The sequence below is a fragment of the Stegodyphus dumicola genome, chromosome 2 (assembly GCF_044657685.1).
Source record: "Stegodyphus dumicola isolate Sdum_Otavi_A_Nest chromosome 2, ASM4465768v1".
NCBI lineage: Eukaryota > Metazoa > Arthropoda > Arachnida > Araneae > Eresidae > Stegodyphus > Stegodyphus dumicola.
The window spans coordinates 111,855,082-111,976,977 of record NC_140769.1 but is presented as its reverse complement, the minus strand read 5'-3'; the positions used below and the strand labels follow the sequence as shown (position 1 = coordinate 111,976,977).

General features: G+C 31.9%; 2 protein-coding genes across 2 annotated transcripts; one reads left to right on the top strand and one right to left on the bottom strand.

The window, feature by feature from the left end:
- Nucleotides 1-1,335: 1,335 nt before the first annotated feature.
- Orc5 (origin recognition complex subunit 5) lies at nt 1,336-5,853 on the bottom strand. The gene has a single exon (XM_085811032.1). The coding sequence runs from the start codon at nt 5,690-5,692 to the stop codon at nt 4,367-4,369; it is 1,326 nt and encodes a 441-aa protein (XP_085667158.1). The 5' UTR covers nt 5,693-5,853; the 3' UTR covers nt 1,336-4,366.
- Nucleotides 5,854-6,048: 195 nt separating this feature from the next.
- On the top strand, nt 6,049-86,347 carry mRpS29 (mitochondrial ribosomal protein S29). The gene is made up of 13 exons (XM_085811031.1): nt 6,049-6,183; nt 7,792-7,922; nt 21,963-22,067; nt 23,097-23,205; nt 26,844-26,936; nt 46,014-46,150; nt 47,206-47,286; nt 49,161-49,240; nt 55,709-55,787; nt 64,057-64,116; nt 66,303-66,401; nt 76,944-77,058; nt 86,200-86,347. The coding sequence occupies exons 1-13, from the start codon at nt 6,150-6,152 to the stop codon at nt 86,283-86,285; spliced, it is 1,209 nt and encodes a 402-aa protein (XP_085667157.1). The 5' UTR covers nt 6,049-6,149; the 3' UTR covers nt 86,286-86,347.
- Nucleotides 86,348-121,896: the final 35,549 nt, after the last annotated feature.

The window sequence follows — 121,896 nt, the reverse complement described above, 5'->3', positions numbered from 1 at the left end:
ACCTTTATCGCCTCCAAAATGTGGCCAAACTACCAGTTACCATATTCCAAAGATCAGATAAAAAATGATTTGGTTGATCTTTGCAATATGGTAAGTGGTAGTTTGGCGACATTTTGGAGGCGATAAAGGTTACTACCTGGGACTTTGGTAATAATGTGAGCAGTACTCAGTTCCGACTACGCATTATTTTGCGTGAGGGAAAGAGAGATCATGGGATATGTCATGTGATATTAATGGATGAATTACGGTTCTTTAATCGGAAAAGGGGGGAAATCGGGAAAAAATGTGGAAATTTTGTAATTAGCTTTATTCTGTGTTGTGTGAAACAGTGTTGTTTAATTTTTGGATCCCATGGCCCTAACTAAAGTGAATTTGAAATGGGTATTTAGGCATTGTGATAAAGAGAAGTTTGCTTTTTATTTAGCGGAGGAAGTATGGAGGAAAAATTTAGAGGTAAAAGTTTTTGGATATTCTATTTATTTTATATGTGGAAATGTTCATATTTGGAAAGGGTAAATACTTTTTCGCGATCAGGTAATTTCATATATGTTCTTTTTACCGGGTTTAAAGATTGAGAAAATTGTCATGTATTTTCGTGAAATTTTTCTAATTTATGAGAAAAAAGCAGTGTACATGGATATAGTGAAGAGTGTGCGCAATGCCATTTTTGTGCAATTCTGGGATGTTTTTTTAAGTAAAAATAAGTCGCCGTGTACATGGTTTATGTGTATGTGTTATTTTGAAAAACGCGTAAGGAGTATGGTATTGTGCACTTTTTCCCAATTTTGCAGTGAATATTTGTCATGATTAAGCAGTTTTGTTTGATAAAATTTCTAGCATAAGTGTAATTCGGCTACTAGATTGTTTGAAGAAGTGTTTAGTAGATAAAAAGAAAAGAAACATGTCTTTACTTCGTGAAGACAAAATGGCGGCGGGGAAAAAAAATAAAGGGTTGCTGTAGGAGAGTTGGTTGCCAAAAAATCGCCAAGTTACCATAATGTAAAGATCAACCAATGATTTACTAAAAAAACATATAAAAGAAGAAACTGCTATGAAATTTACTTTTGTACTAGACTCTAAGACCAACAGTAATATTTTACTGTTAGTTCATTGTTATTCTGTTGGAGCATTTCTTTATTTGGAGGTATAAAACAGCAGTATTTAAGTTTTGCTGTATAAAACAGCAGTATTTAAGTATGTTTATCATTACAGCAGTATTTAAAAATTATAATCTGCTATAATAGTTAAAAAAAATGAAATTAAGTAACAAATATCAATAACAAAAAGTATTCCTTTACAAAATAAAGAAGAAATTACAAATTGAAAACATCAAAATATTATTAAAAAGCACAGGTTTATTTTAAATGTATTACTTTGTTATGCTGATAAGGCACGTTTCAGATAACCGGCCCTTGGCAATTTTTCGGCCGCCATCTTGGATTTCAAAAATGCGCTTTATCATTTGGCCAATCTGAATTCAACAAACTAATTTTCATAACCTTTTTTAGTTTTCTTTATTCTGCAGATAATCAAAACCATTTTTAAACAGCGATTACTGTACATGATTGCTAAGAAATATATCACATTTGCATTCTTCAGCTTTGCGTCTTTTTAACTTCAACAAGCTAATATTTAAGTACTAAAATATAATACAATTATATCTCTGAAGTTATGTGATAGGTGCAACTAATGAAAGTTCTGACCTCAGATTCCCAGTAGTCAGGATGTTATTACTGTTGTGTTATTGGAATCAGTTTCAGAAATGTACATATGTATGCATGTGTATATGTATATATATATGCATGTGTATATGTATATATATATGCACGTATGCACTTACACACACATACATCCATCCATTCATGCATATATACATAATTCTGAATCTTGTCCTGATAACAGAAAAATACCTATTTATCTTGCATACAAAACAATGCATATGAATTTAAGTTAAAAAGAACCAGTGGCTAAAAATGCACTTGTTTAAAAATATTATACATTTCATAAGAATTTATCAAATTTTCTCATTCGCATAAAGCTAATTTAAATTTAATTGTATACGAGTAAAAGATTAATTATTGCTGTGAACTAATTTTCAGAATGTATAATTCCATTCACTTTTTTGAACCAAAGAATGAAAGTAACAGCACTGTGCATAAAAATGTAGAACAACTGCATTGTTAACACAATTAATAACTCAAGTGCTGTTTTGAAGAAAAGTATGGGGTTTTTAGAGCAATTAGCATAAATTATTAGACATTGATGCTACTTATTTTATTAAAGCTAATTCTTATGTATAGACACAGGTTTTGTTCACCAGCATTTTATGAATTATTCACAATTTCAAATACAAATTAACTACAGGCATAAATATGTGAAATAAAATAAGCAGCCTTATTAAAGCAGACAGTGCCTTGCAATATTAAAAGTTACATGTTACAAAATTGGCAATTCAATCAGCTTATTTTATTATGGTGGCCACTTTAATATACAAGTGTCACCTGTATATATTCTAATATATTTTAGGAGCATTGAGCTTAAATAAAAAGTTGTATTTTACCTTTCTGGTACTTCTTCCCTACATAAATTTAGCATCTGAGGTAGCTATTTTATTTTACAAAAGGTAGAAATAAATATAATAGAGCTTTATTTTTTTCAACTGCAATTGACTCCCGATAACGATTTACGAAAATATGAACTAATTATGATTTGCGATTTTTTTTTGGGGGGGGTAATGTAACTACCTTATTTTACAAAAGGTAGAAATAAATAGACTAGGAAACGTAGAATAAATAGAATAGAGCTTTATTTTTTTCAATTGAAATGAACTCCCGATAACGATTTGCGAAAACATGAACTGATTTGTGATTTTCCAACTTTCATTTTGTCTTACCGTTAACGTTCCATAAACAGAATAGAGCTTTATTTTTAGCATTATCGGGTGTTAATAATGATTTGCGAAAATATGAACTAATTATGATTAAGACCCGATAACGATTTGCGAAAATATGAACTACTAATTATGATTTTCGATTTTCCAACTTCTATTTTGTCTTGCCCTAACGTTTCCTAAATCTACGTAAACAGAAAAATTTCCTTTCCGTCCTTCAGGAAAATTCCCAGAGTGGGTTGCAGGTTTGTAGCGCTTGTCAGGGTTACCATAATCTGGCGCACGCGCACTCTTCCGAGATGTCAACAAATCGCCAAGGGCCGGTTATCTGAAAACTGCCTGATAACACTACTTAGATTTGAAAAATAAATCTCATCATATTTTTTATTTCAGACATGATCATGAGTAAAATGAAAACATTTTTAGAGTCAGTGTTAAGAATCAATGATCAGATTACTAGTTTCCAATGATCAGATTACTAGCAACCCTCAATAAAAAGTTGATTAATTTTTGTCCAAGCTGAGATGAAAAAGACAACAGCCATTTAAAAAAATTGTGGCACACTAAGAATTACATATAATAGCAAACAATTACCAAAATTAAAAATGTAAGAACTATCCATTATAAAAAAGTTACTTTCTTTTTTCCCCTTCCCACATACACATCTGTTTTAGCTTCAAAAAGCACGAGAGAATTATACAAATTTGACATTGCACATGACTACCACTGTGCACACTGTCACTGTCAGTGGTGACGTTGATGACAGTTTCGTGACCGTATCTCTCGGTTTCGTATCTGAATTGAAGAAAAAAGATCTTCACTATTCTTCAGCAAAATATTTTTATCTAATCCTCGTAAGACCAAGCCATGTATCTGCAATCAGCAATATTTGCCTTTGAAATGTAAGTATGTATGTACACAATTATATATCCAAATCATTACAGCAGTATTTAAGAATTATAATCTGCTATAATAGTTTAAAAAACTGAAATTAAGTAACAAATATCAATAACAAAAAGTATTCCTTTACAAAATAAAAAAGAAATTACAAATTGAAAACATCAAAATATTATTAAAAAGCACAGGTTTATTTTAAATGTATTACTTTGTTATGCTGATAACACTACTTAGATTTGAAAAATAAATCTCATCATATTTTTTATTTCAGACATGATGATCTTGAGTAAAATGAAAACATTTTTAGAGTCAGTGTTAAGAATCAATGATCACATTTGACAGCAACAATTTTTTTTAAGCTTTTACAAAGATCAAAATATAAATTAAATATTTAAAAACATGAAACATTAAAATTTAGATTATACATTATTCACAATATTTGGATATTAATTTATAAAAATATGGTTAAAAACATATGTTATCCCTTATTATTTGTGTTCAATGTGGTTTATTAATGAAATATACACAGTGACTAAATACTAAATTCATGTTGTATTCCAAATTTAGAATTTTTAAATCTCATAAAAAGTCATCCAAATATCCCATTACATCCAGATTTACAGTTTTTCCAATTTTTTCCACAAGATCAAGTTCTGCAAGACACTTATACTTTGGGCAATCAAGTTGTTCATCTGCAGATATGCGATGCAGGAGTCGCATACTGACAAGTGATGATACCTGAGAATAAATAACAGCAGATGGCAACACTTTTTCTCCAACAATTGCAAAAAAAATGGCCAACATACGATCCAATGGAAATGGCTTCGGCCCTAACAAATGTCTGTTTTTTTCAGCTTTTACACATTTTCTTTTGCTTGGCTGTTTTCCTTGGTTCTTGACAAAGTGTTTAAAATCTGTTTTTGGAGAGTTATATGAAGCAAAATATGATGCAAGTAACAAGAATTTAGTGTAGAAAGGTAATTCTCTGGTCATATGAAAGGAATCAACTGATGCTGCTTGAAACTTACTTTCTTTATCCTGATCCACTGTACACAACTTACTCCATTTAGAGCCAGAAAGTTCTCGGAGATACACAGAGTTCATAGCTTTTTTTAATGTTGGTTCTATATTTTTCCACAACCGCATGCTACTTATTTCATCCTCAGGTTCTTCCTTTAAAGGTTCACAATACTTTTCAAAGTTTGCTTGAGCAAGATGCCTCAGTTCTGACAAATTTCTTGTGACTGCAAAGAACGTTTTCATAATAACATTGATGTAGCCTTCATAAAATGATATAGAATACCCAGAAGGACAATCTAGGGCTAATATGTCACACATCTGATTTTTAGTATAATTTGGGAAATGAAGGGAAACAGGATTAAATGAAGACATTTGATTTCTAAACTTAATCCATGGTAGTTCAGATATGAAAATGGACGATATATTAACTTCTGATAATTCTTGAATACGTATCAGAACAGACAAAAAAAAAGGATCCAACTTCCGCAGCACTTCTGCACAATCAAATATGAGATAAGTCGTTTCATTTTCATTTTTTAAATTATCTTTGATAAAATTAATAAATTCACAAAAATTATAACTTCGCTTGCATTCGGCGCTTCCAGAAGAAAGTTGTTGAATTATAGAAGAAAATATCAACTGAGGATTACATAATTCATGACAATTAACCCAAGCATGTAATAGGGCAAAGTTGTCTACTAACCTTGAAACTAACAGAGTTTTACCAGTGGACGTATGGCCATAGATAAAAAGACTGGGGTACGGCAAACTGTTTTTATGCCCAAAAAAATTGATCAGAAAATTTTTCTGATCATCTCTGTATAAAATACTCGCATTCTTTCGTTGACACTCAGGTTCATTTGTAATATTTTCTACCACCTCCATGTTAATTCATAGCATTGCATTTAATTGAAGACGAATTAAGTAGTAGTTCTCATCTTTCTAAGATGTGAAAAATGGTCATCACATTTTATTTTTTAATGCAACATAACTTTAAAAATCCAGACAGTGATTTCAGTTTAAAGACGGGATTTAGGCGCCATACATAGTATAGTTGTTTTGTTACTGCTGTCGAAGCACTGATTAATTTTTATGAAATAATTTTACTAAAGCAATTTTTCGGTAACATTCCAAAATATTTAATTTGTATCCAAATTTTGAGTACTTTAGTAATGTGAGTAACTAAATAATTCCATTTTTAGAATACTTTCACACTAGTAAAATTCTATACGTATTTTCTTCGCCCTTATAATATTTGTGGACGGAGGGACGAAAGACGTACTTATACTGGTGCATCAAAATACATGCAGAAATACCGAAGGAAGTGAATTTCAATATAAATATGTATTTATCAGGTTCTGCTGTTTTAAGAAACGGTAAAAATTTTTATTTTAAAGCTGTTATCATCTTTCAATGAGTTTAAATCAAATGTTATTTAAATATTTTCTCCTTATGAAGGAGAAGATGTCGATTTTTCACTCTCATGTGTAATGTTCTGTTTCATAACTACTTAATAATTAATTGCTAAATAAAATTCAGATTTCAGCTTATATACGAATAATATGTTTTTGTGTTAGTAAGATGGTGAATTATAACTTAATATTTCAGTTATCAGTCTAAATTATAACTTCATATTTAGGTAGTAATTTATTTATTTATTTATTTATGTTTTTAATTTCTACAGATATATACCATTAAAAATGTATTGCTTCACGTTTAGAGCTTTAGCAAGACGAAGAACATGTTACAGTTTAAGCATGTACCTGAAGTAATTCTTTATGTAAGCTAATGTCTGTGCCAGCTGCCAAATTAACCAGATCAAATTAGGCCAGATAGTGTCAGCATCTACTAATTAAGTGTATTAGAGTAAATAAACTAGATTTTACGCTTTTTTATTTATTTTATTTATTTATTTTTTTTGAAAATTCACAGTAACAAGAAAGGAAATGAAACTTCCTAAAAACAAATAATGAATCATGCAGATTTGAAATCAGCAATCCCAGTTTATTCGTAGAACTGAAGAATTAGTGTAGAGGTATTAGACCAGCACATAAGTGGAACAAGAGATAATTATAATTCAGTGGAATCCAGTTGAAGAATTTTCCAAAGGCCTGCGAACCCTCGATAGCCAGTGGATGTTTTTTACATATGACATAACAAACATTTTTATATTTTATGCATAATATTACTTTTTTATATTAGATAAAAGCCTTTTATACAAACTGCAATATTGCTTTTCTGTAGTGATAAGACCATGATGCAAAATAGTAGCTAGAAGAAAAGTACTGATGTTAACCAAAAGAGAGGAAAAAGTCTATTTAAGTAAGAAAAGTACACTGTTCAATGACCAAATAATGATTAACCTTTTGGGTACATTTGACGAGTGAGACTCGTCATCTGATTACTTATGCGAAGTTACGGTGAACGAGTCCGACTCGTAATCAGTGTTGTAAATAAAATGCTATTTCAAAAATATATTTATAAGTATATTTCAAATAAAATATATTACTTTTACATATTAATCCATATAGCGACAAATTAAATCTGTCCCATGGGCAAAACTCTTCAAATAATTCGGTACTCAAAGGATTAATGACTCATTCAACAAGTCTGAAGAATAAGTGAGCTATAAATTATTGTGAAAAGGGGGCATATTAAGTCTGGATTATCAGCTGACTTCTCGTTTTTTTATGTAAAAATGTATAAGGTGCTTCTTCTATAAAAGAGTTAAAACATTATTTTTATAAAAAATGAATTGCATATTTTCTAAACAAAAATGTTGTGTATTTTATTATTTATTATAAAAATATAATTCTGAAATTAAGTACAGCAATAATAATTAAGAGCAAAATAGCTGGATAATACTTATTATGTAGTTATTTTACTATTAATTAACTGGTTACGTACTGAAGTACATTTTTAAGTGAATACTAATTACTTATAGAAATACTTTTTTTTAATATCTTTTGTATTCTCTTTTATAGACATACTGAAGCCAGTTTCTTTAATTTTGAGTAATCCTTCTCGCTTTGCTAAATTACTTTCATTTTCTACATCATCAGACCCTGCTGTGAAAGATCCTTTACCTCGCTTCAGAACTGCTGAAAATAACCCAGTAAGTACATGTGTTATTTAATTCTTTTTTTTTTTTTTTTTTTTTTTTGAATAGAAATTTAAAATTATATGAAAGTGCTTAAAAGTAAATTAAAAAAAATGCTTTATGTCAGTCTTAAAGATATGGTAAAATTGATATGGTCTAAGAAATAAGCTTATTCACATATGGCATAGTTTGACTTCTTTAACCCTCTGAGCGTTATGACCAGGTTTAGGCGGTCAAGACGGTCTACCTCGAAAGCGTTACGGACGCTTCTAGGCGGTCACTGGAAAAGTGTTCGAAAGCGTTACTGACGGTTCTAGGCGGTCAGTGGTGAAGACCTCGAAAGCGTTATGACCGCCTTAAAGCGGCCGTGCAGATGTCTCCTGCCCCCCTTATTTCTGGAACCCTGGAGATCTCTAAATGACAGTTCTCAGTAGAAGGCAAAGAGGGTTGCTCTTTTTCGTTTAAGACCGCTATGTTTAATCGCCAAGTAAACGCTTGTGCATGTAGTGGTTTATAAACAACAAACAAACGTGGACATTCTTCGTGAAATAAAAAAGTAGCATGTAAGCATGTTTTTTCAATACTCTCTTTAAACAGATAACATTTTCATAAAATATCCTTTAGTTTTTAAATTGAATGTTCAGAAATATGCAAAATGCTCGTGAATTCAATTAAAAAATAGCATTAGGAAATATTTAAACAAATTTACTTATGGATATATAGATACATAATTAAAACCGACAAGTTTTAAGTTTTAATTATTCGAGCGAAATGAATAGCGCATTTAATTACTGCATTTAATATGAGTTATATATAATTACATGTAAAGAATAACATAATTAAGCAATAATTCAAATAAAAATTAGCCATCAACAGTAATTTATAATAAGTGTATTTTGAACGGGTTTATGAAGCATAATCTAATTTGATAGTAAAAATAATAATGGTGAATTATTTATTCATTTTGGAACAATATTCGTCGCTTATACTGGTTTGATGAAGTTCTGTTGAACTTCATTTCAAATATTCCAAAACGTTTTATGTACATTGATTTCAATGCGATTTTTATTACAAAAAAATTCAATGAGTTAGATTTTCTTACATAATTGTAATTACATTGTTCAACGCAAAATAACTACAAGCAGAAAGGCAAAGGTGTGTTAAAATTTCTGTATTTTGCTATATAAATTATTAAAATAACCAACCTACAGCCTAACAACTGAATGTCCGAAATATAACCCGCAACTTTTCTAAAAGTAACAAATTTCAGTTTAAAAAAATGCAGTAAATAAATAAAACAAAATACTATAAAGAAAAGAAGCACGAAAATTTACTTTATTTTTAGTCCAAAGGGGCAATTTGCCCTGGAGGACTTTTAATTTCGCTTTGGCATCTTTCATTGAAAACTATAAACGGCGAATCACTTTTCAAATTGTTGCCACTAAATATTATCGCTCTGTATTATACTTAAAGAAATTAAATAATGAAGAATCTGCATGAATGTACGTATGTTTCTCGCATTGTGATAAAACAACGGTACCTAGAGCTATCAAAATTTAAATAACGTAATCTTCCATACAATATGGGCATGTGGAAGCCCTAATTTGAATTTGAAATTTGTTTTATTATTGATTTCATATTTTATAACACTTCAATGAATTTTTGATTAAAAAACTAAACGATTTCAAAGCGACCCATTTTTATCTCCAGTGCGAAAGACTCTAAGATACACTCATTTTAAAATAATTTTGAGATATTGCTGTTGAACTGAACTTTATGGTTTGAGTACGTAGAACATGATATTTAATGAGGTAACACACAAAATGTTAAAAACGCTCCTTTGGAGGTAGTTTACAATCTGAAACCTTTCATATTTTTATTTATTAGTCCAAAGGGGCGTATTAGTATTTAAAACAATAGTCCTTGAGAGACTATTATTTTAAATACTAATACTGTTTTCATTTTTGCGATTTTGCATTGAATCACTATAAATGGCGAATCACTTTTCAGACTGTTGCCACCAAATGTCCCGCATTACATTTGAAGTAATTAAATAATGAAAATCTGCATAAGTGTATGTATATTTCTCGCATTGTGATAAAAAAAAAAGGTTTGAAAAAAGGCCATCCAAGTTTGAATGACGTAATCCTCCTACGAATATGGGCATGTGGAAGACCAAATTTGAAATTTGTTTTATTATCTATTTCCTATTTTGTGAAACTTTAACAAATTTTGGAGTAACAAACTCAACGATTTCAAAGCAAGCAATAGCAACACTCTACGGGGGTGGAAACCTTTTGTATTGTGAAAGACTAAATAAATATTAAATGCTTTTGCATTTATGTTACATGACAGTAATTAGAAAACAATAAGTGTAGATGTGCGAAAAACCTGTACTTATAACCTTCTGTATTTTTAAAGTAAGTACAAAATAGTTCAGAATAGCAGATGGCTTTGAGATCATTCAGTAATGTCATCGTAAGTATATTCTCTTCACGTTTCGGAAGAACTGCAGTAGTTCAGATTTGTTGTAAAAGAGTAATTACACCCCTGGGGATTGGCGTACTTATGGAATGGAAAAACAAGCTTTGAAACATACTCATACAAAAGTCCTACCTTTTCTTCGACAGATAAATGACAGATGAGATAATTTTAACACATGCTTTCAATCAGTTGTTTCCTTCTAACAAAGCGTCTTGCGGGGCTAGCAGGATCCTAGCAAAGTCTTGTAATAGTCTCTTGTTTTAAATATGCTGTGTTCGAACTCAAATTCAAAGACAGGCATTTAAAGATTTTATTAATGCTTTTTTTTTACATTCGATGAATCAATATTTGTTTAAAAAATAAACACATAAATAAACTTGCATAGCAGATCAAAATTATGTTGCTGTGGTAATGTTTCATCAACAGTTATTAGTAGTTATAACAGCATAACTAAATAAGCCCATTTTGAAATATAGATGATATTGCATTCATTATTTTTAATCTGAAACAATATCAAATTGTTATTACTAGATAAAATGGCTTAAAATAAACTGACACGTTATAAGAAAATTTAAATTGGATTCACTTTCTTTCACACAATTTCTGACCAGTTCTTCCAAAATATTTTAAAGCTTACTTTACTACATAATAGAAATGTCTCCACGTTCGTTGTTTTTAGTTAGTAATTTTAATTGGGGCTGATATATAAGAAGGCTATTTATCGTTGTTGTTGTGTTACAGTACTTATTTTATTGTATAATGCAAATTTTGATCAATTGGTTAATTTTATAATGTATAGAGGAACTCCAAAAAGAACAAAAGTAATTTCCACCGTTATAATATGTCCTTAAATGGTTCCCAATGAAAACATAGTTAACTAAGTAGTATACTACATTATATTAATTAATTTACTAATCAAATAGCAAAAACATTTCAAATTCGAAATCTATCTTTTTACCAAGTACTTTTTGCAAAGTAACAAAAATTCTAATCCCTTTGTTGTTTAAATTAAAGATAAACAAAAAATGTTGTTTTTTCCCCATGAAATGCTAATTTTATATTATTTGATAAAAACTGGGAAGTGCAAAATCAAAATCCTGGCAAAATACATATACTTATGAATGAACACAGCACACAAACATTTCTTCACCCTAAGCAAATAATATTTTAAACAGCTTAAAATGAATCTACTTTCAAAGTATTTAATTTGTGATAGATAATGACAGCTGAAAACATTTTCCAATATTACAAGATAAAATGAGGTTATTTCTCAGATGGTTTCACAAATAAACTCACAAAATAAAGAACGCTTTTTTAAATTTTTAGTTTGCAATATGTTAGATGCTTTATTGAAGAATTCGCAATAATATCGTTCTGATTTTCATTTTATCCAAGATTGCCATTATTTTTCACTGATGAGCAACTTGCTAATTATTAGTCCAATGTAGAGTCCTCCTTCTGTTTTCTCATAAAATCGCCTTTGTAAATTTAGAGTTTAATTTAGCAAAACGTTTTCCACCTAAGTGGTAAAATGTCTTCGTAAAGAATTCCCTAAAGAAATCTGCCTTGTATTTATGTTGCATTTAGGGATATTTTCAAAAACACACACTGCTGATTGTTATTTTTAATAGGTGAACAAAAGAAATATTATTTTTTAAGAAAGAATATAACTTAACTGCAAGCTATATCTTATTCCTAGATAGCGAAGCTTGATTACAAACTCAATTTTTAAAATACATTTAATTATCTTTTTGCTTTAAAAAATGACTTGTCTTGTAATTGTAAATGCATAAATCACTTGTTTTTTAAAACTAAGTGATCCACTCTTAAGTTGAATAATTACAAATAGCATAATGTGAACGATTAATGAAGCTAGAACCGCCAGTTTATTCTTATGTAATTAATAAAAATTCCATTGTTTCAGCATCCTAGTACCTTTCTTCTTCCATACTAAAGCTCACATTTAAGCTTTAGAAAATAATCATATTTCTTTCAATTACCATCCCTCAGTCGAAACTGATGAATAAGAGTTTTTATGCATAACAAAGGTGTTTTACTGGGTATTCGGATAGAAAAAAAATTCTCGAAAAATCTGAGTTGTTAATATATTTTTGGATAACATCCTGAGAGGAATTCATTAATAATAGTAATATGTAAAGCCATGAAACAGGTAAACTCAAAACGTCCTTGGAAGGATCAAAATCATGATCGATTCAGTTTTTTAAATAACGCAAAGCTGCGAAGGCTACCTGCCTATCAAGAAGGATGCCTTATTTAAATAAATTCTAGTTAATGATGCTTCAATTTACCTTACAAGGGCACAAATAAAAAAAGATCATTCCTTATATTCTCCTTCCTTAAGGACCGGGATTCGAACCACAGATCTTCCGATTTTACTAGCTGGATCTGCTACTACTCGCACCACCACAGGACGCAAGGTAAACCAGTAAGTCTTTATAAATGTACTTGCACGACAGCATTATATGAATTGTTGGCCATTTTAACTTCGAAAATTAGATAGAATAGTATTTGAAAATGAATATTATGTTCAATTATTTTTAAGTTTGTTTGTAAACTGATCGTTGCCTTTCCAATTCAAAAAAATTTCGAATCATATCTAGATGCTAGATATATCATTAAAGCATTTACTTGATTTGGCCAACCACTTAACTTACACGTTGACCATTTAAATAGAGCACTACCAATTGGCTCATTGAAAATTATCATATTCATCTCTGTGAGATGGATATGATTCGCATCTCTTTCTCAGAAACAAATCTACCTCTGTAGTAGATTAATGTATAGGTAGCAGACATTCTGTCACTGTCAGCCGAGCGGTAAAGTCGCTGAATAGTCGCAGAATACCGAGTTCTGACTTAAGTTCGATTCTAGGAGAACGGGCTGGCTGCATGGGCGTTTTCATAGTTTTCCGCATATATAACATATATACGAGCAGTTTCTTTAAAAAGTCCTGGGGCCCACCAGCGGCCGAGCGCTAAAGTCGTTGAACACTGGTAGTTCGGTCCGAGGTTCGAATCCCGCGAACGGGCTGGCTGCATGGGTGTTTTCGTGGTTTTCACCATGCGTAACGTGTATACGAGCCAGTTTCCCTTAGAAAGTCCTCCACGAAGGCAATCCTCCCCTTAGGCAGATAGCCCTCAAGGCTTTGCCGTAATTAAATAACCTAACCTATAAAAAGTCCTCCACGAAGAGACCCTCCTCTTAGGCAGACAGCTCTAATATGCTTTGATGTAGTCAAATAAGCCAAAACATTCTGTTGGCGAAAAAACAAGGTTACATTTATCGTGAATAATTTCTAATGCAAAAGTTATACTTGTTACTAAGGAAAGAATTTATTTTTGTGTAAAATTCAGATTGCTTGAATTTTAATAATTCTCAGAAACAAAACACAAATAACAAGAAACTAAAAAAATATTCATAATTAATTAGGATATATAAACAATGTAATCATTAAGCATATTTTTAGTAAGAAAGAATATTTTGTAATAAATAAATGAAAAATATATTTAATATTACAGAATCCTCTATATATCTCTACAAAGTATAAAAATTACAAATATTTTTCAAGGTGCATGTGCACCTGATAAAAATATTTACATTGTTTATTATTCTAGCGATATTTTTAACCAGGTGCATATTTTCCGTGAGGCATTTTCCAGAGATTTTTTTCCCCGATATACATTTTCAGGATATTTTCTTGGCATTCGTTTTACTCAAGTGGTTAGGTTAAAGTGTTATTTTGTATGCTGTGAAATCTAACTAGAATTTATTTTCATTCCATATTTGCTTCACATAAATTTTCGATTTCATGTAATATCCAGTTTCATAATGGCACTATCATTTTGAGATTTACTATACTTTTCAGTTTTTTTTTATTAAATGTCGTCTACAACTACTTTCAATAAAATACTGATATATAATAGGGAAATATAACATACACGCGCGCACATGTTCACAAACATACATCACCATATGTATACACAGTGTTTTGTATGTGTGTTTACACATATATATATAGTTTACATACAAAACAGTTTTAATAATTCCTATGAAAAATGTGATAAATTTTCACGAAATAAACTGCTTAAATTTATATATATATATTGCGTTTTCCATAGTTTAACATAGATGAAGTTTTTAAAGTCTGAATTTAAATAATGACGTGTTTATATATACTGTAATTACAGATGAAAGGATGTTTCTGAATCCTTTTCAAATCTTCCATTTCAAAATGCCCCTTTGGCACTGCCGATTGCAATAAAAAAGGGAGGTGTACAATTAGATGTTATACAGATGCCCCATACAGGAACTTTCAACATTCTACTGTTAACCGTTTTTGAGTTATGCGATATACATGCATACATACGTACGGACATACGTCGCGCTAAAACTAGTCATAAGTCCCAAATATAAAATTTCAACATTTTATGTTAAGTTATGCGACATACGTATGTGTAAACGTCATGATGGAACTATTCAAAATGGAAATTTCCTTTGAAATATGAAAATCGAAATGTTTCACGATTATTTCTCACAAGTCAAAACGGTGTCATAAATAACTAACTACTAATAAATTTATGATGCAATCTAAAGAATTGTTTAAATCTAACACTTAATAACTGGAATAAACTTATAATATTTGAAAATTAAATATAAACATAATATTAAAGTAAGTTGTTAATAATTTGTATTCGAAAAATTGGAACACGAGAGAAAAAAATTCTCACAAATTCCCTTTGTATATTAAAAAGTATTTCCTCAGAAAATAAGGATAAAAAAATGCAAGATTAATTTTTCACCTGGAAATTTCACCTGGAAACTGGAAATTTAAAGCATTTTATGTAATTTCTCTTACTGATGTATATTGACTAACTTTCTGTTTTTGGCACATATCTTGATTTAAGGTACGAGTAATATACAGCATATGTGTTAGTGTGCAAATTATAAAGTAGCCAAATAGGAGATAAAATACTATTTTAGCAACCAGTCTTGTGACGAAGATACCATAGGGAGAAAAACTAATTTCACTTGTTAAATTCAACGGAGGGGTGAAATAGCTTAATTACATCCACATGGTAAGGGGGGCCTGCTTTTGAAGTAGTTTGAGTAAAAATGCTTGCCATTTTTGGGACAGACCTGGTAAGAAAACACGATTATTTTTACGTCGTTTTCTGAAAAAAGCCATAACGCTCAGGGGGTTAAATATGACCTCCGTACTTTGCACAGACATGCATGCCTCATTTAGACTATGACTATTGGTGGCATAGGCAGTGTGAAATTTTTTCTGTCCGTAATTTCCCCTGTCTATTTTGCACAGCTTTCAAGGAGCACAGAGGTTAGGTGGACAATTCCTTTTTTAGTAATCTAAGTTGAAATGCTAATTATGCATAGCATCATTTGCAGTTATTTGTAATTACATATTGTAATTAATTGTTATAATTATGTTATAACTATATTGTTGAAACTAAATAACATTTGCATAATCTGAATTCAGAAAACAAAACATTTATTTTACATCTTTATAAAGAAAGATAGTTCTGAAACAACATATTTCATCTTCACAATCAACTGATGCTCTCACTTCAAAGCTTTACGCCATCTAACTTGGCACACATCCAAAAGAACAAATCGAAGAATTACAGAAGCATTGTTGCCAGACAAGAAGAGAAATATAATTACAAATTTCACGCAATAATAAAACAAAAACACACTTTTGAAAAATAAACAATAATAATAAAATTCTTATTTCAAAATATACAATATTGTCTTGATTAAGCAACATATATTATATTTTAAATTATTATTATTGTTATTGTGCAATTATAAATTATTGTAATTACAATAATAACATAATAATTTTGGTTATTATTTACACTCGCACCAAAAGTCATGAATTGTTTGACAAGTTTGGTTAGATGGAAAGTTTCGGAATTGTTTGGTGAACTATTGTAATTAAATAATTTAAAATGGTTCATCAGCTAATTTTGGATGAACAGAAACATGACAGTTTTCCTAGGAAGTGGAGTTCATTTGAATCTGATTTACGTCCTCTTGACAATGTTGAATTAGATTTTAATTGTATTTCTTTTCCCTTTTCTTTTTATTTGTTTATTTATTTATTATTATTTTTTTCAGGATTTCTGTATTTTTAGGATTTGTTTTTATTTGTTTTGCAATACTTGAACCACCTAAGCCAGAATAAACTCTGGCTTTAACATAAATATAATCTTAATATTATGGATATTACCGATAAACATAATACAGTACAAAGTCCGAAATCCGGATGTCAATTATCCGGAATGATCTAAAATACGGACCTCTAAACGACCGTAAATGTTTTTCTCTTAGCCTTTATGCATGCGCATTTGTTTTCCCCTTCCGCGCATAATAAAACATCTGAAAAATCAAGATTCTTAATTTCACTTTGACACTAAATAAAATATCTTGTTATTGAAGAAATAATCATTTTAGGATAAATTTGTACGATCAGTAATTTGGCTCCGTTGCTGCGTATCTGCTTCACACACATCTTAAACTGAAACATTACACATAGGTACATCCTTGATGTGACGCCAACCTGGCGAATCATTATTTATTATACTTTCCTTTCAACACCACATGTTTATCCAAACACGACAATTTGAGTAATGACTCATGTAGTGATGCCTAAACAATTTTTTAATGTTAGTACAGTACAAAGTCTGTAATCCAGATGTCCATAATCCGGACCTTAAAGCCACAAACTTTATGCGCATGCGCATATGCATTTATGCATGTGCATAATGCATTTACGCATGCATGTTTAATCTATAACGGACAGTATAAGCTAGGCCAAAATTATCTAAGGCATTTCAATTAATGTTGCAGATTGCACTGTTTCTTAATCTTCTAATTGGATCCAGCTTATTATTTTTTGCAAACTGTTAGAAGATTTTTATAAAAATTAGGCTTGAACTTTCGATTATGTCAAAAAGAGTTTCCAATTCTGGAGCTGCCAAAGGATCTACAAAGCGAAAGCATGTTTCGATGTCCATTAAGCAAAAAGTGGAATTGCTGCAAAAAATGGATAAAGACCTATCTGCCTCAAAATTATGCGAGAAGTATGGCATTGGAAAGTGCACTTTATATGACACAAGAGAAGGGAACTTTTTGAATTTTTTGTGGAAGCATCTTAAACAACTTACATTGAAAGAAATGTTTAATAAAGTAAACAAATAAATATTAAGCTTTTTTTATTTGTAAAATTTGATACCTTTTAGATCATAATTGTTCTTTATTTCATAAATTACGATTTCATATTTTTAATTGTATAATTTCTGAATGCCATCTTACCAGATTTAAACTGATGATCTTTAATCCAGAAAAACCCCTAATCCGGAATTGCCGAGTCTGGGTTATAGACTTTGTACTGTATTTGAATAATAAAGGAGTATGGTAACCTTTTATGTTGACATCATGCTTGACGATGATTACAGATTTAAGTTGATGCTAAAAAATATTGACGAGAAAAAATTTACCAAAATTTTTTTCCCATATGCTAAAATTAGATTTTGTTGATGATACTCATAGACTATAAGCATCATCATACTTTGTGTATCATCAACTATACCCAAATATTACATTTAGGGCTATTTGAATTAAGAATAACTGATTTATTATTCATATAAACCCAAAACCTGCGCCAGAGATCGTATGGTCGCACCCAGTCGCAGAATTTAGGACTCGCAGAGACTGCATTAGGCGTTAAGATATCTAGTGCCAGTCCTCAATAAGGCTTAAGTATATGTGGGAATTTATTTATTCAGAACTTAAGCATGTGCAAGAAATAGACATAACTATAATAAATAACTAAACTAATACAATTCAGGCTTAATTGTCTGAGTGCACAATAGAAGCAAGATAAAATTTAATGAAACAACTTGTCATTAGTCGCCAAGCTCAGGATGCATAGCAAAATATGTATAGTGAAGGGTAGCTAAATTTGATGATAATAGCCACTAATTTAAAGTTTTTCGGATCTCACAAAACAAAGGTGAAGTTTTTCAATCAATGGATTTTGTAATGAAATGTGGAGAAATGGTAATAAATGAAGATGATATAAAAGAAGTTTTTCTTTGTGATGACAATGCTTCTCGGTCATCAATCACTTAATGAATGGCAAAATATGTAGTATGGTTCTAGATCCAGAAAATACTGCTACTGATAGTGAAGAAAGTGACAGAGAAGTTACTAAAAACGAGAAAATTTTGATTGTCAAGTTAATCGGAATTCTTGAAGCAGCAGTTACAGGACTTCAATAATGTAACTAAACAAGAGATTATGTCTGTCTGCAGAATTAAAGAGAAGGTATTAGCACACAAAAAATGACGCAACTTAAACAACTTACATTGAAAGAAATGTTTAATAAGGTAAACAAATAAATTTTAAACATTTCATAAACAGATCATAAATACTTCATTATTTCATAAATCAAATTTCATATTTTTAATTTTATAATTTCTACATGCCATCATCTTACAGAATTTAAACTAATATCCGAAAATTCCCAAATCCGGAATCGCCAAAGTTCCAACGAGTCCGGATTTTGGACTTTGTACTGTAATATTAAACTTGTGCTAAACTTCAGTGCATAAATTCTATCAGTGCACTAAACTAAATAAAGTGCACTAACTGCCACTAAACTGCACTAAACTAAATTCTACCAGTGTGCTAAACTTCAGTGCATAAATTCAGTGAAAAATTCATAACTGAGTGTATTTATTTTTTTAGTAGTATGAATAAAAGTTAATAAAACCTGTGTCTTCAAATCTTTAAATAAGATTTATGTCATACTGTAAATAAATGAGCTGCATTTCTAGATTTTACGTGTTATTCATGTTCTCTTTTAATGGTAATGAAAATAATGCAAACTGGAACTTTCAAATAATTAAAATCTTTAAATCTGTGCAAAACTATATTTGCAACAAATACTTAATCAAAATATATATATGGGCCGCATAAAATTTTCATGAGGCCTGTAGGATGCCAGTTCGAGACCACTACTGTAGATGACTATGTGGTTGTTACATTAATGGCTAAGAATCGCCAACAATAATAATAATAAAGTAATCCTCATTTATTCAAATGTGTATGTTCTTACTTTTGTTTCTGCAGAATTATTTTCCATCTCCTCAATATTTTCTTTTTTTTTACCATCTGAATTTTATTGTATAATAATGATAAAACTCCATAAAGTGAAATTAATATGAAATTCTTGTTCAGTTCATTTAATTTATAAACCTGTACTAGCATAAAATTTGTTGACCAAGAAATTAATTATTGTTCTGAAAACTTTTAGCTGAATTTCAGGGGGTAATTATCCTATGCTCAATTTCAGGAGAGAAAAATAGATGTTAATTCTCTACAGTCAAAAGTCTTTAATTCGGACTCGTCGGGACTTTGGCGATTATGGGTTAGGGGTTTTTCCTGATTATAGATCATCAATTTAAATCTGGTAAGATGGCATGCAGATATTATACAATTAAAAATATGAAACATAATTTATGAAATAAAGAGCAATTATGATCAAAAGGGTATCAAAATTTACAAAAAAAAAAAAAAAAAAAAACCTTAATATTTATTTGTTTACTTTATTAAACATTTCTTTCAATACGCGCATGCGTAAAGCATACATTACGCATAGTCGAAAATTGAAAATTGCAACCAGAAAACTATTTGATGTGTATTCATATTATTTATAATGACGAGGAAATTGATTTCAATCATATCGAAATACATCGAGATGAGACACTACATTTAGTAAGGAATTATAAGCTGAATAAAATGAAAACATTTGCCCTGAAGATGAGGATAGTGCTGACAGATCAACTTCCAGTTTACTGTGCGACCCCCCCCCCCTCCCGCAGAGCAGCGTGAAATTGATAAACAGATTTCGGAATGGTTAGAGAAACAAAGGATTTGTGTTTATCCATTTTTTGCAGCAATTCCACTTTTTGTTTGATGGACATTGAAACATGCTTTCGCTTTGTAGGTCCTTTGGCAGCTCCAGAATCGGAAACTCTTGACATAAGCGAAAGTTCAAGCTTACTTTTTATAAAATTGCTCTAACAGTCTGCAAAAAATAATAAGCCTGATCCAATTAGAAGATTAAGGAACAACACAATCTGCAACATTAACTGAAATAGATAATTAGATAATTTTAGCCTAACTTATACCGTCCGTTATACATTAAACGTGCATGCGTAAAGGTATTAGGTGCATGCGCAGAAAGTTTGTAGCTGTGAGGTCCGGATTATAGATCATTCTGGATTATGGACGTCCAGATTAAAGACTTTATACTGTATTGTGGAAAACATGTAATTTTTTTTTAATGTAACCTTTATAAATGTTTATAGGGTTGGGTTATTATTGAGTGCCATGATTAACAGAACTTGTGATTTGTTTTAAACAAATTTATACTTTCTGATTAAATTGGTACTATCTGATTATCCGCAACCCTCGTTCTGTAAAAGGTCAATTCGTTCGCGAAATTTTACTAGGTACAGTTTTTATTCATAAGTAATAATAAAATAAAACATTTTATACAAAATGAGAAATTGTGTGAGGCAAAAAAACTATGTTCTATATGGCTGATATTTATATTTTGCATCTGGATGATAGTATTTAACAAAATGATGTTTAAATATAAAGTGTGCAAATCCATGTATATACAAGCTTATGTATTATATGCATCTGCATGTATACTCTAAAATATCCCCAAAACATAGCATTTCTACCTAATGGTAAAGTTGGAGATGTGAATAATGAGAAAGTAGCTTAATATTTAAAGTTTATCATCCAATAAGTTCCAAATAATTTGAAATTTTCTTTATCTACAGCATGTAAGTATTGTACTTTATTGAGTATGTATCACTTAAAAGTAAAAGAAATTTAAATGAATACACCTTTTTAGGTAAATATATAAAATCATCATTTCAAAATTAAATAATTTACTTAATGTTCATTCCATACATATTAAAAAATATGGCATTATTATGACACTTTCTTAAATTAAATAATTTTATAGATTTAATATATTGGCATTGATTTAAAGCTATGACAAAAAGAATGATTTATTAAAAAATAGTAGTGATCACTGTGTTTCTTCCTCCAAGCTATATATCCATCTCAATATTCTCCTTTCTTTTATTCAGACTCTTCAAAACATTTTCCTTGATTAAGCATGGGGGAATTATTGATTTGTTTATGATAATGTCTTCTTCTTATTATTTTATTACAGGTTCTAAATAAAAATTATATGATGAAAACTACATTTAAGTTTATCTTGAGCTCCACCTTTTGTAAATAACTTTTTCAAATAATTAAAATGCTAATGTATGAATGTCTTCTTTTATGTAGCAAGCCACATTTTTGTGCCCTCTCTATATTAACATTATTTGAAAAAAAGTGTGCAACTATTGTTTTTATGAAAACTTAAATTATTGCATTAATATAAATTTTCTGTGTAATGTGGCTAAATATTACTTAAGCAATACATACTTTTATGATTAGGTTCTTCATACCAAGAATCATGTTGGAAAGTACTATACATTACCTCCCAATTTAAAGAAAAATCTGTTCTTCAGTGGAGGGATACCAAAATCATTGGATACTCTGGTAATTTTTGTATTCTTTTGAGATTTAAGCTTAAAATATATTATGCTTTCTTAATGTAAATAAACATTTATTGCTTACATGCTATGAATGCAGCATTATGTATATTGCCCAGAACACTTAGGCTAACTCTATCTGTTATTTTGAATATATTATGTTATTTTGAAATTTAATGTATTTGTTGCATATTAACAAACTAAGTAATATAAGAATAGTAAATACGTTTCTTTAATTTGAATTTCTATTTTATATTTTTGGTAGTACATCTAATTTGTATAACGATAGATTTAATATATAATATATCCAAATGAAAATTTGTTACCATGTACAAGACACATTTCTAATGCTGTATGTTACATAATTGTGCATAATTTTTTAACAATTTTATGATATTTTTATTTTTAAATTAAAAAAAAAAATAATAATGGTAACCTTTTTTGAGGTACTAAACAGTAATTTGGAGTTTTCAGACTGCATTTACTAAAAAACATCAACCATATTTATCATGTTAACTTTTTATGAGTTTATTTTTGAATTCTGTTTGATAGAATTTAAAAAACAGTATTTTATCTTCGATTCGTATTACTATATATGGTGTTATTGTTATTATTACAGGATTATGTAACATTATTAGTGCCATATATGAGACGGAATAGGATAAGTGTTAATTTACTGTGACTGTTATAATGCAAGCACTATCCATCAGGAGTCCAAGTTATCAGAAATGTAGTTTATGAACATTCTGAGGAACATCTATGTTATTAACCATCATTTTCCTAATATGGAGACTTCTTTCTGTATTCCTCATTTCTCAGTATCATATTGAGATAAAAATAATTATATGCATTTTCCTGTAACTTAAAATTTAAGAGATAAATGGTCAGTTATCATAATGTTTTTTAAAACGTTAGTTCTGCAAAGATGGGTATGGTTTTCCATTAAACGATATGTATTAAAAATGTACTTTGCTCATAAATTCCAAAATTATGGAATTTATAATAATTATAATTAATAATTTTTATTGCTCTTCAGATGAATACTTTTGGTGAAGCATGCATTATGGTGCGTGAACCAGCCTTAGAGGTTATTGCCTTTTTGAAAAATGCTAATTATTCTCACCCAGCCTTACGCTTTGTTATATGTATCCTTTTATAGCAGTGTCATTTTGGCTCTGATATTATTTAATATATAAGATTCATACATAAAATGCTTTATTAACTTTCGGCTCAATTCTAGGAGGACACTTCACAAATCAAGACGTTGTTTACTTGTCTTAGGCTTAGACATGTCTTTTTATGATGTTATATTGACTATGCCTCTTTCAAGATACAAGTTACAGTTAAGTTGTAGCTTCATATTTGAAAAGAATTAAAATTATATTTTAACTAAGTAGAAATGTTAGGTTTATAATGTAACTGCATGAAATTTCTTTATTATAAATCTACTTCATTGTGTGTGTTGAGCTATTGTTAGCATTTGACAAATTGAGTTATTGCTCATAAATGCATTATTAAGCTTTACCAAATGATTCAAAATATTGATAGAATGATTTAAAATTTATAACTGTAATTGTGTAAACACAGAAAAGGATCTTTTGGCTCGAGAAATTTTTTATCTTTGATGCATGTATCTGATTTTGGCACTTCCTGCAGTACAGGAAAGTATCTGAAATTTGGATTTTTCTTTTACTGTTGGAGCAAAAAGGGTAAAGTCAGTGTGATTGAATGGTGTATGGAGAAAATATTGATTTTAGTTTTGTATAAATGTTTGAAATTTTATGGTTGATGAAGAGCAAATTGAATATGTGTGATGCCTTGTGAGTTATAAGTGGATGGGTAAGTGTGGGAATGATTTTATGTGATGAGTTAGGTATTGCTAAAAATACCAAGAAGATTGAGTTAATTTTTGTTGGGAAATGTGCATGAAGTCATGCTTGAAGGAAAATGTTGGGTGGGGAGGACAGGATTGTGGAAACTGAAGAAAGTAAATTTCGTAAGCAAAAATATCCTAGTGGGAAAAGAGTCTAAGCAAAACTGTTGTTTGGTTTGCTTGAGAAACTAATTGATATGTGATGTTTAGAGTCGTTGAGAGCAAAGGTGTCGAGTCATTGTTCGAAATTATTAAAGAAAGTGTCGTACAAGATCAGTTGTTATTTCTGACTGTTGGAAAGCCTCGAGTTTGAAGGATATGCACACCTAAAAGTAAATCATAGCTTGTGTTTTAAAGATCTGCAGACCAGGTGCACATTCCAACATTGACATACACATACCAGTATTGAAGGGACTTGGGGAGCTATTAAAAGAAATCGTCCTGGTACTCGGTAGGCAGCAATACAATCTGATTCATATCTATTCAACCACAGGAGGAGATGCCAGCAGAAGGAATTCAAAACCTACCAGTTAATGCAGATATTTCTGAGTGAGATGTGGACAATATATTCTGCCAAAAGGAGAGGACTAAATGTAAATTTCATTTATTATTATTGGTTAAAGTGAAATATCAGGTGCACACCAAATTTGGCATTTTCACTGTTAGGTAATCACATTATTATGATAGTTTTATTTTTCGTCATTGGGTCATTCTTCTGGAAGTGTTATTTTTTTAATAATTCAAATCGCTTGAGTTGTGTGATAGTTCTCTGTCGGTCATTTGTTCTGTGTTACTGATTGTTATCTGTTATTTTTAAAATAGCCTGTTTTTAAAAGGTTGAAAACACAGGAACTCTTTTAGTTTTGTTATATTTGAGTGTATTTTAAAGTTGCAACAGCTCTAGAGGAATCCTGACTATCGCCGGTGTGAAATGGCGAGGCTGTGCACAATGCTAAATTTGTGCAATTCTGCAATTTTTTTAAGGGAAAACAGATGCTGTATGCATGGGGTAATGCTGTTTAAATTTACAACATTAATTGCTGTATACAATTACAACAGTAATGTATCGTATGTCATGTGTAATATTTGCTATATCTTTTTAATTTGTACTGTTGTATTAATTATATATTGTATTTTAATTCATCGCTTTTCTATTTTGAATTCGATTTTTCTTTCTTTTCTTTTGGCATGTTGAGAATGTTTTCTGTCTTATGATAAATATCATTAGTTTGATAGTCTTCAGGTCATTAAATTAGCCATCTTTAAGTCAAGAGTTAAGTAGCTAAAATTATAAACTTGCTCTCGATAAATAACTTTTGCATTATTATTTTAATACATAGTGTTTGCTATTGTAATTGCATTTAATATAATATTTTTTACTTGACCCATTAGGTAATATTACAAATTTGTGATTTTTATTTTCGTACTAATGTATGGAATATTAATATGTGCAAAGAGAGTATAATGTAATTTGAGAATCGGAGACATAGTGAAATGGATGTTGTGTATGCCATTTACCTATGTTCATTTGCCTTGAAAAATTATTTTTCTTTTTTTCATAATACATTCATTTCTTAAATTGATTATAATGTAATGAATATTGACTACTCAATAGTATATTAAGGCTTATGACATTGTATAGCAGTAAAATAATTTGTGAAAATGATAGAATTAAAGTGTTCTATTATGTAAATTTAAATTTAAAAAAATGTTATTATTTGTGTTAATACTAAAGCTTAAAAATCCTTTAAAGTATCAAAGCTGTCTGAAGTATGCAAGACTTGTTTACCATTTTAATAAGTGGTAGTACTGAATTATTTTATCATATTAATTTAATAAACAATTTAATGTTACTTTACAATAATGAACTATTGATTATTCTTATTTTTATTAGAAAATACTAAATTATGTGTGGTGTAAAATGGGAGAATACATTGCGACGTCATAAGTTTAGTCCCTTCTATTTACAGTGCCACTAAGTGCCACCTTTGCAATTTTGTGTATGTAGTATATTTTGAGTTTTTGCTGAACTTTTGTTAATGTCCATCTTATACTGATATATAAAATGCTTTAATTAAAATATAAATAAGTGTTTGATATATCCACATGATAATTTTTATGAAAAATTGCAGTTCTGTTAAAATGAGTAAAAGATATTTCTAATGCTGTATGTTACAGTGAAGTGCATAGAATACGCACTTGTAAATATATGTTAAAAAATCTTTAAAATGTTTTACATTTTTTAATTTTTACAATGTTTTATTACAGATGTATTATAGTAAAAGATTCATTGGTTTGTACTAATTTTGAAATATTAATTTATTTCACCTTGTTAGATAATTTCTATGGTGTAGTATTCTTCAAAAAAGGTACTATTTCCCTTTTATTGTGCAATTTTTAAAAAATTAATATATAGTAATTTAGTTGAGCATCAGAAATAGGGATTTACCATATTAGGTTTAGGCTTGGATTTTATATTGATTTGCAATTAAACTGGACATAAAATGATTCGTTTACATTAAGAACATTAAAGTAAGAAAATTTCATTTAGAAAATGAAGGCATTTCATTCCTTAAAAATACCTATATCTATATACCTCCTTTAAAATACTTTTATCTGTTTAATATATAAGAGCTATATACTTAGCAAATAGCATTGCCTTAATTTTGTTTTTTGAAATCTATGCTCATTGTAAAACAGTAGTTTTTTTTTTTTCCTTCCATAAAACACCTTAGAATATGATCTTTTTATTATATGCGTATATGTTTATGTGTTGATATATTTCTGGAGACCAAAATCAAAAGCATTAGTCTGTTAGATTGATGTGTTTTAGTAAGATACTTAAAAAAAGCAAACACTGGATAGCTATCAAATCCTTTTTTGTGTTTAGTATTCTTAATTTGATGTTAGATGGCAGAAATGGCACAGGCAAGACAACAACTCTTATGCATATTGTACATTTTGGATATCAAGCTGAATATCTACTGGTACATGTACCATGGGGTAAGTCTTCAAAAAAATTTTTTTTCTATATTGTGTTTCTTTATCAAAATATCATAACTAAAATGATAAGCTGTTACTAAAAATCAGAACTTTTTATATTAAAAGACTTAATTTTCTTACTTTGCAAGCCAATAAATGAGAAAATGTAAAATTAAAAATAAATTGAATAAACATATTTTTATATCAGTTGAAGTCATTTATATTAAACTGGAGCATATCAGTTTGAAACACTGTATCAATAATTGAAATTTATTTTGGCATAGCCACTTATAAAAACCACAATGCTGATATGATATTTATAGACAAAATTCAAATTTATATTGGCATAGGTTTCTGTTTCTCGAGAAGCAGATGCATTCTGTACCATTTTATTTTGATTACCTCTCTTAAACAAGCAAACAAAAATAAACTAAAAACTTGCATTCTGAAAATTTCAAATTACTGTCAAAAATGTGGAAGGATTTTACCATTAAATAAATAATACTAATATCTAGTGTTTGTTGTCATATATTCACATTTTATTGCTTTTAAATGAGCTTAAATGAAATTTAGAAAAAAAAAAAAAAAAAAATTCAATTCAAACACTCCCAGCATTTGCATCTATATTTCATTTTGTAACATAAATTGATATAAAAAGATAATTATAATAGCTTTAAAAGCAGGGTTGCAACTTTATTCTTCTTTGGAAAAAACAAGTTGAAAAAAATAGATTTCTCCAAGTCAAAGAAATGGAAGAAACCATTTTTTAAACTTATTTATATTATTATATCTATGGTTTATTCATATGCACTATTATTGTGTTATTAATTTAAATATTTTCATTGTCTGTGTAATGTAATATTAGCCTCATTTCTTTACTTGCAATAATCATTTTTTATAACATACATTATGTCCATAAAAATCCTTATCCAGCCTTTATTTTCAAAATTATTGGTTGTACACATATATCTGAATTATGAAAATGTTTTAATTCCCTGCATTAAAAAAATCTAATATCTTTGTAACATGTACTATTTATCATTGTTTATAATAATTATTATTTTATATTGCATGGTGAGGGAAAACATGCATATAAAAAAGCACAAAGATGAGAAAATTGCATTGAGAGGAACAAAAAATTTAATATTCTCTGAGAAAGCAAAGAAGGAAAAAGTTTCTCATATTTTCTGACTCTTCACAACCCAGCTGAAAAGTTTTGAATTTGTTGTTGACTTTGGATAACATTCATGAATTTGTTGGTGACTTTGGCGAAAAATATTTATTTGGGTATCTGTATGTCTATTTCAATAATGTATTCTATACTCCTATTTATTTATGTTCTTCTTTTTCCATAGAAGACACACACTTCTTGGAGGTAATCCCATTTCTTCTTTTTTCTTATTTCTGTTTAGGGATAAACCCATTTCTTAATCATAGAATTTCGTTGACATATATTCCTTTGTCCAACAATAATTAAAGCAAACAGCTGATGTAAAAGAGATATGTCTCTCTTCAAACCAATTTCTAATTTTCATTCTAACACTTTGCAATTTTTCATATTGTATTTCCGTAAAATGTGTTTGTTTAAGGTGTGCACAAATTTATGCCTTAATAGTCTATATAGTTCTGCATAGTTAGATGTGTGCTGCCCATATACGTGGGTCTTTTTGATGACATGGTAAATTGCCACTTAACTTCTTTTTGTCTCTATAGGATGAATTGCTTCACCAATATTTTTTCATAACTTTTCAATTGGGGGTACAAATGATCTGAAAGTACTAGGTTATTAATGCATAATACAGTCAAAAATTGTTAATTCGGACACCCATAATCCGGACCTCAAAGCTAAAATCTTTCTGCGCATGCGCCACATTGACACATGCGCATACACGTTTAGGCATGCGCATAAGACCTTTTACAACTACGCATATGTGTGTGCGCAAGTGTAGAATACGTTTTCACGTGCGCATTTTATGTATAACGGACGTTATAAGCTAAAATTATCTATTTCAGTTAATGTTGATGATTGCGTTCTTCCTTAATCTTCGAATTGGATCCGGCTTATTATTTTTTGCAGACTGTAAGAGCAATTTTATAAAAGTAAGCTTGAACTTTCGATTATGTCAAATAGAATTTCCGATGCTGGAGCTCCCAAAGTATCTAGAAAACGAAAGTATGCTTCGATATCCATCAAACAAAAAACAAATTGCTACAAAAAATGGATAAGGGCATATCCTTTGTTTATCTAACCGTTCCGAAATCTGTTTATCAATTTCACGCTGCTTTGAGTGCGGGGGGGGGACGTCGCGGCGCAACGCGCAATGAACTGGAAGTTGATCTGTCATCACTATCGTTATCTTCAGGGCAGTTGTTTTTATTTTATTCGGCTTATAATTCCTTACTAAATGTAGTATTTAATCTTGATGTACTCCGTCTTTGATATGATTTAAATCAAATTCCTCGTCATTATAAATATCACGAATACAAATCAAATAGTTTTCTGGTTGCAATTTTCTAATTTCGGCTATGCGTAAGGTATGCTTTACGCATGCGCACGTTGAAAGAAATGTTTAATAAAGTAAACAAATAAATATTAAGCTTCTTTTTTTGTAAATTTTGATACCCTTTAGATCATAACTGCTGATTATTTTATAAATTACGGTTTCATATTTTTAATTTTATAATTTCTGCATGCCATCTTACCAGATTTAAACTGATGATCTATAATCCGGAAAAATCGATAATCCGGAATTACTGAAGTCCCGACGAGTCCGGATTAAAGACTTTTGACTGTACTAATTTTTTGGCTTTTACTTAATGCATAATATTTATTTTCTGGTTCATAGTTGCATAATACTTATTTTCATTAATGCATAATACTTATTTTCTGGCTTATAATTGAGCAGAACAATGTATTTATAAAGAAATGCAACACTTTCATCAGGTGACAAATTTCACAATCCCATTATAACTTGTTACGACAACAAATATACTCAATTAAAAAAAGGAATACTAATCAGGAAAATAGCCTTTGTATTTCAAAAAGTGTAAATGCTTTGTAATTAGATGTGTGTTACCCATATACGTGGGTCTTTTTGATGACATGGTGAATTGCCACTTAAATTATTTTTGTCTCTACAGGATGAATTTCCTCACCAATATCTTTTCAATAGGGGTACAAATGATCTGAAAGTACTAGGTTATTAATGCATAATACTTATTTTCTGGCTTTTTGGTTGAGCACAATCTGCCTCTAATCATACAGTTTTTTCTCAATAGTAAAATTACTAAGATATAGTCATGTCCAAGGAAAATGGCTGTACTTGCATAAAATAATTGGTGTGAAAAATAAATCTTCACTTGCATTCAAACAGCTACTTTCTGCTTTTTTTTTTCTCCCCTGCTTATAATAAAAATTGTATTCGGTGTTTGTTACTTTTTTAATTCTGTGGATTCAGAAATTGTGCATGTGATCCTGCTTTAGAAAGAGACTTGATATGTATTACTCTTTAAACAAGGATTAAATTCAGATACCATGTTAATTATGATACATTGGAAAACCATTGGAAAACTTTTATTAGGAAAAAATTAGGGCTAAGCAACAGCGCAGCTATGAACAAAATTATGATATTTCTTATGGAAAGCAAAATCTGATAATCCTGTTAACAATTGTGTAAAAATGGAATAGATTATTCCATTTTCACACAATTGTTAATTGTCTATAAAACTTTTCAAATAATAGAATAATTTTTAATGTATACATGTTTTTGTGTTAATAGCATTTAGAACTTAGTGATTACACTTCCAGATATTACTTAGAATGGTATCTATTACTTAAAGAAAAGTCCTTTTTTGTATATTATTACTGTTTAAATTTTTTTTTTTTTTTTTGGTCAGTGAAAAACTCCCCCTGATTTTCCTAAAATACAATTCCTTCTCTTAAAAATCTATCCTGACTTTTGAGTTTGGCTGGTTGGCATGTCTGTAAAACAAAATAAAATACAATTCCTTCTCCTAAAAATCTATCCTGACTTTTGAGTTTGGCTGGTTGGCATGTCTGTAAAACAAAATAAAATACAATTCCTTCTCCTAAAAAATCTATCCTGACTTTTGAGTTTGGCTGGTTGGCATGTCTGTAAAACTAATAGCATTTTACATGTGTTGAAGAAAATGTATTTTCAAACTTTCATTTTTACAAAGTCTTCATTTGTTGAAGTGAAAGGTATTTTGATTACCTCAATACTTCATGCAGGAAGTTAATGAAGTGAGTATTTTTTTGCATTCAAATCTAATGATCTAGAGCTCACGTGTTTTGCCTATTCAGATAAACTAACCTAATCAACTCTGTATTGGGCTCTTATGCAATGATCACTATATTTCACCATCTTTCATGCAAGTAACTCTGAATCAAGGAACCCGAATTTTCCCTCAATTCCAACTTTATTCTGAAAGCCATACTGTGGTCATCATCGGATCCATTTTATGTTATTGAGAGGTGACAAGGTTTCAAGAAGTTTCAGACGAATCACAGCAGAGACAAGTGACATTGTAGCATGCAGAGGACTTTTTGGAATACTCCTTTTTTTTTCATCAATTCACAGCAGAGTTTATTATTTGTATTGCACAAAGCACAGTGGCCCAAAAGGTTTTTATGACAAAAGCATAGCAGAATATGCTGCTGCATTTTATGGAAGAAAATTCTGATTTTTTTTTCAGGAGGAAATTAATGCTGGAATTTGCAGAAAAAAGAAAAGAGATGTATAGGGTGATATTGCATATACACTGGTGAAATAAATTAAGAGAATTTTCATATTTGATCTACGATCTCCAGAACTACTGGACAGATTTTAATAAAATTTGATATGAATATATGTTAATATAAAACAAACAGAATAAACATTTAACAGTTATACTAAACACACATGTTCGTGTGTAACACTCATGGGAGTCTGAAGGTCTGAAACAGCAGTTGCAGAAGACACAAAAGAAATAGGTTAATAGGGGGTATGGTCTCCTCTTACAGCCATACAGGCCTCGCAGCGTGATGTCATACTGGAAATAAGGCAGTGTATCAGTGCCTGTGGCAGTTGGTCCTACTCATTCAGCAATGCTGTTTTCAGTTCCTGGATGGTTCTCGGAGGAGGGTTGCGAGTTGCAATTGACCTTCCCAGAGCATCCCAGATATACTCTATAGTGTTGAAATCTGGAGACCTGGTTGGCCATTATATCAGGCGAATATCCTCACTCTCGAGATATTCGTCGACCAGAAGAGCTCTATGTGGTCTCGCGTTATCGTCCTGTAAGCTAACTTGGGGCCCACTGCACCCTGGAAAAGGAGAACATTGGGCTCCAAGACCTCATCACTATACCTCACACCAGTCACAGAGCTTCTGTCAAAGATGTGGAGAGGTGTGTGGTCATCCAATATGATGCCTGCCCAGACCATTACACTCCAGCTGTCATAATTGTTGATTTCGCGTACATTGAAGGATAGATAGCGTGTCTCTGGTTCTCTCCATATGAAAGTACAGCGAGAATCGGTATTTAGGCTAAAATGGGACTCGTCAGTTAACAGAAAGGTCGCCCATTGCTCCATACTTCAATCACTATGCTGCTTTTATCATGCTAATCGGACTCTCCTATCCGTAGACATGAGCGGGATGCAAACAGCCAGTCTTCTGGCAAGCAACCCTCTCTCATTCAGTCTTTTAGAAACAGTCACCTTGTTACATGTGGCTGCATACATGTGGCCTATACATACATGTGGCCTATTACTATACATACATTACAGGTGGCCATTATATACCCTGTGGCTGCATACAGGTCTTGAGAGAGCTGAGAAGCTGTAGCTCCTATGTTACACCTCGCTAAAATGGACAAATAGCGATCTCGTCTGGCTGTCGTGGCTCTTGAACGACCTTACCCAGGCTTTTTCTCGATGGATCCAGTATCCTGGAACTGTTACCATAGGTTACACGTTGGGCCGTTGACATTGGGCGATAAATTAAACTCTCTGCATATCTGGACTTGCTATTGGCCTGCCTCTAGCCTCCGCACAATTCGCCACCTCATTCCATCATCTAAACATTGGTGGTTACACATTTTTACTGTTCCGATGTGAATTTAACTGATTGCAGCAAGATAACACCAAGAAATTCGCCGAGGTGTGCTAGCGAACACAATTCGTCTTACCCTCCACACGCTTATAAAGCCTGTTTTTCTGCTAGCTTCGTCTACACACATGTGTACGCTTATGTATTTGCTGTACAAGACTTGCATTTTTATCTAGAAGGAGTGGTTTTTCAATTCTTTTCATGTAATTCGATAAAATATGCAAATTCTCTTAATTTATTTCACCAGTGTAGTTTAAAGGCACAAGGATTTTTTTTAAAGAGGATAAATAAATTAAGCTTTGTTTAAATTTTTTTTTTAAATAAACTGATTTAAATATTTAATTCAGAAGTTAAACAACAAAAATCAGCGTTTATATTTTCAAATTTTCACAGGACTAGTTTCAATGGTTTTACCGAACCGTGATCCTCAGCTACAAAAGTGGGAAAAAAAAAAATAATAATAATAATAATAATAATCTGAATAATTTGAAAATATAATGCTGATTTTTGTTGTTTGACTTCTAAATTAATACTTATTCGGCGTGTTATTGTATCTTAATTAAATATTTAAGTTTATAATATTTCATTTCTATTGCAATTTAATTGCAAAATTAAGAATTTCTTCCTTGTACACATAGTAAAATCATTTTAATCGAGCAATTTATTTTATATTAAATGAAAAAAATATAATTTTCTTTTATTTAAATAAACAGATGCAGAAAAGCGAGAGATGCTAATCATGCTATTTTAAGCCATACATTTATCTGTTTTTTCGTTGGATAAGCTTGAGGATTTTTTTAATATTATTTTGCAGCTATTTTAAGCCATACTTTTAGTTTCTTCTATATGTAACAAAATCCTATACCAAATATGTTTCTTCTCTTTTCAAAAGATTTTACACTGAAAAGCCATTAAAAAATAGTATTATTTAGCTGTATTCCAAAATAAGGAGGACATCTTATTTAAAAGATTTGAACTCCTAAATTCCTTTTTTTTCATTAGACGTTTTTATGTGACATATTGTGTGTCTGCACTTACATATCAGTTGTTGTGAGGAATTATTGCACTTGCATTGTGTATGTGGTTAGCATTTCCAGTTTGTAAGGCGAATAGTATGAAACCTGGCCAAGACATGGTTGATTCCTCATATTTTCCATATTTCAAAAAATATAATAGTTTCTAAATTGCAGCGCTCAAGTGTTAAGGATAATAAGTCATTATCACCTCATGCCTTTTCCCAGTTATCCTTTAAATAAGGAAGAGTGAAAGTACTAACTGAATGTTCCCATGTATAATGTTATGGTGTTAATCAGCATTTCTTAATCTTTTTAATAACGGAACCTTTTTTAATCACTTTTATTGTGGAATCCTAGTTTGCTTCAATAGTATGGTTTTAATGCAACATTCTGCAAATGGATCATTCGAAAATTAAATGGCAATTATTTCAAATAATATTTATTTGCTCCAAAAAGTAATTTTATTAAAGAAGTTATTAAAATAATGCATTCAAATAGGACTTTTAAATTTTAATGAGATGAGTGTTACTGCTTTTTATTATTTCAGATATACTTAATATTAAGCTTTATGAAGAAAAGTTGGAATTTTCATGTCAGGTTCAGCATAAAGGTTTTTTTATTTAGTTTGGTATTTATTTTTTGTCAATACATAAGCTGAGACGTAAGTTTTGCACGTATGTGTTATTGCAAAAAGTGCCTACACAGCCTCTTGTGACTGTAAGATATTCATCTTTTAAACTGCGCCAGGATTCCACTAATGGCATTAATTTAAATTTTTGTTGCGATGATGAATCGGATGTCATTTTAATAAAAGTTTCTTATTCTTCCTGTGGATAGGGTTGAAGGTTGTGCATTGACAATAAATGGGGTTTTAGTCCAGAGTTCATTTTACTTCTAAATCTGCTGTTCATTTGGAAAATGCTACTAACAAGATTCGTTCAAACCTTTCAGTGCTGAATGATTTCTTCAATAACTGTCTTCCCTATATCAACCCCTTGTTTTTCTGAAAAGCCTTTTATAGGAAGCAATCAAGGTCATTGGAGCACACAGGATTTTCCTAAGTTCTATCATTTTCTTAAAAGAAAGATTTTTTTCATGATTAGTAAATGCATTTACTTGTTTGCCCTGAATGCTTAAATTAAGTTCATTGATCTCTGTAAAAACATCCTTTAAATATGCAATTTTAAGCAGCCAATTTCTATCAAATAATCGACTTTTCATTTCAAACTCAGAATTTTGTTTTAATTATTATTCAGTTATGAGATTTAGCTGAATTGTGGATTTATAAGTGATTTAGGTTATTGTCAATGCTTCTTGCACATTAAGAAAGAATTGTTTGTATCCGCAATTTTCTTAAACAGTTTGAAGTTATTTATCATGTATTTAATTTTTACAACAAATTCTTAATTTTTTCCTGTGATCCTTCCACGAGATATATTATTATGAAATGTCCAGAACCCTGTACGAACATGAAGGAAGAATATAATGTAACAATTGATGTCAGAAGTGGGATTGGAAGACAGTGATCATATTGTTTGTAAAGATGAAAAAATAAACGAAGGGACTTGTAAAGTTTCTAAAAGAGGTAAAGAAATAATTCATGTAAATAAAGTTCCTAATTTTCAAATGCCTGAAGTAGAGATGGAAGAACGCAAAAATGTGACAGTAAAGTTGGTAGAAACTGATAGTGAAGTATTGCAAGAAAATTTACCCACTCCATAAACTGAGTGTGTGTCTCCCAATACAGGTTATGCAGACACGGACATGATTCTAAACCAGGATACTTGCGTTTGTAAAGTAGTATCAGGCTCCATTCATGGTTCTGATGCAGAATTTGGAGCTGGTTCCCAGGAAAAAGGAAAATAAGCATGTACCATCTGCTAAAAATACTGAGGTGATTTCTATACAATATGAGATAAATCACAGAATGGTGAACGAACTGTTTTAGATCTTTCAGTGTATGAAAAGTCTGAAAGGACTGAATCTTCAGACTGTGATATGCAAAACAGAAATGTGTCTGAGAACTGCAGTGGAAACGTATTTGACTCGGGTATAACTTAAAAGACTGAGACTGAAATTCAGAACTTCAATTTGTATAATTTAAAATTGCTATGTGTTTAATTTGTGTATATAACTTGTACATAGTGTAAATAATTGTTTCTATAGTTATGTTTTGTTTGTACCGAATTTGGCTTCTGACCAAGAGTTGTACTCTGCCTGGGACGTGCAGTCCTTGGGAGGGGGCAGTATTACAGAATGTCCAGGCGTGGTAAGATAGCTTCCCTGCAAAGCAGGTTTAAGGTTGCCATAAAATGGCAAGGGAAGGCAGTTTTGCCCCATTTGGCGACAAAATTGGCAATATGCCATGGACGGATGGAGAACCTTCTGGAAAAATTCTTACCGGTTTAGCTCAGAATGTTCTCGAACACAAGTCAAAAACTATATGAACCCTGCTTGTACGCGGAGAGTCAGTGCGAGATAGTTAGTCTCGAGTTAGTCAGTCCATGCGAAGTCGATCGAGTTGGCAGCCAGGCTACGAGTGCCGAGTGGGTCGTCGAGTGCATCGAAAAAGTCTCTTAGTGTATCGTGGTTAGTGCATCATTGAGAGAGTGTGTTGAGCTCCAGGAAGAACTGAACCAAAGAGTCGGGAGCCCTGCTCTGTGTGTCGTCGAGTGCATCGCGAGTTGTAACTTGGAGAGTCTCGAGAGTACGTGGAATTCTGAGAGTGACCAAGCAGAGTCATGAGCTGTACTCTGTTGCTTTGCAGTGAAACTGTCTCCACCGTGATAGCCTGATAACCTGAAGGCTGTGTCGCTGATTGTTCCAGCGAGTGTATAGTAGATCTTCGACGACTGTAAAACATGACTTTGGAGCTGTCCTGATTAATATTGGCTAAATAAAGTGTGTTTTGATACTTCATCAAGTGTCGGTATTATTCACTCCAAGTCTACGAACCCCATACGAACGTGAAAGAAGAAAGTAACATAACTATATCAACAAACTGGTAGGCCCACAGCAATACTGTCATAATAATAATCTGATACCTTCTCGTAAAAAAATCTTAGTACTCTATTAATAAGCTACATATTTATAACTATATATATAAAAGCATTTTATTGGCAAATATATGATTTCAATGAATTAAATAACACAAATGTCTAATGTTTGAATTTATTGACATTTCCAAAATTTATTACTAGTAGCAAATCTCATTTATAGCATGTCAAATAAATACAATAGATTTTTTTAAAATCATGCTTCTATCAGTGTCAAAAATTTTAGTTATTTATTAACTTACAAATGCTTTAAATATTATTATTGTAAAAATGATGGATCTACATCAAAGATAGCATATATATCATTTCTGTGTATTATTTATTACTAAAAAATATGTGTTAGAGAAACATTTGATAAAAAGCTGAAAAAGTATGATTTCTTACCATAAAAATTGATAAAATAAAATGAAAATAAATTTCAGGAAACATATTGTTGCGTGCGTACGGGTTCGTTATGAAATGAATGCACAAGTCCGATGAAAAATGAACAAAAATTTATTATTATCACAACAAAAATGCTTAAATTTTCTCAAATTATCATGCAGTATTACAATATCTCACAGTAGTTTTCTTTTAACTACTCAAATGTCAATAGAACGTAATTCAAAACAGCTAAAGAACGCTAATCTGCGAATTCGCTACAATCAACAACAGTAGTTTTCTAAACAACAACAAACTAAGCAGCAACTACTACAAACTGAGATGTTTTCCTCCTTTTATAAGATTTTAAAATCACGTGCTAGAATTTTCCAGCACTTTCTCGAAATCAAAAAGAGATATTTATTTATTTAACGCACGCGCTCTTGTATTTTTAATTTTTCCGGCTTAGCTTTCTTTTAATATTCGTCACGTGCTGCACTGCGCGAGAAATAAAACCATTTAATTTATAATTGAACTAACATTAGCTTTTTAAATACCAAATCCGTAACAGTACGATAATTAAAAAACGAGAACTCCGCAGTTCCAGCACTTTAGAATTAGTTTCTTTTCACTTCTGTTCCGTCTCAAGCCACTGACTTGTCTGGTAAAATCATCTGCTTTATATTCCGTACCCTGGGGTGTTCTGCAATTCCGTCTTAGGTGACCTTCACTACCACATCTCCAACACCTTAGAGCCACTTTCTTCTCACTCCTACTCCGTATCAAATCTTCGACTTGTCTGGCTAAATCATCTAAACGAGCCATCAGTTGATCCACTGGCTCATGGACTCGCACAGCTCTAACTGGGTAGCGATCTCTACTAGTTGCTTGCTGGGCTGCCTCGAACTTCATGGCGTACAACAGAGCGCTTTTTATGTCCTTTACATCTGCCATTCGAAGAGCTTTCTGTATTTCAGTATCTCGGATGCCGTCGATAAAGTATTGTAAGGACAGGATTTCCCTTGTTTCTGTCGGGCATTCCGAAAAGGCGAGATGGGACAGCCTTTCAACATCCGCGGCGAGCTCCTGAAGTGTTTCGGTAGGCTTCTGTTGACGAGATTTTAATTGGAGCCTGCTGTAGTCTTTTAAACATTTCTCCCCAAAGTGCAACTGCAAGGCGCCGGACAGAGCTTCGAAATCTAACCTTTTGTTTTCGGGAAGAGTCTGAAGGATATCCGCTGCGTCGGCTCTTAAAGAAGCGGCGAGATGACAGGCCTTAGCTTGGGAATCCCATCCATTCGCATCCGCCACGATAGAAAATTGTGTCTTATACACCTGCCAGGAGGTCTTCCCATCATATGTGGATAGCTTCAGAGGTGGACGAGCAGGCATTGGTAAGAATTTAAAATCATCACTCCTGCTCCCTGCCGACGCTACGAATTTCTTTAAAGTATCCATTTCTTTGGCAACTGCAGAAACTCTCTCGTCAATTTGTTCTTTTACAGAAGAAACTCTTTCTTCTATTTCTTCTTTCACTGAAGAAACTCTTTCTTCAATATGTCCAACTTTATTTTCAACTGCGTCAATTCTGCCTTCCATAGCTTCAAATTTATTTTCTATTATGCAAGTAATTTCTCTTTTCATTTCTTCTTGACCAGCTTGAACGGCTTTCATTTCGTCCTTAACGGATTCCTGGCCCAATTTCATTTCTTCCGTAACGGATTCCTGGCCCAATTTCATTTCTTCCTTAAATGATGCTTGGCCAGCTTCCATCTTTTCTTGGAATGCAGCAAAAGCACTAATGAGCTGTCTCAATTGTTCTTCCATCGCTCTTGTTATTGGCATTCAAATCCCACTTCTGACACCAAAAATTGTTGCGTGCGTACGGGTTCGTTATGAAATAAATGCACAAGTCCGATGAAAAATGAACAAAAATTTATTATTATCACAACAAAAATGCTTAAATTTTCTCAAATTATCATGCAGTATTACAATATCTCACAGTAGTTTTCTTTTAACTACTCAAATGTCAATAGAACGTAATTCAAAACAGCTAAAGAACGCTAATCCGCGAATTCGCTACAATCAACAACAGTACTTTTCTAAACAACAACAAACTAAGCAGCAACTACTACAAACTGAGATGTTTTCCTCCTTTTATAAGATTTTAAAATCACGCGCTAGAATTTTCCAGCACTTTCTCGAAATCAAAAAGAGATATTTATTTATTTAACGCACGCGCTCTTGTATTTTTAATTTTTCCGGCTTAGCTTTCTTTTTAATATTCGTCACGCGCTGCACTGCGCGAGAAATAAAACCATTTAATTTATAATTGAACTAACATTAGCTTTTTAAATACCAAATTCGTAACAATATAAATAGTGTACGTTTCTTTCTGTAAAAAAAAAAAAAAAAAAAATTTAGTAGTAGCACTTGAACATACAATTCGTTGACTTGAGCGTGACAAGTACACTCAACAGGAACACAAAAAAAAGAACAAAATGCAAAATTTGGTCAGAAGGAAAAAGTCAAACAGTCTGAAGATCTTGATGCTTCTCTCTTGCCTGCCAGTATCTGTCATATTAGATGTCCAGTCACTTTAGGACAGATGAGAAGCATCCATAACAGTATTTCTCCCATATAATATGCAGTTAGGGGACGAAAAGATGCCAAATCTAAATAAATTATCCGCAAGGCAATCATGTCCAGTCTGTAACTGTAAGGTTGCAACAGCGATTCATCTTGGGACAGTAGGTAATTTTAAAAGAGAATCCCTCCAACGTTTTTCTTAATTTGCTCTGCTTGCCTGGAATGCAAGTAATTATTCATGCACTATTATATGCATATTACTTGCACTACTGTAGAATAAGGGATAGGATCTTTCTGTAAAAATACCATAGCTATTTTCCAAATATGTCTCCAGATACTCTCTAAGCTCCTCACATATCACCATGAAAGGAAATTTTAAACGTCTGAAATAATGAATTAAAGATATCTTCTGACAGTAAAGGCATCTTTGTGTTTGTGATTAATGTAATGGTGGTTTAAAGATCTGTGACTTTATTCTACATTTAAGTAATCGAAATACAGAACCATTATTAATTTGGACTACTCTTGTATCATAGCATCTCTATTGTGATGCCGGTCTTATGCTGGTGTTGGATCTTATGCAAGTTCTCTAAAGAAATAATAATTTAATCAAATTATTTCCATCTTAATTGTATGTTGTTGCTAATTATAATTTTTGACTACATTAATGCAGTGCCCATTGCATACCAGCATCATTGCTGTGCTGCTCGATGCTGTACCAATATCCTCCTTGTGCCCATGTCAATTGTATTCCTGTGACAATATGAAAATGACAAATGGGCATTAATCTTCTTACTCATTATTAAATCTAAATTTCTATTTTATCGTATTGATCGTATGAGGATAATTCGTGTCTATTATAATCCTGTGTCAATCCTAAGTAGTATCAGTCCTATGCAATGTTGGTTCTACAGTGTCAGTCCTATAAATGTAACTCTTAAAAACAAAATTAAAATACTCTGCAGATACTGTGGGTTACCTGTTTTCTTTTCAAACTTTCTTTCTTTATTCTTTGTTTTTCTGTAATTTTCTCTTTCAATCACTAATAAATATTGAGGATTTATCCAAATAACATTAATTTACTTTTTCTTAATGTATATTTTGATTTTGCATTAAAGCCGTAATTACCACAAGGTTATCTTTCTTTTCATGTTTTTATTTTTAACAATCATCTAGATTTCCATTCACTTATTATTCTAAGTATTAGAAATAAATATCAGCAACAAAAGGATTATTCAGAAAACTTTTTAACACTGCATTAGAAAAGCAGAAAGTTTCTTTACTCTGAGATAATGATTAAATTCTATGGTAATTCTCTAGAACAGGCTTGTCCAACCCCAAGACTTTGTGACCTGCTTTTGAAATGCATTTTATTCTGGTGGGCTGCATTATATATAAATATAAATACACTAGTGTGCAAAACTTAAGCAACTTTTCTGATTTGGCTGCAATTCTGTAAAAAATCAACTGAGAGCTATGAAATTTGCACTACAGAGGCACAGTGTAGTACTTTAGGGATGAGGAAAGTGTAGTAGCAAAAAAATTAAAAAGTACAAAATGAATAGAAAAAGGCTTTATTGAGAGAATGTCATTGGTACAAAAAACTGTCAGACCAAAGAGGGAAAACCAAAGAACCTTAGTAAGGGATATAACCTCCCTTAACTGCACTGGTTGCATTGCATCATCTGTTGATCAACTTACTGGTGTGACTCAACATTGAAATATTTAACAGTTCTTGGGGTAAGAGTTTCCATTATTCGAGGAGCAATCTATTTTAGTTATCTGGTGTTCTTTGTAGGGTGAGACCGTGCTTCCAGGCATCTCCCTAAAGTATCCCACACTTAGTGGGATTTAAATCAGGGGGAGCATGTTGGCCAACCCATTCTATGGATATCTTCACTTCCAAAGAGCTTCTCAACAGGCATGAGTATTGTTTGGCCATGTATTGTTATACGTGAAAACAAAGTTGGGAGCAATGGCAGCCCAGAAAAAGATGCATATGAGGCAGGATAACTTCTTCATCACAATAACAATCTCTAGTAAGTGAACTTCTGTTGAAAATGTAGAGCTTTGTCCATCCTTTCATCATAATGCTCAACACCAAATTATTTTTAACAGTTCTTAGGGTAAGAGTTCCCATTCTTCAAAGAGCAATCTGTTTCAGTTATCTGGTGTTATCAGTAGAGTGAGATTGTGCTACCAGGTGTCTCCCTAAAGTATTCCACACATGTTCAATGGGATTTAAATCAGGTGAGCACATTGGCCAATCCATTCTGTAGATATCTTCACTTTCGAAGAGCTCCTCAACAGGCATAAGTGTTGCATGACCATGCATTGTTATACGTGAAAACAAAGTCGGGAGCAATGGCAGCCCAGAAAATGATGAACATGGGGCAGGCTAAATTCTTCATCACAGTAACTATCTCCAGTATTTGAACTTCTGTTGAAAATGTAGAGCTTCATCCATCCTTGCATAATGACGCCTGCTCATTATAAGCATGTAAGGACTACCCAAATGGTCTCTTTCCCTGATAATAGTGGGATGAAAGTGTGTCCCTACCTTTTTTCATATCAACAGGCACTGAAAATTGTTTGACAGACTAAAATGACTCTCATCGGTAAACAGGGTGTGTCTTCATTGATTAGATGTTCAGTCTTCCACACTGAGGTGTTCTAGAGGTCTACCACCACTGTAAATGGTGCCACCAGTAAGCGTCTGCCAATGGTATGTAGCATGGAGGTAGGAAATGAAGGAGGGGCCAGTCGGCACTAGAAGTGAAGCACTACTTTGAAGCTTGGGTCACCAGATGGGGTGTTCTTTGTTTACATTCAGAAGCTAGCTTCACATGGTTCTGATAGTATTTCGACACACGACAGTTCTATAGAAATCGAAAAAGGGACACTTTCACATGAAAGAAACATTCATAGTGTGATGGATAATAGCAATTTGTATAGTTTAGTGACATTTACGCAAAAATCACATCTTGGTTATTTTTCGATAACTAACAACAGCGCGATTTTGATTATGAATTTGTTTTATAAAATTCTAAGCTGTTGAACTACAAAAATATAGATTTTAAGAAAAATGTTATGTTTAAAGAATGAAAAATACCTTACGGTACATTTAAAATTGTATACGTTTTTCGATACCCTTGAATAGAGTATTCGCTACTTTTATTTTATTTTCCAAACGCCAAAATGTTTTAAATAAAACAAATTTTTTTTCACATCCATATATTATTGTTGCATATTATTGCAAAAACCATGTATCTGCCTTTGACAAAATACATAAATATTCATTAAATTATTTATAAATGTATTTGAAATGAAGAATTTATTCACTTATAAACAAATGTGAAAGTACTGTGAAGAAATCTAATTATTAAATGTATCTAATTTATAATAATTATAAATGTTTTCTAAATATATGATAACCTTAATATTGAATTGTAAACATAAATTGAAATTCTGTTGACAAATAGGTTATAAAACTATTTAAGCAAGAATTGTTCATATTGGAAAGCAATCTGTTAAAAGGTATTGTAAAGCAAATGCTATGAGATGCGCACTTAAGAACGTAATAAAGAGTTTTGGAATATGTATTGTTGAAATGAAGGGTAAAAAAAAATTCTGTATGTATAATTAAAAGAATTATTCCCCTTACATTTTATAATAACTCAGTTACAAGTTTTAAATAATACTTAAAAAAAAAAAAAAAAAAACTTATTTTATTCCCTTTCAGAAATGTTCAGAGAAAGTCAAGTACTATTTAAAATATTTCGCTCATTCCTAATAATTCTCTAATTTAAAATGAACTGAATAGAGCATTAATTATAAATTGACTTACATTTTTCGATTTAAAAGATGCCTCAGAAGACAAAAAATCATGTCATATTTAAGAAAGTATTTTAGGTAGTAGCTCTGTAGAAAAGAAATAATGCATAATTTTAATATTAATAATACAATAAACTTTGATCTTAATTTTTGTACCTTAACCGAATAAAATCGAATTACCTTAATTTCTTTTCTTAGTGTAAATAACGAAAACTTGTGAAAATATTTCATTCAAATTAAACCATTCTGAGAAAACTGTCCTGTGAAAAGTATAGCATTTAATTCCGTTCAGAATGAAATGTTGTTTAAAAATATGTTGTTTTCATATACTTAGGACTCTGAAGTGTTATACAAAAAGAAAATATATACATTTATATGTATATTTACGACGTAATTACAAAATATTTACATCCGAACGCGTTAAATCCCATTGAACTCAATGGTAAATGACCCAATGTTTTGGTCACCACTTAGGGATTGCCGGTGCTTCAGAGCAGGGTACGGGAGAAACTTGTTTAGGGCAACTCCATCTTACTTCCTACCTCCATGGTATGTAGCATTCAGGATGGTGGACAAATAGGTCATCTTTATCAAGTCGTCTGGCAGTAAATCGAGACACCTGTCATCCAGCTGCCTTGCGCAACTGCTGAGCAGTGTTGCTCACTGTCTGGTTTTAATCTCTTTTTGCCTGTTGGGTGATATGCTGATCATCGGTGTACTGTTGTTTTCCTTGGCTGACCACTACCAACCTGTATTACAGCTGTTGCTGTTGTGTGGAAGACTTTCCAAGGTCATGAAATAATATTTTGATTAATTCTAAACTCTTGGGCAACAGGTGTCAAACTATGCTCCTTCTAAAGCTTGCCAGTCATTATAGGATGTGTAAAAGTATAAAGACTGGAACCAATAAGCTGGTGGCCTGATATTTTCTTGTAACCATACTTGCTCATGCAATCTCATTTTCACTTGGAGAAAAATGCCTGGAAATGCACTTTTCGTTCTTAAGTTGCCTTGCACTTTACATGCTGACTCTTCTCGTTTTGTGTGCCCTGACGTTCCTCTTTGATGTGATAGCAAAGATATTTGCATATGCTCAACCTTTTTACTGAGTTGGCTTTTCATTGTACTAATTGCAAAATGCTGTTTTCAACAATTTTATAGTTATATGTTGAAAAATGAATTTTTTACTTCTGTTTTGCGTACTAGTATGCATGTATATAAATTTTTTTAGGTGAAAATTTAAAACTGAATATACATTATTATTAGACATTTTTTTATTATTCATAAATTATCAATAAAACAGTTAAATATTTATAACTGTAGTAATCAATAAAATACTCGAATAATATTATGTTTACTGTAATCAGCGCATTACTTGTGTCTCTTTTCTTAGTTTTTTTAAGTCAGTCTTAATAACTGGATTTGTACATCATAATTAATGATGTAGTTTTTTGTCAGTTAAGAATTTTCATGATATTTGTTTCATGAATATCAGTTTTGAAAAAAAAAAAAAAAAAATTGTGAATTCTGCCATCGCCGGACATAATTTTAAAAGGTGAGCCGTAACTTGACCATCCCTGCTATAGAACACAAATTTATATCTTCAGTCCACAAGCTTTGGTTACAAAAGAGACAAATTTGTATATGTAGTGCCATACCCAGGTGTAGGTTACATAGACACACATATTCGATTTTCTGAGCTTGAAAATAGAAATGTGCATGCTTTGTTTTCTTGATGTTAAAAAAATATGTGGCTTGCCATGTTACATTTAGACCAGTACAATATCTTGTTTTGGCTTGAATGTATAAATATGATATCATAATGTATTTTGGTGAGGGAAATAGATGATGTGACAGTGTGCATTTAATTGAATGCTGTTAAGAGACTTATTTGTTGTCAGAAAAGGGATTTTTTTTATTATAACAGTTGCTTTGTATCACACTGTGTGTCTGAAATAGATAATATTAATAAATAGACTCCCCAAATAAAGTCAAGGAAATCATTTAAATAATTGTCCTCCTGAACATGATTTTTGTTTCAAAATCTGAGTGTAATATTCTTTAACTAATTTTATCATTTGTTTTAGTTGTTCTTCCTCAAAATGAAAGGTAAATACTTTTTTCTTATAGTTTCAAATTGGACTAAAAGGCCAAAGGAAGTTGTAGCTTCACAGTTTGAAGAGAACAGGATTGATCTTCCTGTTGAGTCGGCTTTGTGGTTGCAGCATTTTAAATCACAGAATTCTGATCTTATGCAGAAACTTGATGTATGTGTGTATGTGCATGATGAATTATTTTGTAGAAATATGTATTCATTTCAGTAAGATGTTTTTTTAAAAGTATTTCACCTAGTAAGAATCAGAATTTTCATATTTAATTGAATGCTCTTGATTTCAAGATGTAGTAGACATAAATCCTTAAGAATCACAGTTTTGATTCTTAAGAAATGATACTATTTTCTTTTTAAATAATATTCTTTTTAAATGATACTATTTAAAAAGAATATCATTTAAAATAAGTAGTATCATTTAAAAAAATACTATTAATAAATAGTATCTTTAATTTTCCAATTTTGTGTTTTATTAAAATTGGAAACATTAAGTTCTTAAGTCTGTTGAATTTTAATCATAACCTGCATTTGAAATATCTTTTAGTTAAATATTTGCTATGGTATTAAAAAATGCTACATGGAAGAAATCATTTTTATTATTCAATTATATTATTTATTAATTAATTTTAATTTTAACTGCCCTGGCTTTAATGAATAGTATCTTTAGGCTAAAACAATTACTCAACACAAGTTAAACATATGAATCAACACTAACAGACTACACAAATCAAAATTAAACAACTAGTAACAAAGCTAAGAAGTAAACTGAATTCAGAACTGACTAAACTATTGCTAATTTATGTAGCTGAAGAGGCCCACCTGCAGCCAAGTGGTAAAGTCACTCAACACTGGTAGTTCAGTCCGAGGTTCGATCTCACAAACAGGCTGACTGCATGGTAATTTTTGTTTTTTCCCCCATGTATAACATGTATATGAGCTAGTTACACTTAGAAAGACCTCCACAAAGGCATCATTCTCCTTAGCCAGATAGCCCTCGAGACTTTGCCGTCATTGATAAACCAAACGAAACCAACTATGCAGGTGAACTGACAGAAATTATGAAAGAGAAAATCTTTCTTTTAGAAATATATTAGTATACATGCTTTGCTTTTGTGAAGTAAATAAACGTTTTAAATAGTAAATAATATGTAATGTGAAAGTTCATAAATGCCACAAAATTAAAAATATATATATATAAATCATTTGTTTCAGCTGAAAACATCCAAATCATATACTTGGAGTAAAAGAGAAGTCACTGAGGAAGGCAAACCTTTGATGGAAGTAGTTGAGCATGTAAGTTTTCTGTTTATAATATTCTTGTTTGTGAATATCTCCAGGTAAATGCAAGTTAGAAGTCTGCAGAAAGTGCATTTTAATCTTTAGATATTTGTTTAGTTCTGCTCAGTTTGTTTCGTGAATGGAGAGGGGACTAAATGATTTTAGTAAAATTCTCTCATTTTTGGGCAGAACAGCTCTTTAGAAGGCACTTAAGTTTCTTTTTTTTTTTTTAGCATTTATATAAAAACCTTTAATATCAAGTGAGGGGATAACTATTTTCCTGACATATATTACGGATACTGACTCTTCTTTTGAAAAATATATGAAATTTATATCCAGATTCTTGAAATTTGTACAGTAGTTTAAATAGCAACACATGAAAGCCAATTATAAATATCATTTCATGGTTCTAAAAATTGGCTATTGACCAAATATTACTTAAAAATTTTTACTTAGTTTATCAAAAGTAGCATATTTGGTAATTTATCATTTTTCTTGCTCCTAATCATCACATAATTCACTACCAGTTTATTTATATGTTTAAAATGCAGTTAATTAAATTTCAATTAATTTTATAATGGTACTAAGTAATCAAGTTAGCAGAAAAATTGTTTTCATTTTTAATAATTGAAGGCTATTAGAATTTGGATAAGCTTTACCTTATTAACTTTAGATAAATGTTGGTACTCACATTCATGAGATGGATAAGTCTGCCGATTCTTAGGTAACTGTTTTATATTCGGATGTATGAAAGTACAATTACACAGTTAGCTGTATTCTGTTTATCCAAATATGCAGAGAAACAATGGCAAGAAGCATTAAAATCATAGTGCTTTAAATGACTCTTTTTATTGCCTAAACTAGTGTAGGTAAGGTAACTGGTGATAAATGTCATAAAAAATGTAGGTCTTCGGAGAAAAATGTGCTAGATAATTGCCAAGTGTAATTTCCAAATTGAGAATTTTAGCTATAGTGTAGTTATTTTTAATTTAATTTTTTTTATCTTTTTGGAAATCTAGGAGGACTACTTATAGTCTCAAAGCCAATCTTTTTGTAAAGAAAGCTTGACTATCATTTGCAGTTATTACCTGCCTTTTAATTTAAGGTCATAAAGCACATTCCACTTTTCATTCAATCTTTTTAAAATAAAATGGTGGGTTCTGTGAACTAAAAATATGGTAATTCCTGCTATTGTTGATGATTAGGCGGTAGGTTTATTGTTCTATTACTCATTAGAATGTATCTTATCCATTTGAATATCAGGAATTAATATATTTCTAGCTGCATCTTGTGCTGCTAGTCTTTTACCAACTAATACCTTACTTTTGAAGACAACTATGTATATGAGATTAAGCAAAGAGAACTGCGGTGATATTTTTAGGACAGTTCAGGAGAAGCTAGACAGTAACAAAAAGATCAGTTTTTATGTGAAAACCTCAATTTAAAATTCTTTAATACTTTCAGCGAAAAGTGTGGTATTATTTATATACATATGAGGTTTAGGAGGCCAGGAAACATGAGAAATAAATTATGTCTCATGAGAATTTGAACAATGATCTTGTTACCATCTGAATGTGGTAAACACTTGCACTGCGAGAACATATGCAGGGAAACGTGGCAATTCCTCATGACTACGCTTTTAAATAGGAAAAAAAAAAATTGAAGTTAGCTGTATTACTTTTGCAAAATTAGGGCAATGTATGTTGAATTGTTTACTTATATCCAACTTATTAATAAATAGTTGTGTAGTTACAACATGCAGTTTTATCTTTTGGTGATGAAGCAATTATATTTTCTTGTAATATGTTTTATGTGTTTTTGTGCAATTTATTATTCCTGTAATACTAATGTAGTAAATAGTTTTCTTTTCATTCTGTATTTTTGCCAAGGGTCTTCAAAGAGTGAGACATTCTTCAGATTGTATAGCAGTGCTTTTAAAAGAAATTAAATATCACTCACAATTTGGGAAGTATGTATTATTTATTCAGAAATTATATAAGTATATTATGATTAAGAGCATACTGAATTTTTTAAATATCTCTTATCCTTTTGTTAGTGAAATTCAGTATTCGAAGTATTATTAACCACTTCCCTTACCCCTTTTTTTGAAAAAAAAATTGCAAAAAATCATCACATTTTTTATTTTATTATTAAATACAGTGAAATGAAACAAATCAAAATATGTAGGTTTTAAGTTGAATTTTAAATTTTTTGAAGGTGTAAAAGCATTTAGTTTTAATATTAGTTTACTATCCTGAGTTATCTCGGGCAAACAAAAAAAAGTTAAATATTAATCTTCATACTAATTCAGAAGTCAAACAACAAAAATCAGCGTTATACCTACAAAATTTTCACAGGACTAGTTTCGATGGTTTTACCGAACCATCATCTTCAGCTGCAAAACCGCAAATGCGGTCATTTGCGGTTTTGCAGCTGAAGATGATGGTTCGGTAAAACCATCGAAACTAGTCCTGTGAAAATTTTGTAGGTATAACGCTGATTTTTGTTGTTTGACTTCTGAATTAGTATTTATTCGGCGTGTTATTGTGTCTTAATTATAGAAGCCCCAAACAGGCTTATATTTTGCTTTCTTTTTTGCACGTGGTGTGGCCGCCATTTTGTGATTGTAGGAGTTTCGGTGAGTACATTTTTGCAATTTTCAAGTTATGTTTATGTTTTGTACATTTGGATATTGTGCTTTGCTTGTCTGATTTCATGTATTTTGCTTAGAAACGTTTTGTTTTCTATTCATTTCAGCGAGGGATTTTTCTGTGTTTTGTGTGTATTTTATTATTGCTCAGTTAATTTAGTTTGATTTTTGCATTGTTTATCATGCCTTCATCCGTTAATCGTTTCACTAAATTACGCCTGAAACGGCAAAAATTCCTGAATCATCTTGATTTTTTACTTAAATGTAAATGTAAAAAATTGATCCCCAATTTTATTCAAATCAAATCTAATCAAAAACCTTCGAGTCGCGTTTCAAGATTTGCGGTTTTGCAGCTGAAGATGATGGTTCGGTAAAACCATCGAAACTAGTCCTGTGAAAATTTTGTAGGTATAACACTGATTTTTGTTGTTTGACTTCTGAATTAGTATTTATTCGGCGTGTTATTGTGTCTTAATTAATCTTCATATCATAGTTTTTGAAACAAGGGATAACACAAAGTGATACCTGACATTCTACACCGGTATTTGGTCTCCTTTCTTACTGGTTTACCGTTGTAATCTCTTTCACTGGAGCACAGTGCACTGTCTTGTTAGATTTGATTTTTTTTTTTTTTTTAAATTTTTTCCACCTCTTCATAATCACTATCTGAAAAATTATCACTTTTGCTATCTTGCATCATTGCCATTATTTTATTTTTTTCAATGCATGTATCCATCTTTATACATTACTAATCCACAAGCCGACATATAGTATACAATAGGGAAACATATGATCTGTCCCTCCAAAGGAATCACGCAACCAACAAAATTTGGCAATCTGCCAATCAGAGCAGAATATTTCCTTTCATTTCCTCCAGGTCGAGTAAAACCGTAATAAAACCAATTGTACTAACAAATTCTGCTTCGTGCAAGTTTTCATGGGATAATAATTAAGTGCAATATATACGAACCCAAGATAACTTGGGATAATCAGGCAAGTGGTTAATATTTATTTAGTATTTTCATAAAGGGGTTCATCTGAAACTTTTAAATTTAAACTCTATAAGTCTTTAGTTTAGAAATCATGGTCTGTTACAGCTATAATAACTTCATTGCAGCCCCCAAATGTTATTAATTTACAATAAAATTTCTGTCTGTCATTAGTAGAAGTTGTTTCTAACTGACAATGCATCAGATCTGTCATTTATCTTTGGTATTATAAAAATGTATTGCTTAATAAAGCAAAGCTTGGTTAAAAAAGTATTTTTATCTGGATTTATTAAAGTATTTTGTGAGAAGTATTATTTTATAGCCACGTTTGACAAATAAAACAGGTTCGTACATCCTATATTAGGTCAATTCAAAATTTCTAAATATTCCTTTTGTGGATGTTATCTTCTGAAACCGAAATAAAGTTTAATGGTTGTGATAAAATTTTTTTTGTAATTTGTAAATTTAAACTTCTGCATGTATATTTTTAACTATTTTTCAAATGGTAACATATATTTAAGATATTTTGTTATTTTCTGTTTGTACCATTCTACATTCAGAAAAGAAACAGCAACAGATGTCTAAGCTTATGATGTTGAAATTCTTTGACATTAAATTAAATTCACCATTAAAAATTTATTTACATGAGTTGGCAGCAGTTGATATTTTTATTCAGAACAGCAAAATATAGTGCTTTTGGGGGGTGGGCACTTTTAGCCCAAATAGGTGTTGTAGTCTTGAAACGGCATTTTGCATCAAATTACTTATCACTTTTCAGATTGTTACCACCAAATATCGACCTGTATTGTATTTAAAGAAACTAAATAATGAAGAATCTACATGAATGTATGTATATTTATCACATTGTGAAGGAAAAAACGGTACCTAGAGTCATCACATTTTTAATAACAGCGGTAATCCTTCACCCAAGCATGGGTACATAGAAGTCTGAATCTAGAATGTGTTTTATTGTCTATTTGATATTTTGTAAAACTTTAAAAAATTTTTGATAAAACTCAACAATTTCAAAGTTAGCAGAGGCAACACTGTTAAGAAGCCCAAATGCTCTTGAAACGTATATGTGTCTGTTAATGAAAAAAATGCTCATTTGCACATAATGAAAAATCTGAAATCTTTCAGTTTTTTTTAAACTTTTTAACTTTTTAAAAATATTTTTAATATTAAACTCTTTTTTTAACATATTAAATAATAATCTGAAATTTTCAGATCACTAACCTCTTCCTTTTTTTAAAATTGAACAGTCATAAATTTCCAAACTACAGCTATGAGTTTATCACTCTTATAACCATATCAAGCGCAGATATGATATTTAAGTACAATGCATTAGTAGCACTTGTTAAGAAAACATTAGATAATCATTTAAGAAAATGAAATAACTGTTAAGTTTTGTATAATTCATGAAATCAAGTGAGAAGTTTATGTGTGTCGGATTGTAATAAATTAGAAAACCTGTGTGAGATGAGATTGTAATGATTTAGCAAAAATTGTGTGGAAGCACTAAAAGCTATTATCTTCTAACAGGGTTCACACGTTCCTTAAGAGTCCTTAAAGGTCCTTAAGTTTTTTGGAATCAATTTTTGGTCCTTAAAAGTCCTTAATTTCGGCCAAAATCAGCAGAAGGTCCTTAATTTTAATAATCTGAAATTTTTGTCTGCTTTTATGACTGCCATTTTGAGTGTGAATTAGCATTTTGCAGCAATATTTTTGGCGATTCACTGACAAATATGGTTATTTTTTAATGGGTTATAATTTGTTCCTATTTGGAATATAACTGGTGGTATACTTAAGTTTCTGAGCAAGAAGTGAAATATAAGCATTTCGAAATTATTTCATTTTTTGTAATGAAGAGCTCTCAAACAACTTTCCACTTTTGGGATGTGAATTCTTTTATTGAATGGTTCTAAATTTGGCGACTTATCAACATTTTGGCGATTTAATGATCGGTTTCTATAGAAATATTTTAATTCCGAAATCTGGGAAATTTTTGGCGACTTTTTTAGAACATTCTAACACTGATAAATTTCATTAAAATAATGGTCATGTGTTGGAATAATATTTAAGAAATGGTATTAAAATAAAGCATTTTTATTTTTCACTGTCATATTATAAAGTTCCATTTTGGCCACATTTATTATACAACGTTTTGAATCTGAAAAAAAAGCAAAGTATAATGCTATAAAGCACAATTTACAAAACAGTTTTTAGCAAAAGCAAAATAGCTATTAAAAACGTCTTTTTAATTTTTTCATGGTAAGAGTTTTTCCGATTTCTCAGAATTCTCAGAATATGCATTAGTTTTCTCTTTCTCTACTTTTCACTAGACACAAGCATGGAAAATATCAAAAATGCTTCTAATCTTATCATATGGACAGACAGTATAGAAAGGAATTTTTTTTATTTATAAAGAAATTTAAAAATGACAATTCAAAAGATTAATCTAATATGTCTTAATGCATCATACACAGGGCTGGTGCTAGGCATTTTGCCACCTGATGTAGTCTCTGTAGATCCTAAATTCTGCTTCCAATGCCTGCTCTAAATTCTGAAAGTTTTGCCATTTCTAGATTTTGTTGCTCGGTGTGTCACTAAATTCTAAAAATTATGCCACACCAGCTATGTGACATGACCTTACCATACATTTTCATATTTCTTCTGAATGTTCGTATTACTAAAGAAATAAAATTAGCAGTTTTTTCCATACATTCTAAATGCATTCTGTCTTTTAAAATAACAGAAATCTAATTAAATCCAAAAATTCTACAGTGAAAAGGAAATGTGTTGAAGAAACAATCTAAATATGTAAAGAGAAAGAAAATTATTCTTCAGAGATATGGAGTTATTATTATATAAATTACCCAGTTGTTAACAATTTCAGCTTTTACTATAATTTCCCATTTCTTTTTCCTCACCAGAATACAAATCACTGAGATAGTTTTTAAACTGAGGTTTTTGGAGATTAAGACAAGAGTGTGTTTCTGACCTCCACTTTGCTCTCTGTATTAGTTCCTATCAGCTCTGATAATTTCCATTACCACTGCTGACATTTGAGTTTATTATGATGATAGAGTTATTGAACCAGATTAAATTGAAATTAAATTGACTACTTGTCTTTGACCACTAGTCCATATTTTTAGTTTGGATTTGACTCCTCTTGTTTAATTACATCACCATGAGCTGTAATTGATTTTGTTAGCATAAGAACATGCCTTTATGTTCTAATTTATTATTATTATTATTATTATTATTTATTTATTTATTTATTTATTTATTTAATAAGAAGCTTGTTTAAACCTCTGATTTATAGTTACTTTCAGACATAGTCATGATTTGTTTCACGTCTGTCGGGGGCGAGGGATGGACTATTTAACTTTTACCAGATCAAATAAACCCTCATTAAACCATTGTGGAGAGGTTGACAGTTAGGAGATAAAACAGGCAGAAACTAATGAGGACATTGTTTTGCTTATTGAGACTAAATTCTAATTGTTAGAAAAGATGCTTAAGGAGAAAGAAATCAATATAAATTAGCCCAAATGTCTGGGCTAATTTATATTGATTTCTTTCAAATTAAAAAGACGCATAATTATTTTGTTTTGTTGCTACAAAACATAAATGTTTAATGTGCAATTATCCTAATATTGTTTAAAAATCAATTTCATAAATTCCATGTATTTTAAACTGTGAAATTTTATTAGATTGTGACATTAATAGGGTTTTTTTTAACAAATATTGTTAAAAAACAAATTTAATTTGATAGTGTCCATGTAAATATATATAACTAAGGTTATCTAATACCTAATTTAATTACTTATAACTAAGTGCTTACCCTTAAAAATTATCTTTCCATAAAGCGAATTATTGCTTTTCATTAACCTTTATAGTGGTCAAAAGGTAATACACAAAAATATAAAAATTCATGTAAAACTTATTCTTCACATCTAGTGAAACTTAAAATAATGCAAAACAACTTATAGTGCTTTAGAGGCTTAATAGAACCTTAAAGTATATTAATTGAGTTAGAACCTCAGGAACTTTACATGAAGCTATGACACTAACTGCGTCAGACAGAGCTCAGCTAACTTTCAAAACTTACTAACTGTGCCTACATCAGGCCTTTCAGGTTTGTTCTGATAGCAGGTCTCTCTCTCTCTGGGCAAGCAGGAGAGGTGACAACAGCCAGTCTTTTGTTAGGAATCATGCTGATTATGATTTTAAATCTCATTTTAACCTATATTGCTTGACATAAAATCTACTTACTATTTACTAAATCTCTAGACTGAGCAAGTATGTGACAAAAATGAGACATTAAAAATAAAAAAAGGCTAACTGTTAGTAAAACGTAACTAAAATAACACTTATCTTCTTTCAAATATGTCTAGTTATTATAAGCGTAAAATATTTAATGCTGCTTGATAAATTTTATAATAGTATTTATTTTATTCTCAAACATATTAATAATTATATGTTTGAGAACAAAAAAAAAAAAAAAATACTATTATGAAACTATGTTTGAGAATAAAATAAATATTATTTTAAAATAAATACTTGTTATGCATCCTATTTACGGATCTCTTTTGTTTTTAGGATGGTACTAAAAAATGAAGTTCAGGCATAGATATAATATTTTTAATTGAATTTACTCAGTTCCCATTTGCTCATAGGTCCTTATTTTTTTCCATTAATGGTCCTTAAAAGTACTTAATTTCCGAGTGCAGAAATGTGTACGAACCTTGTCTATAATCATATTTGAGCATAATTTTCTAATTTTCTTTTCTAGGTTTAAAACATTGCTTATTGTAGATGGTGTAAATGCAATTTTTACCAAAACCAATGTAAAGAGACCTGACCAGTCTTTGGTAAGTGTTCTAGAATATTTTACATTTTTATGACTTTTTATCTTTCAGTTTGGATAAAATTTCAAAGAAAGGGGATCACATTTCAATTTGATGTTTTTGTAGTATCACCATGACCTTGAGTTGAAGAACTTTATCCGTTATCTTTACAAAGAGTTTAAGGAGATATTACTTTTTGAAAAATTTTATTGCATCAAGAAGCAATCATATTGTTCAGAATCAATTTTTTAATATATAGTGCATCTAAAGAAAATAAACACTGTGTAAAAAAAAAAAAAAAAAAAAAATTTTTTTTTTTTTTTTTTTTGAGTAGAACAAAAAAGAAAGGAAAAATGCTTGTGGTGTTGCTATCTCATAAAAATATAATTCTATAAATATTTTCTATTTGATTAATAGTAAAATTGAAAACATAATATTTAAGTACACTGTGTACTGTTATCTTATTTAACAGCACACAGCCTTATGCTTATTTCTGTAAATAATTTTATTTAGTAATTTATATGCATGTATACACTCAGCCTAGTGCTGAGGAAAATGCTGGTACATCATAAAAGTGTAAGAAATTCTCCAGAGATTGCACTTAATGTCATTATATGTATGATTAATATACTATTGCCATAGACTGTGACCATTCTTAGGTAAAACTACTTGCCTGCATTCTTCTTCCAAAGGCAACTGTGAGTTTTCATTTCTTGTTTCTAAAACTAATCTTTATTCAGAATTAAAAAAAAAAAAATCAATTTAATAAAGGATAGAAAATAAATAAAGAAGGAATGTGTCACACTAAAATGAGAAGGCTAATTGAAATTTAAGTGAATTATATTTAAGATAAAACAATTACAATTATTTTTAGGACTTGTAATGTAGTTACATATAAAATATTCAGCACCCTCTGCAAACATGCTTTACTCTTTAAAAGTTCTAACAACATTGAAGGCAGTCTGGCACATGGTGCTAAAAGTAGAGATATCAGCAGTTTTCTGGATGCAACAAACATGGATAACAACAAATCTTCTAATTTTGATGTTGTAAAGTAGTGCCATCTTGTCAGCAGATTGCAATATAACATATAAAAAATTTGGTTAGCCCTTGAATTCTCTCAATATTTTAACATCTTATAGAATAAATAATTTTGAATAAAATATGTATAATGCACTTTTGTTTGACTTATTTATTTATTTATTTTGCAGTCGGATGAATTTCAGATTGAAAACTAACTTCTTTGGGAATCATAAACACACACGAATAGGATCATTTATACATTATTTTTCCATCTACTATTTCCTGTCTTGAGTAGTACCAAATACACTCTTGGGCAAATTATTGTAGATCTCTGAAAAAATTGATTGCTGAAGTATAAATTGCTTTGATTAAAATTGGTCCATTATAGATTAGCTACATTTAATGATATTTCCAAAGTAATGGCTTATATATTGTATTTTCAGCAGTATCAATACATTTCAGTACTATAATGCCTTTTGGTTTTTAATAATGTCTAGATTCTTTTGAGTGTTTCTTCTATAAAGACTTTCCAGTGCTGCTGTAGATCTCAGTCATAATTCCATATTCCTTGGGCTATTTCAGTTCATGAATTTTATTTTTGAAAATATTCCCTATTCCTTCATTAAATTTCATATGAGGATTATCTCCAGACCAAGTTAGCACTTGAATCCCTTTAAAAATAAAACAATATTTTAGGATCCTACTTGTATGAGAAGTGCATTAACTTGTTGAAAAATTGCACCTTCCTGAGGAAACTATGCACTAAGCTGTGAAAATAAATGTCTTTCCAAGACTTCCTTTCTGTATTTGTGAATTTACATTCCCTTTAATTATTTTAATGTGTCCCAGTACCATAGGTCATGTTTATGATTTATGGATGATATTTGTGAATTTAACATTCCCTTTAATTATTTTAATGTGTCCCAGTACCATAAACCATATTTATGATTTATAGATGAAGCTCCAGTAAAGGCAGATGTGCTTCACCTGGATTAAAATGCAACTTCCTGTGTTTGCTTCTCCTTGCATTTCACAAACATGTTGAACTCTTGTCATTAAATATTTGGATTGAAGTGTTATCAAAATAAGCAACTTGTTGAAACAAGTATCAGCAATAAACAAACAAATATTTTTCAGTTAGAAAGAAATAAAGGCTTTAATAAGTATTTTTATCTTATTGCTTAAATGAATAAAATAAAATTTTAAATTAAACCTTGGGCTAATCCTGAGAAGTCCATGCAGCATAAGTTTAGACCTAAGGAAATAATTTCTTTATCATTGAAAGTGTCATTTATCTTCCTATGTGGTTTACAAGCTTTTAATCCAGCTTTCATAAGGCTTCGTTTTACAGTGTTGGTGCTGACTGGCATAGCATGATCTTCCCACACCCATTTTAATAGTGTGGAAGATAATATGCAATTTTTAGATGCATTCTTAAACAATCTCGGGACTTTTTTTTTTTTTTTTAACTGGGCAATTTATCATGACATTCTTAGCTTTGTAGCAATAACTTCTTGTTTCAGATCAGTATTTTTCTGTAATATATTCATTTAATTTATCATTAAAATCTTTCTATTTATCTGATTGAAATGCTAAATAAATTTAGTAAAATAAAAATAATAATAATAAAAAAAAAGTCTGAAAGCTTTCACATTTTATATTGCATGAATGATGAAATTATTAATTGTTTCATTTACACAAACATACAGATATTGAGATCATTTGGGCTAAAAATACTTAAAAACAGTATATCTTTCCAATTTCTGAAAGACAGTCTCACACACTGAAGATAAAAATGTTTTATTCCATACAATGTTGCCACTGCTCGCTTTGAAATCACTGAGTTTTTTAACCAAAAATTGGTTAATATTTTACAGAATATGAACTAGGTAATAAAACAAATTCAAAATTCAAAATTAGGGCTTCCATGTGCAAATATTCAGGTGGAGGACTATGTTATTCAAAATATATCTCCAAGTTCCGATATTTTTGTACAGTGCGAGAAACATACATATATTCATGCAGTTTCTTTAAATGTAATATTGGGCAATAACATTTTGTTTCAGCAATTTGAAAAGTGAGTCAACTCTCTCAGTAATTCGAGGCAAAGTGCCATTTCGAGACTAATAGTCCATTTGGGCTGTAATGCCGCTTTGGGCTAATAATGCAGAAACAAATAATCTTAAGATAAAACAAATATACAGACGAACTTGATGATGAGCTAAATTATTTAAAAGTAATAGCTATTGACAGGGGCTTTTCACCCAACATTATTAATCAAGCAGTTAAAAAATTCTCATCTCGACACACTGAAAGGCACACTCTTGTTTTAGGAGATTATAAAAATTATGTTGTCATTCCTTCTTTCCATCAGTTAGCTATAAAGTTGCACGCATTTTGCAGAAATTTAACTTTTGGGTCGTTTAAGCTGCGTTCAGACGACGGTATAAAGGGCATAGAGGCATAGTCATAAGGGCATAAAATACGGGAGTTCCATTCACACCTGCAAGACAGGGTTCTAAGCTGTGGCCAATAAGAGAAGTTAAATTTGCACGTGTGTGGATGTGTCTACTCCTTTCGTCCACTGTTTTCCAGCTCGATTGATTTCCCGCGATCGCTCTGCTTATTCCCCTTATTTTGTGTTATGGCTTTTTCAGCTCACCACAAAATTTTACTGGTTCAACAGAATGCTCTTTTATCTGTCCTTATTATAAGCCAAGAGGATACAGAAGAAGGTAAAAAAAGAAAAAGAATGAAATGGTTTAGAGATATTTTTTTGGAAAGACCAATATTTGGTTGGCACATATTTCTGTGCAAAGCAGTATGGGATATTTCTGTATTGTACTGTAGTACTCTTTATACTATAAACATGCACATGCATATTTATATATATAAAACCTTCTTCAATTTTTATAAGTAATTTCTCTTAGGAGAAATACAATATTCTAAATATGCCTAATTAAAAAAAATCTTGAGGATAAGTGACAGCCTGTATATAATATTTTTCCATTTTGCAGGTGTGACAGCAGTTAAGTAGAAATAGTAACAGTACTTACCATACATTAAATTTTTTTTTTTAATTTTCAATCAAAAGGAACATGTTTCTGTGCTTAGCACTCCTTATTCACTGTAACTGTCGATCACTACAGCAGTTGGCTGCACTACCAGTATCAATTATCACTAGTACTAGTATCCCACAACTGGTCACCATGACCAGCGACCACAACTAGTACAATACTATAAAACGTTCATCCAACAATGTATTTTATGCTTAATCATTAAATACATTTTGCTGTGTTGCCAGCTGTTTGTATGCATCTATTTCTAATAATTTGCATGTATAAGCCGCACCTCTAAATTCCGTATGCTTTTTCTGAAAAAAAAGGGGGGGTAAACACTAACTTTCAGGAATTTTGTGCATAATTCTGCAAACTGGTTTGTTTATATCATATGAGTAATTCAAATTAAACTCTGCTCTGCTGTGAGATGTCATAGATGTAAGTTTCATCTACGTCTGCTGTCAGAAGTAATTACTATTAATGATTTTTCATTTGCTGACAGATTATGACAATTCTTCACTCACTGGCAGACATGCATATTAAAGCACCAAAAAAAGTTTATTTCAACATATGCTGTCATTTCTATTTATGACCAATATCTCAAAAGTAATTTCACAATGACAAATTTTAGGTACCCAAGTCTTCAAATACAACAAAATTATAAACATTCATACCTTATCCAGGAATTTCTACCAAAGAAATAGCATGAATTTAATGATCAAAATTCCATTCAAATGATAGTAATAAAGAGTGGATATAAATAACAAATGCTATTCATTAAATTATAGTCCATGTTATGAATTAATTATGTGTGCTATTCAGTTTCATTAAAAGTAAATTCCTTCCATGGAGAACATAATTAAAAAATAGAACAGAACATCAACAGGAGACAAAACTGTCTACACTGTTGACTGTTGTTTTAAGGATATTTCACTACATTTTTTCCTTCTTGGAATTCATAAGAGCATTTTCTCAAAAGATTAATTTTTTATTACTTATGCAAAACTTACACCATTGAATTGACTATTGTGACTAAGTGAAAATAATTTTTTCTCTTTTTTAAAGTAATATTTTTACTGTAAAAAAAAACCAGCAGAGTCTTGATATTGATTTGATGTTTTAGTAAAATTAATTCATGAAGTTTGTTTGGAAAGAAAATCAGCATTTGAAGCAACTAGCAATACAGTATTTCCAGCTTTTTCAATAAATTTATTCTTAAATACAAAAATAATTAAACAGGAAGAAAATGATAGTAATAATTTATACAAAAATAATAAACAGAAATAAAGTAATAATAACTATTTACACAGAAAAAATAAAATTTTTGCAAACATGCATTTTTTAAAGAATTTTCATTATAAAATGAAAAATAATCCGTCATCTACAGGATCATACACAGCGTGCATGATCCTGAGCTTAACTTTTGCTTTACGAGTTTCATCCAGATTTTTCAATTTATTTTGAAAACTCATTAAAAAATGCATGTCATCATCGTAGATTTCTTGCGAGATCAACTCATTATTTCGTTCGGATACGATTACAACTCATTCGTATACGATGTGCTCCGTATTAAAAAAAATGTCGCCTTTGATGTGATAGCGAAACCATCTAAAAAGAGCCGCTTCATTCTGATTGGTCAACGCTTATCCCAAATTTGGCGTAAAGTTGAAAACTTGGAACCTCGTGCCATGAGCTTTAAACCAGATTATGTAATGTAGCACAGACTGGTTGCCTTAGCAGCGCAGCTCGGCTTTAACTACTTATGCCTTTTATGCCCCCGTCTGAACGCAACCTTATTCTCCCATCAATAAAATTCTGAGTTCCATACTCAAGGACCCCATTATGGGATATGAATTCCTGGGGTATTTATAGGATTCTTTGCTAGTGTGGCTTAATTTACATTGACTAAGCTAAGAGAACCTTAAAATTTCACGTTAAGGAACATGAGGCTCAGTTAAGGAACATGAGAAAAAAGGAAACACAGAAGTCTTCTGTTGCCCAACATTGTTGGTCCGAAAATCACACTTTCAATTTTTCTGCTGCGAAAATTATTCAAAAAACATCTTCCATTGGTGAACTGGATTTTCTAGAGGCATTTCACATTAAAAAAAAAAATCTTTCTGTTCTAGTTTTACGACCCTAATTCCAATCCATCTTTGCCTTTAAAGAAATTATGTTTTAGTTCTGGTTTCATCCACAGATGGTGACAGCGGCTTATCTCCTGTCCAGGCTTTCTAATCTAATCATTATATCTTATCTCGTTCATTTGCTTTTGCAGATGAGGCTGATGGTTCGGTAAAACCATTGAAACTAGTCCTGTCAAAATTTGAAAATATAACGCTGAATTTTGTTGTTTGACTTCTAAATTAATATTTGTTCGGCATGTTATTGTATTTTAAATATACAGAACTTAACAACAATAAATTAAAATTAATTTAATATAAATATTAAATTTACTGTACCACTGAAATAATGAAATATTGTTAACTGCTCAAATAAATAAAACCTTTGAGAAGTAAAAAATGTCATTTGAATGTTATTGTATCTTAAATATACAGAACTTAACAACAATAAATTAAAATTAATTTAATATAAATATTAAATTTACTGTACCACTGAAATAATGAAATATTGTTAACTGTTCAAATAAATAAAACCTTTGAGAAGTAAAAAATGTCATTGAATTTTTTTAAAGCAAGTGATTAAACAAAATTTTTGTCATATCTGTTTGTTAAATGAGGTGTAACAAATCCAATTCATTTAAAGCATTTTTTACTGAAACAAAATGCAGATGAGAAAATTCTGATAAATTATATACACTGAGGAAAAAATAAATTCATTTTGCAAAAGACTGTATATTTACACCATATCCTTAAAAGTCCTTGTATGACCTTTATTTGTGCAGTTCTTGATTACAGACATTATGTTTTCAGTTACAGAAATGTTTTAAATGATGTAAATATTCATTTAAGTTCTTTAAATATTTTTCAAGTCTATGCTGTTTTATTTTTTAATATTCATGAAAAGTAAGAGATAAAATGCTTGATTCCTGCATGATAAAAATTGACTGAGGTATATAATTTTTGCCTTCTTTTTTCATTTTTATTAGGAGTCAATTAAAAAAATTAGAATAATTAAAAGTTGATTTCTTTCCCTTTAATTTCCTTTAAAGATACTCTTTTGTGGTTTACAAGTATGTAAGCTTCTTTTAATTTATGAAGTTTGCAACTCAAGCAGCTGACAGTTACTGTCATTTTGTTGTTCATGTAAATAAAAGAAATTCTATCAAGCATGTTTAGGTGCTAAGACATATTTTGATCTTCTCCTGTTATCCACGCATCCCTCCTGCAAAGCCATATTACCTAATTTGTCACCAACTTAGCACTGAAAAACAGTAGTCATTTAAAAAAAAAAAAAAGGCAGCTTACTAAAAATGCTATGTAACATTATCTTGCTAAGGATTTAAATTGTCATGATAAATCACTCATCATATTTTCCTACCTTATTGTCAGTTGATCTTTTTCCTTTTTCAAAAGCTTAAGATTGGCATGAAAAGACAGAGATTTGAAAATGTCTCAGATATTAAAGTGTGTATATGATGAAGGGTTAATTCCAGTGCCTATAAATAATGTTTTGATGACATGAAGAAACATTGGAAAAAATATATACACTTCTTTAGCAATTATTCTGAAGAAGATAAATTTATTTGAAGGTTTGTGATCTTTTTCTGATTTATGAGAAATAATAATTTTATGGGTGCACTTTGTACAGTTTCATAAGATTCTGGTTTGCCTACTTTTGGTGACATAGCACTTTGCTCTGTGATTCTTGTAAAGTAAATGTTAGGCAGGTAATGTGATAGTATCCATATTTTCTTTCACTTTATGCATTACATTCTCCTTTGTATGTATAAATTTCAGAAATAAAGACATTTGAAGTCATTCTGTGTTGTTAAATATCAGGAATAAAACGTGTTTAGCACATAACTACTGCTAATTTTCTGAAACAGTTTAAAGTGTTAAAATTTCAGTTTTGTGTATTTATTTATCTCATTTAAGTTTTATTTTGAGAATGATAAATTTTTAGTCACCATGGCATATTCCTCCTTACTAAGTATTACATTTACTGTACTAAGTATATTAAAGATCATAGTTAAGTTTTTACTATGTAATTCATTGTTGTTTAATGTTTCTAATCACTTTTGTTTCCAGGTACCTGCTCCTGAGATTACTATAGTAAATGCTGTTATGAAGATGCTAAAGAATGATTGGGTAATGTTTCTTAATTTTAAACGTATTAATACAACTGAACAAAAGTTTTAAATAAAAAAAGGAATTACTGCTATGGAGATTATTAATTCTTTTTATCTATTTATGAATGCAAGTTGGTGCTAAATTGCAAAGTAAAAAATATTTATTTCTTCCTTTTATGTTTTACCTTTCATTTATACAGTTAATGTTACTATAACGACTTTTCCATTACAATTACCAGTACAAAAATATCCTGCTGATGAGAAAATACATTGAAGTATCACTGAATTGGGAATAGACAATGTGCAAATTGTGTAGCCCTGTGCTGCATATATGCTCACATGTTGGCACTGTGGTTACTGCATATATATATAGCTAGTATTATGGTTGTTGTTAATCAGTCATTTTAATTGCCAGTATGAGTAAAATTTCTGATTTAGATGCCTTCGACTGCAAGTAGGTGCTCAATGCATGGACCATTCGGTTTCCAAAATCATCAGAGGTCTCAGTAGTATACCAAGGTTGACAATTTTCAAGGTCAGTAGTACACCAAGATTGCACAAATGGTGGGAAAAAACTAGTGATTGGGCAAACTGCAAAGGATAACTAGCCTTGAATGAGTGAGACAGCTCAGGTGTATTGTATGTAGCCAGTGAAGCCAAGCATTAGCTCAAATAATCATCCAGCTGAATCAGGGCCCCAGTTATACAATCAGTAGATGGACCGTGCAACACTCACTTCACCATATAAGCTTTGGGAGCCATAGACTCACGATAGTACCATTGCTGAATGCACATCTTGCCTGGGCAAGAGAACACAGAGAATGGATTCGAGATTTGCCATCTAGTAACTTTTGACTTAAATCCTATTGAGCACCTTTAGTATCTTTTAAAGAAAGATAGCACATCACACAACACAAGTGACCTTTCCAAAATTATGGACAGCCCTAGCCAATGCTTGTGAAGCCATTCCTGTGGAACATTTCTGCAAACTTGTTGAATCTATGCCTCGTCATTTGACAGTCGTTATCAAGGCCAGAGGGGACCCAACTCATTATTGACTTACTATCCCTAATTCAGTGGTACTTCAGTATATTACTAATTTTCTGAAGCAACCACTCATTATTACATTCTTTTTCAATAGGACATAAGGGGTTCATTTTTCGAATGAACATCAACCTTTAAAAATATGCAAATCTATTACTATCTGTATCTTCAGATAAAATTAACAGTAACATTAAGAAATTTTTTTTTTTTTAAATCACACTGTGTTGCTGGGTTTTTGAGCAAATTGATATTCATACTGCTAGCACTGATGCATTTAGCCTTTTTTGTTATCTTATTGAGCTTTTTATGATCTTAGTTAATGTGTGAGGATAATTAGCATTTAAGAATGTATTTTCTTAAAATAATTATGACTTTGTTTCTGTATAAACATTAAATGTTTGAAAATGAAAGTTCATGTTATCCTCATAAATGTTGAGACACCATTAAGAAGTAACTGCTCTATAATTTTTTTGAGAAATTTTTTATAATCTCACTTTTTTTTTAAAAGAATCTTTGAACAAAATCTATTTTTTCGTCTTCGGTATAAGAAATGATGAAGTTACATACAAAACTACTTTAATATTGGAATTTTAAAATAGATAGTGAATAAAGATATTTGCAAAATTAATCATTTTGGAAAATTACTTGAATAATTCTTAGTGCTCCTAGCAAGCAATTCATTTTTTGCCTGAGATCACCATCAGGCTACCGTATCGGTAAGGTTTTCATTTAAATTCTTGTTGAACTGTACAACAAGAAAGACAGTTCTCTTGTTGCAAACAACAAATTAAGATGGTATTATTAGAGATTTTCTATCAAGATGGGTCTCTCCTCATTTATTGTCTAATGAAATGCATCAGGATAAGTAATGCTTGCGTGAAAATTCTGAATAACTAAGCTTTGGAAGAAGGAAAAAATAACCTGTTAAAATTATTTCTTCAAAATTAAAATGAAATTTTTTATCTTTTTATGTTTTAATTGATTTAATTATCTGCATAAAAACATTAAAAACTAATTATGAAATTAGTGGTGCTAATGCAGGTGATGTAGCTGGTATGTTTTACTGTAATGATAACTGTGTTTAGCATTACTGCTATAAGCCATAATCATCTTTACATGAATTTAATTAAAAATGCATTCTTTGTGTTATTCTTTCTAAAGACTAATGCTGCTGTCATAACAAGTGTTGATGTTATACCATTTAATCGTAATTCAACTATGCAAGATCCTTATACACCAAGAGCACTGCTTGGGAAAGAGGTAATTATAAATTTTCTTAAGTGTAACTAGTCCATATGTAAGAAAATTATTACATAGTGCAAAAAAATTAATAACCTTTTTCATAAAAAACATTTTTTAAACTGTATTTATATTTATTTATTCCACCTAAAGACAGCATTTGCGGTGGTTAATATTTGCTGGATGAAAGTCATGATTCTCAACTAAAAGTCCGTCTCAGTTTTTTTAAGATAGAAGGCCTTTTTCTGAAAATATGAAGATCAAATTAGATAATTCAAATAAAAATAATTTCCTTAGGGTTGTGAACGCCTTAGGTTCATTTCTGGTCGGGTGAAGAATCTCTCTTTTATTGATTCTTCAGCCATCCAGAAATAGAGCATTCACTTTAAAATCATTTAGAGATATAAACACATTGTGTTTAAATGAAATATAATTTATTTTAAAATCACTTGTTTTCTAAAAATTACTCTCATGACTGAAGACCAATGGCAAATTAAAGAGTGAGCAGTGAAATTGAAGAAGAATATTGTTACGAAATGTACAGGCATGCGGTGAGATGGCTTCCCCGCAAAGCAGTTTTAAGGTTGCCATAAAATAGCAAGGAAAGTCAGGGTTGCCACATTTGGCGACAAAATTGGCGATATACCATGGACAGTTGGAGAACCTTCTGGAACAAATTCTTACCGGTTTAGCCCAGAATTTTCTCGAACACAAGCCGAAAGCTATATAAACCCTGCTGGTCCGCAGTCAGTTAGAGTGTGCCTCGTCTAGAGAGCTGATAGTCATTGAGCGTCTCAAAGTGTAGCGCTGAGTTGGTTGTCAAGTGCATCGAAGAGTCTCTTAGTGTATCGCGGTTAGTGCATTGTCGACAGAGTGTGTTAAGCTCGGGAAACAACTGAACCGAAGAGTTGGGAGCTGTGCTCTGTGTGTCGTCGAGTGCATTGCGAGTTGTAGCGTGGAGAGTCTCGAGAGTATGCGGAGGTCTAAGAATGACCGAGCTGTACTCTAGTGCTTTGTCGTGATGTTGTTTCCACCGTGATAGCCTGATAACGTTCAAATGTGAAACGTGTTTTGGAGCTGTCCTGACAATACTGGCAAATAAAGTGTGTTTCGATATTTCATTAATTGCTGTCATCGTTATTCACTCCAAATCCACACGAACCCCATAAGAAATGGTGTCAGAGGAAAAAATGTAACAATATAATGGGCAATTAGGACATAGGCTGAATGGAGTGTCAGAGGTTCAAAAAACTAATTAAAAATTTTCATGATGTATTGTTAAACACTGGTCATCAAAATTAAAGGATAATGACAAAACAAAACATAACTAATATTTAAAAATTATTAATAGAAATTTGTACAAAAGCATTAGTTAACATAAATTACAAAGTTTGCAGTTGATTTATTCACAAAATATTGAAATTGAAACTCAATTTATAGAAACTGGAAAATGACGGAAAAATTAAGTTAACTCTTATGGAAAATTTTTTTCTTGAATACGGTGTATGGCCACCTCATACAGATATGCATCATCTTGATTTCTTAGACTTTACCAAAGTGTTGATCAAGTGTAGTCATGTGGAATTAAACTCCACTGTTCTAAAAGTACACTTTTCAGTTCCTGGAGGGTCCAGGGAGGTATTTGTTACCCTAAGGCAGGGGTTCTTAACCTTATTCCCCATCTGGGCACATCTGACAAACAGGAAATGCTGGCGGGCGCAGTAAAAAAAAAAGTATAATGATTCTTAATATTTCTTTATTTTACTGAAATCATAAGCATCATTAACAATACCCTACGTTAAAAAAGTAACAAGAAATTCAAAATAGCTTCGCAAGGCATCCCCCTGCATGCTCAATTGGGCTCAAGTTCGGTGAGTAAGGTGGCCAGTTCATTCGAGTGATATTTTCTGTTTGCAGGTCTGTTCTGTGTGCTCAATGAGACCTAGCATTGACATCCATTATCAAAAACTCTGGACCAACAGCAATCCTAAACTGTCTTAGTTAGGGTTGCAATACCTTGTCTACATATCTTCCAGTGGTTACATAACCTCCATGAAAGATATACAGCCATTTGTTATGATTCCTTTCCAAGTGTGATATTTGGGGAAAAACTAGTGATCAGGCAAACTGCCAGGGAAGTGGGATATTTCATAGATAAGGAGAGACGATTTGCTCGTTCCTTCCTCTCTCCAGATCAAAACACGTTTAGAATCACTGTTTTCAGACTATACCTGGACTTGTCAGTAAATAGTACTTGGGTCAAGTTGTCTTGACTCTTTTGAGCATGACAGTGGTACCAGTTTAAATGAGCCTCTCTGGAAACTAGAGTGGGACCGAAACCATTGGCCTTTCTCACATACAGTCCAGCCTTGTTAAGCCTTTGTGCAGCAGCAGAATAGCTAATTCAAGTTCCTGTGGCAGCCTGAAGATCTAAAATCAAATCTCTTATAGTTACTTCACAGTTTCTTTGACCAATGACAGAAAATGGTCTTCTGATGCAGTTGTTGCTCTTGTTGCCCTTGACGAAGCTGTCTATCAACTGATCCAGTGCTTCTCTTGATATGACACTTTGAAGGATATTCAAATAATATAATAGGATATTCAATTTGAAGGATATTCAATAAATAAGACCACCATTTTTGTTTTACCTCTCTCGATTCCCTTTGTCACTTAAAAGTTCAAGTTTAAGTGATGCCTTTAAGCCATAACTACTGAATACTGATCACTCTCAGAAACTGCATTCATTTTAAATGATACTACAGCCCAGAATTCCAACGTGCATCCATTCCGCACCACATTGTCAATCACCGAATTTCCATATTTCCAATGCTAATATATGTGGGGTAGTGCAATTTTGTGTTCAGTTGTACTTAATTAATATAAATAATTATAACATTGGGCATTGGTTGCAACATTAACTTAGTGAGCATATTTTTTCTCATTATCCATTAAATTTGATGACTAGTATAATAAAGGAGGCTAACGATGTCTCTTGCCAAAAGTGCAAAGTATCTTTTTCGAGCATTTGTAATGACTTTTATCACAATCATGTATTTTAATGCTATTCATTATGAAATATTAGCTTTGAAACATTAGTTTGAAGACAGGGTTTCGTATTACATTGAAAACCAGCTAACATCATAAATCCTTTTAGTAAACTTCTCTTATGCTGTTAGAAAATTCTGAAGAATTTTACCTGCTCTTGAGTTGAAAAGAACATTTGATAAATAAGCCTATGCATTATCTGCTGTACTGTATTTTTCTATTTTTATTGTATGTGCAGTTGACCAACCTTTCATATAGTGTTTACTTTGAAACCAATAGATGTACTGTTTGAAGTTTGTTTCAAAGTCAAGATTATAATAATTAGTTTGAATGTAGGTGGCAACATTTTTTTTTAATGCCGTGGGTCTTTACAATGGACCATTCTTTTTAAGTACAATTTGGTGACCCCCCCTTTTTTTTGTTTTGTTTTGTTTTGTTTGTTTGTTTGTTATCCTGGATATACACATTATCCATAAAAGTCCTTAGCTGGTCTTTATTTTTACCATCATTAGTCATAAACATACATTTCCAATTATAAAAATGTTTTAAATGCTGCAAAGAGTCATGTTTTGGCATTTGTTAAAGAAATAAGTTTTGTGGTATTTACAAAATATTAACTTTTACATGTTTCATTAGTCCTTATATTTAGAAAAATTCTGTACTCGTAATAAAATATAAAACACAAGGAGTTTGACTTTTATATGGCAAAATTGATTGATATTTAAAATAAAAATTAGGAATTGTATTCAGAACCCATGTACAACTGAAAATCGATATGTTTGCATTTGTATGTAACATAAAAATAAAATATCATTTAGAAAAAGATTTCTGATGTTAATAGACTATGTGATGAGCTTTTTTAAAGGATTCGAAAATAACTATGGATTTAATATGAAAAAACACTTTAATTGCAGATATTTCCAAAAAATTTAGAAGCAGTTATTCGTACAGAAACGATGGAACTTATTTTCAAAACATAAACTTAAAACAGAGTTGAGTTGTAGCTGGTCTTACTCAACTTCCCACCTTGCAATTTGTAGGATACCTATAAATTGCAACAAAAGTTATAAATCAAATCTATTGGGAATTTTAACACATCGGCCAGCTCTATTAACAAAATCTTGGACTTTGGGTGAGGAATCATCATCTTCGGTGGAATCGGAATCATTAGCTGCAGGGCGTAGAGGCACTTTCCTCCCTTCGAGCATCTTGGGCAATGAATGGTAACTTTTCCAAACTGTTGATTTCTAACGGATAATGTCTTTGGAATGGTCTCAACTTCTCTTCATCAGCTGTTCTCACTCTGGCAACTCTTGAGTGCCCATCTGCTCCAGAAAAGACTTCAATGACGATTCCTAAAGGCCAGTTGATACGCTTGCCATCAGTTTCTAAAAGAATGACCTCTCCAACTCTTTAAAGATTCTTCCCGACTCTTAACTTTATGAATCAGCATTGCTAAATACTCATTCTGAAATTTCATTCTTAAATCCTGCCTTAATTTTTGCACAAAACACAATCTTATATTTAAACTTTTACTGTCAGTTTCGTCTAAATCAGTTGTTTCACTGCTAGGAATACTTTGTAAGAAGCAAGCGGGAGTTAATGGCTTCAGACCTTCAGAATTGTCTTCAATATATGTAAGTGGCCTAGAGTTTATTGTAGCTTCGCAGTCACATAGAATAGTTTCCAACTCTTCATAGTCAAGACTTTTCCTTCCCAAAATTCTTCTTAGCGTCTCTTTCAACATTCTAACCATGCGCTCCCACCATCCTCCCCACCAGGCGGCTGTTGGAGGGTTAAAATTCCATTTTATTTCCTTGATAGTAGAAAACGACATGATCTTCTCCCAATCTAAATTTCTTAGAGCATTGCTTGAACCAATGAAGTTTGTACCGTTGTCAGTGTAGATTATATTTACTCTACCTTTTCGAGCAAAGAATCTTCTTAAAGCCATAATAAAAACTTCTGTAGACAGGAATTGACTAATTCAAGATGGACAGCCCTATAAATGGCACAGGTAAAAAGTACAACCCATGTCTTTTCACCAGAACGCAAATACAAAGGGCCTGCAAGATCAATTCCTGAAACTTCAAAAACTGCAGCAGTCTTTATTCTGTTCTTAGGAAGAGGTGCAAAAGGTGGTTCTGTAGGTTTGGCTTTGAATCTTTTACATGAAATACAACTAGAGCTAACTTGTTTCGCTAATCTATTGATCGGAATAATCCAGTAATCTCTTAAATTGGCAATCAGAGTTCGAAGTCCTGCATGTTGTAGTTCACAATGCTTTTGCCTTACCAGTCGATGAATAATCTCATGGCTTCCGGCAACGATATGGGGCTCTTCGTCTCCCAAGAGAAGCTTTGTTCTGAGTCGAACAATATTATTTTCATCTCTGAATGTTTGCATGTTCTTCAAGATTTTCATTTTTTTTCCGGCAAACCTACTGAATTAATTTTAGCAAACAGTGTTCTGCTGATTGAACTTCTTCCCAGTCAATAATGCGCCAAGATAATCAGCTCCTATTAATAAACCTATTTCAGGCACATATTCTCCTGTATCACTTAAGCGTATATTTTTCCTTTTCAAAATTGGATAAATATCAGGATCCTGTACACGTGGAATTGCACCACATATCTTCTTTTCGTCCAAAACTGAAACAGTGTTCTTGAAATTCGAACACTTTGTCAACTCAGTTTTCTTAAGTTTTTCTTTTCGTTGGCAGATTTTAATGAAACGAAGTATCCAGGCAAGCATTCTAAGAATCTTCGTATATTTCGAGAAATAAAGTAAATTGTCAGTGAAGTTAACTGATCCATGCTCCACATTACTGATTATCATTTTTCTCTCTTCCGATCTAACCAAATTTTCATCAATGACTTGTTTTTCACTTAATGGCCAAAATTCTTGTGACTTCCATAACCATTCTGGACCTTCCCACCATTTGCTTTTCAATAAATTCTTAGCATCACAACCTCTTGAAGGCAAATCTACTGGGTTCATATGCCCTGGCACAAAATGGCAGTCATTCGGGTTTGTATTCTTTCTTATTTCTGTGACTTTGTTTCCTACAAACATATTCCAAGAACTCTCTGTTTTGATCCAAGTTAAAGCAACAGTTGAATCAGTCCAAAAACACACTGTATTGTCTTTCAATTCCAGTCCGTCTACGACTTGACCATATAATCTTGATAAGATCAAAGCTCCCAAGAGTTCTAATCTAGGAATTGTTCTAATCTCTTTGGTAGGTGCCACTCTTGACTTACTCGTTACTAACTTGACAAAAATCTTCTCGTTAAATTCAGAATGTAAGAAAATACGAGCAGCATAGGAAACTTCACTGGCATCACAGAAACAATGTAGACTTATTCGGCAGTCTTCAAATGGATCTGAAACGAGTCTCCGTGGAATCTTACATTCTTTCAGTAAAGATAGTTCCTTGACCCAGGCTAAAAATCTATTTGATATATCTATTGGAAGTACGTCGTCCCAATTAATTTTCCTCTTCCAGATGTTTTGAAGCAATACTTTTGGTATCAATGAAACGGGACCCCAATAGGGTCAAATAATCTTTGGGCAGCCGATAACACAACTCTTTTAGTAATCCTCTTTTCTGGATTTTCAACCATACTGCCGCAAAAAAGTTCAGCAGTTTCAGTGTCCCAAGAGAGACCTACAATTGAAATGAATTTGTTATGTGTCTCTTCTACAATATTTTCAGAAGTAACTCAGCCTCGTAGTTCGAATTCTGCTGAAGATATCAGCTCCTTAGCTTCAGAAATAAATTTTTCTGCCTCTTCCTTAGTTTCTAAACTCGTAATACAGTTGTCTACATAAAAAGATTCTTTGAGTTGACAAGCTGTGTGCTTCCTTTCATCCGGAGCGTTCTCTAGATGGTAAGCTATAGTTGCTTCTAGTAAAAATGGACTAGGAGAAGCACCAAATACCACTCTACAATGTCGGAGAGTGATTATTTCTTCTCGTCTTGATAAATCCTTCCACCACAGAAATTTAAAATACTCCCTATCCTCTGGATTCAAACTGATTTGTAAAAATGCTTTTTTGGTGTCTGATGTTACGCCAATTGCTTTTTTCCGAAACTGCAATATCAATTTGGGTACCAATTCTAATAAATTTGGCCCCTTTTCTAAACAATTTTTCAAGGAATTTCCTTTGGAATCTTTCGTCGACGCATCGAAAACCGGACAAATTTTTGTTGTTGTTACACCAGTTTTTATCACAGGATGATGTGGTAGATAGTGTCCCTTTTTCTCGTCTTCATCTACAATTTCAATAATTCCATTCCGAACACACTCATTAAACACATTATCATATTCTCTTAACGTATGAGATTTTTGGTAGTTGACATTAACCGTTTAGTGGCTAATTCCTTATTCGTTTCTAATTCTGGACGTCCACTTTTCCATGGCAAACATACTTCATATCTTTTGTCTTCATTTCTTTTAATAGTTTTACGGAAAAAATCTACCGTTTCTTCATCGGTTACCTGCTTTGACTTTACTTCTGCAGGACATCTTATACCGATGACATCTAGGCTCCATAATTCCATCAAATCCAAATTATTAGCATATACAATACTCTCCAAAGATTTTGAGTAGTTTCTTTGTTTACCTTGAAGCGTCCGTTTAAGTTTTGTTTTAATAGCTACCAAATTATTATCAATGGGCTCAATTCTCCCAGTCAATAATGCGCCATAGTGTTCTTGAAATTTGAACACAAGCTTTGTAATGTAATATTGTAGACATTATGGGACTCTTGTTTAGTTTCACTGCTCCCAAAAAGTCCATGACTCATCATTTCTTGATCTACAGGTTTCAATCCTAGTTTCTCCGCAATATCTTTTCATATGAAAGATCTCTGAGCACCAGTATCAAATAATCCATGAACGATTCCGGACTTGTCACCATTGATGATTTTCACCAATACAGTTAACAATAACGTTGGAGATTTTTTTGGTGACAAAAGAACCTGTGCATCCGATTCAGATTGTTTGTCTTGTTTTAATTGATTTATATTTGGACACATAATGCTATGGTGCTATGCTATAATGCTATTTTTTCTTGCATATAATACACTTTAAATAATCTTTGCAGATCTTAGAATTGTGTCCTGGTTTCAAACAGACGAAACAAGCTCCCCTTTTCTTCAATGTTTCCCTTTTCACCTCCAATGACATCTCGGCAGCCTTAAAACATTCTGAGGTATTATGAAATGACTTATTACAAAATAAACAATGTTTGTCATTTTTCTCAGCTCTTTGCTTTTCATTAGATACAATACAAGCTGCAGTAGGAATTTTTCCACAATTAAGAGCTTCTGGCAGAGCTGATTCTACTAAAGGATATAACATTGCTTCATATTTTTCAGACGTTACCCCTAAAGTCTCTAATGCTCGCAGCTGAGTCTCCAATTTATCAGAAAGAATCCACAAAGTAAAATTTTCGCCACTTTTCGCTTGCGTTAAAACTAGATTTAAAAGTTCATGAACATAAATTTGAATTAATAATTCATCTTTAGCAAAACGAGATTTCAGCTGTTCTATAGCATTATAATAGTTTTCGCCAAATGGTGGAAAACTTGCAACTAAATCTCTAGCCGATGAACCTTCTTCAGTTGCTTGTAAAAGATACTGAAATTTATCATCTGCATAAATGCTATCATCATCATGAATCTTTTTGAATTGTCCCCAGAATCCTAGCCGGTTTTTAATACTACCATCAAAACGTTTCAATTCTAACTTAGGAAGACGGAAATTTCGCTTGGCTTCAATTACTACACTGGAAATATCGCCCTTTCTTTCAGTGGTTGATAACATTAAATCAACTTTCGTTTTCATAGCAACCCACTGATTTCAATAGCTTTCTGTTAACTCCATATCATTAGAAAATTCATCTTCATTAAAATTTTCCATTTCTAGCCATTTTACTTTAACTTTTTCATCTAACTGAAACAATCTGTCAGCTTTATCATTAAATATGTTAAATACAGATATCAAATCCATCTTACTTACTGCTTCATCTTTTAGAACAGTGTCCACTTCTTTCAAAGAAGTTGTAAAATATTGCCGTAATTGTGTTCTTTCCCGTTTTAAATTATCCATAGGCCTGTTCCACAGACGCCAATATTTTAAAGGATTCGAAAATAACTATGGATTTAATATGAAAAAACACTTTAATTGCAGATATTTCCAAAAAATTTAGAAGCAGTTATTCTTACAGAAACGATAGAACTTATTTTCAAAACATAAACTTAAAACAGAGTTGAGTAGTAGCTGGTCTTACTCAAACAAGCTTTTCTGTGTAGATTATTATAAAGAGTATTGATCAATAATTTTTTAAAAAGGAGATCTCATTCACAGAATCTTATAGATTTTGTGTTTTAGAAATTAAAACACTGGCACATAGCCAACTCCTAATGTTATTTGTATTAATTGAAAATGAAAAATATTTTTTTTAATGAATTTTTTATGATTACCTGATTATGATTCTAAAATAATAAAACTTATGAATGAAACATGAGAATATAAACAATGTATTTTTAGACTTTGAGAACTTATAAATTACTTAGGTTAAATTTCTTTCATATACCAAATGTAACAATGTTATAAATAAAATGGTAAATCTCAAAGGAGTATCTCTGAAAGGCATTTAAGGGGGAAAATAAACCTCAAATTATCATAATTTATATATTAACTGACCCCTTAATGCTAATTTAAAATGACATCAAATATTACAAATTTTGAAATTAAATACCTCAGTCAATTTTTGTTGTACAGGAGTCTAACATTTTGCATTTTATTTTTTGTAATAAGTGCAAAATTTTCCTAAATGTAAGTATGGAGACCAGAGGAACATGTGAAAAGTTAGATTTTATATTTTGTAAAATTTTTTTTTTTTTTTTTAGTAATTAAAACACACAAAATCTTAAATCTTGCTACATTTAAAACTCGTTTCTAGTTGGAAGTATATGTCTGTGACTGATGGATGCAAAAATAAAGGCTGGGTAAGGACTTTTTTGAGTGCATTGTACATTACAGTCATATAACTATCTTGATTATCACTTTCTTTAAAGTGGTAGATCTGATTCTTTTTCTTGTTTTTTTTATTATAAAGTATATCAAGTCTGGTTTCTAATGACTGAATGAGCAGAGATATGTAATATTATTAGGATATGGCTGTGTAGACATATAGGATAATTTTCTTTAATTCAACCATGAGAAGTGTCTCTTAGAAAATTCTTCATAAAAGCATCCTTTTTGATCTAGACAATGATTGTGTGCTTTGTCATTGTAAATGTAATGCACTTATATTTTTACCTCATGTTTTATGGGCATTGTATATATTTTAACCACATATAATATAGAACATTTTGACAATTAGAAATATATATTTTATTTCATAATGTATTTAATTAAAGTTGTATAATTAAAAATTTTTTTAATGTAAAAAGTGAAAAAAAATTTTATTTTTTTATCATTGTTTAATATAATTGTTTGTGTAGGGCTTTGAACTCTTGGATCCTTTTATACCCATTCAAACCAAACACTACACAGAAAAAGAAGCAGAGAGTGCCTTAGATTACTACACTAATAGACTCTGGATTCAGTCAGAGGAAGGTATTTGTCTTTTATTATTAGTATCTAATATGATGCAAAAGTGGATTTGATGCAAATTGTGGTTTATATTTATGCTAAATTTTTATACATTGGAGAACGAAAATGTTTATGTTAAATGTGTCTGGAGGATTATTAGTTTCTTTCTTTGAAACTTAAAACATTATTATGTTAATTTGCACATGTATTAATCAGAAGCAGAAGAAAAGCATACTACAAGCAAAGAAAAGGTAAATTGTTAGAGTATTATAATTTTCCATTATTTAGTGCTTGAGAAAGCAAGTTTTAAACCACTGTTATATATGTAACGAATGTAATCAAAGAAATAAGTAAACCTACAATAAGCAGCAGAAATCAGTAAAGTACTATAGTTTCAAAAATTAAAAACTTTCTTCTGCATCTGCAGGAGTGAAATTGGTGAAAAAGGGGAAATGTGAATGAATAAGAACAAGTAAAAATTTAAGAATGTTATAACTAAGTGATGGAAAATGTCCCCAGGGTCATCAGTTAACTGAAAAGTTAAGAGTTTGTTTCTTAGAATAAAAAGCTTCTAAGAAACACATTTTTTTAAAAGCTAAGAGCAGAAAGGAGTTAAGATCATTAACCGTAACCAGAGACTTTTATAGACTTTAAATATTTCCATGAAATCAAATTTACAAAACGAAGACAATTTCTAATAATATAAGTTGCGCTTTTTTTTTTTTTTTTTTTTTTTTTTTGAGGGGTGAGTAATTATGTGCCAGCATGTGTTGAAATCTATGTTGCCACCTATTTATGAAATGTAAATCTATGTTGCCATCAAGTAACCTAAAGAATATGGCCACTGGCAATTGCCTTGTTCTTCGGCTTGTAAAGTGTTTAGAACATTTTTCATCCAGTGCATCTACACCTCCTTTAGTCACATTGTAAAATATTATTTCCGGTTTCTCAGTTTCTAGGTCTTCTGATTTCAAATGATGCATTGAAGAAATGAGAATAACACTTTTTAATTTGTGAAGCACATATGAGATGAGAGTCATTCTATCTGTGAATGCATAAAGAGAAGATCCCTCACTTTTCATTTTATTTGGAAAACATTTACCTGATATTTCTCTCGTATTTTTTTCATAGTACTGATGTATGTCAAACCTCTAGAGTTACATTCTTGTACAAGTTCGACACTCAAGTAGTAATCAGAGTTGTTACGCTACCTGGAAAACCGAAAAAATCAGGAAATTCGAAAATTGACCAAAAAAGTCAGGGAATTTAAATATTTTAGTCAATATCTAGAAAAGTCAGGGAATTTCATACAGCGATCCCCCCCCCCCAAAAGCGAGTTTTGCGCCGATGTTGGAAGTGATAACTTTCTTGGCAAATTATGTATCGCGTGAGCAACATTGATTGGCCAGCTGGCATAGAGCCAAATTTTGCAGCTCCAATCAGATTGTCTTTTAGAAAGGCAAAGCAAATTTCCGGCAACTTTGGTTTCCAGTAGCCTCGAGTATCGAGAGACTGGCATGTACGTATCCAGTGCATGTTAAACTAAGAAAAATACGTATTCCGTATAAAATAAAATCGGTTTAATCCCAATATAGGGTACCATGGAGGTTAGAATAGCCTCCATGTATTCTATTCTAACCTCCATGCACCGTATACATGGGATTTGGGGACATTATGATGAGCAGTAAACATGTCATTTTGGTGTTGGCGACAGGTTTCAAAATCGTGTTAGGCCGTAGCGTATACTAGCATTTTACCGCAAGATCTTTTTAACCCTTTTTTTAAATAGATGCGTTATTTGTCATTTTGCAGTAAAATTAAAAAAAAAAAAAAAAAAAAAAAATAGTAATCAGTCACCTAGGCCCATTTAATACAACTATATTCGCCAAAATATCGTAGATTATTCTAATTCAATTTTTAAATAATTATCTTTATTTTAATGTTATTCATATCATTTAATGTTGCTTCTTTCCTCTAAATGTATTTATTATTAGTAAATAATACTTTCAAATTTCAGGAAATTTTCTCTGGCATAATCCTGGAACTAATTCTAGCAGTATGATGACATACCATCATGAAATTTAATGCATGCATTTTTTGCTTATGTATGCTTCTAAATAAATATAAAATACCTGAATTTATTTAAAAATATCATTAACTAGATTTTTCTTTCGTTTAGCTGCAAATTGTCTGCCAAAAAAAAAAAAAAAAAAAAAAAAAAAAAAGGCATTTTTTAATCCAGATTGGGCAGATTCTAATCTCAATCTTTAGTGGAGAAAACAATTCCTATTATAGTTATAAATAGTAATGCGTTCGGGATATATAAGTCATTATATATATAAGTCATATGTAATTGGCAAATTTTTGTGTTTTCAAGTGGTACGATAATTAATTTACCTCTTAGCACAGCCAATGTGCATTATGCGGATAGACTGGAGTTTTCTTAAATCACACCTGGAAAACCTGGAAAAGTCAGGGAATTTCATTTTCCTGTTTGAGTGGCAACCCTGAGTAATAAAGCCATCTTTCCCTCATGCCAGAAAAAAGTAACGTAAATGCAGATGTAAGGTCTATATGAACCTGGCCCAATTAAAAAAAATATTTAAAAAACAACTAATGGATAGAGTTTAATAAAAATTCAGGATAGTTATATTTTATGTCAACTTGAAAATACTGAAAAGGAGAAGAATATCTATATAACTTATAAGCCGTTTCGCAGTCCTAAAATGTTAGCACAGTCATATAGGCCCCACCTCTGTGTTTAAGGGTTAAGTAAATTAGGTTTTCACAAGATTTACTATGTTTGTAAATGTGCTATGAAGCCATTATTTCTGTCGGTCATTAAAGAGTGTATACAGAACATCTTGGACAGAGGTTTCCAGAAACTTGTAAACAACTTTAAATATATCCTTCCTAGTTGCATTATCATGTAACAATACAATGTCCAGTAGCTCCTCAAAAACATAGAATTCTGCATGATGATCTCTAAGAAATATGAATAATTGAGCTACACCAATCATATACAGTAGTGGGGTATGCAAATAAAGGTTGATGCTCTTATTTTCAGGATTGTGCATGCACCTTCATAATTGTTGGAATCCCAATTTTTATTACTACATTATATATATATTTTTTTAATTTTGATGTGAATTAGAAGGCTTCAGAAAAATGAGTTGAGAGCCATGAAAGCTCTTTGCAAATTTAAAAACCTGAATGCACAATATGGTGCAAAAGTTCTGCAGTACCTTTTGAAAACATGTATTTTAAAAATATAATCATATTTTCAAAATTAAATTAAATTCCAGATGTAATAAATTGTGCACCATATTAAGAATAATTTTGTATAGAACTAAAACTTTTTTATGTTATGAATGAAAGAATGATGCTTAAAATGCACAGTTAATGAATAAAATTTTCGAAACTTCAATTTACCTAGAAATTTGGAAAAATTGGCACCAAAAGAGAAAACAAAAGAAAAGTATAAAATGAAATAATATTTATCTTTAAAAGGTAATTTTTGTTAATGCATAAGGGGCCCATAAGCTGTTCAGTTAACATTTTTGGGTGGTCTTTAAATCAGAGACTGAATGAAAGTGCCTAAAGACAACCCATGAGATCAAGAAGAAACCTTTCATTAATGAAAAACAAAGGCTTAAACATTGATAGATATCATCAGAATTATTTAGGATGAAATGCCAAAACAATGCGTTGAGATGCTAAATAAAAGAGCCACATTTATGCAATGCCCATCATAATGAAACGATTTAAACTATATTGTAACAAACAGCAAAAGTAAAGCATTCTACTGCAGTTAATGATACGGGGTTATATCTTGACATATAGAGAAGTGCAATTTCAAATTGTTGAAGGAAAAATGAATGGGGGTCAATATATTAATGTGCTTAGGGGAAAAATACTTCTTTCAACTATAAATTTATTTCAAAACAATGTTTACATCCTGCAAGTATCTTAATGTACCTTTTCATCAAGCAAGAACAATTCATAGATTGTTTTCTTTCAAATCAGTTTCAAAATTGCAATAACTTGCTAGACCTCTGTCCAACTGAAAATAATTTGATGATACTGAAACAGAAGGTTAGTTTTAAAGAAGCCAAGCAATTAAGTAAATTTAACTGAAAGTGTAACTTCATGCTGGTATTATCTAATACTAGCAGATGACCATGACAAACTTGTGAATAATATGCGAAAGTGATTAAAAACAAAGGCTTCACCTTTCAAGTAACTTGAAATATGTTTAAAATTCATAGATTAATGCAAAACATTTGATATTTTGTAATACCGTGGTATTATTTTATTTTGAATTAAAAAGTTATTTGTGTTTTGCAAGATTATTAAGAAAGGTTTTATTAATTAAGATACAATAACACGCTGAACAAATATTAATTTAGAACTCAAACAACAAAAATCAGTCTATACTTGCAATTTGAAATATAATGCTGATTTTTGTTGTTTGACTTCTAAATTAAAGGTTTTATTAGTTTTAGAGTACCTGCCCATTTTCTCATGCATAATATTTACAGTAATGTTGTTTTAAATATTAAAAATTGTTTGAATTCCTTATACGAAATTATTTTTAAATTGATGCCACATATATTAACATTTAAATTTAAGTTAGATTAAGTTAATTTAAATAAACTTTCAGCATGTAGTTAGATGCATTAAATTTATACTTTTAAAAGTGTTGCAGAACTTTCGCATCAAACTGTGTCTTGGTAAATGTTTTGTGTACATTCATATATCATCATTTGAAGTGTAAAGAATTAATTTGAGCGTATTTGCTGAAACGCTAATCACTATTGCTGCAGAGAGTATAGGACTTAGCAGAGGCTTTTAATATACATTGTTAGGTACAATAATACAAAATTTTTTTAAGAATTTTAAGTTTTGAAAATTGCAAAATATTTCAAATGTTGTTAGAAATAGGATGAATATTTTTTAAGGAAGGATCCTTTTACAGTAAAAAAAAAAAAAAAAAAAAAGGAATTGCTAAATATTTAAAATACTTTATTTTTTTACCCTTTGATTCTTCACTTCTTAGTGTACTTCTCTATATTCCTAGGGTAAATTCTAGATATATCCTAGGATTATAGGGAAACCAATTACATAACAAAGTTGGTTTCTTGTGAGATTGTCAGATGACTTATTGCCCTGTGTGGGTAAAACAACTACACTTAGGAGAAGGTTTAAAGGAAGCTTTTCATTAAAATCTTAAACTTAACAAATTATGTAAAATTTAAGTATTTAATGCTTAAAATTCATAAAGCAAATTGCTGTTAAGCTTTGGTTTAGGATTCTAAATATGTGAGTAATATGACTAGCAAAAGGCTAAAGCAGGCTTGAGTAATTCTGAGAGATGTCAATAGCTATCACAAAAAGTCACTATTATAAAAGCTCACTCTCTAACTTCCAAATCTCTTCTTATATACCTGTTAATTAGTTTGTGCCCTGATGGGAACCAATGAAAGTAGAAGTAACTTTACAGATAAAATACTGGATTAATTAATATAAAATCTTACAGATGAGAGTTAGCTTTTGTACATCTGTATCATAAAAGTACATCATCTAAGAAGATAACCATTCCTGAATTATTATTTTTACTTCTTCATTTGTTTCAAAATGCTTCTAGGCAAGGAATCTTTCAGATGCAGGAAAACATAATAGTCTCTTGGTAGCCAGTCTGGGTTGTTTTGAAAGGGATTCCACTTGCTGTCAGCCAAAAGATTCATTCAGAATTGCTTTTAAGTAGCAGTATGGAATGTATCATCATTTACCAAACAGACACTAAACACACTGTGAAACTTTTTTGTGCTGGCTAATGAATGTTTTTTAAAGCTTGATAGTATGCTGTAGTGTTTATTGTTTGCACTTTGTAACATGAAATCTATGAGCAGAGTATTACATTTGCCTCAAACACAGCTGCTGTAATCTTTTGAGATGAGACTGTTTGAAATATGTGTTACCACTGAAGAAACTGTTGCTTGGATTCATGTGTCACCCCATAAGAGTGCCGCTTAACAGTTCACCTTCCTGATAGTACTAAATCAGAAATGTCAAGGCTTTTGTTTATCTCTTCATTTTCTGTTTCTGAGTAAGCATCCTAAAAGTTCACTGAGAGCACGACTTTTAAACACTTGAGTTTTTCAAAACAGTTTCTTAAAGAATTGTCTGTGAAACTTGTGGACAGTTCTCTGATAATGGGGAAATTCTCAAGGATCTGTTTTGTGAATCATGCTATCTTCCACAAGCAAAAATAGTCAACAGTTATAAATGACCAGTCTGACTAAGCATGGTTTATTGTGTGTAATCGTCTTGCTTTCTTTAAACAATTCATCTGTTTATGAACTCTGGTGTAACTCATGATTTTCAGACTAGATGCTTCATACACCATGTGACGAATCTCTATGTTGTATTCCTCTGTGTGTATGTATTTCAAATGGGAAGAAGGAAAAAAGAATCTTGTAAGGCAATTTGCTCTATCTTTTTAAATACTTCCTTTGCATAATGTAAAATATGCACATTATTAACATGACTTGTAAAATGGTGTCTGCTTATGGATGTCAGGAGATACTGTGTAAATACAAAATTATGAACAGGTGTGCTTTAAAATGATACAGTATAGCAGTAAACAACTTTCGAAGGACTTTCCGATAAAGAGTAATAAATAAGAAAGCCATATAATGAGAATTTTAGTTTAAGATGTAGTATGTGTATTGTAACCAAAGAATTTTAATGATAGTTCTAGACTAGAGCAATTATGAAAGTTTAATTTGATCATCTTATTTTTAGTTTATTTAAAATATTATTTATTATTTAATTTTTTAAAGTGGAAGAACTGAAAATGGTTATATATATAATAAATATATTGAGTAGCAGGAATTTAGATAGCGAAGGCAGATTTAAATCTTCATTTTTATTTTCAGCAACATGTTGCAGCTACACACAAGTTGGCACATTAAATGTGCCTGTTCCAAAAGGCTTACATTTTTGATAATTTTGTTGCAAGAAAGCAGAGCAGACAGACAGCAGTGTAGATAGGCCAAAGCATGGAAAGCAAGTGCATAATGTTCAGGATGAAATCTTAAGTCAGACTGAGTTAGTTTTGGTTCTCAAAGCAATCTAATTGGATGGTTAATATTGCTGGAAAATTATTATTGGCTGTTAAGAGTTTTAGTTCAGTTTACATCACCAGAATTACGTAAGAGTCATATGACATAGATTTTTCTTAAAATGACGCAGTGCAGAGAGGGTCTACTATTTTTAGAATGGAGAATAATTTACGCTGCTACTTTAATCTGTTACATATTCTTTTTCTTACATATATATATATATATATATGTACCATTATTTCAGTTGCCCATTTTTTGAAAAATTATTCTTTTTCCAAAATGATTTTAACATTGATTCCGATTTTAAAATTTTTTAATAAAAAAAGTAATCAAAGTGTTATTTGGCTAGCCATTTGATTTTAAACTTTCAGCAAAAACTAAGTTCTTGAAAGGTTTTATCATTAGTTCTTGTGACAAAGACATTTGAGTTTGTCTTTCCTTCTTGCAAAGAAAATGGGATTCATTCTTCATTTTCTTTGCCATCCTACTCCAGTTATATGTTTTAATCAGTTTTTCAAATATTTCAATCCTTGTGACAGTCTGAGGTATCCCATGGCTTTGGTATTTCTCTATCCTCATATACAACTTATGGATATTATAGGAAGCAAGAAATAACTTTAAAAGAAATTGCTCTGAAAATAGAGGGGAAAAAAAGACATTGATGAATAAGTGAAGTGAAAATTGTGCATTAGCATTAGTAGGAATAAATCAGAAGGTGAAATAATGTAAAAAAAAAAAAAAAAAAAAAAAATGTAAAAGATGTATAATGAGTGCTTTACTATATTGCTAAATGACTTTTGCTTCAAAATGTACTGTCTGTGTTAAAATAAGTAAAAGTTGAGGTTTAATGGTTATCCAAGACATTCTAATCTTGAATATGGAATGTGTTATTTTCATTACATTTGAGTGCACAGAATTTCATGAATAAATTTTGCTTTTCAAAATATGGTATAAAGATAATTGAATCAAAATGGAACATTGCTGTAATTAAAGACTGGTGCATGTTGTTAAAATTAATGTTTAATTATAAAGTGTTTTAAATGAATAAATCATGTTTTTTTTATGCAGTTATCTATAAATGTGAACTTCAAAACATCACTGATACATGTTAAAAGAGCAACTATGTAACCTCAAAAATTTATCATGCATTTGAACTAGAATTTATTTTTGTAAAATTGCTTATGGGTGTATACTCCTGTTCTTTCAGGATTTTTAGAGACTTCATTTAGGTACTTTTGCACTGTTTAAAAACACACTCATTGCATGATATTAGTTATTTGAATGTGTAGTAGTACTGAAGTTGTTCTCTGTTTCTAACCCATGTCTGTTCTGAGCACCTAAAATAATAAGTAAATAAATAAAATTTTAGTTAAGTGTATTAAGTTAATTTACTAAGGGAATGTTAAAAAATTGCCTTAATTTGCTGATTAAAAACATATCTCACAGATCTGTTTATAAATATGTAAGTACATTTAAAAATATAGGTTCATTGTCTTGATAGAATTTACATGAACAAGTGACTAAGTTGAACATCCACAAAAATGAAAAATTAAAATTTTTGGCTATTGAACATTAAAAGCTAGCAAACATTCATCAACGGATGAAAAGACATAGGAGAAGGTTACTATTTCAGTAGATTTATGAGTAGACCCTTCAAGAGGGAAATTATTGGCAAAAGTAATTCATTACAGATATTAAAATAAAAATGGTAATGTATCAGAAGCTACATAGTTGTTTGAAGAATCCAAGTTCCATTAAAATGCTGATATATGGGCACTAAATATGTTAAAAAATATTAAATTTTTCATTTCTGTTTGTTTTAAGTAAATGCTGTTAGTAAAAATTTTAATGATATTTTTTTTTACTCTTCCTGGTATGTTTTAACCATTTAATCTTTAATACCAAAGGGGAAAAAGTATTTATATTAGTTAATATTCCCTTCCTTTAATTGAAATTATTTACAGCAAAATGTTCATTGTATTCTGCTACCTGGAATATTTAATAATGATTTATTATTTTTTTCTTTATTTATCTGTAGCTCGAAGTGAGGATGGGAGGAAGCAATTGAAGTTCCTGAGTGGTTATAATCCTTTAATTTTGATGAAAATCTGTGATCCAATTTAATCATATCATGTAAATTAACTTATGTAAATAGATTTTATGCCCATTAAAATTAGTTCTGATTACTTTTTGTAAATCACTGCAGCTGGCGGTCCTTAATGTCATTGTGAAATTATCTTACTTGTATTTTCAGGTACATTAAATAGAGAATTAATTTTAGGTACTAGACTGCTATATTAAGGGTATAGGCATAATATGTGATTGCTGTATAGAAATATAGGCATAATATGTAATTGCTAATATGTGTCTAATGATTGGTATAGATTTTATAGGCAGAGATTAATACAATAGAATTCTGATGATTCTATCAATGTCTGCAATACTTTCTCATTTTTAGATATAAAAAAATAAAATTCCTTTTTTTAGAAAATGTTGCTTCATTAACTTACAAGCAACTTTTATATAAATATGCAAATAAAAATAATAATAATTTATGATTAACAACCTATTTTGAATATTAAAAGTTTTTTTTTCTCCCATTTGAAGTTTTTAGCAGTTTTTCCACATGCATTAGCATTCTCTTTTTAATATAAACATGGATCGTGAATCTCTGCAAATTTAGTTAATTGCATTTATATGGTTAACTTGGATAAATAATTTATGGTATTTTTTAATTGTTTGCACCCCTATGAAAAAATTACCAAAAATTTGTTACAAACATTCGTTTGGTTACCCGTTCAGCTCGTAAATAATTTTTTATTCATAATTAGTAATAAAAAGAAGTATTTTATAAGAAACAAGAAATTTTAGGGAAAAAATTCTGTATGGCCAATATTTACAATCTTTACAGTCAGTGGTACTGTAGCAAAATGATAGTTAAATATAAAGCATGTAAAATGTGTATTCAAATACATGTGTAATATGTGTGTATATAAGTTGGCGCTTTTCACTTGCTTACCCGAAAACATCTCAGTTCTACCAAATGTTGAAAATGTAAGTGAAGATAATCAGGAAGAACAAAATTATTTATCCACAGCTTTTCGTATATTGAGTTCCATGTAACTGCTAACATTTTTATTTATGTTTTGTACACTTAGATACTTAAAAATAGCATTTGTACTGTTTTTTATTATATTGAAATGAAAAATCTGGTAACAAAGGTCCAAAGAATATTCAAATTTTCTTTTAATAAATTCAAAATTACAGTTTGAAATATTTTTCCAAGCTATGAGCAGTATTATTAATCTAATTACACATGCACAGACATATTGGTGGATTTATTGTATGGATTCAATTTGGGGAAAAAGATTCTGCTAGGATTTTTGTGAACAACATGCTTATTTATCTATTTTTTCTCTTGTTAAAGAGTTTAAAAATTACTAGAAAACTAATTTCGATGATGGATATGCACTTTTTTAATACAAAATGCATCAGTGTGTTTTTTCAAAACTTCTTCGTTTAAAAATATTTCCCTGTTATTTGTCTCACTTTCTCCTCTCTGTATTATTTCGCATTTATATGGAAATTATTTATTTTCAATATAAGTTCATTAAAAAATATAATAGTTTTGTATTTATTAAATCTTAATTAAATAATTCATAAGGTATAAGTGTTTTTTTAGTTAGACTTTTTATACAGACACTTCAAATTTAATACATTAAAATGTAAAACGTTTGTAAACTTAGGGGGAAAAATACCAGTTATCATTGTTCCTTCTAATTTTTGACTACTGATGTGCAACTTTATTTTGATTTGTGCAACTTCTTTTTACTACAAGAATTGTTTTTGTGGCTTTTAACTTTTATATTTAAGTTAATTCTATTTTAATAACATTCATTATTTTTAAAAACACATATATTAAAAAAAAACTATACATTAATTATGAAATTAATATGTAAACATAACAAAGCATAAGAAAATTATTTACATCTACATGTAAACATAACAAAATTATTTACTAAAATATCACTTAAGTGTAAGAGTTTTATCAAAAGTAAATAAATAAAAATCAATTCTACATTAATATTGAATCTTTTATCTCTTACCTTTAAAATTTTAACTGTGCAACATATATGCAATCCAAATTTAGCAAGGATTTTTACTTCTTAATTTTGTTACACTGTCCACATGAGATTTACTGTTTAAATGCTGTTTAAAAAAGTCCAGTTTCCAATTATCTGTCCAATCTTTTTCTGCTAACAAAATCATTATTTCTATGTCTATCGTAAGGGTATCACAAATAACTCCATTTTGCTCATTGTAAAAAGCATTTCCGTAATGGAGTTTATAATTTAATTTTACTGTTTGGTGCATCTATTTCAACTATTTCAGTAAGCCATTCGATTTTAAAAATCACTTGCTGTTTTTCTTTTCCTTAATTTTGTTACATTCTCAGCATGAGATTTACCATTTAAATATCATTTTTAAAAAAATCCAGTTTCCAAACATCTGTCTATTTTTTACTTCCTTGTATGAAGTAAAAAGGAAGTATTGTAATCGTGAAAAGTTTCAGGCAGCATATTTCAACAAAAATATCCATTTTGACTGCTATCGAATGCAATTTAATGATGTTTTCACGTGACATCTGTACGTAAGGACAGAATAAAACACTCATTTCCTTAAAAAAAAAAAAATAAAATAAATAAATAAAAATAAAAATAAAAATAAAAAATAATAAAAAAATAAAACTGCTTTAAAATGAGTTCTGAAGAGAATTTTTGGTGGCGTCTGTACGAACGTGTGTACATATGTACACTACATACGTACATATCTCTCATAACTGAAAAACGAGTAGCCTCGGAACATTGAAATTTTGTATATAGGACTTTTATAACATGTAGATGTGCACCTCATATTTTGGTTGCAATCAGCCGCACCAAACGTATATAAATATATTTATATATATATATATATATATATATATATAAATATATTTATATATATTCACTTTGTTACTCGTCTCAGTGATCTCAGTTTCTTTACTCTTATATATTTGTAAATTGTGCATTTTTTGCTTTAAAAATGATTGAATTATGTTGTTCTTATCTTCCAGTTAAGGTTTTTATGCCTCTCGTAAATCTGGAAGCAATATTTGTACAATTATCAGCAATTTAAAAGTTTTAAATAAGTTTAAAATACCATGGCGGACATATTTGTTTACATTTGAAACAGCAGAATAGTAGATTTGTTGCCAATCTAGAGAGACTAAGCTTCACAACAACAAAGATAATGCATCCATTTATTATTGCAAATTAAATCATGCTTAATCTTTTCTGGAATTTTTTTGATGAAATAAGTGTTTAAGATTTACTTCGTAATTTTTAATATAGATATTTTGAGTTTTTGTGTATTTTTGCCTTGTCGCGAAGTGAGAACTGAATTAATTGAATGAGAAATACTAAACGGACTGTGAAAAACTGTTTTATTTTTGTTTTGTTTGCTTAATTTCTTTTATACATCTTTCTAGCTTTATTATAGTATTTGAACAGAACATGTGGCAACGATTAGATAATTCTTCAAATGATATAAATTTTGTGCATTCTGAGTTATGGTGTCAGAAAAGAAAAACGCAACAACTGGTGTCAGGAGTGGGGTTTGCGAGTGAATGCCAGTGACCCGCCTGCAGAGGAAAGCCATGGCGGAGGAGATGAAGACTTTGATGGACTTCTTAGCTGAGATCAGAGCTGGACAGAAGGAGTTGAAGGCCAGATATGCTGAGATAAAAGCCGGATATGAAGAGGTGAAGGCTGAAATGAAAGCTAGACGGGAAGCGATAAAATCTGGATATAAAGAGATGACAGCTGAGATCAAAGCCACACTGAAAGAGATGAAGGCGGGACTGGAAGATAACAAAGCCCGGCGGGAAGAAATAAATGTTGGCCAAGAAAAGATGCGAGAGCAATTCCAACAGCTGAAAGTGGAGCTTGCAGAAGAAACTGGAGCCATAAAAGAAGATGTGAAAATGACAGTAGTGGCATCTGGAGAATCCAAGGATGAAGAAATGAAAGAAGTAGCTAGCGAACTGCCTGAGAAAGATCCAATAATGATCGACGAAACATCTAATGTGATTAAAGAAAAAGAACGAAAACATGAATAAATAAAAGATGGGAAGGAAGATTTTGATGCTCATGTGCCTGAAGTAGAGATGGAAGAAAGTGAAAATGTGACTGTCAAGTTCCTAGAAACTGTTAGTGAAGTTATGAAAACGCAGTCAGCAAGTGTTGAACCATCTGAAAGTGCATGTGATGCAGAGATGGGAGAAGCTGATGCACAGCTTTAAGCATTGTGCTCCAGCATTGCAAGAAAATTCACTCACCCCGCAAATTATGTGTGTGTCTCATTGTGCTGATTGTGCAGACAAGGACTTCATTCTAAACCTGGATACTTGTGTTTGTGAAGAATCGGGTTCCGTTCATGACTCTGATGCAGAATTTGGAGCTAGTTCCCAGGAAACTGAGGAAAATAAGCATAAACCAGCTGCTAAAAATATTGAGGTGAACTGTATGCATGCTGCGAATGAACTACATAGTGGCGAACAAACTGTTCTACATGTTCTTGTGGATGAAAAGTCTGAAAGGACTATATCTGCAGATTGTGATATGAAACACAGAAATACATTCGAGAACTGCAGTGGAAAAGTATTTTATGATGAAGGCTGAAATGAAAGCTGGACTGGCTGAGATAAAAGCCGGATATGATGAGATAAAAGCTGGATATAAAGAGATGACAGCTGAAATAAATGTCGGCCAAGAAAAGGTGCGAGAGCAACTCCGACAGGCAAAAGGGGAGCTTGCAGAAGAAACAAGAGCCATAAAAGACGATGTAGAATTGAAGGAAGTAGCTAATGAACTACCTGAGAAAGATCAAGAAATGATGGATGAAACATCTAACAGGATTAAAGGAAAACAACGAAAACATGAAGAAATAAAAGACAGGAAAGAAGCTTTTGATTCACAAGTGCCTGAAGTGGAAGAAAGAGAAAATGCAACTGTTAAGTTTGTCAAAAATGATAGTCACAATTAGCAAGTATTGAACCATCTGAAAGTTCATGTGATGCAGAGATGGAGGAAACTGATGTGCAGCTTAAGCAGGGTGCTCTAGTATTGCAAGAAAATTCATCCACCTCACAAACTAGGTGTATACCTTATAGTGCAGGTTTTGCAGACAAGGACTTGATTCTAAACCTGAATTCTTCTCCTTGTAAAGGACCGGATTCTATTCATGGCACTTATGCATTCATGGCACTTATTGGTTCTCAGGAAACAGAGGAAAATGTGCATGTACCAGCTGCTAAAAATATCGCGGTGAACTAACTGTACACAATATGTGCGAACAAACTACAGAATGGTGAACAAACTGTTTCATATATACCTGTGGATGACAATTCTGAAAGGACTGAATCTGCAGACTGTGATATGCAAAACAGAAATACATTTGAAAACTGCAATGGAAAAGTATTTGACCCAGGTATATTTTAATGAAAAGACTGAGACTGAAATTCATTCTGAACTTTAATTTGTAAAATTTAAAATTGTTATGTGTTTAATTTGTGTGTATAACTTGTACATAGTGTAAATATTTGTTTTTTTTAGTTGTTACCTGTATGTTTTAAAACGTTTTGTTTGTATTGAATTTGGCTTCTGACGAAGGGTTGTACAGCCCGGACGTGCAGTCCTTGGGAGGGGGCAGTGTTACGAAATGTACAGGCACAGTAAGATGGCTTCCCCGCAAAGCAGTTTTAGGGTTTCCATAAAATGGCAAGGAAAGGCAAGGTTGCCACATTTGGCGAGAAATCGTCCATTTGGCGACAAAATTGGCGATATGCCAAGAAGGGATGGAGAAAATTCTGGAACGAATTCTTACTGGTTTAGCCCAGAATGTTCTCGAACACAAGCCAAAAGCTATATAAACCCTGCTGGTCCGCAGTTAGTTAGAGCTTACCTCGTTGAGAGGGCGAGTGTGAGTGCCTCGTCTAGCGAGCTGATAGTCAGTCAGTGAGCGAGTGTCTCGATGTCTAGCGCCGAGTGCATCGAGAGAGTCTTTTAGTGTATCGTCGAGTTTTTTCTTAGACTGTGCTGATTCAAGAGCTATACTCTTGTGTATCGTTGAGTGCATTGCGAGTTGTAACGTGGAGAGTCTAGAGAGTACGTGGAGTTCCGAGAATGACCAAGCAGAGTCGGAAGCTGTACTCTGGTGCTTTGCAGTAAAGCTGTGTCCACCGTGATAACCTGATAACCTGAAGGCTATGTCGCTGATCGTGTCAGCGTGTTTATAGTAGATCTTCGACGACTGTAAAACGTGACTTTGGAGCTGTCCTGATCAGTATTGGCTAAATAAAGTGTATTTCATCAAGTGTCGTCGTTTTTCACTCCAAATCTACAAACCCCGTACGAACGTGAAGGACGAAAATAACGTAACAACTGGTGTCAGAAAAAAGAAAAACGTAACAATATGAACGAAATTTTAAGTGAACCTAGCGCCAGAGTGTCACTATGCTAAACAAATATAGTGAATTTTAAAGAGTGCATTTATTCTATTGTGGTTTATGCGCTGTCGACGAAGCAGATTTAATTCAATCCAATAAATTTAAATGAAATGCAAGAAAAAATGTGTATAATTTAATATTCCGTACTAGGAAGTCATGTGGTAAACACATAAGTGTTTTTTTTTTTTTTTTTTTTTTTCATGTTAACAAATCAATATTTGCATGTCCAACATGACAATAAAAGCAAATAACTCCATTTTGTTCATCATATAAAAATATTTCCCATAATGAAATTTGTAATTTATTTTTACTGTCTGTAGTGCATTTCAACTATTTCATTAAAACATCCGATTTTAAAATCACTTGCTGTTTTTCTTCTTAATTTTGTTACGCTGTTTGCCTGGAAAACCGGAAAAGTCAGAGATTTCGAAAATTGACCAAAAAATTCAGGGAAAAGTTAGGGAATTTAAATATTTTAGTCAAAATCTGGAAAAGTTAGAGAATTTCATGCGGCGATCCCCTTCCCCAAAAAGCGAGTTTTTTTTTCATGTTAACAAATCAATATTTGCATGTCCAACATGACAATAAAAGCAAATAACTCCATTTTGTTCATCATATAAAAATATTTCCCATAATGAAATTTGTAATTTATTTTTACTGTCTGTAGTGCATTTCAACTATTTCATTAAAACATCCGATTTTAAAATCACTTGCTGTTTTTCTTCTTAATTTTGTTACGCTGTTTGCCTGGAAAACCGGAAAAGTCAGAGATTTCGAAAATTGACCAAAAAATTCAGGGAAAAGTTAGGGAATTTAAATATTTTAGTCAAAATCTGGAAAAGTTAGAGAATTTCATGCGGCGATCCCCTTCCCCAAAAAGCGAGTTTTGCGCCAACGTTGGAAGCGATCACTTTCTTGGCGAATTATGTATCGCGTGAACGTCATTCGGGCAGCTGGCGCAGAGCAAATTTTCGCAGCTCCAATTAGATTGTCTTTTAGAAAGGCAAAGCAAGTTTCCAGCAACTTTGGTTTCCAGTAACGTTGAGAGTCGAGACACTCGCATGCACATGTGTAGTGCATGTTTAACTAAAAAAAATACGTATTTTCGTATAAAACAAAATCGGTTTAATCCCAGTATACGGTACTATGGAGGTTCATGTATTCTATTCTAACCCCCATCTGCGGTACATACGGGATTTGGCAACATTATGATGAGCATTAAATAATTTTCGTGTTGGTGACAATTTTCAAAATCGTTCCAAGATCATCGAAGCGTATACTACTAGGATTTTACCGCAAAATCTTTTAACCCCCCTTTTTTCCCCTCTTAATAAATGCTTTATTTGTCATTTTGCAGTAAAATAAAAAATTGTAATTAATCATCCAGGCTAACCATTTAATATAACTATATTCGCTAAAATATCGTTGATTATTCTAATTCAATTTTTAAATTTTTTTATGTTACCCATATCATTTATTGTTGCTTCTTCCCTCTACATTGATTTAGTATTAGTAAATAATACTTTCAATTTCAGGAAATTTTCTCTTGCATAATCCTGAAACTAATTCTAGCAGTATGATGACATACTGTCATGAAATTTAATGCACATTTTTTGCTTATGTATGCTGCTGAATAAATATAGAATACCTGAATTTATTTAAAAATATCATTAAATAGATTCCTTTCTTCTGTTAGTTGCAAAATGTCAGCGAAAAAAAGATATTTTTTAATCCAGATTGAGCATCTTTTGTGGAAAAAATAACTCCTATTATAGTTATAATAGGGGGGATTATATATATATATATAAAATCATATGTAATTGTTGAATTTTTGTGTTTTTGAGTGGTAACATAATTAAATTACCTCTTAGAACAGCTAATGTGCATTATGTGGATAGACTGGAATTTTCTTAAAACACACCTGGAAAAGTCAGGGAATTTCATTCGTTTGACTGGCAACCCTATGTTTGTTCACATGAGAATTAATGCCATTTTAAAAAATCCAGTTTCCAATTATCTGTTCCTTTTTTTTTTTTTTTTTTTTTTTTCTGCTAACAAAATCGTTATTTCCATGTCCATCATATCATAACTCCATTTTGTTCATCCTATAATGATATTTCCAATAATGGAATTCATAATTTATTTTTACTGTTTGGTGTGTCTATTTCGACTATTTCATTAAGCTATTCCATTTTAAAATCACTTGTTGTTTTTCTTCTTCTTAAGTTTTCCATGGTTTATATATAAATATATGAACACACAGTACAATGCATAAACACATATTTTTATCTCCTCTTGCAGGCAATATATTATGTGCTAGTCACTCTTTAACAATACGAACACTACTTACATTAGGAAACAGTGTAAGGGCACCAGCAATATTTCCTACAGTTGTGTGGTGCAACTCAAGCACTTGTAATTAAATATCAGTGAATATATTTAACATGATTTATTTTAAAAGTAATGTAAAAATGAAATTATGATTAACACTATTATATTGATGAATAATATGTTTGTGTATGTGCTTGTTAATTTTCATCATGTGCTAAATATTTTAAAGATATGTGTGCACACAACATGTAGGGAACTCTGCCTGTAATTCTTGCTGTACCTTTAATACTGTAGAAGTGTGCACAGATTATTTGAATCTTACTATATTAGAAATGAGTCCACCAGCGGCCGAGCGGTAAAGTCGCTGAACTCTGGTATTTCGGTCCGAGGTTCGAATCCCGCGAACGGGCCGGCTGCATGGGCGTTTTCGTGTTTTCCCCGTGTATACGAGCCAGTTCCCCTTAGAAAGTCCTCCACGAAGGCATCCCTACCCTTAGGCAGATAGCACTCGAGGCTTTCCCATAATCACACACACACTATTAGAAATGCCGAATACTTGGCTGGTTTATCTCATTAAATTTGGCGCAAAATTAACCTGAGTGCTTAGAGAAAGCTTAAATAAAACTCCATGTGTTCCACTAAACATTGTTTTAGAAATCATATTTAGATATTTAATGCTTTTTCATACACTTAAACCCAAACCACCTTTCAATGCAACTGACTTTAGCATTATTATTTTTTGTCATTGTCACTCTTTTTTGTTCAGATAGATGTCATTCCTTTGAGTTTTTCAAAAACATTTAAAATGATAATCTTTTGCTATCTGTGATATCTTTTCAGGTGTTTGTAGCTGGAAGATAAATGTTTGCAATATATGCAAAGAAATATCGAAACGTTTCTGGCGAAATAGATTTCTAAACAAACTACAGAAAAATTGAGTTATTTATTTTTGAACATAGTCTCACTTTACTTCGGCACACTTCTCAGATCTGTCAATTAGCAGCCCTGTTCCTTAGAAAAGTAATCTGAAGTTCTGTAAGTAGAATGTTCCATAACAGCTATCTTCATCTCTTCATCATCATAAAACCTTCTTCCATGAAGGTCAGATGCGAACAGATAATTGCCATTTAGAACTGGCCATTTAGAGCTATAGAGTGTATTGTCAGTTTTCAAAAACGGAATTTCTTTGCTGCTTCTTTGACAGTGGCAATTCTTTGGACTGGAATATTATCAGGGAAAAGGAACTCTTCAGCTCAGTATTCCTACTCATTTCTTTTTAATTTCATTGTACAATTTATGCAAAAAAACAAAATGTTCTTCATTTTCCGTCATGTTTCTTTCTTTTAAGGTGTATCATAGTTGGACAACCCCAAAGCTGTCGTTGCAGTCTTTTTTTTTTTTCTTTTGTTTGTTAGTAGCTGCACTTTTGCTAGTTTTCTCTACCCTGTGGCTTCCCTCTTCGATTGGGGATCATTTTGTAGAACCATTGTTTCATATCTTGTTATTACTGAGTCGAATTTCGTTGCTGTAAAACTGTAACAACTTCTTACAGCAATTCAACATCCAGATTTTTTTTACTTATTACGTTCTCCGCCCTTAGGTACTGCATAGTAAGGAAGGGATACCCCATGGTGGTCTTTTTAAGGGAAACTGGCTGATATCCACATTACACAGGAAAAACCATGAAAACGACCATGCAGCCAGCCTGTTCACGGGGATTCGAACTGAAGTACCAGTGTTCGGCGGCTTTTACCACCCGGCTGCTGGTGGGCCTACTGCGGTTTTGTGGATTATGGAGCATTTATCTAACACTGCGGGCTCTAAATTTTTTAGCAATTCATTCTTCCAAGAACTTCCCAGCCTTTTTATCAATTTGTTCTATTTTGATTATATAATTATGATAGAAGGGAAAAAGTCAATAAAAGCTTTAGATTGTTTATGTTACTGTAGTTATTATTTTTTAGATTACATATATCATATCCTAATTTTGTAAATCCTACATTAATTCAATGTTCATTTAAAATGAAGAACAGTAATTTCTCAGAATTTAAATAGCAAATTTTAGGGAAATCAAACAAAAACAATCTAGTTCCAATAATCAATTTGACAGCAACTTTATTTCTTCAACATAATGACTTAATAAATGATATATCTGAATATATAGAAAAATATTTAACTAGTTCAAACCCATAGCTATTTAAAAATGGCTTCTAAAAAACGCACATACCCACAGTTGTAAATTATATCTTGAATAAAATACCTCAGAGTGAAATGTTTCAATGTAATAATATATACAGCTGATTTTGTCGTGATGATTTGCATTTTCACAACAAATATAAAATGCAGATAATGTATTGTTTTCTTTTTTGTACATATATAATAACATTTATTTTCGAAGGTGAATCATTATATGATATATATTATTTATTATAACAATGATTTTATGAAAAACCGATATGACTGATTCTGTACGGAACGTTTTTCCGCCATACAACTTTCATTGCCAGAAAACACATTTTACAGGCGGACAATCTAATTCCTTATCCCAACGTAAGTAGATTTTTTGTTTAAATTGATTATAACAAAGGCCAAGGGAATGTTAGCGTTGAAGACTTGCTAAGGAAAACTTGCTTATATTCCCTTACACACAAGAAAATCCTTATGCAACTGCCTTTTCGCCCAGATTCGAATTCTTGTCGAGCTGCCAGTATCCAGCACTCGGTGGAATCATACAGCCCACACTGATGGGGGTCATCAGTGAAAGAAAGGCTTGGTGGTTTTATCAATGAGATATGGCTTGATCTGAAACTATCCTCCATTTCTCTTATGAGCTCAAGCTCTCCTGCCGGTCATATATTCGTCAATGGATGCAAAGTAATAACGAGGCTCTTCTTTCCATTGATAAAATGGTTTAAGAAACTGCGATCTTTTTTGTCTTAGCTGTGTCTGCGAGGAAAAAAAAAAAAAAAATACTCATATACATTTTTCAGAAATCGTAAGCGAATGATTATCTTTACATTGTTACGAATTCTGTGGATGGATAAGCAACTTTAGTGGAATTATATGTAAATTGTAATATCTCTTGTATAATGCAATATGAAAGGCCACAGAAAGTAAGCATCGTCAGAGAAACTTAGTGACAGCGGTACGTCCATTTAACTTTGAGGTTGGCGAGATAGCACCAGGCTGAACGATGGTTTTGGGCTGCTTATTTTTGTCGTGAAATTTGGCGAGAAATCGCTAAAAGTCTCCAAATATGGCGGGCGACATTTTGGTCTGATCCCTGTTTAACTCTAACTGGTCCGGTCCCTGTGTACCTACAACTGCATCCAACGGCACATAACTGTAACTGTGCATGCTTTTTAGCATTTTCGAGAAATCTAAAATATTGGAAATTTCTCGCCGGATGGGGAAACTTGTTTTAAGGCTGGCGAGACCTTCACTTTTCAGTATAGCTCAGAATATTGAGTTCAGAGATCACCGTGCTTACTTAAGCATTGCAGGCTTTTTACATTGGCTTCTGTTCAGTGTTCTTAGTAATTTGCACAGTTGACACGTATTTTTGGAAAAAAATAGATTCCATCAAAATGTCATTAGTTCTGTGTGCATTCAGTCCATTACAAATATGTATGCACGTAAAAAGTTTTCATGTCAAAAGTGGGACTAAATGCCGGTGACAAGAACGGTCGAGGAGCAAATGAGATATCTGGAGACAGCCTTAGCTGCATAGGCCCGTTAAAGCAGAGATGAAAGCGGGCCAAGAGAGGTAGAAGAGATTGTAAAGTTCACTAAAGAGGAGATGAAAGCAGGCCAAAAATCCGTTAAAGTAGAGTTGAAAGATGGAAAAGATCGGTTCAAGAAGAGATTGAAGTAGGTTAGTAGGAAATGAAAAGAGAAATTACTACAGTAATAAAAAAAAAATAATAAATAAATAAAAAAAATTCGATGCTATGGAAGGCAGAATAGATACGGTTGAAAATAAAGTTGGAGAAATTGAAGAAAGAGTTTCTGCTGCCGAACAAGAATCGAGGAAAGAGTATCTGTTGACAAACTACAAATCGGTGACAGAGTTTCTGCTGCTATCCTTCAAGTGGATGGTAGTGTGGAAAGCTTGAAGAAATCCATAGTGATAGCTGGAAACAATTCTGAGGCTTTAAATTCTTACCTATGTCTTCTCGCCCTTTCTAAAGTTACCCATAACTGAACAAGACTCAGTTTTCTGTAGTGGCGGACGCAAATGTATAGGATTTCAAAGCTAAGGCCTACCATTTCGCCGCTACTCTGAAAGCAGACGCAGCGAATATTCGTCAAACTCTACCCCAAAACCAGATTAGACGTCGAAGCTCTAACCGGCGCGCTGGAGCTACGCTTTGGCGAGAAGTGTTTAAAAGACTACAGCAGGCTTAAATTAAATCCTTTCTAACAAAAACCCACGGAAACACTGCAGGAGCTTGCTACGGGTGTTGAAAGGCTGTCTCATCTAGTCTTTTCGGACTGACCAACAGAAACGTGGGGAATTCTGTCCCTGCAGTATTTCATCAATGGCATCTGGAATCCTCAGATACAGAACACCATCAATGGAGCAGCCGTACCATCATTACAACTTTCGGCAATAGATGCTCCATCGATGGCTACCATCTACTATCTACTACTCCAAGCCAAGGAAGTGGCTTGGTGGTCATCGGGCATTTATTGATATATATATGTGTGTGTATGTAATAATAGCAAGGAAAAGAGGGAGCAGTGTTCATGCGTAGGTAGATCCATATAGAAGAGGAAGAAAGTACTGTGCTTGTACGTTTCACTAGATAACAAGACAGTAAAATCTCACTTTTCTTTAAAGCACTGCAAATATATATATATATATTTAACTTTTTTAAAATTCTTTGTTGCAATTATTTGAAATTAATTATGAATTTCAATTTTTAGCCTTTGTGAAATATTAGTTCTAAATTTCTTACTTTATATCTTTAATGATAATTTTTTCTGCAGCTATGCTCGAAAATACTAGGCATATTTATATTTGGTTTTCAAAAAAAATTGTTTTGTTATTATATATATATTATAAATTGGCTGCTTTATTTCAGATAACGATCCGCTTTCATTTGACATGCGTTTTTTAGTTCACACACCGTTAATTTCATAATTTTGAGAACTCCATGGAACCTGTAAGTACAAGGAAGGACTACTTTCGTTTCTGAAAAGTGTAAAGATTTAAACGCATTTAGTATAAAACGTCGGCATTCAGAGTAAAAACTGCGTTTTACTACTAATAACTGCCATAAGCCTAATTTTCAAGAAGAGGCTTTTTGTGTGAGGGGGTAGAAACATTTTATCTGTCTTTCTCCATTTTAATATTTGGTTCTAGCTTTGCCGCTTATTCTGGAAGGTTATTCTGAGTTCATTCATATTAATGCACTCCTTTATGTGTTAACATTTATAATTTTACATTAGAGAATGCGTATAAAGAAAATTCTCATGTACAGAAGACCATCAGTAGAGCAACCGCACCATCATTTAGACTTTCGGTTTGTATGCTCTATTGATGAGTACTATCCACCATCTGCAGCTCAGTGGCATTTATTAAAATTTTGTTTAAGCAATTAAAATTCTCAGATACAGAAAGCCTTACGAATGGCGGATGTCAAGGATCTAAAAAGCACTTTAATGTATACCACGCAATGCCAGATAGCCCAGAAGCTACCGCCGCCCAATCAGAGTTGTGCATTTCTAGGAGCCAATGAATTAACTGACTGCTTGCCTAGACGGTTTAACCAGCAATTCAGTGCCTTAAGACGGAGCAGGAGTGACAACAAACCAATCCTAAAGTTCTGGAGCTGCGGTAGTGAAGGCCACGTAGGAAGGAACTGTAGAACGTTTCATGACACGGAAGCTAAGATCGGCCTCCAGGAAAGTGACGAAAAATAAATTATAGTGGCTATTTCGCGAGGCTGAAGTTGCCATATATTGGTTTAGTTTATTTGAATTATGGCAAAGCACTCGAGGACTATCTAAGTGGAGGGATTCCTTCGTGGAGAAATTTCGGAAGGAATCTCTCTCTTATACACGTTATCAGAATTTTGAGTCATTATTAGTGGTCATCCGTAAAACTTGTTGGCTCTCTTAGAAGAAATTAAATATTGTAATTACAAGCAGTTTTAAGGAAAATTTATAGTTACAGCCAGCTCCATGTGGCTTCTAATTTTGTGTTGTATTATTTTTAATTTAACGCTCACAAGTGGTGAGATAGAATAAATTTAAAGTGCATCTGTTTATATACAAACTTAAAATCTTCAACTATATATATACATATATATCAAGCAAGGTAGTAATTACAATTTTGAAAAACCAATTTGGTCTAGAAAATGATGTATTAAATTTTCATATGTATTAATTTTTTAAAACGTGTTGAACTTTTTGGAGCAGCAGCTCCTGGTAACTTTTAAGCGAGCTTACTACAATTTATATATATATATATATATATATAGTTAAAGATTTTAAGTATTCTAGTGGTGAAAACTCACCCAAAGGATCTAAGTAACACCCAGATAAACGTGTATTTGAGCTAGCTGAGTTTAGTTAAGCCCTAAATGTGTATTACAGTATAAAGCAAAAGAAAAATGTTTTGCAACGCGATATTGTTTGAAGATATTAACAAACTAGCAAATGAAACAGAGACTAGTTGGAACACTAATTTATTTATTTGAGCACGTGAACTATGTGTTATGGAGAAAGAAAGGGATATAAATTAGCTAAAATATTTTCGAAAGTCTCAAATTGAAAAGGCACATATAAATATTATTGTGTTCTCAAATTTGCTTTATGTTTAATATTAGATTATATTTGTATCAGTGAGTCTTACCCATACTTCTGTTTTTTTTTCCTTAGAATGGTAATAAAAGAATGAAGTTCGTTGCACAGATAATTGCTTTAATTTATTCAATTCTCAGTTGCTGATATGTCCTTAATTTTTTCCATGATGGTTCTTGGTTTGCATGTGCAGAAATGTGTATGAAACAGGAAAGAGCCTAAACTGAGGCAAAATTTTGCACCATTATAATACATTTATTATATATTAACATTAACTAGAGCAATTATATATTAATACATTTATTATATTATTATTTATTATGACATTTTATTTATTATGAATAAGAGTGCTCCAAGCATTCTGCGACGAAGAATTTGAAGCCTGAGGAATGGGTTTATCATCACAAATGCTAAAAATAGAAATGACTACCGGAGCATTCTTGAATATGTGCACAATACTAAATTACCATTCCACACTTATCAGCTTAGTAACCGGCATCAATCCCAGAAGAAGCAATCGAGTAGGAACTTACAAGAAGAAATTTCCTTGCCTTAACCGTGTAAAGCAGTTGAGATAAACTAAAAAATTACTCCCAATCTATTTTACGGAATCAACTAAGAACGCTAAGGAAGTATAGCATTCCAAGTTAACAACATCCTGAGCTCCAAAGTCTAATATTTTGGTTCAGAAAACGCCCGACTCAGTGCTACAAGTGCCAAAGGTTCGAGCATCCTCAGCACTTCTCCTTTAAGCAGAATAGGCGCATCAAGAGTGACTTACATAAGAGTTTCTCGTGTAAAATGACAGAAAGGGGGGAACTCTTCTGCATATTTTGTCAAGGAGAACACGTAAATTCCTACAGAGGCTGCTCAGTTTATAAAAAATCATTTTCAAAAACAGAAGGAAACCATCAAACACGCTGAAACTAAAGAAAAATTCCCTGTGCTTTCTTGAAGGAAGAATACCAGCTACTGCCACTAGGACGGCTAAAGAAAATATTCCGATAAACCTAAAACATACTTCTTCTTGTTGTGACTAATCTCGCTTGACTGATGTCAGAGCAAGCCCACGAAACTCGTGGTGGTAAGGAGGCAATATTGCAGCTGGTCGTTGGCAAAAGTCTTGGGCACCAAACAGGTGGCTGTACGACTTTGCTCAGTTCCGCCCCAAATTTTGAAGGAGAGCTTCCCGAGAGGACGGGTCCAAGGGTCTTCCTCTTCCCCTACCACCAACCTCTTGAGAGGATTCTCGGATCGCCACATATTTAGACTGCCTCCATGCTGCATAGACATTGTGCATTTACAAACATCCATACCTTATCCGGGATTCGAACCCGGGCTCTTTGACACGGTAATAGAGTCACTATCCACTATCCTTGTTGGGCGGCAAAACTTGTACAGCGAGAAATTAAAGAAAAATCTACTTACTAAATTAATCAAAGCAGAGAACTGGATTAATGATAACAGCATTAGAAAGTTCCTTCATGAAACCCTTTCAGTTGTAGATTCTATGAGAAAAGCTAAGTCGCCATACGAAAAATTTTCGCCGAGCCTACGAGCTTACAGAAATCCTCATCAAATGCGCAGAGGAAGAATATTTATCCTCTCCACCAACAGATGGAGTCACTAGTGCTTGGTTTCCTTCGAATTTGGTAGCGGCACAGCCTGCTGTAATTTCGGAAGTGTATGCTTTAAGCAGCTCTCACTTCGACGTCGGCTTTCTAACTTAGGATGGCCTTTCTTACATTGGCAATTTTATTTATTTCCTATGTTATATTATCGCCAATGCTAGTCACAGATAAATGCTATTGCTCTGATTGTGATATATGCAGGATCGGACTTAACATTCTGGCTCTTTGTATCACGTGATCGGATCAGAATAAGAAAAAAAGCCTCATTTTCTAGTCTTAGTTTCAGTATTATTAAGACCTCTTCTGGGGGCACCTTAAAATCTTTATAACATGTTCGCATCCGTATCCGCACTTTTAGCATTTAATGAATCATCAATGAATTACGCCATTTGCTTTTTTCACAACTGTGGCGTTCAAACCAGTGCAGAGTTTGTTTGTTTGTCTCAAAGTAGTTTTTCCTAGTATTGTTAAAGTATTGTTTATATGGAAATGAACAACTAGTTAAAAAGTAGATCTTCGTACAGAGCTGAAAGTATCATGGAATTATAGCTTTGGTTAAGCTTTTACAAGACATCTGTAAGTCTAACAGCTGAAGGGAGGGATGAAGGGAATAAAGAAATTATGCTCATGAATATTTAAAGCAGGACATAATTCCTTAAATTAGAAGTCCCGGAGTCCTATGGAAAGCCGTCAGGAAAGGCGAACAAGCATAAAATAATTTACGAATACTTAATAATTTTAATTTTAATAATTAAAATTTTTCAATAAAATATAAAGAGATATATAAAAATTTAATGAATCAAGTTAAATAAATGATAAAAAAACAAAGTACCGAACCTCATCTTATTTGAGACTTCGAGAAGAGTTTCACTCAAAACGCCGGAAGTAGTTGAGCCAGGATCAGGTTGAATTTAAGCTCTTAATATGTAACATATGTAGGATGTAGAAAAAAAAAAGAGTATTCTTTTTCCAGCACACAAATGAAAAGAAGTAGAACGACTAAAGCGTCAATAATGAGAATTAGGATGCTGGAAACAGTATGGAAGTAAATTTTAACGAAGAAGTGTAGATACGTAAACAAAGGCAGAAGAGTCCAAAACTTTCTTATCATAATACCCTATCGATATAAATCTAGCTGTCAAGAAGAACATGACAGGAGAAAACAAATTTCCCACGATTCCGAGGACTGATTTGCGATCTGAGAACAAAGGTAAGATCCTGTGAAAGTAACTATTTTCTTCCCCCATATTTAGTTACAACATTGCGAAAAGTCTGCATGAGTTCCTGTGGGGAAGCACGTAATTTTGTGCATGACTGAGCTGTTTATCCATATTTTACTATGTTACGCGAGTTATAACTCGGAGTGCATTTAAAATCACACACGAAGGCATATCGGTTTACCTTTTCCATTCTATCATAAATCGAAAGTAACAGAAGCCGCTAATACACTGTACAGGGCTGTTCCTAACGGGGGATGCAGCGCGTAAAAGTACGCGAAAATCAAGGCCGGCCAGACTCGCGATACCACGACTAAATATTTTAAATTCATTGTAAGTACTTGTCATATGTAAGTACCTTTTATACAGTTTGTCATATGTAAGTAGTTAGTGAATATGAAATAAAAATTATATTAATCATTGAGCCTTTTTTTTTTAAATTTTGGGAGTGGCAATCCTAGGAAAGTAACAGACAGCCAATGGCCTAGGAACGGCTCTGATTACTGTATCAACGAAAATGACAGTACAAATAAGGTAATCGCTTCGGTACTTTCGAAACGAAAGATTTAGTCATTCTCAAACAATCTATCATGGATTTAGTAGCCTTTCTGGAGAAAAAGGTTTCAGCATACGATATATATAAAAGTTCCAGCTTCTGCCCAAGGACTTGCTTTCCAGGGAAAGATTGACATGCATTTAGAAGATGGAATCGATTTTTCAGACAGACTTATTATAAAAATACCATTTTAAAGATCAAAAACATTTTCTACTAGAATTGTGGTTCAGTTTCATAAAAGAAGTGCCGGAACCCTTTTATTCAGGGTTACAGTGCGCTCCGGCTTGAATTACGATTTATCTCTACGATTGTCTTCGGTGAGCTGCGATGCGACTTAAGCTCTGATTTCGCCCTAATTCTCTTTGTGTTGTATGTGGGGAGGCTTTACCAAATGAAAGGATGAAGCCTTCATTAATGTTTCATAATTTACAAATGAAATATCTCAGTTACAAATAAAAAGGAATAGTTATTTATTTTAGTGTGTGTTTAAAAATGCCTAACGTAAAATCGTATCCATTATCAACTTGCAGAATTAAGTTATCGTATCGCTAAATGTGAAAAGAAACATATAAGTGCTGAAACTTCGACAGCTTCTTTTGTTAAAATATATGTCTCGGGTTGTATGTGTTCCAAAATTTAAAAAAAATACAGTTTTCCGGAGAATTGAATAGATATCTGATAATACTGAATTAACAGTAACTGGAGAAAATAAAAAGTAGTGCATTCCTCTTCATAGAAGTTGACGAGAGCACCAGATGTATGGAAACTTTCAACCTTGCTTTTTTATCGAAAGGGGTATGAATGGTTAAAATTTCGCAGGTAGTTTCTTATGGAGCTGCCCTTTCACAAAATAATATTTATTAAAGTAAATGATTATTTTTGTGAATAGAACAATGATTGAAACAACAGTTGTAATGTTTGTGCAGATGGAAACAAGTACACGGCAAGATATGTCATAGGTCTGCGAGAATGTATCAAAGAGATTAAATAGATATCCACGCGCAAAAGCTAATTTCCAAAACTTTCCCGTAGTCACTAAGACAAGTTGAATCTGTATAAGTTATTAATTTAATTATATTTAATGCAAAAAACTTCGGACTAGTCAAAGCATTGCGTGAAGAGATTGATAATCTACATACTATACTACTTTTGCGAAGTAAAGTGGCTGTTTGAAAGGGAAAATACCAAACTGTTTGAATTAGACATGGGATTCAAATGCATTTTGTAATGAGATTCAAAAGACCAACCATTTCAATTAGGCCTGAAGATGGATGGCTTCAAGGACTTACATATTTATCTCGTATTTTTTAAGAAATAAATAAATTCAGGTTTTGGTTAGAACAGTTTCATAACGGTTTTTAGATTAACTGACTAAACTGATTTTGTGATCAGGAAATTAGACTTCAGGGAATCATACGTTGAAACAAAAATCAGATATATTTGAGACACTTCCAATCGAAAAATAATCTTCAGCTTACAAGTTAAGTCAAAGAGAATGTTAATAATATACTTAAAAGGATTGTAAGGATCGCTTAAACATTCCTGTCCTAAATGAAGAGAAGAGGAAAATTGGACTTTGATCCTTTCAATAAAAATTTCTTTGAAGCAGCCTGACAGTTAGAGCTTTCGAATGATTCCTCTTTGGGGGTTGTATTTAAAAAAGAACATATTACTTCTTTTTTTTTTTTTTTTTTTTTTTTTTTTTTTATTTCAACAAAGCAAAAAAATGAACAAAAATATGTGATAAGGCATTAAAATGTTAGGTGTCATTTAAAAACACTTGGACTTGTTTAAAGAGATTCTCATCTTATACATAAAGTTACAAAGAATTACCGTAATAACTAGTTATTACTCCCGATTTAAGAATTTATCTCTACAAATCTCATGACTTCAAAACGTTGAGCCGAAAGAAGCAGGCTCAAAGATCATATTGCTACGGATTTTGTATATATATATATATAACTTTAGTAAAATTATATGTGAAATTGTACTAATTTTTGTATAATGTAACACGAGATGCTTGAAAGAGACATTGCCGGAAAAAATAAGATTTCAGGGGCCAAGTCTATTTAACATTAAGTAAATGGCAGTCTCGCTTAGTTGGCGAAATATCGCCAAGCTGACGACGCTTGTGGCGACTACATTTTCGCCCAAACTTGGCGACCATTCGGCGATATTTGGTCCAGTTCGTTTATAATTATACTTGGCATTGTAACTGAATAACTGTCATTGATCCTCATTTGTAACTGCAACCCTATGTGACCCTTATGTAACTTTAACCGTATTTGCCTTCCAGTAATTTCGAGATGTGGAAGGTAATACAGATTTCTCGGAAGCCGGGGGAAAACGATATGAGACCGCAGAAGTTACGTTCAGTATCTACTTCGGAATACCGAGATATCTACGTGTGGGCTTCACTCTTTAGATGCGCTTTGCATTACCTTGTGTTTAACCTCCTTAGCAGTTTGAAGTGTAACTACTGATCGTGCTCTGTTATATCGAGAAGAGCTGTGCGACTATTTTTACTGGAAGCTGCAGAACTGTAAAGTGTTTCTTTCGGTAAAATAATTTTTATCAAGCTACGATTGGTTCTGTGTGCATTCAATCCACTACGAACCCTTACGCACGCAACAATATTAATAAAGAGACGTTGAACAACAATTTAAATCTAGCTTCTTTAGGATTGTTGTGAATTTTAATGTTTCTTCAGTTTATGTTTAAGTGTAAGGGTAAGTGTAAGTGTAAGTACCTTTACTTTTTTACATGTTGAGTGTGTCCTAAATTTAATATGAACGAAGTTCAAAATAATTATTACAGATTAATAATGTTACGTATAGGTTTAAAAGTAGGTTTTATCACTCTTGTTTGGGTCTCGTCCCAAATAACACACACTAAATAAATTCGCTGGTTCGATTCTTTATTAATTCTCATAATTAATTACAATTAACTCATAGCTGTGACCAGCCCTCTTACACCGTCGATGACGATTCTTAAACTCGTTAGATCATCACATTACAGATGCGCATGCGTGGATTACATTACAGATGCGCAGGCGCGAACATGCCGCCCCGCGTTGCAATGCTTAGCATTCAACTATTGTAATTAAGATATAGCATAAAAAAATTAAATAAGTATATCATAAACAATTTTGAATAAGTACTATTACATAAAAATCATTATTATAATTAGACATTTACCATATACATAAGCGTACAACTCAAAGCAATACAATATAACATTTCAGTTACTTAATGACATTTTATGTGAAACACATTCAATACTGTACAATAACTATAAGGACAATACTCATTTTTGTATTGGTAAGACACATAATTTGGTAATTGGTCGTTTGAAAGTTCCAGTTTGAAATTTTTCATTACACATGCGAACCTTTCCATCTTTACCATAAAATACTTCTATTATACGACCAACCGCCCAATTACAACAAGGCAAATTATCTTTAATTAAGACCATGTCTCCAACTTGTATATTGTTTTTAGAACTTTGCCATTTAGATCGATTTTGTAAATGACTTAAATAATTGGAGTTCCATTTTTTCCAGATAATTTGTATTAATCTTGTGATCTGTTGCCACAATTTTAACCTGTTAATGTTAACTTCCGTGATATCTGGCTCAGGGATCGAATTAATTGCTCTACCAATTAAAAAATGCCCAGGTGTTAGAACCTCTAAATCACCAATGTCCGAAGACAAGGGTGTCAATGGTCGGGAATTTAAAATTCCTTCAATCTGAATCATAATTGTTAAAAATTGTTCAGATGTCAATTTTGCATTACCTACGACACGTTTGAAGTGGTACTTAAAGGATTTAACTCCAGCTTCCCAAAGGCCTCCAAAATTAGGTGCTCTGGGAGGGAGAAATTTCCATTCGATATTCTCAGAACTCAAATAACCAGCTAAAAGCTCATCTTGTTCGTTCACTAGTTTGTTTAACCTCTTTAATTCTGCATTTGCACCTACAAAATTCGTAGCGTTATCACTAAATAGTGTTAAACTTTTACCTCTTCGTGCAAAGAAACGTTTCAAGGTAGCTATTAATGCTTCAGATGTTAGATCTGTTATAAGCTCTAAATGAATGGCCTTAGTAACCATACAAATGAATATACACACATAAACTTTTTGATATATACCTTTTCTCTGGTTTTTGTACTTAATTAAGAATGGGCCACAGAGGTCAACTCCAGTACAATTGAATGTAAGATTAGCTGTGATTTTTTCCTTGGGTAATTCACCCATGATTTGCTGAGCTACAATGGGATTAGCTTTAAAACATATTATACAATTTTTTACAATTTTTCTACAAACATTTCTACCACTTACAATCCAAAATTTTTGTCTTATATGATATAACAAAGATTGAGGACCCACATGCAAATATTTTAAATAATAGTAATTAACTATTAACTCTGTTAATTTATGTTTAGAAGGCAGAATAATAGGAAATTTTTTCTCATAAGTTAAATTGCTATTTTTTAATCTACCTCCAACTCTCAACAGTCCATTACTGTCAATGAAAGGGTTAAGACTTTTAATAGAACTATTTCTTGGAACAATACCTGATTTTTTAAGATCATTTATCTCATTTATAAAATACTCACCCTGTACTAATTTTATTAAAGTTTCTTCAGCTGCTCTCAATTCTCCCACTTGTAAATTACCTACCTGCCTTTGTTCTTGCTTACAATTCTTGTAAAACCTAAAACAAAAACTTATAATACGAATTAATTTTAAATACTTATTACTGCAATTCAATAAATCATTAACAAAATTTTTCACATTCAGATTTAAACATGTAGATAGTTCAGAATCAGCACAGTTTTTAAGTTCATTACTGTCCTTTTCAGTAATTGCTTCAGGTATAACTCTAATAGGGTACTCATCCTTCATTAAGAAGTCAGGCCCGTTCCACCACAGTTGACTTAGTTGCAGTTTTTTGGCAGACATACCTCTAGATATGAGATCTGATGGGTTTTCTTCAGAAGCGATATGATGCCACTGTGCTATTTCAGTCAGATCCTGTATCCTTGAAATCCGGTTTGCAACAAATGTCTTGAGCAGGTGTGGCTCTTTGTTGATCCATGACAGCACAATCATAGAATCGGTCCAAAGGTGAATAGCAGTAAGCTCCAATTTTAATGATGATTTCACTCGATGCATCAGTTTAGCTAATAGCACTGCTGCGCAAAGCTCAAGTCTTGGGATTGTAGTCTTCTTTAGGGGTGAGACACGCGATTTACTGCACACCAACCTCACTGATGTATGGTTTGTTTCTGATGTTGCTTTACAGTAGATAACTGCTCCATAGGCGGCCTCTGAGGCATCACAGAAACCATGTAATTCAATCTTGATTCTATCTGGTAATAAAATACATCTAGGGACTTCAATGTTGTTAATTAGCTGCAAGGTAGTGGAGAATTCTTTCCATTCTTTAGCCTCCTTTTCTGGCAAAACATCATTCCAGCTCAATTTTAACAGCCATAATTTCTGCATAAATATTTTTGCTACAATTATAACTGGAGAAATTATACCCAATGGGTCAAAGATCCGAGATATGACGGATAACACTTGCCGTTTCGTAACCTTTACGTTGTCTTCGATTTTAACGTTGAAGCTCAATCTCCTTTTGACTTCCATAAAATACCTAATGCTTTAGATTCTTCTGATTTACCAAAGGGATATGTTTTGTCGTTTGTTTGACACAGTTCAGTAGCATTACTACACCACTTATGGAGTAACATACCTCCACTCTTCAAAATGCCTATTAACTGATTTTGAAGTTCTAACGCAGAACTTAGCGACTCAGCTCCAGATAGAATATCGTCCATGTACATGTCTTCTCTCAGTACAGGTGCTGCTAAAGGAAATTTATCTCCTTCATCCTTTGACAGCTGTACAAGTGTTCTCATTGCTAAAAATGGCGCACTCACAGTTCCATAGGTAACGGTGGTTAGCTCAAAGTTTTTAACTGGCTTATCAATGCCTTCTTTCCATAAAATCCTTTGCAACTTCCACTGATCTGGATGGATAGAAATAGCTCGATACATCTTTTGTATATCAGCAGTGAAAGCAAAAATATATTTCCTGAATCTCACCATAATTGAGAATAAATCATCTTGTATCACACCTCCATTATACTGTATAGAATTTAGAGAGTTTCCTTTGCTTGTCAAAGAAGAAGCGTTAAATACTACCCTCAAGGGAGTCGACTTACTTTTTTCTTCTTCCCTATATACTCCAATATGAGGAATGTAATATGAACCTCGTTCCTCCTCGCTTTCACTCACCTCAACCATATGTCCTAACTGTTGATATTCTTTTAAAAAATCTGAATATAATTTTAAATATTCGGGGTTCTTTACTAAGCGTTTCCATAAGGAATTTAATTTACTCGTTGCAATTTGTTTAGAACTTCCTAAAGTGTCCGGATCCTCCTTTAATGGCATTTTAACAACGTACCTACCGGTTTTATCTCGTGTATAATTTTCTACGAAATGTTTCTCACAAATTAAAAATTCTTTGTTTTTGGGTTTATCAGTTTCAATATTTTCTAATTCCCAAAATTTTCTAAGAGTTTTATCTAAGTTGTCTTCTTCCTTTATCAACCCACAATGAACCCTGTTTTCAGTCTCTGTTGGAATACTTCCAGACACGATGAAACCAAAAACTGTATCTTGAAAAATAAGCAGGATTATTCATTCGAATTTGACTTGGTTTCAAAAGTTCATAAAAAACTCCCGCTCCCAACAACATATCTACCCTTTCTGGAACATTAAATCCTTCATCTGCTAATTTTAAATTAGGAAGATCTTGCACTGAAATTTTAATTTTGCGCGAAGGTGTTAAATCAGCAGTTATTTTTGGAATTACTCAAAAGTCCAAATTCTTTATAAAAGTTCCTTCTTTATTGCATATCGAAGCATTAATTTTATGCTTTATTGTTAAAGTAGCATCATTTATTCCCGAAACGGAAATGTTTGTTTTTTCTTTCTCTAACTGCAAATGCTCAATAAGATTCCGTGTCAAAAAGTTCGATATACTGCCCCCGTCCAGCAAACACTTCACTCTGTGTTTTTTTCCCTTGTTATCAATTAGAAAACATACGACTGTTGAAAGCAGAACTGTACTCTGTTTATTCGAATAATTGCTAATAAATGCCTTTTGAACGAACTCCTGCGCATTAACATTCAAGGTCAATGAGTCATCTCGTTTGGGAATGTTGCAGGCAGATACATTTGTTTTGTTTTGTTCCGATGAAGAACATTCTTTCTCCTTTACGATATTATTTACTTTCGGAAAGTGAATAGTTTTGTGGTGCCGTTTTTGACAAAAACAAGAATATTTCGATGGGCAATTTGATACTGAATGCATATGTAGACAGTTAAAACATAATTTATTAGATTTCACAATCTGTACTCTTTCTTGTACCGGTAATTTTAAATACGATGGGCATTTTGCCAATCCGTGATTCTCGTGGCATAAAATACAGTTCTCTGTTTTAACATCTGATAAAAACACTTTAGCTACACTTTTTGAGCTATTATACTTACGATTAACATGAGAATTCTCAGTAAGAGGTTTTCCTCGTGACGTGAAATATAAATCTATTTCTTTACCTAACTCACTAGGTGAAAACCATGAATCACCTTGCCTCACTGCAATGTGAGAAGCTGTTCCCGCATCTAAAGATTGGTATAACCTATCTGAAACTATTAGTTGTTTGAGGGTCTCGAAGTCAGTTACCTTCCTTAATTTTAAATAATAATCCCAAGTAGTTACTAAGCGAGAAGCAAACTGCACATGAGTTTCATGTGGTTGTTTAACAGTTTTTCTGAAGTTTTCTAAACACGAATATGGTGTTGGCTGAAACTCCTTCAGAACTACTTCTTTTACTTTTTCATAATTCGCGATATCCTTATCATGTAAATAGGTTATTATATTCGAAGCTTTGTCTCCTAGCAGATTTAACAGAATTTCTGCTTTATAGTCCTCCGAAACATTTTTTGTACCAAACGCTCGTTCTAATGACGAAAAGAAAAATCCCCAACTCTCAGGCCGTATAGGAATTTTTACAGTTAAGGTTCTGATACTTTTTATTAATTGATCTAGTGACTCTGATTTTGTTTCGGTTTCGCTTACACCATTAAGTTTAGTTTCTGCTTTAAGCTTAGCCAACTCTAACTCATTCTTTGATCTCTCAAGTTTTATTTTTTCTAACTCGACAAGTTTTTGCTCTTCCTGTTTTCTATTTTCGATAATAGAGTTTGCTATCTCTTTTACTAAACCTTGTTTAGTTTTAAAAATTTCACTATTCTCAATAATATCAGTCAAATCTGCTATAGTCATTTTTTCGTCAACATTTAGATTTATTTCTAAGGCAATAAGCCTTAAATCTTCTTTTTTAGCACCCTTAAATAACATTGTTATTTATAACAGAACAAGCACAGAAAGTACAGAATTAACAAGAGAGGAATCACTTACCTCTGCAGTGATTCACTTTTGATGAATATCCGTATCCCAAATCAGCGATATTCGTTGAAAAAAACAAGCTTGGAATACTGGCAAACACAAACACTCCTGTGTTCTCAAAAACGAAACACTACTTATTCATGCACAAACTCACACTCCGGTCGACTACGACCAGATATGTTTGGGTCTCGTCCCAAATAACACACACTAAATAAATTCGCTGGTTCGATTCTTTATTAATTCTCATAATTAATTACAATTAACTCATAGCTGTGACCAGCCCTCTTACACCGTCGATGACGATTCTTAAACTCGTTAGATCATCACATTACAGATGCGCATGCGTGGATTACATTACAGATGCGCAGGCGCGAACAACTCTGTTTATTTGAAATAAATAATATAATAATCAGGCTTCGTTTGATAATTTTTTCCAACCTCATTCATTGTAGTTCATTAGTTTTATGATGTTAAAATAAATTAATCAGATATAGTCGAGAAAATACTGTTGGCGAGTGAAAGGATAACATATTCTGAAGGGAAGGAATACTATACTCTATAACAACGTTTCTTAAACTTTCTGTTGTTGTTAATGCTCGCTTGTCAGCCCAAGCTTATGAAATTCCTCATGGCAAAGAGCAGAAGTTTACCCTTGTCGTTGGAAACTGCCTTGAGCATCTTACAAGTGACAATTTTGATGAAGAGTACCGCAAAGGAACGATTCCAAGGGTCTTCCACCCCTCTTCCCCTACCACCAGCCTCTCGAGAGGACTTTCGCCTCACCGCATATTTAGAGTGCTCCATGCCGCACGGACACTATACATTTACAAACATCCATGCCTTCTTCGGGATTCGAACCCGAGCCCTTTGGCATGGCATTCAGCGACGCTAACCACTATACCGGTTGGACGGCTTAAACTTTCTTAAACTGTGGATTTTAAAAATCTTCGATTGATTTCTGGATCAGAGCTAGAACTGAATTTCCCACAACTTCTGAAAAATTGCATTGAATGTCCTTCTGCCACTCAGCATCACATACTTATTCAGCTTTAATTGTTATTAAACCCCGATATCATTCAGAACTGAAATGTGTTTAATATACTTTATAAAATATATATTAATATCACACCAAAATATTACACCAAAACTTAAATTTGTTATGCAGCAAGGATTAAAAAAAAAAAAAAAAAAAAAAAAAAAAAAAAAAAAAGCGCATCTATCTCATTAAAACGTGATTTTCTTTCATTAATTTTTAGATGCTTGAAACGAATCTTAACACTACTTCATATGTATATTATGTACTAACGAAATGCATTATGTATGGAAAAATATTAATTTTTTATGTCTTCCCTATTCTGCATTTAATATTTGGGGGTCACACAAAAAAATCTCGATGATAAAATGAGATCATGAATGGAAAACATTTAACAAGCTCTGCTCTATAATATCAAAGTTTTATTAAGAGGTACGCTGAAGACAAAAGTTTAGGAAACGCTGCTCTAGACCAAGGATGTCAAACTCGCGGCCCACAACAAATATTTTTGCGGCCCGGCCAATATATCGGCAAATAATAATATATAATAATAAAATAACATATCGACGAAGAAAAAAATGAAATGTTTACTGCTACGTAATTAACGATAATTTATTCAGTGTTGTTAGATTACTCACAGGGAGCTGACACACACACTACTTAAATTACAAATGCGTGTGAGTAGTTTGCGTTCAGCTACCTTCGGCTTTTGGGGGACACGTGCACTCAGAACTTGTACGCATCCTCCGATAGCCGAATGTGGCCGAACTCATGGTCTCAGTTTTCCAATCATAGTTTTGTACGATATATTGGTTTATGCATGTGCATGCACTTTGCTTTATTATTAATTATTACTTAATTCATATTGTTACGGATTTCATAGTTATTTATTTATTTAGTTTTTTTTATTTAGAATTGTAATTAGATTTGCTTCATGTTGCCCTAGCAACGCAGACGATTTTTGAAAAGACAGCTGCGTTGGAAGGTTAAAAATAGAACAGCGCGTGCATTTAATACCTAATAAATAAATATCTCGTAATTGCTGTTGCCATTCACAAAAATCCAGATATTTATAGATGTTTCCATAATAGTAATAATCGAGAAATTAATTATAAAGCTTATAAAAGCCGAGAACAAACAACTCATCTCAGTAGTAGCTGTAGTTCTAGCGAACTGTTTGTTTACTTAATGCTGTGATTGATTTGTAGCGGTTTCGCTGTGAGATAGAATTAGTTTCTCTGTTTTGAATTGATTTTTGCTAAACGTTTGACATTTTGTGATATTGTTAGAATATTTTTGAAGAAATATTTCAGCATTTTGATTTATCTCTTGTGGAAAGAATAAATTTTTGTTAACTTTTTAACGTTAACCGTGTTTATTCCAGCCCTTTGTATTCAGTATGTCTATATCAAAACCAAGTGGTAGTAAAATTAAACGAAAAATCGCTGGCGAACATAGAATATTCCAAATAAAATGGGAATTAGAATATTTTTGCTGTGAAATAAAAGATAAAGTAATCTGCTTGATATGTAATAATACTATTAATGTACCAAAGTTATATAATATTAAACGTCATTACGAACAACACAAATCGAAATATAACAATTACGAAGGATTAATGAGAGAATAAAAGTTGCTCAAGTTAGGAGTGAAAAAGCAACAGTCCATGTTTAGTAAAGTATTGCAAGAAAGTGAAGCGGCGGTACATGCCAGCTACGTCTTGTCCGAGTTGATAGCTAAACATTCGAAGCCTTTTACTGACGGTGATTTCATCAAGGAATGCCTAATGAAAGCTGGAGAAATTGTTTGTCCTGGAAATGTGACGGCTTTTCAATCAATTTCATTATCTCGAAATACAGTTGCGGAAAGAGTTACTGATTTAGCCGCGAATTTAAGTGATGAGATCAAAGCAAAATCATGTAGTTTCGAAAGTTTCTCCATTGCCTGTGACGAGAGCACGGACATTAGTGGCAAAGCTCAATTAGCAGTGTTTCTTCGTTCTTGTGACAAGAATTTTAACATTTTTGAGGAATTACTGGAACTAATACCGATGCCTGGTACTACCACAGGAGAAGATATATTTACTTGTGTTTTTGGACTTCTGCAGAAATACAATCTACCTTTGGCAAAATTAAATTCTGTAGCTACAGATGGCGCTCCATCAATGACCGGGAAAAACGAGGGCATCGTAGCATTACTAAGAAAAAAACTTAGTGAAATTCACGGTTCAAATATTCATCATATGCATTGTGTTTTGGCCTCCTCGGTGATTGCGGTGATTTGTGCCCAGAGGGCGCACCGCACAAAAAGTTAGTTGCGTTACAGAACGTAAGGGAAGCGGACACGCCAAAATGTCGGGCGTATTACCGCTAATTGAGGTAATTGCATCGTATCTGTCAGGTGGCAGAAAACTAATACGATGTATCATTTCACATGCCAGGTGGCAGAATATGTCTATCATGTACATGCCAGGAGGCATAACGCTTGTAAACATGCCAGGTGGCATACGACTTGTAAATAAATTGTAAATAAATGTACAGTAAAATATCTTGGTGCAATAGATCAAAGAACAAGCATCAACAACCTTCTGATCATTTGGATACGTACATTTTTTCTGGTGACACCGGACTTGATTTGTGGAGATGAAGAATGGACGAAGAAAATTAGTGAGTTCATGACTGAAAAGCCAGGATTTAACGCGAAGAAATTCGAGGTAGGCCCTTTTTCATTTTTACAGTTTTGAATAGAATTGTTGAATAAAAATCTTGGTGATTATTATAGTTGATAGAATCTAATGGTAAAATGGAGGCTATGAATAAGGCAAAGAAGTTGCGTACGGTGACGCGTAGCTTAACTACTAAGTTGATGAGTAAAATAGATTCTGCATTGTTAGAAGAGGGTGAAACCGCGAATGAGAAATTAAAAGAATTACTCGAAATGTTACTTGAAAAATCGCAGTTGTTGAAACATTACGATTCTGAGATTGAAAAACTTATAATTACGGAACAGGAGTTAGAAACAGAAGTAATTTCCGCGCAGGAATATCAGGAAAGGATTATAAGTTTTAAATGTAAAATTCAGGAAAAATTAAGAAAAAACGCGTGTACAGTTGAATCTAGAAATTCTAGTGAGGAAACTATATCTCCGAAGTTGAAAACTTGTGAAATTAATACTTTAAAATTGCCAAAATTAACGATTACAAAATATTACGGTGATCCTTGTTCTTGGCTTGAATTTTGGAATCAGTTTAGTAATTCCATTCACCAAAACGAAAGTCTCAGTTCGGTTGACAAGTTTTGTTATTTAAAATCGCTTTTGGGAGGTTTAGCTTTAAATGCTATTAGTGGATTAACATTTACTAGTGAAAACTATACGGTGGCTGTTGATATACTAAAAAACCGTTTCGGCAGAGATGACCTGCTAATTAATGCGCATATGAATAAATTGTTGAGTTTAGAACCTGTAAAATATTCCGGAAGTACGGCTTCTTTGAGGAAGCTTTATGACGATATAGAAATACAAATAAGGAATTTAAATTCTTTAAATGTTACTAGTGGTTCTTATAGACATTTATTATCCCCTATTTTGTTAAAGTTAATACCCGAGAATTTAACTCTAGAATTCACTAGGAAAAGAAGTGATAAACAAAATTTCGATGTTAATGAACTACTAACGTTCTTGAAAACTGAAGTGGAATGTAGGGAAACATCAATGATGTTAATGCGTTCTAAGAATTTTGATGTAAATGAAACATCAATACGAAACAAAAGTTCCCATCAAGGTTATCAAAATAAATCTTACATGCATTCTAAAAGAAATATTTACAGTACGAATAAGCAAGGTGCTTCAGTATTAACTAGTCAAAGCGAAACTCCCTCTAAATACTTTCAAAAATCACATTTTAATCAAAATCGAAAGTTCTCTACCCCGCCTAAGAAAGAGAATCAAAATGTCTGCATATTTTGTTTATCTGCTTGTCATATGAATCATGATTGCGCACTTGATTTAAAGGCTCGCCGAAAGGCATTAATGGATCTAGGTTTATGTTTTATTTGCTTTTCGAAAGGGCATCCCAGGCGTTTCTGTGATCATAAAGATGAAAAATGCAGACTGTGCAATGTCCAAGGTTTACATAATTCGTTAATATGTGACGCCGCATCGAAAGATTTAGAGACGGATACTTCCAATCAGACAAAACAAACGCCAATCCCTGAAGCTTCTCTTTCGCTCTTATGCAATGAAAATAATAACAAAATTAAACTACCGACTTCCGTTCTTTTACAGACGTTTTCGGCAACAGTTAGGTGTAAAGGGGGGAACGAAAAGGTATTACGTTGTATGCTAGATTCAGGGTCAACAAAGTCATTCATCTTACGAGAAGTGGTTGATTCACTGGGGTTGAAAATTATTAATAAAGAAGCGCTTATTATTTTCACATTTGGATGCAAAGATGCAAAAGAGCGCTTGTATGATATCGTAGAAATCGTATTGCAAAATGTAAGCCATCCCAGTAAAAAGATAAAAATTAACGCAATAGTCATTGATTCTATAACACTAGGGCAAGTAAAAGTTCCTTCTCGGTGGATACGAAAGATGGCGTTTGAGAAGGGAATAGAATTAGCAGATGCTGGTACGAGTGACGAAATTCAAGTATTAATAGGTTCGGATTATATTTGGGAAATTTTAGGAGAACGAAACGTGAAGATTTGTAAAAAATTAGTCGCAACAGAAAGCACTTTCGGTTTTGTGATTCAAGGCAAGGACGAAGGATCAAATTGTAAGGACGCAAGAGTTAATCATATAACCGTTGTAAATGAGGACTTAGATTATGAAAGAGTTAAAAAATTATGGGAATTAGAAGCAATTGGGATAAGTTCGGATAAAGAAATATCTCTATCAGATAAAGAAATTTTAGAGTCATTTGAACGAAATACAACTTACAAGAATAAAAGGTATGAAACTCGATTATTGTGGAAAGAGGGTGTTGAAGGTTTAAATAACAATTATGAAATCGCGAAACAGCGTTTACAATTTTTAAATAATAAGTTTCAGAAAAATAGCGAGCTATATTTAAAATATAATGAGATAATTAATGAACACTTGAGAGATGGTATAGTGGAACGGGTAGATACGTATTTAAATAGTAGTTTGAAAACGGGGTATTACATGCCTCATCACGCGGTAGTGCGCGAGCAGAAGGATTCTACAAAGGTTCGAATAGTTTTTGACGCTTCTTCTAAAAGTAAGGGAAATTTATCACTTAATGATTGTTTGGAAAGCGGATCTAATTTAAATCCTGATTTGCTAAAGATTATCATTAAATTCAGGGTACATTCAATTGCGTTTTGTGCCGACATTCAGCGTGCATTTTTAGAGGTAGGCTTAGCTAAAGAAGATAGGGATTTTTTAAAGTTTTTGTGGATAAATGAAGAAGGGTCAAATCTCGATCACAGTAATTCCAACTTACAAGTTCTTCAACACAATCGAGTTCCTTTCGGGGTCAAGTGCTCACCTTATTTATTAACAGCTACAGTAAGACTGCATTTAAAAAAGTATGAAGATGCCTACGAAGAGGCATGCAGTATGTTAAAAGAGCTTTACGTAGATGATTTAATTTCTGGGACAGTTAATGTAGAAAAGGCCTTACATTTAAGCAAGGACATGATTTTCATTCTTAGGGAGGCCAGTATGAATTTACGTAGATGGGTTTCAAACTCACCTGAGCTGAATGAACTATGGAAACTTAATGGAATTGACTCTCGTGAAACATCTGAAGACTCTTTGGTACCGTTGAAAGTTTTAGGTCTTATCTGGGACAATGTCAATGATAATTTGAAAATAGATGTATCTCAGTTTGAGAAGTTACAAAATCTCAAAGTAACTAAACGCATCATTTTAGCAGCATGTGGTATGCTCTTTGATCCCTTAGGAATTATGAATCCATTTACTGTTCGAATTAAACTCTTAATGCAAACTATGTGGGAAAAGGGTATTCAATGGGACGAAAGTGTTCCCCTTGATACAGAATTCATATTTCAGGAATGGTTAAAAGAAGTTGAAAAAATAAAGTTTTTCGAAATTCCCAGACAGTACTTCAGTGATAATAACGGAAATATATTTTACTGGACTGATTCCCAAATTTGCATTGACTGGATCAAGGGATCTGCCAACGAGTGGAAACAATTTGTTAGAAATCGTGTGGTAGAAATCAAAGAGAAAATAATTTTAAACAACTGGTACTTTTGCAGTGGGAAGACAAACCCTGCTGATAAACTTACGAGGGGCATGGATGCTAAAGCTCTAATTAATGATAGTGATTGGTTTTCTGGGCCACCCTGGCTTTCAGAAGTAGATATTCGACATCACATAAACGAAATGAATACCGAAGCTGACTTGCAAAACGTTAGTGAAGAACGTAAATGTGTTACTTTGAAAACACTTGTGGAATCTACAGAACCGTTACTAAATCTTGAACTGTACGGAAATTTAACCAAAGTACTGGGAATAATGGCTTATGTTCTGCGCTTCGTGAACAACTGTAAATCCGCTCGTGAAAAGCAATCTGGTGTGCTTACCGCCTATGAGTTACGTAAGGCTTCAGAATTTCAAAGGTGGTTAGCAAATGAAAACATAAAGTGGATATTCAACCCGCCAGCTGCTCCACATCATGGTGGTATATGGGAGGCAGCTGTTAGATCTATGAAGCTGCATCTAAAGAAATGTGTTGGAACTAAAATTTTGACTTATGAAGAGTTTCTAACTCTAATTGCACAAATTGAAGCATGCTTAAATTCGAGGCCAATAACACCGGTCTCCAGTGATCCCAATGATTTGACAGCTTTGACTCCTGGACACTTTATTATAGGGACTTCTTTAACAGCTGTTCCGGAACAAGATTTAACTGAAGTACGAGTGTCTCGATTGCAAAGATGGCAACTAACACAGCAGATGTTCCAAGGGTTTTGGAATCGGTGGTGTAAGGAGTACCTGTGCCAACTACAGCAGCGTAGCAAATGGAAACAGCCTAGCAGAAATATTCGCCTAAATGACTTGGTTCTCATTAAAGAAGATAATATGCCTTCATTACGTTGGAAACTCGGGCGAGTAATAGAAGTGTTTCCTGGA

Coding starts and splice junctions, on each gene's coding strand:
- Orc5 (XM_085811032.1), bottom strand. CDS start 5,692: ATGGAGGTGGTAGAAAATATTACAAATGAACCTGAGTGTCAACGAAAG.
- mRpS29 (XM_085811031.1), top strand. CDS start 6,150: ATGTATTTATCAGGTTCTGCTGTTTTAAGAAACG. Junction 64,117..66,302: donor AGATGCTAAAGAATGATTGG/GTAATGTTTCTT, acceptor TTCTTTCTAAAG/ACTAATGCTGCTGTCATAAC. Junction 66,402..76,943: donor GAGCACTGCTTGGGAAAGAG/GTAATTATAAAT, acceptor TTGTTTGTGTAG/GGCTTTGAACTCTTGGATCC.